Source organism: Oncorhynchus gorbuscha, linkage group LG06, assembly GCF_021184085.1.
Source record: "Oncorhynchus gorbuscha isolate QuinsamMale2020 ecotype Even-year linkage group LG06, OgorEven_v1.0, whole genome shotgun sequence".
NCBI lineage: Eukaryota > Metazoa > Chordata > Actinopteri > Salmoniformes > Salmonidae > Oncorhynchus > Oncorhynchus gorbuscha.
The window spans coordinates 98,841,340-98,972,449 of NC_060178.1; the positions used below are offsets into that span (position 1 = coordinate 98,841,340).

Below are 131,110 nucleotides of genomic sequence, written 5' to 3' on the forward strand. Positions count from 1 at the left end.
GTTCGTCTTTTTTATTTGTCAATGATTGTACGTACGTTGGCTAATAGGGCTGATGGTAAAGTCAAATTACCCAGTCACCACCGGATCCTAACAAGGCACCCCGACCTTCGTCCTCGATATGTCCGTTTCTTTCTCCTGCGAATGACGGGAATGACGGGGATGAGGGCCTTGTCGGATGTCTGGAGTAAATCGCTCTCGTCCAACTCGTTAAAGTAAAACTCGTCTTTCAATTTGAAGTGAGCAATCGATGTCCTGATTTCTAGCTCTTTTCGGTCATAAGAGAAGGTGGCAGAAACATTATGTTCAAAATAAGTTACAGATAATGTGGAAAAACACACACAATAGCCCAATTGGTTAGGAGACTGTAAAACAGCAGCCATTCTCTCTGGCGCCATGTCTAACAGTACATTCACAACCAATTTCACAACATTAAGTGTGTGCCCTCAGGCCCCTACTCTACTACCACATATCTAGAATGCAAAATATGTGTATGTGTGTGTGTAGTGCATATTTTATTGTATGTTTGTATGCACGTGTCTGTGCTTACGTTTGTGTAGCTTCACAGTCTCCGCTGTTCCATAAGATGTATTTTTATCTGTTTTCTAAATATAATTCTACTGCTTGCATGAGTTACTTGATGTGGAATAAAGTTCCATGTAGTCATGGTTCTATGTAGTACTGTGCGCCTCCCATAGTCTGTTCTGGACTTGGGGACTGTGAAGTGACCTCTGGTGTCTTATGGGGTATGCATGAGTGTCCAAGCTGTGTGCCAGTAGTTAAAACAGACAGCTCGGTGCATTCAACATGTCAATACCTCTCACAAATACAAGTAGTGATGAAGTCAATCTCTCCTCCACTTTGAGCCCGGAGAAATTGATATACATATTATTAATGTTAGCTCTCTGTGTACATCCAAGAGCCAGCCGTGGTGCCCTAAGTCCCTTTCTGTGTGGCACCTGACCACATGACTGAACAATAATCCAGGTGCGACAAAACTAGGGTCTGTAGGACCTGCCTTGTTGATAGTGCTGTTACAAATGCAGAGCAACGGTTTATTATGGACAGACTTCTCCCCATCCTAGCTACTGTTGTATGAATATGTTTTGACCATGACTTAATTTCCACATTATTCCTGTTTGGCCCTGTCCGGGGATATTGTCGGATGAGGCCACTGTGTCTCCCGACCCCTCCTGTCTCAGCCTCCAGTATTTATGCTGCAGTAGTTTATGTGTTGGGGGGCCATGGTCTCTCTCTCTCTCTCTCTCTCTCTCTCTCTCTCTCTCTCTCTCTCTCTCTCTCTCTCTCTCTCTCTCTCTCTCTCTCTCTCTCTCTCTCTCTCTCAGGACCTGAGCCTAGGGACTAACTGGCCTGATGACACCTTGACCGTGCTGCTGCTCCAGTTTCAACTGTTCTGCCTGTGGCTATGGAATCCTGTTCTGTCCCAGACCTGCTTTTTCTTCAACTCTCTAAAGACAGCAGGAGCGGTAGAGATACTCTGAATGATCGGTTATGAAAAGCCAACTGACATTTACATCACTTGCTCTGAGACCTTGAAGTAGTGGTTCCCCTTGCTCTGCAAGGGCTTTTGTGGAGCGATGGGTAACAATGCTTCGTGGGTGACTGTTGTTGATGTGTGCAGCAAATCTGATATTTAAAAAAACATCACGCAGATGTAACAGTATAATTTTAAACCGTCCCCTCGCCCATACCCGGGCGCGAACCAGGGACCTTCTGCACACATCAACAACATAACAGTTCTTTCGAAATATTAACAATACAAATCAAGGGAAACACAGGAAAGCAAATGGCTCCTGCTGAAAAGAGAAGACTGTTGTAGGCTAAAATATTTGGTCAACTTCCGAGAGAGGCTTTTGGCACAAGAGAATCAGCCATCACCAGCAAGTGAGCTGCGCATCATTGGGTGAGATTGTGAAACTGGAAAGCATTTTTAGGACTATATTTCCTACTCATTTTGTAGCCTACAATATTGTATGTCTCCACACAACTAGGTCTAGGCTATTGATGGATTCAAGACAAGGTCGTTCTATTGATCTCAGTTTGTCAGTGTCAAAGTAGCCTGCCATTCTGATCATCTGCTGTATTAAAAATATTATCCCAAAGTCTCCAGTCTTGTGAAATGACATAGAATGGTATGAAATTCGTTTATGAAAGGCCACATTCTGTAATTACTGAGTCCAAAACTACACAGTTGACTGCAGTTACTCAACTTTTACTGCAGTTTCAAAACGGCAATTTTTTTTGTAAGGGCCCCATGTGATCTACTTTTTGTGTGCATGTACTGGCATGTAACTGATAGATGCACACACACTACACGTTAATGTTTTTAAATGTATGTAAATTGTAAAGTATTTTGTCTGTAATGTATTTTTCGTTATGCATTGGACCCCAGTAAGACTAGCTGTAAGACTAACGTTAACTTTTCTACGTAGTTACTAGCCATACAGCTTGAGCTTGTTTCGAACGTTCCTTGTTCTCGATACACATAGAAAGAAAATTATCATTTTTTAAATGACAAAATTCTAGAACCGTTTTTCATGAAAGGCAGTACTTTATATTGCCCATGAGATGGGGTAATTGCAACACACACATACAGAAATCGCATTCGAAACAGGAACTTTTTTTGCGTCGAACCCGATTTAGTGTTGACAGGAGACGTTGAATATAGCGATTAAATCGAATCGCCATATTCAGCAAGGAGGATCTTCCAGGGAAGTTCTACTTTATCAGACAAGTGGAGCTTCAATGGAAATTCACTAATTTGCAACTAGGACTAGCCTAAAATATCCTTTCAAACAGTCACAAGGTTTATTGTACGAGCTGCTATCCGGCATGATATAAAGCTGGCAATGATAGAGTCAACCGGACATTCAAAACATTGTCTGGCATAAATGTATGCTGATGTTGAAAACATTCAACTTTGTGCGTATGTACAGTAACTAAGGTCGACTGTAGATCGTTTCTGGTTCACTTTTCAGCTACCTAAATAGCTTTCTGTCACTTTATTGTAGGCTGCTACAGCGAAAGCTGGTGATGAGTGTAAAACTTGTCTGGCATAAATCCCTTTTGCCTCAATCTGCACTCAATCTGCACATTTGACTTGACTTTGCTTCTCCTAGATGCCTACACGTTTTACTCAGTGAAACAGGAGAAGATCATGGATGAGCTGGATGAGGAGGCCAAGATAAGAGGGGCAAAGACAGGCGCCAACTGACATGGCAATCAGAAAACTTAGCTAAAATGGACTGTGTGGTGTGCCAGGTATCCTATCTACTTTACTGGAATGGAAGAAGGGACTAATGCAGAAGCTACACCTTATTCCACTGCTAGCCATTGTCAACTTTGAATTGGAACTACTGAACTGAGACAAAGAAACACAATCCTATTTAAATATAATTATGTTGATAAAGGACGGAGTTGTAAAAATTGTATTATGTAGTTTCTTTTACAAAACAAATGACATCTTCATGTAAGGTCAGTGTAATGTTTCCTAGGCTAAATGGCAGACATACAGTTGAAGTCAGAAGTTTACATGCACCTTAGCCAAATACATTTAAACTCAGTTTTAAACTATTCCTGACATTTAATCCTAGTTTTAAACAATTCCTGACATTTAATCCAAGTAATAATTCACTATTTTAGGTCTGTTAGGATCACCACTTTATTTTAAGAATGTGAAATGTCAGAATAAGAGTAGAGTGATTTATTTCAGATGTGATTTCTTTCAGCACATTCCCAGTGGGTCAGAAGTTTATATATACTCAATTAGTATTTGGGAGCATTGCCTTTAAATTGTTTAACTTGGGTCAAATGTTTCGGGTAGCCTTCCCCAAGTTTCCCAGAATAAGTTGGGTGAATTTTGTCTCATTCCTCCTGACAGAGCTGGTGTAACTGAGTCATGTTTGTATAGGCCTCTGCTCGCACACTTTCAGTTCTGCCCACAAATGTTCTATACGATTGAGGTCAGGACTTTGTGATGGCCACTCCAATACCTTGACTTTGTTGTCCTTAAGCCATTTTGCCACAACTTTGGAAGTATGCTTTGGGCCATTGTCCATTTGGAAGACCCATTTGCGACCAAGCTTTAACTTCCTGACTGACGTCTTGAGATGTTGCTTCAATATATCCACATAATGTTCCTGCCTCATGATGCCATCTATTTTGTGAAGTGCACCAGTCCCCCCTGCAGCAAACCACCCACACAACATGATGCTGCCATCCCCGTGCTTCACGGTTGGGCTAGTCTTCTTCGGCTTGCAAGCCTCCCCCTTTTTGCTCCAAACATAATGGTGGTCATTATGACCAAACAGTTCTATTTTTGTTTCATCAGACCAGAGGACATTTCTGCAAAAAAGTACGATCTTTGTCCCCATGTGTAGTTGCAAACTGTAGTCTGGATGTTTTATGGCGGTTTTGGAGTAGTGGCTTCTTCCTTGCTGAGTGGCCTTTCAGGTTATGTTGATCTTCACAAGGTCCTTTGCTGGGATTGATTTTCACTTCTTGCACCAAAGTACCTTCATCTCCACTCCTTCCTGAGTGGTATGACGGCTGCGTGGTCCCATGGTGTTTATACTTGCATACTATTGTTTGTACAGTTGAACATGTTACCTTCAGACGCTTGGAAATGCTCCCAAGGATGAACCAGACTTGTGGAGGGCTACATTTTTTTAAAATGAGGTCTTGGCTGATTCCCTTTGATTTTCCAATGATGCCAAGCAAAGAGGAACTGAGTTTGAAGGTAGGCCTTGAAATACATCCACATGTACACCTTCAATTGACTCAAATTATGTCAATTAGCCTATCAGAAGCTTCTAAAGCCATGACATAATTTTCTGGAATTTTCCAAGCTCTTTAAAGGCACAGTCAACTTAGTTTATGTAAACTTCTGACCCACTGGAATTGTGATATCGTGAATTATAAGTGAAATAATCTGTTTGTAAACAAACAGTTGTTGGAAAAAATACTTGTGTAATGCACAAAGTAGATGTCCTAACCCACTTGCCATAACTATAGTTTGTTAACAAGAAATATGTAGAGTGGTTGAAAAATTAGTTTTAATGACTCCAACCTAAGTGTATGTAAACTTCCAACTCCAACTGTACATCAATATTGCCACAATAGTACGGAAGCAGAGAGGAGCGCTATCATAATTGCAACTGTTTATTATGTCAAAATATGATTTACAGAGTATGCTGTAGCCACCAAACCTACAGAGTAAATATAAAATAAGACATTGCAAGGGGAAGGCACAGGTGTGAGCATGGCAGGACAGCAGCTTTGCATATCAAAGCGATACAATCATACACATATATTACAATATTAGCATTGAAATCACATTTTCTTTAAATATATACACTTGTGGAAATCTTAGGTGAGTATTATCCTGAGTGGTGCAGAGGTCTAAGGCAGTGCATCTGGGCTAGAGGTGTCACTACAGACCCTGGTTCGGTTCCAGACTGTATCACAACCGGCCGTGACTGGGAGTCCCATGGGGTGGCACACAATTGGCCCAGTGTCGTCCGGGTTAGGGTTTGGCCGGAGTAGGTCGTCATTGTATATAATCATTTGTTCTTAACTGACTTAAATGAACTAAAAATAGAATTCAGTGTGCATATTTAAGGCAATGGCTAAGGGCTCACAGTTCCATCCATTTGTTATGCAGTCATTCTCTCGCCTCCCTACCTGTGCATATAAATAAGCTACTTTATTTAACAAAAAGTGTGAAATTAGTGACTACTAAAGTAGAAGTTACTAAAGTGCAGAGGCTGCCTTGTTTATTACACATTGCAGAAATGTTTTATCATTGTTCAATGTCATGTACAAAACATTAGGAACACCTTTAGGACAGCCCATTTAGTCTACTGGTCGATTGTTTGTTCCATAGGCTGCTGTTCCATGTCTGATTTGCGCATGTCTCAGTGGACTAATTCATTGAGGAGGCCGTGGTCAAAGAAGGAGCGTGTGGCTAAGATGCAGAAGGCACATCTCTCATTGTTTCATAACTTCATTGTGTTAACTGTTTCCCCTTTGATTGTTAGTGTCTATGATCAATTCCCTGTTACATACAATACCGGTCAAAAGTTTTAGAACACCTACTCATTCAAGGGTTACTCTTTTTACTATTTTCTACATTGTAGAAGACATCAAAAATATGGAATCATGTAATAACCAAAAAAGTGTTAAACAAATCAAAATGTAACTTATATCTGAGTTTCTTCAAAAGCCACCCTTTTCCTTGATGACAACTTTGCACACTCTTAGCTTTCTCTCAACCAGCTTCATGAGGTAATCACTGAATCATCATGCGTTTAAATTAACAGGTGTGCCTTGTTAAGTTAATTTGTGGAATGTCTTTCCTTCTTAATGCGTTTGAGACAATCAGTTGCGTTGTGACAACGTAGGGGTGGTATACAGAAAATAGCCCTATTTGGTAAAATACCAAGTCCATATTATTGCTAGAACAGCTCAAATAAGCAAAGACAGTCCATTATTACTTTAAGACATGAAAGTCAGTCAATACAGAACATTTCAAGAACTTTTGAAAGTTTCCTCAAGTGTAGTCGCAAAAACCATCAAGCGCTATGATGAAACTGTCTCTCATGAGGACTGCCACAGGACAGGAAGACCCAGAGCTACCTCTGCTGCAGAGGATAAGTTCATTAGACTTACCAGCTTCAGAAATTGCAGTCCAAATAAATGCTTCACAGAGTTTGAGTAACAGACACAGCTCAACATTAACTGTTCAGAGGAGACTGTGTGAATCAGGCCTTCATGGTCGAATTGCTGCAAAGAAACCCCTACTAAAGGACACCAATAATAAGAAAAGACTTGCTTGGGCCAAGAAACACAAGCAATGGACATTAGACTGGTGGAAATTTGTCCTTTGGTCTGGGGTCCAAATTGGAGATTTTTGGTTCCAACCGCCGTGTCTTTGTGAGATGCAATGTGGGTGAACGGATGATCTCAGCATACAATGGGGCAAAAAAGTATTTAGTCAGCCACCATTGTGCAAGTTCTCCCACTTAAAAAGATGAGAGGCCTCTAATTTTCATCATAGGTACACTTCAACTATGAGACAAAATGAGCATTTTTTTTCCAGAAGATCACATTGTAGGATTTTTTATTTATTTATTTGCAAATGATGGTGGAAAATAAGTATTTGGTCAATAACAAACGTTTATCTCTACTTATACTTATATACCCTTTGTTGGCAATGACAGAGGTCAAACGTTTTCTGTAAGTCTTCACAAGGTTTTCACACACTGTTGCTGGTATTTTGGCCCATTCCTCGATGCAAATCTCTAGAGCAGTGATGTTTTGGGGCTGTTGCTGGGCAACACAGACTTTCTCCAAAGATTGTCTATGGGGTTGAGATCTGGTGACTGGCTAGGACCTTGAAATGCTTCTTACGAAGCCACTCCTTCGTTGCCCAGGCGGTGTGTTTGGGATCATTGTCATGCTGAAAGACCCAGCCACGTTTCATCTTCAATGCCCTTGCTGGTGGTAGGCTTTCTTACTTTGGTCCCAGCTCTCTGCAGTTCATTCACTAGGTACCCCTGTGTGGTTCTTGTATGTCTTCCATTTCCTAATAATTGCTCCCACAGTTGATTTCTTCAAACCAAGCTGCTTACCTATTGCAGATTCAGTCTTCCCAGCCTGGTGCAGGTCTACAATGTTGTTTCTGGTGTCCTTGACAGCTCTTTGGTCTTGGCCTTAGTGGAGTTTGGAGTGTGACTGTTTGAGGTTGTGGACAGGTGTCTTTTATACCGATAACAAGTTCAAACAGGTGCCATTAATACAGGTAACGAGTAACTTAAATAAGAAGTTACAGGTCTGTGAGAGCCAGAAATCTTGCTTGTTTGTAGGTGACTAAATACTTATTTTCCACCATAATTTGCAAATAAATGCATTAAAAATCCTACAATGTGATTTTCTGGATTTTTTTTCCTCATTTTGTCTGTCATAGTTGAAGTGTACCTATGATGAAAATTACAGGCCTCTCTCATCTTTTTAAGTGGGAGAACTTGCACAATTGGTGGCTGACTAAATACTTTTTTGCCCCACTGTATGTATTTCCCAACGTAAAGCATAGAGAAGGGGGTGGTGTTATGTTGTGGGGGTGCTTTGCTGGTGACACTGTCGGTGATTTATTTAGAATTCAAGGCACACTTAACTAGCATGGCTATCACATCATTCTGCAGCAATTATGCCATCCCATCTGGTTTGAGTTTAGTGGGACTATAATTTTGTTTTTCAACAGGACAATGAACCAAAACACACCTCCATGCTGTGTAAGGGCTATTTGAACAAGAAGGAGAGTGATGGAGTGCTGCATCAGATGACCTGGCCTCCACAATCCCCCGACCTCAACCAAATTGAGATGGTTTGAGATGAGTCGGACCGCAGAGTGAAGGAAAAGCAGCCAACAAGTACTCAGCATATGGGATCTCCTTCAAGACTGTTGGAAAAGCATTCCAGGTGAAGCTGGTTGAGAGAATGCCGAGAGTGTGCAAATCTGTCATCAAGGCAAAGGGTGGCTATTTTGATGTTTTACACTTTTTTGGTTAATACATTATTCCACACGTGTTATTTAATAGTTTTGCCGTCATCACTATTATTCTACAATGTAGAAAATAGTACAAAATAAATAAAAACCCTTGAATGAGTAGGTGTTCTAAAACTTTTGACCAGTAGTGTATATCACCAGTAATAGGCTACATTTACCATTAATCCCCATCATTTCTAATCTACAATGTTTGTTTGGTTAGGGTCATTTCTGTTAATGCTGTTATATTATTACACCAGTATTTTGCGGTTCTAATTGTTGGAGTGGACATGTTGTTTGCAGAGCTCACAACTTATGCTACACTTGTGAGGAACAAGTTTTGGTTCATTTCAATCCATTTATGAGTTTTGTCAATGTATTAATTGTCTTTTCTTTGGAGCGCTCCTGTCAATGTTGAGTAAGGACGTGCACCTAATTATGCATATAGGCCTAGAAGTATTTAGGCCTAGACTACCTGGCCTGCGTGCAAATGCAGGCCTATAAATGTGCCCATTTGGGGGATGTCTGATAGTATTTCTAATTGTCTAATGTAATGAGTTCTGGAGCTAACCAAGTCTGTTTTCAGAACCTCAATGTATTTGAAAAATATCTCCAGCGCTTTCCTTTTCGATATCCACTTGGCATGAAAGGGAAAAAATGTCATGCTCTGATCCAGTGGAAACGTCATAAAATAGATGATTACTTCTTATCCCTTGCACAAATAGCCTACAGCTATGTCTGGCTGGAACTCACTGGTGTGGGGAACTCTGAGGGCCCAGAATGTTTTATACCATGTTGCAAATTTGCTAGCTCAAGCTTCAGGCTGTACCCAGGTTACAGACTATTACCGGCAACTTCAGGAGCTTAACGGAAGAATCAGCCAAGGCCAGCAGCAGCTGGAGAAGGAGGATCAGAACAGTTTTTTTTCTTCTGGTTAGGATATATTGATCTCTGGTTCCCTCTTTATTAATTTGTGTATTTTCATTGTTTAATTAAACCAAGTACTTAAAGCATCAGATAAGCTCAGTATATATAGTTGATTTTATTCAAACACATAGGGTGTGTCTGTATGGAAAAATACATGTTTTAACATTTTGTCTAATTGGTCAAAAGAAAAAAAGGACTCGGTCGACCAAGATTGAGTTTTTTTGTCGGGGACAGTCCTAAACCTTCCTATTATTGAGTTACACCACCTTTTCCCTCAGAACAGTTTAGCTGGGGCATGGACTCTACAAGGTGTTGAAAGAATTCCACAGGGATGCTGGCCCATGTTGACTCCAATGTTTCCCACAGTTGTGTCAAGTTGGCTGGATGTCCTTTGGGTGGTGGATCATTCTTGATACACACAGGAAACTGTTGAGTGTGAAAATCCCAGCAGAGTTGCAGATCTTGACACACTCAAACTGGTGTGCCTAGAATCTACTACCATACCCTGTTCAAAGGCACTTTAATATTTTGTCTTGCCCATAGCCGCAGAATACATTTTTATATATAAGAAAGTAAAAAATATATTACATTTTTTGGAAATAAATTGTGAATTCACCTGGTCAGTCTAATGGAAAGAGCAGGTGTTCATAATGTTTTATACACTCCGTGTATGTGCAAAAAATGTAGGTTGCCAAAATGTCTTTGGTTCATTTGAAAATGTAATTTATAAATGCATTATTTCATATTTACAATCATGGTGAGACCCATTAGTCTACACCTATATCTGTATGTTGGATTATTTGTAGAAAATATAATATCAGTGAAAAAGTCAGGAGAGATTCGTAACAATCATCAACCATAAGTATTTTTTATTTTTGATCAATGTGGCTGATTTGGCAATACTTTCACTGAATTTGTTTTTTTTAAAGGAGTAGCTGGTTAGTTTGTCTTGGGTATTCCTCATGTATAGAGCTGTATTTTGCCTAGCTTCCTGGAAAGACTGACACCACAATGATCTCAGTGTTATAGTTCTACCACTAGGTTGTATTCAGCAATAGAAAACTACTGGTCTATAGTGTTGTATTGATAAATGCTCACTATCATGTATATAAGATACTGCCTAACGTTAGACAACAATGTTCACATCCTTCTACATGTCGACAACAGTTCTCCTTCATAATTCTTTTGAATTAATCCGAAATATTGCTTCACTATTGCACATTGGAAAATCAGCAAAGTACAACAACATATCTGTTTTTTCATAGTCCCTCTAGAGGGCAGTAGTGAGTTTACAGTCAGCATAAACATCAACAGATTGCAAACAGACAGTCAAATGTGCAAATTAAAATGTGAATAATCTGAAACAGTCCCAATAAAAACTGTCTGCGACAGTCAGATAAGCAGGAAAATATTGATCAACTGGATCCCAATATTTTCGAACAACCCTTAATAATTCTTTGTGGCTACAAGGCAGGATTATAGCAGATCACTAAGGCTCTACTGTATGTACAACTATCACACATGTTCAACATAGCATAGTATGAGGAATGATGGTACACTACCTGGGCTGGTACTGTTGTGAGCCTTTTACACTCATTTTATACTCACACTGTTCTGGTGGCATCCTACTGAACCATTGTAGTGGCAAGGCTTCTCTCTGGGGTGACTGACAACAGATGAGAGGTTCCGTTGTCCCTTCATAGCAGAGGGCTCAGTGACCTATGATGAACCCTGTGATCTCTGATGAACCTGTGACCTTTGATTAAACCTGTGACCATTAGCTCAGCAGAGGAGCCTCTTGGTTTCTGGGGGGCCTAGGTTACTCTCTCCTCCAGTGGGGGGCCAGATAAAGGGTTTAGACGTGATGTCACTTCCTTCCTCCAGCAAGATGGACATAATCACTGCACTCTTCAGATGAGGTAGTCCGGACTTATTCTACAGCAAGCATGGCTCAAGATTCTTACTGGTGAGAAAGGAGACAAGGAGATGCAATGATTAGATGTGTAGAGTATTCAGATATAGTGGAGAACCGTTCACCTCCTGTCTTCTAGATAAACTTAGATTTTGGACAGCAGGATGAATACAACACATACTCAATACAGTAGCCGTGTCTGAAACCTGGCTTACCTACTACTTACCAAAACTGCATAATGTGTACTAATCACACACTATTTAGAATGTACTATTTAATAAAAATATATTCAGTAAGCAACAAATGTCAACATACTAGACTCACCCATACCGAGTGTGTGTCATCTAATGCGCAATTGCATTGTTTCCCAACATTTGTTCATTTTGGTATAGTCCCCTTATCTGATTATCAGCTGTCGTCAAACACGTTGGTCTGAAAGATGATTCTATTCCAGAGTAGCAGGCAGCAAATTTGTTGTAGATGAAATTAGCAGAAATGAGTATGACATCCTGGCATTTAAAGCATACAATTTTTTCCCCACACACTATAAAATGTATTTTTGCATTCCCAATCATCCTACTATTTAGAACGCAAGTAGAAGTATTCGGACCCTGTAAGGACAATGTGTAAACCCACCATTCTACTGATGTCAGATGCAAAAGTCACCCCTTTAGAGGGCTTCTCCAGAGAGCTGCTACTGCTGCTGCCACCCAGAGAGTTCCTCCTAATGATACCTTGGAGGGGGAGCATGTCCAGGCGCTGCAGACTGTTTCTGCGGGAGGAGGAGAGGTAACTCCTTTCCTTAGAGAGGCGGCGCTGGCGAATTGACAGCATGGCGGCAGGACAGACTATCCCCGCAGGGGGAACCTTTCCCATCCTCTCATACAGCTCTTCAATCTCCCTCTTCTGGGTGGCCTGGAGACTCTGCACCTCTGCCAAGTGTCTGACAGGAGGGAGAGAGAGAATGAGAGAGCGGGATAAAGATAAACAGTTTAGGACTCTGAGGAGGATATGTTTAAGTGCTTTGGAATAGTTGAGAGTCAAGTTGAGTTCAAAGTAATCAAACTTCGATTAAAACCCAAAATGGGTGAATGACTGAAGAGATGCTGAAGGTGAAACACTCACTTCTCCCTCATCTCCAGTAGCTCCTCCCACATGTCCTCACTCTCTGAGTCGTCACTGCTCAGGTATGTGAAGTTACGGCTGTAGCTCAGCCACATGTGGTTTAGAGTGGAGGTGTAGGTGGGGCTCCCTGCCCCCCCATCCCACAGGCCACGCCCCTCTGATTCCACAGCTATAACGGACAGGCCGCTGTCTGCAGACATACCCATCAGACTGAGGCTGCACATTCTCTTCCTCCTCCTCCTCACTGTCTGCTGCTTTTCCTCCTTCTCCTCATTTTCCTTCTCCTCCTGCTCCTCATCTTCTTCTTCCTCATCTTCTTCCCCCTCTTCCTTCTTCTGCTCCTCCTCATCTTCTTCACCCTGTTCTTCCTCCTCCTCTTCCTGCTGCTGTTCCTTGGTCCCGGCCCACTCTACTTGGACCTCCCGGGCCTCCCCCATAGTGAGGTGTGGGGGGTGGGGAGTGAGGGAGGTGTTCAGGCTGGTCTCTGACTCCCACTGCTCCTGCTCCTCTGTGCTGCTCTTGGAGGTGGTGTTGCTGCCCACTGATATGGGCCTGGCGGGGTTAGAGCCCTGTCCACCTGGTTCAGGGATCTCCATGCTAGGGGAGACCTGAAAACGGCCCACTGTGACAACAGCAGGTGGAGGATCTGTGGGGAGAAGGGGGTTTATGATCAATATCAATACAGTGATAATAATTCATTTTCACAATCTGCTGTTTGTGTTTACATTCTATAATATAATAATATAATAATATATAATAATAATAATAATATATGCCATTTAGCAGACGCTTTTATCCAAAGCGACTTACAGTCATGTGTGCATACATTCTACGTATGGGTGGTCCCGGGGATCGAACCCACTACCCTGGCGTTACAAGCGCCATGCTCTACCAACTGAGCTACAGGACCACCATTCTGTTCTAGTAGTTGATATTATATTCTACTGATATTGACTCATGTACACTCAAATTAATTACAATGCTTTAGGCCGGGATTCAATCCGATTGCCCCTTTTCGGCTATGCACCGTTTAAAGGCAATGTTTCCGGAGAATTCATGGTAAACGCTGCATATGTCAGCTCAATCTGAAATTTCCTTTAAATATCAAGCGTGCAGTTACGTGGCTCTACTGTTGATCAGATATAACCCTGGTCTTAGTTTCATAACTTTCTGTCAGAAAACCAATCCAACTGCCATATCTACTGCCAACATCTGGCAGTGGTGTAAGAAGTGGGAAGGAATCAGAGTTAGCTGAGGTGTGGAACTAGGTGGCACTCTCCTGGCTTGGAAAAACCTTTTCTCTGCTGAATACGGCCTAGGGACTTCTCAAACAGAGCCTGTTCTGTCTGTCTGTTGAGCGGGGTGGGTCTTGTTGGGATGAGTCGCTCGGGGACCAGAGCAGGGCGAAGTGGCGGTGTAAACACAGACAGGTGGGGAGGAAATGGGAGGAGAGGCCTGTAACGAGTGCGGAAGCCTTATAATTGGTCAGCTCTGCTGGACAAATCTTCTAATAGGTCAATACTGGTAGGCAGGGCTATAATCACACCTACGTATTGGTCCCTTATTCAATGATCCCGAGGCACTTGTAGTGCTAATAGGTGATGTTGTTACTAAACACCGATGTGGGCAGGATAAAACAGAACAGGAAACAACGGGAAGGGCAAATTGGCCCAAACACGCTTATTTTTAGATTGCAGGGCAATTCTGAGAATGATTTACTCTGGTTCCTTGAAAGTTTTCCTGGAACTTTTATTAACACTCTGAGAATGGAAAATATAGGTAATCTAGAATTTTTTGAAAAATAACTTCCTTCAAACTTTCACTGAATGTTTCAATAAAACTTTTAATAATATTGCTAGCTTATTTTGGGTCAATGTTTTTGAACTCCAAGCACATATAGGACACATGGAATTGAATATTCTTAGGCATTAATCATGTGAACACATGTATTTTTTATTGTGACACAGCATCAGTAGCTAGGTTTCCATCCAATTCGCAACAGATTTTCATGCGAATATTCTAAAATCTAAATGAATAAAATATGTGCATTTTCCCACCGGAGATGTTTTCCATCAAATTGACTGCGTATAAAAGTATGTGCATGATAACGTAGTCCACATCATAACTTTTGCGGTTAAATTCCTATGTACCGAATACAAATTCCAGTTAAACGTGATTCCATTGCATTTTCAACTCTACTGATTGTTTCGACACAAAACAATGTTGCGTTATATAATATTGTCACGTGCGCTCTAGCCTACAGTTTGCAGATACATAGCCTACATGAGATTATTATGGCCAAAAGAGCGATAATATTTTAATTTGTCAAACGGCAGCCAAGCATCGATTATCATGTAACCAGAATAAGAGCCTAGATATTTATTGGAAAAAAGCATCAAGCTCATCACATTGCACTTTCACCACTTTGTGATGTTAATCACAATTTATTTATTCTGTAGCCTAATAAACATCATGGTTTTCCGAGTCATTGTGGGAGGACCACACACACACCATATCATCACGTAGTTTACTTCGATATGATGGTTAGTATCTAAATATTTGCACATAAAGGCGTTTCCACAGTCAACTCGCTCAAAATATATTTTACCGACACAAAAAAATCCCACCATATAGAACAAACTAATGATCTATCTGCATTTATAAATGTATGACTTTACTCAAATAAAAATTGGGATGATTCAAACATATAATCTTCTGTCCTCTATCAACCAGGATGGAGCTAGCCATGCCATGTTTTTTATGCAAACAAAGCTGTTGATTTTAGTCTATTCAAATAGACCCCATTTCAAAGGAAACAAGCACTCATTAAGATCAGGTGTGGCCAATTAGTGGGAGCAGCCAAAATACCTGTTGCTGCTGAGAACAGAATGTATATGTTTTTAAATAACATTCTTAGAATGTTCTCTAAACCTAGGTTATTATACTTTTGTGTTTTTCTATTTGTTTTTATTTCTATTTGTTTTTACATTTTTATTTGAAATGTAGTTTAGTTTGTTATTTTTCGTTTTTATTCCGTTTTAGTTTGATAGAAACATTTATATTTAATTTTTATGTTATTTAGTTTCAGTTTTAGTGTCAAGGACAAAGTAGCCTATGCCTGGGAGGCTAGCAGCCATGTATGTTCTACTTCTTCTGTTACCTAGTGATAGGCTGGTGTTAGCTAGTGATAGGCTAGTGTTAGCTTGTAATAGGCTAGTGTTAGCTAGTGTTAGCTTGTAATAGGCTAATGTTAGCTAGTGTTAGCTTGTAATATGCTAGTGTTAGCTAGTGTTAGGCTAGCTAGTAGTCTCTGAAATTACAGATCTAAAGGATTCTCTTGGACATTTAGAAAGAAAACAAATCAGGGAAGGGTGTTCTTCAGACAGAACTCTCCCAAGTTTGGGTAGGTAGACCAAGCATGAAAAATCATCATTGGTTACCGCCTTGGTTAACGCCTTCCAAAGTGTGTTGCATGAACTTTACAAAAAATATACGTAATCAAAGACTGCAAGTTTCTGCAGCTGCTCTTCACCAACTTCAGCCTACAGCCACCGCCTGCATTGTGGGTGGCTCTATTGTCAACCAAGCATTAAGATGTTTTTGTTTGCCTCACGCGAACATGACCAAATATGTGACTGAAACAGGAACCAAATTTGCGATTTTCATGTATACAGTGGACAAATGAATGTGAGGCTCTCAATAACCAATTGATTGTCCTATTTGTTTTACATTGTACTATCTATTTACAGTTTGAATGTGTGATAAATGTTTATTTCGACATTACAAAAAGAACCTTATAAACGACAGCAACACTGCCATGTTGCACTGAGCCGTGCCTTTGGAAAAGCACAACTTTTGGCTGTTGCAGATGCACCTCCCCCGACTTCACTCCTCAACTCGCGTCTGCAGTCTATGTGCTTTAGTTTTAACACTCAAGAGTCCATTCTTTATCTGAAGCAAGTAAGCAGACATCTCAGAGCATCAGGTAAATCCCTTGCAGTGATTTTAGTGAACATACTGTAGATGATGCAAACTATCCACTTGTGAAATGCACTAATTCAAAATAACCTCTGCGTTCTCCATCTCGCTAGCTAGATACTTTACAGTGCCTTCAGAAAGTATTCATATGTATATTCCCTTTGTCTTATTCCATTTTTATGTGTAACAGCCTGAATTTAAGTTAACCATCTACACACAATACAATTTTCAGATCTTGCCGGAGATTTACAGTGGGGCAAAAAAGTATTTAGTCAGCCACTAATTGTGCAAGTTCTCCCACTTAAAAAGATGAGAGAAGCCTGTAATTTTTATCATAGGTACACTTCAACTATGACAAACAACTATGACAGACAAAATGAGAAAATAAATCCAGAAAATCACATTGTAGGATTTGTAATTTATTTATTTGCAAATTATGGTGGAAAATAAGTATTTGGTCAATAACAAACGTTTATCTCAATACTTTGTTATATACCCTTTGTTGGCAATGACAGAGGTCAAACTTTTTCTGTAAGTCTTCACAAGGTTTTCACACAATGTTGCTGGTATTTTGGCCCATTCCTCCATGCAGATCACCTCTAGAGCAGTGATGTTTTGGGGCTGTTGCTGGGCAACACAGACTTTCAACTCCCTCCAAAGATTTTCTATGGGGTTGAGATCTGGAGACTGGCTAGGCCACTCCAAGACCTTGAAATGCTTCTTACGAAGCCACTCCTTCGTTGCCTGGGCGACGTGTTTGGGATCATTGTCATGCTGAAAGACCCAGCCACGTTTCATCTTCAATGCCCTTGCTGATGATAGGCTTTGTTACTTTGGTCCCAGCTCTCTGCAGGCCATTCACTAGGTCCCCCCGTGTGGTTCTGGGATTTTTGCTCACCGTTGTGTTAATTTTGACCCCACGGGGTGAGATCCTGCGCGGAGCCCCAGATCGAGGGAGATTATCAGTGGTCTTGTATGTCTTCCATTTAATAATAAGAATAATTGCTCCCACAGTTGATTTCTTCAAACCAAGCTGCTTACCTATTGCAGATTCAGTCTTCCCAACCTGGTGCAGGTTTACAATTTGTTTCTGGTGTCCTTAGACAGCTCTCTGGTCTTGGCCATAGTGGAGTTTGGAGTGTGACTGTTTGAGGTTGTGGACAGGTGTCTTTTATACTGATAACAAGTTCAAACAGGTGCCACTAATACAGGTAAAGAGTGGAGGACAGAGAAATCTTGCTTGTTTGTAGGTGACCAAATACTTATTTTCCACCATAATTTGCAAATAAATTCATTAAAAATCCTACAATGTGATTTTCTGGATATTTTTTTTTCTCATTTCGTGTGTCATAGTTGATACCTATGATGAAAATTACAGGCCTCTCTCATCTTCTTAAGTGGGAGAACTTGCACAATTGGTGGTTGACTAAATACTTTTTTGCCCCACTGTATGTAAAAACTTTAATTTGGCCACTCAGGAACATTCACTGTCTTCTTGGTAAGCAACTCCAGTGTAGATTTGGCCTTGTGTTTTAGGTTATTGTCCTGCTTAAGGGTGAATTAATCTCCCAGTGTCTGGTGGAAAGCAGACTGAACCAGATTTTCCTCTGGGATTTTGCCTGTGCTTAGCTACATTCCATTGAAAAAAACTCCCCAGTCCATTAACGATTACAAGCATACCCATAACATGGTGCAGCCACCATTATGCTTCAAAATATGGAGAGTGGTACTCAGTAATGTGTTGTATTGTACTTGCCCCAAACATAACACTTTGTGTTCAGGACTAAAAGTTAATCACTTTGCCACATCTTTTTCAGTATTCATTTAGTGCCTTGTTGTAAACAGGATGCATGTTATTTTTTTGTACAGGCTTCCTTCTTTTCACTCCATCATTTAGGTTAATATTGTGGAGTAACTACTATTTTGTTGAGGCATCCTCAGTTTTCCCCTATCACAGCTGTTAAACTCTGTAACTGTTTTAAAGTCACAATTGGCCTCATGGTGAAATCTCTGAGTGGTTTTCTTCCTCTCCGGCAACTAAATTAGGAAGGACACCTGTATCATTGTAGTGACTGGGTGTATTGATACAGCATCCAAAGTGTAATTAATAACCACACTATGCTCAAAGATATATTCAATGTCTGCTTTTTTTTTAACCCATCCACCAATAGGTGGTGCTCTTGGCGAGGCAATTGAAAACATCCCTGGTGTTTGTGGTTGAAATTCACTGCTCGACTGAGGGACATTTTTACTCTTAAAATTATTTAGGCTTGCCATAACAAAAATACTTATTGACTCAAGACATTTCAGTTTTCATATTTTATTCATCTGTAAAAATTTAGAAAATCATAATTCCACTTTGACATTATGGAGTATTGTGTGTAGGCCAGTGGCAAAAAATATAAATTCAATCAATTTAAAATGATGACTGTAACACAATAAAATGTGGAAAAGTCTGAAGGCGGGGATGTTGACACTAGGGCAACAAACAGACAGGGCCATGGTGTCACTGGATAAGGTAGTGATGTGCTTCCCTGTTTCCCGAAGAGATCATTAGAGATCATTTAAAATGGCTTCCACCATTTTAAAGTAGTCAACTGGGTGGGGATTCCGGAGTAATCAGCCAATGATCAGAGTATTGTCTTCTTCTTCAAATTGGATTGCCTATAGTTAGTAAATGGCTTTGAGCTATATTACCGACATCTAGTGACCACACTAAATGAATGACACACACGATTTGGTTTAAGACTCTAGCACTGGAAACCACATATCCTGAGGCTGCATTATTGTAGCTGGGGATTTTAACAAGGCTAATCTGAAAACAAGGCTCCCTAAATTTGATCAGCATATCAATTGCGCAACCCAGGCTGGCAAAACCCTGGACAATTGTTATTCTAAATTCCGCTGAAAGCGCGAACCACTGCTTTTAATCAGGACAAGGTGACCGGAAACATGACCGAATACAAACAATGTAGTTATTCCCTCTGCAAGGCAATCAAACAAGCTAAGCGTCAGTATAGTGACAAAGTAGAGTCGCAATTCAACAGCTCAAACACAAGAGGTATGTGGCAGGGTCTACAGTCTATCATGGACTACAAAAGAAAAACCAGTCCCGTCGCGGACCACAATGTCTTGTTCCCAGACAAACTAAACAACTTCTTTGCTCGCTTTGAGGACAATACAGTGCCACTGACATGGCCCGCTACCAAAACCTGCGGACTCTCCTTCACTGCAGCCTACGTGAGTAAAACATTTAAACGTGTCAACCCTCTCAGGGCTACAGGCCCAGACGGCATCCCCAGCCGCATCCTCAGAGCATGCGCAGACCAGCTGGCTGATGTGTTTACGGACATATTCAATCAATCCTTATCCCAGTCTGCTGTTCCTACATGCTTCAAGAGGGCCACCATTGTTCCTGTTCCCAAGAAAGCTAAGGTAACTGAGCTAAATGACTACCGCCCCGTAGCACTCACTTCCGTCATCATGAAGTGCTTTGAGAGACTAGTCCAGGACCAATTTGCTTACCGCCCCAATAGGTCCACAGACGACGCAATCGCAATCACATTTAACACCATAGTACCCTCCAAACCCGTCATTAAGTTCGAGACCCTTGGTCTCGCCCCCGCCCTGTGCAACTGGGTCCTGGACTTCCTGACTGACCTGCCCCCAGCTGGTGAGGGTAGGTAACAACATCTCCACCCCACTGATCCTCAACACTGGGGTCCCACAAGGGTGCGTTCTCAGCCCTCTCCTGTACTCCCTGTTCACCCATGACTGCGTGGCCATGCACACCTCCAACTCAATCATCAAGTTTGCAGACGACACTACAGTGGTATGCTTGATTACCAACAATGACGAGATGGCCTACAGGGAGGAGGTGAGGGCCCTCGGAGTGTGATGTCAGGAAAATAACCTCACACTCAACATCAACAAAACTAAGGAGATGATTGTGGACTTCAGGAAACAGCAGAGGGAGCAGCCCCTTATGCACATCGACAGTGGAGAGGGTGGAAAGTTCCTCAGCGTACACATCACGGAAAACTGAAATGGTCCACCCACACAGACAGCATGGTGAAGAACCTCAGGAGGCTGAAGAAATTTGGCTTGTCACCAAAAACACTCACAAACTTTTACAGATGCACAATCGTGAGCATCCTGTCGGACTGTATCATCACCTGGTACGGCAACTGCTCCGCCCACAACCATAAGGCTCTCCAGAGGGTAGTGAGGTCTGCACAACGCATCACCAGGGGCAAACTACCTGCCAACCAGGACATCTACACCACCCGATGGCACAGGAAGGACAAAAAGATAATCAAGGACAACAACCACCCGAGCCACTGCGTGATCACCCCGCTATCATCCAGAAGGTGAGGTCAGTACAGGTGCATCAAAGCGGGGACAGAGAGACTGAAAAACAGCTTCTATCTCAAGGCCATCAGACTGTTAACCAGCCATCACTAACATTGAGTGGCTGCTGCCAACATACTGACTCAACTCCAGCCACTTTAATAATGTAAAATTTGATGTAATAAATGGATCACTAGCAACTTTAAATAAGGCCACTTTATATAATGTTTACATACCCTACATTACTCATCTCTATACCATCTACTGCATCTTGCCTATGCCGTTCGGCCATCACTCATTCATATATTTGTATGTACATATTCTTATTCATTCCTTTACACTTGTGTGTGTATAAGGTAGTTGTTGTGAAATTATTAGGTTAGATTACTTGTTAGATATTACTGCATGGTCGGAACTAGAAGCACAAGCATTTTGCTAAATTCGCATTAACATCTGCATGTGACAAATAACATTTTATTTTATTTGTTTCTTCATGTTTTCTGAACTATTTGAGAACTTTCCAAATATCAAACCAGTTGGAGAATATTCCTACATTACCAACTGTTTTATTAAATGTAACCATGTTTGAACTTTTAGGAAATGTTCTGTTAAAGTAATGAAATACCAAGAAAATCATGTTTTTTTTGTCAAGTTCCTTAAATGTACTGAAAATGTTCCAAAGCCAAGCAACTATCCTGCACCATTTCCAGAAAGTTGTGGGAAGTGTGTATGCAAAATAACCATAGGACAACCACGCTCTCACCAAGCTCTAAGAATCATATGGTTCTCAGAACGTAGCTGGGTAGGCCTTATTTAGACAGAATAAAACATAAAACACACTTACATAATAGAGAAACGGCCTCGTTGAGTGTGTGTGTGTGTGTGTGTGTGTGTGTGTGTGTGTGTGTGTGTGTGTGTGTGTGTGTGTGTGTGTGTGTGTGTGTGTGTGTGTGTGTGTGTGTGTGTGTGTGTGTGTGTGTGTGTGTGTGTGTGTGTGTGTGTGTGTGTGTGTGTGTGTGTGTGTGTGTGTGTGTGTGTGGAATGTTCACTCTGCATTTGTTTAGTGTGCTAACAAGGTCTGCCAGCGTCCGACCCGACCCGTCTCCTACCATCAACAGGTCAACAGTAAGCTTAGGTAAGGGCCAGTACAGTAGAATACAGCTAGAGTAGAGGTAGCGAGGGGAAGTCGCTGTGAATTCTACCTGTGTAACTGGAAGATACTCTGGGCTTGGGAACACTGGCATTCATCTCAGGCACCATTGGTCTGGACATTGGTGTGGTTGAGCTGAACGATGTTAACTTGGGAAAAGAGGAAGGAAACATGTAATCAATATTATTAAGAAAATTATTAAGAGAAATAAATCTATCTTTTCTTAATCAAATCAAATGTTCTTTGTCACATGCGCCGAATACAACAGGTCAACCTTACAGTGAAATGCTTACTTATAAGCCCTTAACCGACAATGCAGTTTTAAGAAAAATACCTTAAAAAAAATAAAAGTAACAAATAACAATGTTGATTACTTTTTTCCAGTAGGCTTGCAAAATAATTTCAGCTATGTTTCAGTGACCAAAAATATTCAGCAAGAATGACATTACTTGTCACTGTCAAACAGTCATGTAAGGACTAGTTGGTAACTTACTGTGCTCTCCGGGCTGTCTGGGGCCGAGGGGGACAGGTCAGACCCCGATGCAGAGCTGGACACATCAGACTGGTCCTGAGGAACCATGTAGGATCCTTGGGAACTATTCTGTAAATGGCTTAGGCGTTTGGAAGACACTGTTTGCAGTGACATCCCCTGTGGGTTCCTTGGAGGGGTGTTGTAGCCCATCATAGAGGGAGATATGTGGTTATGCTGCCAGCTGAGGTGTCTGTTTTGAGAGTACACAGACCCAGACACATCCCCCTGCATCTCTGGTGGAGTGTCGGCGCCCTGGTAGACACTGTGCTGTTTTCCTTGACCAGGCATCCCACCCTGAGGGTGGGGGACCTCCACTGGAGCTGTCTGGTAGTGGGGGGAGTAGATGGATGGGTAGCCAGACTGGGGGTGGAAGCCTGCTATGGAGGGCATCCCTTGGTTGGCCAGGCTGTTGGCAGGGATGAAGGAGTGGGCCATGCTCATCGCCATGGAGATCACATTGGCCAGGGAGAAAAGGGGCTGTGTGTGGGAAGGCCACATGTCGGAGTGCTGGGGGTGAGCAGAGGGAGACAGAGGGTTCCCCTCCCCGCTGTACTCTAAGGGGCTCGGGGCATCAGAGTGGTGGCCCCCGGAGAAGGCTGGGGAGTAAAGGGAGGGGAACATGGGGTTGCTGGCAACCCGTGTGAGGGGAGAATGGGCTGGTTTCGGGGAGCCGGGGTTCACTGGATAAGGGAAAGGGAAGTGTGTGTGGCCCATGAAGGGGGGCATGTGGTAGTGCTGCTTGGGATGGGGGTGCTGCTGCTTAGGATGGGGATGGAGGTGTTCTGGGGAGAACATGGAGACTGGGTGGTGCTGCTGTGGGTGGAGGTGCTGCTGCTGGGGGTGCTCTGGGGAGAACATGGAGGCTGGGTGGTGCTGCTGGGGTTGGGGGTGCTGCTGCTGGGGCTGGGGGCACTCTTGGGAGAACATTGAGGCTGGGTGGTGCTGCTGGTAGTGAGGAGAACCTGGAAGATAGAAACAAAACAGAACAATTTATGTTAGTGATTATCAAATTCAACTAACTTTTATTTACTGAGAGGGAACTTTATGTGTGGTGACAGATTGGTAGACACAAAACAACATAACATCACCTAACTCAGAAATACCACTTGTGTAAAAAGAATGCCTTACAAAACCTCAATGTGTTCTTTACAGTGTCCTCATACAAACTCTTATACCAACGCCTAGAGAACACCTTAGGTTGTAAAAGAGTGGGATACTGAACGAACACAGAGACTAGTCAATTACATTATTCTTGCTCCATCTCACTCAGATTTTGGATTGTTCCTTCTGCCCTACTGCCAAGTGACATCAGACATTTGAAACATAAATCCCTCATGTGCGCGTTCCTAGGAAACTATGCAGTTTTTTGTTTTTTTACGTGTTATTTCTTACATTAGTACCCCAGGTCATCTTAGGTTTCATTACATACAGTCGAGAAGAACTACTGAATATAAGATCAGCGTCAACTCACCATCAGTACGACCAAGAATATGATTTTCGCGACGCGGATCCTGTGTTCTGCCTTTCAACCAGGAAAACGGAATGGATCCCATGCAGCGACCCAAAAGAGGGAAACGAGGCGGTCTTCTGGTCAGACTCCAGAGACGGGCACATCGTGCACCACTCCCTAGCATTCTTCTCGCCAATGTCCAGTCTCTTGACAACAAGGTTGATGAAATCCGAGCAAGGGTAGCATTCCAGAGGGACATCAGGGACTGTAACGTTCTTTGCTTCACGGAAACATGGCTCACTGGAGAGACGCTATCGGAGGCGGTGCAGCCAGCGGGTTTCTCCACACATCGCGCCGACAAAAACAAACATCTTTCTGGTAAGAAGAGGGGCGAGGGCGTATGACTTATGGCTAACGAGACATGGTGTGATGAAAGAAACATACAGGTGTTATGCAGGTGAATGAGGACCCAAAAGCGACTTGGCGAAAACAGAGTCTTTATTCCAGTAAAGGAAAATAGGCAATACTCCTAGACAAATCGGAGCAGAAAACAAAACATAAAAAACTAATTCCACTCGTAGTGACGAGGACAGACTGGAGACTCGACCATAACTGTAGGTTGCCTCGGGAAGGCACCGACCGTAGCAGACTCAGACACCTGCTCACACGCAGCATCTGAGGGAAACAAGACACAGCACGGCGAACAATATACAAGGATCCGACAGGACAGAAATGGAAAACAAGGGGAGAAATAGGGACTCTAATCAGAGGAAAAGATAGGGAACAGGTGTGGAACGACTAAATGATTGATTAGGGGAATAGGAACAGCTGGGAGCAGGAACGGAACGATAGAGAGAAGAGAGAGAGGGAGGGAGAGAGAAAAAAGGGAACGAACCTAAAAAGACCAGCAGGGGGAAACGAACAGAAGGGAAAGCATAATGACAAGACAATATAAGACAAAACATGACAGTACCCCCCCCACTCACCGAGCGCCTCCTGGCGCTCTCGAGGAGGAACACTGGCGGCAACGGAGGAAATCATAGATCACAAACGGTCCAGCACGTCCCGAGAAAGAACCCAACTCCTCTCCTCAGGACCGTAACGAAAAATGATAAAAAGGGAAACTAGGGTACTACTCTAAAAAAAAATGAGACACGGGTAGAGAACTGAAAGCTTTAGAGCAAACAGGACCAAACAGGCCAGGAGAGTAACAACTAGGGACAGACTGAGACACAGCAAGGGCAGGAACAAGAACAGGAGAGATGCGATGGCAGGGAACAGACTGAGACCCAGCAAGACCAGGAGCAGAAGCAGAAAAAAAATTACCAGACTTATTCTGCGCGCAGTCGGAACACGCCGCCACGAAACGGCGCGTGTCACGCTCCTGAGTAGGCCACCAAAACCGCTGGCGAATAGAAGCAAGCGTACCCCGAACGCCGGGATGGCCAGCTAACTTGGCAGAGTGAGCCCACTGAAGAACAGCCAGACGAGTAGAAACAGGAACGAAAAGAAGGTTACTAGGACAAGCGCGCGGCGACGCAGTGTGCGTGAGTGCTTGCTTAACCTGTCTCTCAATTCCCCAGACAGTCAACCCGACAACACGCCCAACAGGAAGGATCCCCTCGGGATCGGTAGAAGCCACAGAAGAACTAAAGAGACGGGATAAAGCATGAGGCTTGGTGTTCTTAGTACCCGGGCAATAAGAAATAACGAACTCGAAACGAGCGAAAAACAACGCCCAACGAGCATGACGCGCATTCAGTCGTTTGGCAGAACGGATGTACTCAAGGTTCTTTTGGTCAGTCCAAACGACAAAAGAACGGTCGCCCCCTCCAACCACTGTCGCCATTTGCCTAGGGCTAAACGGATGGCGAGCAGTTCGCGGTTAGCCACATCATAGTTACGTTCCGACGGTGACAGGCGATGAGAAAAATACGCACAAGGGTGGACCCCATCGTCAGTATCGGAGCGCTGGGACAGAATGGCTCCCACGCCCAGCCCCGACGCGTCAACCTCAACAATAAACTGTTTAGTGACGTCAGGTGCAACAAGGATAGGAGCGGATGCAAAACGCTTCTTGAGGAGATCAGAACAACAATCATACGACCGGTGAGGAGGAAGGGAGTTGGCTCTGGACCGACTGAAGACCGAGCGCAGATCATGATATTCCTCCGGCACTCCTGTCAAATCACCAGGTTCCTCCTGAGAAGAGGGGACAGAACAAACAGGAGGAATAGCAGACATTAAACACTTCACATGACAAGAAACGTTCCAGGAAAGGATAGAATTACTAGACCAATCAAAAGAAGGATTATGACACACTAGCCAGGGATGACCCAAAACAACAGGTGTAAAAGGTGAACAAAAAATCAAAAAAGAAATGGTCTCACTATGGTTACCAGATACAGTGAGGGTTAAAGGTAGGGTTTCACATAATATACTGGGGAGAGGACTACCATCCAAGGCGAACATGACCGTGGGCTCCCTAACTGTCTGAGAGGAATGTCATGTTCCCGAGCCCAGGCTTCGTCCATAAAACAGCCCTCCGCCCCAGAGTCTATTAATGCACTGCAGGAAGCTGCCGATCCGGTCCAGCGTAGATGGACCGGTAAGGTAGTACAGGTACTTGACGGAGAGGACCGTCTAGTAGCGCTTATCAGTCGCCCTCCGCTTACTGATGAGCTCTGGCCTTTAACTGGACATGAAATGACAAAATGACCAGCGGAACCGCAATAGAGACAGAGGCGGTTGGTGATTCTCCGTTCCCTCTCCTTAGTCGAAATGCGAATACCCCCAGCTGCATGGGCTCAACACCAGAGTCAGTGGGGAAAGATGGTAGTGTCGGAGAGAGGGGAGACACAGTTAACGCGAGCTCTCTTCTATGAGCTCGGTGACGAAGATCTACCCGTCGTTCAATGCGAATAGCGAGTTCAATCAAAGAATCCACGCTGGATGGAACCTCCCGAGAGAGAATCTCATCCTTAACCTTAGCGTGGAGTCCCTCCAGAAAACGAGCGAGCAACGCCTGCTCGTTCCAGTTACTGGAGGCAGCAAGAGTGCGAAACTCTATAGAGTAATCCGTTATGGATCGATTACCTTGACATAGGGAAGACAGGGACCAGGAAGCTTCTTTCCCAAAAACTGAACGATCAAAAACCCTTATCATCTCCTCTTTAATGTTCAGATAATCGTTAGTGCACTCAGCGCTTGCCTCCCAGATAGCTGTGCCCCACTGCCGAGCCCGACCAGTAAGGAGTGATATGACGTAGGCAATCCGAGCTCTCTCTCTTGAGTATGTGTTGGGTTGGAGAGAGAACACTATATCACACTGGGTGAGAAAGGAGCGGCACTCAGTGGGCTGCCCAGAATAACATGGTGGGTTATTAACCCTAGGTTCCGGTGGCTCGGAAGACCCGGAAGTAGCTGGTGGCACGAGACGAAGACTCTGATACTGTCCTGAGAGGTCGGAGACCTGAGCGGCCAGGGTCTCAACGGCATGCCGAGCAGCAGACAATTCCTGCTCGTGTCTGCCGAGCATCGCTCCCTGGAACTCGAGAGTAGAGTAGAGAGAATCCATAGTCGCTGGGTCCATTCTTGGTCGGATCCTTCTGTTATGCAGGTGAATGAGGACCCAAAAGCGACTTGGCGAAAACAGAGTCTTTATTCCAGTAAAGGAAAATAGGCAATACTCCTAGACAAATCGGAGCAGAAAACAAAACATAAAAAACTAATTCCACTCGTAGTGACGAGGACAGACTGGAGACTCGACCATAACTGTAGGTTGCCTCGGGAAGGCACCGACCGTAGCAGACTCAGACACCTGCTCACACGCAGCATCTGAGGGAAACAAGACACAGCACGGCGAACAATATACAAGGATCCGACAGGACAGAAACGGAAAACAAGGGGAGAAATAGGGACTCTAATCAGAGGAAAAGATAGGGAACAGGTGTGGAACAACTAAATGATTGATTAGGGGAATAGGAACAGCTGGGAGCAGGAACGGAACGATAGAGAGAAGAGAGAGCGGGAGGGAGAGAGAAAAAAGGGAACGAACCTAAAAAGACCAGCAGGGGGAAACGAACAGATGGGAAAGCATAATGACAAGACAATATAAGACAAAACATGAAAACAGGAACTCAAATCCTTCTGTTCACCTGATTTAGAATTCCTCACAATCAAATGTAGACCGCATTATCTTCCAAGAGAATTCTCTTCGATTATAATCACAGCTGTATATATTCCCCCCCAAGCAGACACATCGATGGCTCTGAACGAACTTTATTTGACTCTTTGCAAACTGGAATCCATTTATCCGGAGGCTGCATTCATTGTAGCTGGGGATTTTAATAAGAAGGCTAATCTGAAAACAAGACTCCCTAAATTTTATCAGCATATCGATTGCGCAACCAGGGGTGGAAAAACCTTGGATCATTGTTACCCTAACTTCCGCGACGCATATAAGGCCCTGCCCCGCCCTCCTTTCGGAAAAACTGACCACGACTCCATTTTGTTGATCCCTGCCTACAGACAGAAACTAAAACAAGAAGCTCCAGCACTGAGATCTGTCCAACGCTGGTCCGACCAAGCTGACTCCACACTCCAAGACTGCTTCCATCACGTGGACTGGGATATGTTTCGTATTGCGTCAGATAACAACATTGACGAATACGCTGATTCGGTGTGCGAGTTCATTAGAACGTGCGTTGAAGATGTCGTTCCCATAAATCAAATCAAAATCAAATTTATTTATATAGCCCTTCGTACATCAGCTGATATCTCAAAGTGCTGTACAGAAACCCAGCCTAAAACCCCAAACAGCAAACAATGCAGGTGTAAAAGCACGGTGGCTAGGAAAAACTCCCTAGAAAGGCCAAAACCTAGGAAGAAACCTAGAGAGGAACCGGGCTATGTGGGGTGGCCAGTCCTCTTCTGGCTGTGCCGGGTAGAGATTATAACAGAACATGACCAAGATGTTCAAATGTTCATAAATGACCAGCATGGTCAAATAATAATAAGGCAGAACAGTTGAAACTGGAGCAGCAGCACAGTCAGGTGGACTGGGGACAGCAAGGAGCCATCATGTCAGGTAGTCCTGGGGCACAGTCCTAGGGCTCAGGTCCTCCGAGAGAGAGAAAGAAAGAAAGAAAGAGAGAATTAGAGAGAGCATATGTGGGGTGGCCAGTCCTCTTCTGGCTGTGCCGGGTGGAGATTACAACAGAACGTGGCCAAGATGTTCAAATGTTCATAAATGACCAGCATGGTTGAATAATAGTAAGGCAGAACAGTTGAAACTGGAGCAGGAGCATGGCCAGGTGGACTGGGGACAGCAAGGAGTCCTCATGTCAGGTAGTCCTGGGACATGGTCCTAGGGCCCAGGCCAGTTGAAACTGGAGCAGCAGCATGGCCAGGTGGACTGGGGACAGCAAGGAGTCATCATGTCAGGTAGTCCTGGGGCATGGTCCTAGGGCTCAGGTCCTCCGAGAGAGAGAAAGAAAGAGAGAAGGAGAGAATTAGAGAACGCACACTTAGATTCACACAGGACACCGAATAGGACAGGAGAAGTACTCCATAGCAACGATTAAAAATTTCCCTAACCAGAAACCGTGAATTGATGGCGGCATTCGCGTGAAACTGAAAGCGCGAACCACTGCTTTTAATCAGGGCAAGGTGACTGGTAACATGACCGAATACAAACAGTGCAGCTATTCCCTCCGCAAGGCTATCAAACAAGATAAGCGTCAGTATAGAGACAAAGTAGAATCTCAATTCAACGGCTCAGACACAAGAGGTATGTGGCAGGGTCTACAGTCAATCACGGACTACAAGAAGAAAACCAGCCCACTCATGGACCAGGATGTCTTGCTCCCAGGCAGACTAAATAACTTTTTTGCCCGCTTTGAGGACAATACAGTGCCACTGACACGGCCTGCAACGAAAACATGCGGACTGTGCAACTGGGTACTGGACTTCCTGACGGGCCGCCCCCAGGTGGTGAGGGTAGGCAACAACATCTCCACCCCGCTGATCCTCAACACTGGGGCCCCGCAAGGATGCATTCTGAGTCCTCTCCTGTACTCCCTGTTCACCCACGACTGCGTGGCCACGTACGCCTCCAACTCAATCATCAAGTTTGTGGACGACACAACAGTGGTAGGCTTGATTACCAACAACGACGAGACGGCCTACAGGGAGGAGGTGAGGGCCCTCGGAGTGTGGTGTCAGGAAAATAACCTCACACTCAATGTCAACAAAACTAAGGAGATGATTGTGGACTTCAGGAAACAGCAGAGGGAACACCCCCCTATCCACATCGATGGAACAGTAGTGGAGAGGGTAGTAAGTTTTAAGTTCCTCGGCATACACATCACAGACAAACTGAATTGGTCCACTCACACAGACAGCATCGTGAAGAAGGCGCAGCAGCGCCTCTTCAACCTCAGGAGGCTGAAGAAATTTGGCTTGTCACCAAAAGCACTCACAAACTTCTACAGATGCACAATCGAGAGCATCCTGGCAGGCTGTATCACCGCCTGGTACGGCAACTGCTCCACCCACAACCGTAAGGCTCTCCAGAGGGTAGTGAGGTCTGCACAACGCATCACCGGGGGCAAACTACCTGCCCTCCAGGACACCTACACCACCCGATGTTACAGGAAGGCCATAAAGATCATCAAGGACAACAACCACCCGAGCCACTGCCTGTTCACCCCGCTATCATCCAGAAGGCGAGGTCAGTATAGGTGCATCAAAGCTGCGACCGAGAGACTGAAAAACAGCTTCTATCTCAAGGCCATCAGACTGTTAAACAGCCACCACTAACATTGAGTGGCTGCTGCCAACACAGTGACACTGACTCAACTCTAGCCACTTTAATAATGGGAATTGATGGGAAATGATGTAAAATATATCACTAGCCACTTTAAACAATGCTACCTAATATAATGTTTACATACCCTACATTATTCATCTCATATGCATACGTATATACTGTACTCTATACCATCTATTGCATCCTTACGTAATACATGTATCACTAGCCACTTTAACTATGCCACTTTGTTTACATACTCATCTCATATGTATATACTGTACTCGATACCATCTACTGTATCTTGCCTATGCTGCTCTGTACCATCACTCATTCATATATCTTTATGTACATATTCTTTATCCCCTTACACTGTGTATAAGACAGTAGTTTTGGAATTGTTAGTTAGATTACTTGTTGGTTATTACTGCATTGTCGGAACTAGAAGCACAAGCATTTCGCTACACTCGCATTAACATCTGCTAACCATGTGTATGTGACAAATAAAATTTGATTTGATTTGAAAAAAATAATCCAGGCACTGAGTAATCCAGCCACTAACACGGCAGTCACTGAGGTAATCCAGTCACTAACATGCCAGTCACTGAGGTAATCTAGCCACTAATGTAAATTCAGATAGAAATATAGTTTGGGCAACACAATTCAAGCAGGCATTGTGAAACTAGACTGTACTGTGGCTGTGTCCAGCAGAGTACAGAGAGACAACAGGGGAAGGAGGAAGGGGGGATATAATTCAGATGGCCTCCAAATCTTGTGCGGTGGAAGGGGACGTTGTGTGTTCTTTAATTGACTTTAAATGCTTCCATCTCCTCCAGTGGGGGGGTATTTCTTGGAAAGAGGGGGAGTGGGATTGTGTGTGTGTGTGTGTCTGTATGTGTATGTGTATGCGTACATTTGTGTGTGCATGTGTGCTAGAAAACAGAAAACAGGCTGGGAAAGCTTATGCTTCACAGTGACTGCATTCACCTCTCGAAAAGAGGCAACAAGCTTCCTTCAGATGAGGTAATTACCTAACAGGCCCTGGGACAAGGCTGGCACGGCACCACTGAGGCACAAAACTGGGCTTTGAGGGAAAGGGGAAAGTTAGTCGGGACCATTCAAATGTCCTGACAATACTAAGAACGGGGTCTGAGGAGGGAGGGGTTTTTACGATGGTGTCGGGCCCGGTTTGTGTTCCACTGCCAAGATGAGGATGCATCCCAAATGGCATGCTATTCCTTTAATAGTGCACTACTTTTGACCAGGCTTTGGTCATGCCCTATAGGTCATAGGGTGTCATTTAGTCTGCAACAGTCCTCTCTCTGTGGTGAACAGTAAACAATGCTAAGTCTCTTCACATGGGCCTGTGGGGAGGAGGAGGAGAGCTAGGCTGTTACAGTACAGTACCTGGGGCGTTGTGGAAAGACTGGGAGCGTAATAGAGGTCTCCATGCAGGTAAAGTCACGTCTGCTGGGCTGAAGAAGTCTCCTCCATCAGCGGGACGTAAGGGAGAACCATGCACGGCTACACTGGGGTCAGCCATGCTGAAGTCTTGGGAGAACAGACAGATACAGACAGTCAGTCTCAGTCATTGAGATGGACATGCACATTGACAAGAAAATGCATGTCTATTTACCATACAAACCCTAGTGAACATACAGTAGGTGTAGGGAGGTTGAATATGAATAGAGACCAAGCAGCACAAGATGATACTGAGAAGAACTGAGGTTTCGTTTTCTTACCTGGTAGAGAGGAGGCAGACTGTGTCCGCTCCACAATGTGACTGTGAAGATTAGGCTGGAAGAGAGGACACAGATATACACAGTGAGTTAGAGATAGTCTGGTAACTATTTTAATACTTTTTAGCCAGTAGTTCTGAAAGTAGCGCTCACGTGCCAAAAGTGGTCCCTGAAAATTTCGTACTACATCACACATGAGCAGATATGTGCACCACATAATTTCTCTCTCTCTCATTCTGCTGTGTGTGCATATTGCTAGGTGTCACTCAAGAGGGGAGAGGGGCTGAAGCTCATTTGGCTGGAAAAGAACAAAAATTACATTCAAACTAATTGAGGGGCATAGGCCCAAGTGGTGGAAAATGTAACGAAAATGGCAGAAGGACCACAACAGAGAGGGCACAGCTAATACAATCAGAAGAAAACAAATAAAATGGGACACTTTGAGGTTAAACAGTAATTCTGCTCAAATAGATTATGCAGTTAATGTCATCAGAACTACTAAAAGTGAACAGAATTGACACATGCAGCCCAAAGCGAGAGGTTTAAAAAATATTTAGTAGTCGCCAAAGTTCCAGAACATTTCTTTAATAAAGATAAACATAGGACATAAACCCAGTGGGTTTGTTGTGAGAAGTCAGTTGCATTAAGGCAGGGTTATTTTAATGATGAGGCCCATTTGAATAACGACCCAGTTAGACAATCATTAACAACTATGTCGTGTTCCCATTACTTTGCTTTGGTTTAAATCTTTTAACCACCATAATCTGAACTAATAACTCATTTTAAACCGTCCTAAACAGGAACCAAACTAACGGTTCCACTAACGGTCTGTATGTAGCCAAACATAGCTGCTGCTCATTTTGGTATATGTACTGATGGCGCAAAAGCCATGACAGTGAGACATAGTGAAGTGGCAAAGTGCGTGCAAGCAGTTGCTCGCCATTTGGGTACACTGCAGCATCCACCAAGAGGCTCTTGCTGCCAAGGGAATGCCTGACAGCTTGAAAGACGTTTTGGACACTACAGTGAAAATGGTTAACTTTTTAACTTCTTCAATATAGGGGGCACTCTTTTAATTTTTGGATAAAAAAACATTCCCGTTTTAAACAAGATATTTTGTCATGAGAAGATGCTCGACTATGCAAATAATTGACAGCTTTGGAAAGAAAACACTCTGACGTTTCCAAAACTGCAAAGATATTATCTGTGAGTGCCACAGAACTGATGCTACAGGCGAAACCAAGATGAAATTTCAAACAGGAAATGCCCCAGATTTTGAAGGCGCTGTGTTCCAATGTCTCCTTATATGGCTGGGAATGCGCCAGGAATGAGCCTACACTTTCTGTCGTTTCCCCAAGGTGTCTGCAGCATTGTGATGTATTTGTAGGCATATCATTGGAAGATTGACCATAAGAGACTACATTTACCATGTGCCCGCTTGGTGTCCTCCGTCGAAATTATTGCGTCATCTCCAGCTGCGTGTATTTTTCCATTTGCTTCAGAGGAGAAATCCAACTGCCACTAATGATTTATCATTGAATAGATATGTGAAAAAGACCTTGAAGATTGATTCTAAACAACGTTTGCCATGTTTCTGTCGATATTATGGAGTTAATTTGGAAAAAAGTTTGGCGTTGTAATGACTGAATTTTCTGGGGGTTTTCTTAGCCAAACGTGATGAACAAACCGGAGCGATTTCTCCTACACAAATAATATTTTTGGAAAAACTGAACATTTGCTATCTAACTGAGAGTCTCCTCATTGAAAACATCCAAAGTTCTTCAAAGGTAAATGATTTTATTTGAATGCTTTTCTTGTTTTTGTGAAAATGTTGCCTGCTGAATGCTAGGCTTAATGCTATGCTAGCTATCAATACTCTTACACAAATGCTTGTGTAGCTATGGTTGAAAAGCATATTTTGAAAATCTGAGATGACAGTGTTGTTAACAAAAGGCTAAGCTTGTGAGTGAATATATTTCTTTCATTTAATTTGGGATTTTCATGAATAGTTAACGTTACGTTATGGTAATGAGCTTGAGGCTATGATTACGCTCCCGGATACGGGATTGCTCGACGTAAGAAGTTAAAGCAATGCCCCTGAACTCTCGTGTATTTTCTGCACTATGCAATGATATGGGCAGCGACCATGTAACACTTTTACAACATACAGAGGTGCACTGGTTATCAAGGGGCAAGGTATTGACACGTTGTTTTGAATTGAGAGACAAGCTTACATTCAGGTCATAACTGCATGATTTGCAATGCCAAGTTGACAATTCTATATGGATTCACATGATAGAACATGATACCTCTGCCTGTTCTCGGCTTTGTCACCGGTCATACGACGTTCTTTACTCAAGATCTCTTTCATGCCCTGCCTCCAGTCCACTTACCATTATCTGAACAAGAGAGACTCATTGAAATTGCAACAAGCGGTTATGTGAAAATTACATTTAATCAGAAGCCACTTCCAGATTTCTGTATTGGGCTAGAGCAGTGTTCGATCGAACCCCAGGGGTTCGGTGAGTCAGTCTCAGGGGTTCGGCGGAGGTCTAATTGACTGACCATAATTTTTACTTGTCTGACCCCTTGCATGATGACGAGTTTCTCACACGACTGGCCTATCGGGGTGATGTTTTTTCTCGCCTGAATGATCTGAATCTAGTATTAAAGGGACTCTCTACAACTATATTCAATGTGTGGGACAAAATTGAGGCTATGATTAAGAAGTTGGAGCTCTTCTCTGTCTGCATTAACAAGGACAACACACAGGTCTTTCCATCATTGTATGATTTTTTGTGTGCAAATGAGCTCAATCTTACGGACAATGTCAAATGTGATATAGCGAAGCACCTGAGTGAATTTGGTGCACAATTACGCAGGTACTTTCCCAAAATCGATGACACAAACAACTGGATTCGTTATCCCTTTCATGCCCTGCCTCCAGTCCACTTACCGTTATCTGAACAAGAGAGACTCATTGAAATTGCAACAAGCGGTTCTGTGAAAATTACATTTAATCAGAAGCCACTTCCAGATTTCTGTATTGGCTCACACTGATTTGCAGTAAATATTCATTATTATGTTTTTGTTTTTGTGTGAAATTCATGTTTGATGATTTTGTTCTTTCAGTGATGTTGATAAACGGTTCATGTTGTGTACCAGTAAAATTTTTGTATATTTTATTTTTTTTATGGAACTGGTGGGGTTCAGTTCAAGGTAAGCTAGAGTATCTTGCCTTGGCAAATCGCGCTGTGAAGACACTGATGCCCTTTGCAACCACATACCTATGTGTGAGTGGATTCTCGGCCCTCACTAGCATGAAAACTAAATACAAGCACAGACTGTGTTCAAAATTATTTAAGACAGACTCTCTCCAATACAATCCAACATTGCAGAGTTATGTGCATCCTTTCAAGCACACCCTTCTCATTAAAATAGCCTCCAACATTCTACTCAGCAAACTGGATGTAGTCTATCACAGTGCCATCCGTTTTGTCACCAAAGCCCCATATACTACCCACCACTGCGACTTGTATTGTAAGGGTTTTCCTGTGGTGAAGTAGAAGTGGACCAAAATGCAGCGTGGTGGTTATTCATGTTCTTTAATAAAGGAACTAGACATGAAATAACTAACAAAACAATAAATGTACAAAAACCTAAACAGTCCTATCTGGTGCAAACACAGAGACAGGAACAATCACCCACAAACACACAGTGAAACCCAGGCTACCTTAGTATGATTCTCAATCAGAGACAACTAATGACACCTGCCTCTGATTGAGAACCATACTAGGCCGAAACATAGAAATACCCAAAACCTAGAAAAACAAACATAGACTACCCACCCAACTCACGCCCTGACCATACTAAATAAATACAAAACAAAGGAAATAAAGGTCAGAACGTGACATGTATGCTCTCGTTGGCTGGCCCTCGCTACATATTCGTCGCCAAACCCACTGGCTCCAGGTCATCTATAAGTCTTTGCTAGGTAAAGCCCCGCCTTATCTTAACTTTAAGCATCAGCTGTCAGAGCAGCTTACCGATCACTGTACCTGTACTGTACCTGTACACAGCCAATCTGTAAATAGCACACCCAACTACCTCATCCCCATATTGTAATTTATCTTCTTGCTCTTTTGCACCCTAGTATCTCTACTTGCACATCATCATCTGCACCTCTATCACTCCAGTGTTAATGCTAAATTGTAATTATTTCGCCTCCATGGCCTATTTCCTTACCTCCCTAATCTTCTACATTTGCACACACTGTACATAGGTTTTTCTATTGTGTTATTGACTGTACATTTGTTCATGTGTAACTCTGTGTTGTTGTTTTTGTCGCACTGCTTTGCTTTGTCTTGGCGAGGTCGCAGTTGCAAATGAGAACTTGATCTCAACTGGCCTACCTGGTTAAACAAAGGTGAAATCATTTTTTAAAAGACATTATTAACCTGTGGGGAGTTATTCACAATTTTCGATGAACAAATATGTTTTTATATGTAAGATGGTTAAATAAAGAACAAAATGATTGATTATTATTATATTATTATTTGTGCCCTGGTCCTGTAAGAGCTATTTGTCACAGTTTTTTCAATATTTAGGACTAACTTATTCCTTGCCACCAATTCTGAAACTAACTGCAGCTCTTTGTTAAGTGTTGCATACATTTCAGTCACTGTGGTAGCTGACGTGTCTAGTGTTGAGTCATCCGTATACATAGACACACTGGCTTTACTCATAACCAGTGGCATGTCATTAGTAAAAAATGATAGATATAAGGGGCCTAGAACAGTTGCCCTGGCAAATTCCTGATTCTACCTGGATTATGTTGTAGAGGCTTACATTAAAGAACACCCTCTCCTCTGTGTTCTGTTAGACAGGTAACTCATTATCCACAATATAGCAGGGGGTGTAAAGCCATAACACATACATTTTCCCAGCAGCAGAATGATTGATAATGTCAAAAGCCACACTGAAGTCTAACAAAACAGCAGCCCCCACAATCTTTTTATCATCAATTTCTCTCAGCCAATCATCAGTAATTTGTGTAAGTGCTGTGCTTCTGGAATGTCCTTCCCTATAAGCGTGCTGAAAGTCTGTTGTCAATTTGTTTACTTTAAAGCGTTGGTTGGCTAGTCGAGCCAGCAAAGGGGGCTTTACTATTCTTAGATAGGGGAATTACTTTTGCTTCCCTCCAGGCCTGAAGGCACACACTTGCTAGTGGGCTTAAATTGAAGATGTGACAATATCGTCCGCTATTATCCTCATTAATTTTCCATCCAATTTGTCAGACCCCGGTGGCTTGTCATCGTTGGTAGACCACAATCATTTTTTCACCTCTTCCACACTCTGCGTAATTCAAAATTAACGCTTGTCTTTCATAATTTGGTCAGATACACTTGGATATGTAGTGTTAGTGTTTGTTGCTGGCATGTCATGCCTAAATTTGCTAATCTTGCCAATGAAAAAAGTTATTCAAGTAGTTGGTAATATTAGTGGATTTTGTGATGAATGAGCCATCTGATTCAATAAATGATGGAGCTGAGTTTGCCTTTTTGCCGAACATTTCATTTAAGGGATTCCAAAGCTTTTTACTATCATTCTTTATGTCCTTTTTCTTTGTTTCATAGTGTAGTTTCTTCTTCTTTTTAATTCAGTTTAGTCAAATGATTTCTCAATTTGCAGTACGTTTGCCAATCGGTTGTGAAGCCAGACTTATATGCCATTCCTTTTGCCTCATCCCTCTCAAACATACATACTGTTTTTACAGTCGCTTTCTTAATGGGTGCCTGCTTATTATTAACTGGGATAAGCAATTTCATGAATGTGTCAAGTGCAGCGTCTGGTTGCTCCTCATTACACACCACGGACCAACAAATATGGTTTACATCAACAACATAGGAATCACTACAAAACGTATATACAACATTAGGCCTAAAGCTTGGAACTTTGGTTTTCCTAGATATGGCTACTACATTGTGATCACTACATCCAATGGATTGGGATACTGTTTAAAGCACATTTCTGCAGCATTAGTAAAGATGTGATCCATATATGTTGTTGATTTAATTCCTGTGCTGTTTGGAACTACCCGGCTGATAACCTGAACCAGGTTTGAAGCTTTCTCTTGAGTGGGCAGCTTGATGAAAGCCAGTCAATATTTAAATCACCCAGAAAATATACCTCTGTTGATATCACATACATTATCAAGAATTTCACACGTTATCCAGATACTGGCTGTTAGCACTTGGTCTATAGCTGCTTCCCACCATAATGGGCTTTAAATGAAGCAGATGAATCTGTAGCCATATTACTTCAACAGTTTTTAACATGAGATCCTCTCTAAGCTTTACAGGTATGTCGTTCTGAATATAAACGGCAACACCTCCACCATTGGCATTTCTGTCTTTTCTGTAGATGTTATAACCATGTATTGCTGCCACTGTAGGAGTTGAGAACAAGAAAGTTCCAGTTTGTGTTCTCCCTATAAGTTTGCGTAGAATTTAGATTTGTTTGCTAAGCATAGCCAAGTCATTCCTGTAATCCTCCGCTAGCAAACAATTTCTGCATTGGAACTCCGAATTGTCAATATTGTTGTGAACAAGAGCGCAATAAACACAGCTCTACAGAGCTGGAAACATTCATTAGCTACTTCAGACAAAGCAGGTTCCATTGCAACCTATCTAGCTAGCTGGCTAGTTGATTGCAGGTGTTGACATAGGTGACCGAGTTTGTGAGCTGAGTCGGTGAACCCCGACAGCAGCGTGCCTGTAGCTCCATCACGGTGTTAATAATTCCTCAATATGTAACGTTAGCCTTGATTTTTATCCGATTGAGAATCTACCTACAAATGTCATCTCTCACAACTGACAGGTTCAGTAACACCACAGCAAAAGCAGACGGTGACGTCTGACGCCTCCCCGGGGGGAAACAAATTGTCCAAATAGTCTAGAAACGTATAAGGTCATATGGGGTCTCAGTTAAAGATGCGGTAGGGTCAGCAGCCTGTTTTCAATCAGATCCTGGTCCGGAGCCAGGAAGGAGAGATTTCCAGGACTGCCTGAGGTAATTATGTACCCAGGGGGTAGTATGTGTAGGAAAAGGAGTTACTGGTCCTCCCGACCCACATGAAACAGCACATTGTTCTCCACTATGGACATCCTAGATCTGTTTATTGGAAGGCACAGCACAGCACAGCACACATGTTGTTCTCTGGAGATAAGAACATGTCCTGGCATTACAGAGTATCCTCTCCTGGCTGCCCCTGTCTACTTCTGAAATGTCTCCCTATTCCCTATATAGTGCACTACTTTAGACCAGAGCCCTAAACCCAAAGGTAGTGCACTATAAAGGGAATAGGGTGCCATGTGGGATGGAGACCCTTTCTCAGTGAACCACTCTGAACCTAAATAATGATCTAGTTACTCTATATTATTAGAGCTGGAATGTAATGTACACAAGACAGTGGAGAGGAAAGAGGGAAGCCTGTTGGTGCTTCCACTAATGACATCATAGGATTTATATGAAGGTTCAAGAGCTTTTTAGTACCACCATGATTTGATTACAGTGTTACTCATATTGCTTTCTCCATAACTCCTAAACCATGGAATCTTCTTAACTATTAACTAAAGCGTTTGAGCAGTTGTGTTGTCACAAGGTAGGGGGGTATACAGAAGATAAAAGACCAAGTCCATATTATGGCAAGAACAGCTCAAATAAGCAAAGAGAAACAACAGTCCATCATTACTTTAAGACATGAAGGTCAGTAAATCTGGAACATTTCAAGAACATTGAACGTTTCTTCAAGTGCAGTCGCAAAAACCATCAAGCGCTATGATGGAAATGGCTCTCATGAGAATGGAAGACCAAGAGTTACCTTTGCTGCAGAAGATAAGTTCATTAGAGTCACCAACCTTAGAAATTGCAGCCGAAAAAAATGCTTCACAGAATTCAAGTAACAGACACATCTCAACATCAACTGTTCAGAGACGGTGTGAATCAGGCCTTCATGGTCGAATTGCTGCAAAGAAACCACTACTAAAGGACACCAATAATAATAAGAAACTTGCTTGGGCCAAGAAACACGAGCAATGGACATTAGACTAGTGGAAATTCGTCCTTTGGTCTGGAGTCCAAATTGGAGATTTTTGGTTCCAACCGCCATGTCTTTGTGAGACGCGGTGTGGGTGAACGGATGATCTCCACTTGTGTATTTCCCACTGTAAAGCATGGAGGGGGAGGAGGAGGTGTTATGGTATGGGGGTGCTTTGCTGGTGACACTGGCTGTGATTTATTTAGAATTCAAGGCACACTTAACCAGCATGACTACCACAGCATTCTTCAGCGATACGCCATCCCATCTGGTTTGGGCTTAGTGGGACTATCAATTGTTTTTCAACAGGACAATGACCCAACACACCTCCAGGATGTGTAAAAGCTATTTTTACCAAGAAGGAGAGTGATGGAGTTCTGCATCGGATGACCTGACCTCCACAATCCCCAGACCTCAACCAAATTGAGATGGTTTGGGATGAGTCAGACCGCAGAGTGAAGGAAAAGCAGCCAACAAGTGCTCAGCATATGTGGGAACTCCTTCAAGACTGTTGGAAAAGCAGTCCAGGTCAAGCTAGTTGAGAGAATGCCAAGAGTGTGCAAAGCTGTCATCAAGGCAAAGGGTGGCTATTTGAAGAATCTCAAATATAAAATATATTTTGATCTGTTTAACACATTGTTGTCTTTGGTTTAGGTGATTTTTGTATTTATTTAACCTTTATTTAACTAGGCAATTCAGTTAAGAACAAATTCTTATTTACAATGACGGCCTACCAAAAGGCAAAAGGCCTCCTGCGGGGACAGGAGCGGGGAATATAAAATTCAAATTAAAGTACAAAACACACACTGGCTCTGATGATCGTCGGATGTGGCAGGGCTTGAAAACTATTACAGACTACAAAAGGAAACCCATATGCGAGCTGCCCAGTGACACGAGCCTACCAGCCAAGCTTTTATGCTCGATTCGAGGCAAGCAACACTGAGGCATGCACAAGAGCACCAGCTGTTCTGGACTACTGTGTGATAACGCTCCCGGTAGCCGATGTGAACAAAACCTTTCAACAGGTCAACATTCACAAAGCCGCTGGGACAGACGGACTACCAGGATGTGTACTCAAAGCATGCGTGGACCAACTGTCAAGTGTCTTCACTGACATTTCAACCTCTTCCTAACCGAGTCTGTAATACCTACATGTTTCAAGCAGACCACCATAGTCTATGGTCCAAAGGAAGTGAAGGTAACCCCCCTAAATGATTACCACCCCATAGCACTCACATCGGTAGCCAAGAAGTGCTTTGAAAGGCTGGTCATGGCTCACATCAACAGCATCCTCCCGGACACCCTAGACCCACTCCAATTCGCATACCAAATTAACACCTCCCTCTGCCACTGGATCTTGGACTTCCTGACGGGATGCCCCCAGGTGGTAAGATTAGACAACAACACGTCTGCCACGCTGATCCTTAACACTGGGGTCCCTTAGGGGTGTGTACTTAGTCGCTTCCTGTATTCCCTGTTCACCCACGACTGCATGGCCAAACACGACTCCAACACTATCATTACGTTTGCTGACGACACAACAGTGGTAGGCTTGATCACCGATGAGGGTGAGACGGCTTATAGGGAGGAGGTCAGAGAACTGTCAGTGGTGCCAGGACAACAACCTCTCCCTCAATGTGAGTGAGCAAAACGAAGGAGCTGATCGTGGACTACAGGAAAAGGCTGGTCGAGAGTTTCAAGAGAGCATCCTCACCAGTTGCATCACCGCCTGGTATGGCAACTTCTCGGCATCTGACCGTAAGGCGCTACAGAGGGTAGTGCAAAAGGCCCAGTACATCACTGGGGCCAAGCTTCCTGCCATTCAGGACATATATAATAGGCGTTGTCAGAGGAAAGCCCATAAAAATGTCAGAGACTCCAGTCACCCAGGTTATGGACTGTTTTCTGCTGCCATCCTGAGCTGGTACTGACCTGTGATGCATACAATGAGTTAACCCTGTTGTGGAATTGTGGGCATGGCGCTCCATGGCTGCCGTCCACGTGGACCATGTGCTCCTTCATCAGAGTCTCCGCCCTCTTGATGATGTCACCCATGCGGTGGATGAAACCCTCCTTCTCCGATGGCAGGATGAACTCATTGTGTACCTGGAAAATACACACGCCATGAATAAATCAATAACACATGTCTGCCTGTTTGCCTGCCTGCCTGCATGCCTGTCTGTGTATGTACACTACCGTTCAAAAGTTTTGGGTCACTTACAAATGTCCTTGTTTTTGAAAGAAAAGCTATTTTTTTGTCCATTAAAATAACATCAATTTGATCAGAAATACAGTGTAGACACTGCTAATGTTGTAAATGACTACTGTAGCTGGAAACGGCAGATTTCTTTATGGAATATCTACATAGGCGTACAGAGGACCATTAGTTTTATTGCTTCTTTAATCAGGACAACAGTCTTCAGCTGTGCTAACATAATTGCAAAATGGTTTTCTAATGATCAATTAGCTTTTTAAAATGATTAACTTGGATTAGCTTACACAAGGTAACATAGGAGTGATGGTTGCTGATAATGGTCCTCTGTACGCCTATGTAGATATTCCATTTTAGTAGTCATTTACAACATTAGCAGTGTCTACACTGTATTTCCGATCAATTTTATGTTATTTTAATGGACGAAAAAATTGCTTTTCTTTCAAAAACAAATACATTTCTAAGTGACCCCAAACTTTTGAACGGTATTATATGTCTGTCTGCCCTCATTGTCATAACCTCCACACACAGTACTAATTTGTAGGAGCAGTCTAGAGCAGAGGTTCCCAACCTTTCCGTTCCTGGGACCACCAAATCACGTCAAAAGCTCAAGGACCATAAACATAAAATATTTGGTCAATTTTAGCAGTGAATGTAACAAATAAAAGGCATTTTATTATTATTATATTAAAACATTTTGCATTGTGAACATTTATGTAAAATTGCAAACAATAACATTAATACTCCCAACTGTCATAATTTTTTCAACAAAAAAAAATATAACAAAATATACAATTAAAATAAATAATCACAATATAAAATTGGACCACCTGCAGTACCCCCGTGGACCACCAGTGGTCCGAGGACCACAGATTAAAAACCACTGGTCTAGAGCAGGATTAAGGAGGTTTGCATAATTCTGTGAATTGTGGTTTGATTGGATGGTTGGGTGTGGTGAATGGGCTGGCTCTCCTGTCAGCATGTCTTAATTCAGCTCTTGTAGTGCTGGTGTACTGCACTAAGAACCACAGGGGCTTTTATAAGACCTGACTAACTCTGTGCCAAGACTCGACTAAACAAAAGCGCACTGTGTTTCATTCAGAGTCAGAATAAACAGAATCAACACAAAGTTCTAGAATTTACCACCAACAGAAGTAGAAAATACCACTACCTCATCTTGGCTACGTGCTTTGTGTATACCTACGCCAGAACCCCCCAAGGTCGTAATCAAACCTAAATGAGACGTGTGTAAACTAGACATCTATATGACATAGAAACACAGAGAAAAGTGTTTAAACTGAAAGTGGGATGTAGACCCTGTGCTGCTGTGTGAGATAGGAGAAGATAGTAGAATCTGCTATTAAGATAAGCTGGTAGTGCTTAATTTCTCTGGAGATTATATTACCCTATAGTGTGTAGGTCTATTATTTGGAGATCAGTGAAGGGTCAATGGTCGAATGAGTAGACTAGGTTTGCGTCCCAAATGGTGTACCCTATTTCCTATTTAAGGCCCTGGTCAAAAGTAGTGAACTACATAGGGAATAGGGAACCCTAGAGGTGACCACTAACCATGACAGCTGCGATGTCCTCTGGGTTGTCTCCATCCAGGTCGAATTTGAAGGTAACCATCTTGTCATTGTGAGTCTGCAGCTGACACTCCACCACCCGATCGTCTTTGTCAGAGAGCTGCACAGAGACACCATCCATCAGGGTAACTTTGTTTATGTTCTGTAGACTAAAGAAACACTGGGGAAGCAGCAGAACGTGTGTATGTAGAACGTGTGTATGTAGAACGTGTGTATGCAGGACGTGTGTATGCAGGATGTAGTCATAGTTATAGTTTTGATGTCTTAATTATTATTCTACAATGTAGAAAATAGTAAAAATAAAGAAAAACCCTTGAATGAGTCGGTGTGTCCGAAATTTGGACTGGTACTGTATATATATATAAAAAGTGCTGCTGCTAAATAAATATAGGGGAAACTGCAAAGTAGGCATCCCAAATGGTACCACATTAGCATTATATTCACCCACTCTATAGGGAATGGGTGCTCTTGGGACATGCCCTAATTGTGGGCTTGACAATCAGTTGTATAGAATAGTCTTGATTGATTAATTAATTTGTTTTACCCCAGTGATGCGCAGTCTTGAACGGGCTCTCCTCCGGAACAGCTTGCCAGCCGTGCGCCTGGCAGCAGTCTTGCCACTCCTCTCTGATAGGCCCTCGTAGCCATCACTCAAACCCGAGGTCACGTCGGAGGCGTAGCTGTGAAGATGATTGGCGTGTTAGTACATTTTTCATTACCGCTGTAAAACCACAGGTGCATTTTATGTTGCAGTCATTTATGAGTTAATAACCATGCAATGAGGATGAAATAGAAATAACCACACGTCAAAATAGGAAACAGAGCTAGACCGTTAAACATGCCAAATATACACTCACCGGACAATTTTTTAGGTACACCCCCCGTTCACGAAAATTAATGAATCAATCAATCAAATGTATTTATAAAGCCCTTTTTACATCCGCTGATTTCACAAATCGCTCCTTCAAACAGTGAGTCATGTGATCGTGGCTTGCTATATAAAGCAGACAGACAGGCATCGAGCCATTTAGTTACTGTTGGATTGAACGTTAGAATGGGCAAAACGAGTGACTAAAGCGACTTTGAGTTTGCTATGATTGTCAGTGCCAGGCACGCCACATCCAGTAACTCAGAAACAGCCTCCATCCTGGGCTTTTCAAGCACTACTGTGTGTAGGGTTTACCGAGAATGGTGCTGTCACATCTACTCCCCCTCCTCCCCTCCGGCGTTCGACGTCACCGGTATACTAACCACCGGTCCATTTGATCCATCGTTACGCACACCTGGCATCCATCATTACGTGCACCTGCAGATCATTATGATACTCACTTGGACTCCATTACCGTCCTGATTATCTCCCCTTTATCTGTCACTCCCTTGGGTTCCTTCCGCAGTCGGTATTGTTCCTGTGTTCATGCATTGTCGCCACTGTTATGTTGTCTCGTTTCATGTTTGTTGTTTTCTTAAACGTTTTACCTGCACCTACTTCTCGACTCACAGCATCTCTGTTAAAGGTACGACAAAAAAAACATCCAGTCAGTGGCAGTCCTGTGGGTGAAAACAGCTCATTGATGAGAAAGGTGGAAGGAGAATGGCAAGAATTGTGGAAGCAGGCGGGTCACAAACAGGCGGGTCACAAACAGACAAATAACGGCACAGTACGATAGTATCGTGCAGAATGGCATCTTGGAATGCACAACACGTTGATTCTTGTCACAGAATGGATATTGCAGCAGACGACCACACCAGGTTCCACTCCAATAAGCTAAAAAGAAGAAGAAGTGGCTCCAGCAGGCACGCAATCACCAACACTAGACAGTTGAGGAGTGGAAAAACATTTCTTGGAAAATGACAGCCAGTTTCCTTGAGTGGCCTGCTCAGTCCCCAGACCTCAACCCAAAAGAGCATCTTTGGGATGAGATATTTACGGGCTGTTCGCAGCATGAATGTACTGCCGCCTAATCTGCAGCAACTGCTTGATGCCATCGCGTCAGCATGGACCAACATCCCTGTGGAACATTTCTGACACATTGTAGAATGTTCTGGAGGCAAATGGGGGACCGACCCAGTGCTAGATGGGTGTACCTAATAAACTGGCCGGTGAGTGTATATGCCAAATAAAGCCTAATGTGAGGATATAGTAAACGTTAGTGTGCTGTAATATTGGACACATCTCCGAAAGAAAATAATACAGTCATGAGAAAGGAACAACAAATCCATGTGTTCTATTCAGCAGTGGAGCATTTATGTAATGAAAACGTGTTACACAGCCTGGGAGAACATGCAGTAAAAAGCTTCATGGTTAGCTAATTGAGTTCCCTGGGTCTCTTAGAACTGTGGTCCCTGATTTATCCCTCCAGACATCCACTACTCCTCTGAGGCCAGCAAACATTTACAGACAGACGCTCTACTGGTTAGAAGATTCCACTGTGCTTTCTAACCATTCTCTAAAATTTGAATAACTTTTGGGTAACTTCAGTTCACAGCGGATAAAACTTGAACAAGGTATTGCCTAGACAGAATGGGCACCAGATGACAACACACATGTAAAGGACCTCACGATACTTGCTTAGCGAGTACCAGTTCCTCCTGATCTGGATCACACCAAGGATCGAACCCAGGACCTCTGCCTTGCTAGCACACGTGACCTCCTTCCGGAAGTGTCTTACCAGTCGCACGATGCAAAAAGCTTGCTAATCAGCAAGTGGGGACACTTCAAGCTGAGGAGTAAGTTTCACACATCCCCATGTGCTACACATGCAGGACCATACAAACACCCGCACACACGCACACACACACAGACCAGCCCCACCCCATTCAAGGCTCCTCTACAGAGAAGAAAGCTGTTCTCATCACATACCGCTTCATGAAAACACAGTTACCAGAAACATCTGATATGAAAGTAAAACAGAAACATCAGAGTCCATTGTGCTTCAATAAATAGACTACAGAGAGGCTGTTGATTCCCTCAGCTGGAGAGAGAGAGAGAGGCTGTTGATTCCCTCAGCTGGAGAGAGAGAGAGAGGCTGTTGATTCCCTCAGCTGGAGAGAGAGAGATTCCCTCAGCTGGAGAGAGAGAGAGAGGCTGTTGATTCCCTCAGCTGGAGAGAGAGAGAGGCTGTTGATTCTCTCAGCTGAGAGAGAGAGAGAGAGGCTGTTGATTCCCTCAGAGAGAGAGAGAGAGAGGCTGTTGATTCCCTCAGAGAGAGAGAGAGAGGGGCTGTTGATTCCCTCAGAGAGAGAGAGAGAGGCTGTTGATTCCCTCAGCTGGAGAGAGAGAGAGAGAGAGAGGCTGTTGATTCCCTCAGCTGGAGAGAGAGAGAGAGGCTGTTGATTCCCTCAGCTGGAGAGAGAGAGAGGCTGTTGATTCCTCAGCTGGAGAGAGAGAGAGAGCTGTTGATTCCCTCAGCTGGAGAGAGAGAGAGAGAGAGAGAGAGAGAGAGAGAGAGAGAGCTGGAGAGAGAGGCTGTTGATTCCCTCAGCTGGAGAGAGAGAGGCTGTTGATTCCCTCAGCTGGAGAGAGAGAGAGGCTGTTGATTCCCTCAGCTGGAGAGAGAGAGAGGCTGTTGATTCCCTCAGCTGGAGAGAGAGAGAGAGGCTGTTGATTCCCTCAGCTGGAGAGAGAGAGAGAGGCTGTTGATTCCCTCAGCTGGAGAGAGAGAGAGGCTGTTGATTCCCTCAGCTGGAGAGAGAGAGGCTGTTGATTCCCTCAGCTGGAGAGAGAGGCTGTTGATTCCCTCAGCTGGAGAGAGAGAGGCTGTTGATTCCCTCAGCTGGAGAGAGAGGCTGTTGTATCTATCAGCTAAAGAGAAGAGATGTTTCCATCAGCTGGAAAGAGGGAATCTTGTGTCCATCATTTGGATAGAGACAGGCTGTCGTTTCCATGAGCTGGAGATAGAGGGGTTGTCATGTCCCTCTGCTGGAGAGAGAGACGGCTGTCGTTTCCCTCAATGGGAGAGAGAGATGGGCTATCGTGTCCCTCAGCTGGAGAGAGAGGGGCGGTCATTTCCCTCAGCTGGAGAGAGGGGGCGTTCGTTTCCCTCAGCTGGGAGAGAGATGTGTTGTTGTTTCCCTCAGCTGGGAGAGAGGGGCTGGCTTTTCCCTCAGCTAGAGAGAGGGGCTGTCGTTTCACTCAGCTAGAGAGAGGGGGTATCGTTTCCCTCAGCTGGGAGAGAGAGGGGCTGTCGTTTCCCTCAGCTTGAGAGACGGGCTGTTGTTTCCCTCAGCTGGGAGAGAGAGGGGCTGTTGTTTCCATCAGCTGGGAGAGAGAGGGGCTGTCGTTTCCCTCAGCTAGAGAGAAGGGCTGTCGTTTCCCTCAGGTGGGAGAGAGAGGGGCTGTCGTTTCCCTCAGCTAGAGAGACGGGCTGTCGTTTCCCTAAGCTGGGAGAAAGAGGGGCTGTTGTTTCCCTCAGCTAGAGAGAAGGGCTGTCGTTTCCCTCAGCTGGGAGAGAGAGGGGCTGTCATTTCCCTCAGCTAGAGAGAGGGGCTGTTAAGAACCTCAGGTCAGTCTGCTGTTTGGACACAGATGTGTACGGAGGCGTATGAAGCATAGAGGTTAGATGGTCCAGTAGGAACTTGACAACTGGTGGTCTGTTTATCTCGGATTCCACTGCTGTTGGAAGCAGATCAGCATTGACTGACCCTGTGCCTCTCAATGTGTGTGTATGCGTGCATGTGCGTGCGCATTTGTGTGTTTGTGTGTGTGTGTTGGTATTTGTGTGTCTGGTGGTGATGGGAAAGGCAAGACATTAATTTCTCTTTCTAGCAAAAATGGACAATAAAGTATCTATTCTAGGGAAGAGGCTGAGGAATGTACCTGTCCACAGGTGAGTTGAAGTCGCTGGTAGAGTGTCCTCCAGAATGGCCATGCTCCATATTACCCAATACTGCAATAATCTACAAACAGGACAAGGGAGAGGGAACAGTCAGGAAGAGGGAACATACACATAGTGTATTATGGTCATTCAAAAATACAATTGTATTAATGTACAGTTCAGGTAGAGTTACTCATCATCATCATAGCTAGCTAGCTATTTGTCCCATGTACACACCGAGGGGAAGCGGAGGCCTGGGATGGAGTGGTGCTGAGGGTATCTGTTGGGGGCGGTAGTCCCAGTTCCAGTGTTTTGGGTCAGGGTGGGAGGGGTCAGGGTTGGCCAGTTGAGACTGACAGCTATATCCAGGGGATCCTGGAGGCCAGAGGAGCTGAGATAGTCGTCTGTCTCGCAGTCAGCTGTTACAACAAACACATCTGACATCAGCCATGAGCATGTGACTGACCAGGCATGAGACATCAGCCATGAGCATGTGACTGACCAGGCATGAGACATCAGCCATGAGCATGTGACTGACCAGGCATGAGACATCAGCCATGAGCATGTGACTGACCAGGCATGAGACATCAGCCATGAGCATGTGACTGACCAGGCATGAGACATCAGCCATGAGCATGTGACTAACCAGGCATGAGACATCAGCCATGAGCATGTGACTGACCAGGCATGAGACATCAGCCATGAGCATGTGACTGACCAGGCATGAGACATCAGCCATGAGCATGTGACTGACCAGGCATGGGACATCAGCCATGAGCATGTGACTAACCAGGCAGGGCCGCACTCACTGACTAACTGACACAGACGCACTCACACAAAGGATTGCATGCACTCACACACCCACACAGTCAGTCACACAGTCACTCGCATACACATGCATGGTCAGGACATAATGATGAATGTGGAAGATACTTAAACTAGATTAACGGGAACTATTATTATAGGAATCGACCACACAGAGGGTTCTGATTGTCTCTCTGCTGGTCACTAGAAAACATTTGAGGACAATCACACACACACGCACACGTGCACACACACGCGCACACGCACACGCACACACACACACACACACACACACACACACACACACACACACACACACACACACACACACACACACACACACACACACACACACACACACACACACACACACACACACACACACACAACTGGCGAGGTACACTGTAAGACCATCGGGGACTGAATAATTAAGTTATCCTCCTTTCTTTCAGGGTCTCCCATATGTAGATCTAGTCAGGGCCATTCAGCACTACAACAGTTATGAAACCAACAGTTATGAAAGCAATGAGCCCTGGTCAAAAGTAGTGCACTATATAGGGACTAGGGTGCCTTTCGGGACAGAGCCACAGCCTAAATTGGCTAAAGGTTAAGTTAAGTGTTCTCACAGTTGGCCGAGGAGCAGCTGGTGTGGTGGACCTGGAAGTGCTGGTGCTGGTCTGCCTCTGGTTCCTCAGGTTCATGGATGAAGCTGGCGTTGATGCCCGAGTCCAGAGAGCTGTTGACGGGGACACGGTGGGGGTCAGCGGGTTCGGGGAGGGGTGATCCTGGCTCTGGGCCGGGGTGGGGGCATGGACGCCTATGGGGCTCTGATGGAGCTTAGATGGAGACCTGTTGATTTTCAGGGAGGGAGGCTGCAGTGCAGGCTTGGGCTCCTCCTTTTCCTGCTTCTTCTTCTCTGCGAGGCGGCGCAGTTTGTCACGCTGGCGCTTGATGACGTTGATGCGGTCCCGAATGGCCTTGGCTACAAGCTTGAAGTCGGCCTCGCACACGAAGCCCAGCACTACCTGGGAGAAGGGATGTAGCAGAGTCAGGACTTAATACTGATACAAACAGGGAACACATCACGGTCCATGAACTACCACTGTCTGTGTAAATAATAATGCATAGAGGTCTGATGTACTTCCTGACCATGCTGTTCTGTACTGTACAGATGTAGGATCTTAATTTGAGACAGTTTGCTACAGCAGTAAAATAATCCCACAGCAACAGGAAATGTGAATGATTATGTGGTTATAATTAATGGACATATTTGTAGTGGTTGATACATTTTTAAGGGAAAATCAAGTTTGACATTTCAAAGTGGAAATTACAAACTTCAGAAAGCTTTTTAAGCCTCAAATACACTACAAGTTTGCATTGTCTGCTGCACAGGAAAACTCTCTATGACAACATTGATCAAATTAAGATAGTGCACCTGTACACCCCCGTGGACAGGACGCTAGTCTTGTCATTTGCTGTGTAGATAATCAATATGTATTGAGTGGATGCTGTTTATGTGTGAAGGGGCTGATCTAAGTCCCTATGATATTCTTCAAGAATTAATGTGAAAGATACAGCTGTAAATCATAAAGTGGACCTTTAAAGGATGGTGTTACATCAAAACCTGTCCCATTCTGAACACAGTGTTCCAGTCTCAGACTGGGCGGGAGGAAAAGGTCTACGTCTCAAATGAAACCCTTCTATAGCGCACTACTTTGACCAGGGCCCATAGGGAAAGCCCATAGGGCTCTGGTCAAAGGTACTGTAGGGCACTATATAAGGAATAGGGTGTAACTTGGGATGTACACAAAGTTGGTGGTTTGCCTCCCTCCCCTCTCTAACCCTTCTCTCAACATCTCGTCAGATTACGCTGTTAGATTCCCATAACCCAGACTAAATGTCCTGGATGATAATACATGGGAACTTGATGAAAAGGCAGCAGGCAGGAGGAAGAGGTATGGAATTGTGGCTGGTGGCCAGGCCGGGTCCTTCTCATTAAAAGTGACCTCTGCTAAGAGGGCTGGAGGACACAAAGTCCTACCTCCCAAATGGCAGACTAGTGTGTGGGCCCTGGTCAAAAGTAGTGCATTATAAAGGGAAAAGGGTACCATTTGGGACAACATTTGGGACTTAACCTAGGAAAGGCTGTTTCATATGGCCTCCTGTTCGTGAGCGTGAGACTATATATTATTAAAGCCCTGACCTCTGCTTTCTTCTTTTCGCTCTCCTCTCACATTTCTACCACTGATGATTAAACACTGAGCTGTCCCCTTGACAAACTGTCTGCAGGCAGGTCCACTTCACTTTATGGGCTAAGCATATGGCAGTGTGTGTCCACGATTGTAATCAAATCGTAGACTATGTGATCTTGGGGTATTAGTTTCTATGTGTTTCCTGGTCTGTTGCAAAAGGGATATCTAGATATCCTCAGATCCTCAAAAGGTTCTACAGCTGCACCATCGAGAGCATCCTGACTGGTTGCATCATTGCCTGGTATGGCAACTGCTCGGCCTTCGACCTCAAGGCACTACAGTAGTGCGTACGGCCCAGTACATCACTGGGGCCAAGCTTCCTTCCATCCAGGACACCTATATCAGGCAGTGTCAGAGGACAGTCCTAAAATTGGCAAAGCCTCCAGCCACCATAGTCATAGACTGTTCTCTCTGCCAACGCACGGTAAGCAGTACCGGAGCTCTAAGTCGAGGTCCAAAAGGCTTCTTAACAGCTTCTACCCTCAAGCCATAAGACTCCTGAACAGCTAATCAAAGGGCTTCCCATAGAGAGGACTGGCAAAAAGTGCTCTTCACTGACAAGTCATGGTTTTGTCTCACCAGGGGTGATGGCCGGATTCGCGTTTATCGTTGAAGGAATGAGCGTTACACCGAGGCCTGTACTCTGGAGCGGAATCGATTTGGAGGTGAAGGGTCCGTCATGGTCTGGGGCGGTGTGTCACAGCGTCATCAGACTGATCTTGTTGTCATTACAGGCAATCTCAACGCTGTGCATTACAGCGAAGACATCCTCCTCCCTCATGTGGTACCCTTCCTGCAGGCTCATCCTGACATGACCCTCCAGCATGACAATGCCACCAGCCATACTGCTCGTTCTGTGCGTGATTTCCTGCAAGACAGGAATGTCAGTGTTCTGCCATTGCCAGCCAAGAGCACGGATCTCAATCCCATTAAGCACGTCTGGGACCTGTTGGATCGGAGGGTGAGGGCCCTCCGCCATTCCCCCCAGAAATGTCCAGGAACTTGCAGGTGCCTTGGTGGAAGTGTGGGGTAACATCTCACAGCAAGAACTGACAAATCTGGTGCTGTCCGTGAGGAGATGCACTGCAGATACTGACTGTTACTTTTGATTTTGAACCACCCCCTCCCTTTGTTCAGGGACACATTATTCCATTTCTGTTAGTCACGTGTCTGTGGAACTTGTTCAGTTTATGTCTCAGTTGTTGAATCTTGTTATGTTCATACAAATATTTGTTGTTATGTTATGTTTGCTGAAAATAAACGCAGTTGACAGTGAGAGGACGTTTCTTTTTTTGCTGAGTTTATATATCTATATACTACCGCTCAAAAGTTTGGGGTCACTTAGAAATGTCCTTGTTTTCGAGCCAGTTTGTGCTGTTCTGTGAAGGGAGTAGTACATAGCTTGTACGAGATCTTCAGTTTCTTGGCAATTTCTCACATGGAATAGCCTTCATTTCTCAGAACAAGAATAGACTGACGAGTTTCAGAAGAAAGTGCTTTGTTTCTGGCCATTTTGAGCCTATAATCGAACCCACAAATGCTGATGCTCCAGATACTCAACTAGTCTAAAGAAGGCAAGTTTTATTGCTTCTTTAATCAGAACAACAGTTTTCAGCTGTGCTAACATAATTGCAAAAGGGTTTTCTAATGATCAATTAGCCTTTTAAAAGTATCAACTTGGATTATCTAACGCAACGTGCCACCGGAACACAGGAGTGATGGTTGCTGATAATGGACCACTGTACGCCTATGTAGATATTCTATAAAAATAATCAGCTTTTTCCAGCTACAATAGTCATTTACAACATTAACAATGTCTACACTGTATTTCTGATATATTTTATTTTAATGGACAAAAAACTTGCTTTTCTTTCAAAAACAAGGACATTTCTAAGTGACCACAAACTTTTGAGTGGTAGTATATATATATATATATACTACCACTCAAAAGTTTGAGTGGTAGTGTTCCGGTGGCACGTTGCGTTAGATAATCCAAGTTGATACTTTTGAGTGGTAGTATATATATATATATATATATATATATATATATATATATATATATATATATATATATATATATATATATATATATATATATATATATATATATATATATACTACCACTCAAAAGTTTGTGGTCACTTAGAAATGTCCTTGTTTTTGAAAGAAAAGCACGTTTATATATATATATATTATATATATATCTTATATATATATATACACTTACGTATGCAGAGACACTGTATGTATAACTTATTTTGTTTGTCTCTAAAAATAAGAATGGCTGTGATTTCACCTGGTGCAACAGTGACACTCTAACAATGTGTAAGCTGAGTCTACCTGCATTATAGCTATAGTATTACACCTAGCTGTCTCCACTGGTCTTCAGCTTGACAGCCACAACAGGAAACCCTTCTTACCATTAATGCTACAACTAGAGGACATAAAGATTAAAGAGGACATGATGCTAGGCAAGTGCAAAGGTCAAGACAAGTGTTGTGGAAAGATACCCAGCCTCAGGGGTAGGCCATATGGCTCTCTCACACAGCCTATTACAGTAACAGTTGTTACCACATGAGTAGTACCAAAGGGAGTGGATACAGTAAACCAATCTAAACTTATACAAATGTCAACTTGACCATTTCATGGCTTTCTTACTGTTTCCAGCTCTGCTGAGAGCTCTGCTCTGAGTAAGATTTTACATACAGTATGGCAAATAAACCTGTAACTTGAAATGTGAGCTGCTCACCATCTCCTGCGCCACCTCCTCTGGCACATCCTTGTAGAGTTCAAACAGGAACTCAATGGCGTTGTTGTCCTTGTACTTCCCATGGAGTTTCTTGGTGTCGTCCATGCGGAGCCACAGCTTCAGGCCTGACTTCACCGTGTTGTCCTCCTCAGCCAACTCAACATGGACGCCGTTGTTCTCCTGGAAGAATGTGTGCTCCAGCAGGTCCTGGATGGTGTACCTGAGGTAAAGGAATAATATGCAGTTGAAGTCGGAAGTTTACATACACTTAGGTTGGAGTCATTTAAACTCATTTTTCAACCACTCCACAAATGTCTTGTTCACAAACTATAGTTTTGGCAAGTTGGTTAGGTCATTTTTCAAACTATTTCCAAACGCCTGAAGGTACCATGTTCATCTTTACAAACAATAGTACACAAGTATAAACACCATGGGACCACACAGCCGTCATACCACTCAGGAAGGAGACAAGTTCTGTCTCCTAGAGATGAACGTACTTTGGTGCTAAATGTGTAAAGCAATCCCAGAACAACAGCAAAGGACCTTGTGAAGATCCTGGAGGAAACATGTACAAAAGTATCTATATCCACAGTAAAATTAGTAATATATTGACATAACCTGAAAGGCTGCTCAGCAAGGAAGAAGTCACAGCTCCAAAACCACCATAAAAAAGCCAGACTATGGTTTGAAACTGCACATGGGGACAAAAATCATACTTTTTGGAGAAATATCCTCTGGTCTGATGAAACAAAAATAGAACTGTTTGGCCATAATGACCATCGTTATGTTTGGAGGAAAACGAGAGGCTTGCAAGCCGAAGAACACCATCCCAATCGTGAAGCATGGGGGTGACAGCATCATGTTGTGGGGGTGCTTTGCTGCAGGAGGGACTGGTGCACTCCACAAAATAAATGGCATCATGAGGAAGGGAATGATGTGGATATATTGAAGCAACATCTCAAGACATCAGTCAGGAAGTTAAAAGCTTGGTCGCAAATGGATCTTCCAAATGGACATTCCAAAGTTGTGGCAAAATGGCTTTAGGACAACAAAGTCAAGGTATTGGAGTGGCCATCACAAAACCTTGATCACCTCAGGCGTGTTTCAACACCTGCATTGCTTGCTGTTTGGGGTTTTAGGCTCGGTTTCTGTACAGCACTTTGAGATATCAGCTGATGTCCGAAGGGCTATATAAATACATTTGATTTGATTTGATCTCAATCCTATACAAAATGTGTGGGCAGAACTGAAGAAGTGTTTGTGAGCAAGGAGGCCAACAAACCAGTAACACCAGCTCTGTCAGGATGAATGAGCCAAAATTCACCCAACTTAGAGGTGGGAAGCTTGTGGAAGGCTATCCAAAACATTTGACCCAAGTTAAACAATTTAAAGGCAATGCTATCAAATACTAATTGAGTGTATGTAAACTTCTGACCCACTAGGAATGTGATGAAAGAAATTAAAGCTGAAATAAATAATTCTCTCTACTACTAATTCTGTCATTTCACACATTCTTAAAATAAAGTGGTGATCCTAACTGACCTAAGACAGGGAATTTTTACTGGGATTAAATGTCAGGAATTGTGAAAAACTGAGTTGAATGTATTTGGCTAAGGTGTATGTAATATTCCAACATCAACTGTAGCTATGCAATTCAATCAACTCCTTTTAATTGGACACCTTAATTAAACGCCAAAGGATTTGATATATCATTTACTTAGCATAATGTCTGGAATGTTCATTTCACCCTATGTGTAATATCTCATATGTTTTATGGAATGTAAGAATATTATGAGAAGCCCAATACCTTTCATCTTTGTCCATCCGGATACATCCTTCGATGATCTCTTTGAGCTCTGGGACCTTGACTTTGTAGAAACTGTCTGGCTTCATCCCCTGTAAGGAGAAGTATTCTGGTTAGCATGGCTTATTTACATGCTTGGTTCAAAATAGAAGGCAATGGTAACCTAAGGGAACATAGTAGTGCCACGGGGGAATGTACGAATACAAAAGAAAGTACTGTCCGCAACTCTGGTACCATGGCCTGACGAAGATCGGATGGAAACGTTTTCTTATTTGATGTGTCTGATTAAATCACCATGGAAACATAATTGTGGACAATACCTTTTTCTTTGATACATTTTTCTGAAGTTGGGTGTGCATATCTTTCTCTTTTTCTGCAGATACAGTCACAGTATGTGCTTCCTCAGATGTTGCCTGAGAAACCTTTTTGGCTCAGACTTTCCTCCCTCATGATGAGTGTACCTACAGTACTGAACCCACAACAGTCCCTTTCCAGTAGCTGAACCCACAACAGTCCCTTTCCAGTAGCTGAACCCACAACAGTCCCTTTCCAGTAGCTGAACCCACAACAGTCCTTTCCAGGAGCTGGATAACCCCCTGAGGCCGTGACGTCTGCCCCCATGTAGCCTGCCTGCCAGTCTGCCTGCATGGCACTGTGCTCTGCCTTCAGGTAAACACAGAGGGAGGGAGGGGACACTTGGAAACAGAAAAGACCAAAGAGACTGTCTATCTGTTCATGTTAGTGTCGTTGTTTAAAAGGGCAGACCAAAGAGACTGTCTATCTGTTCATGTTAGTGTCGTTGTTTAAAAGGGCAGACCAAAGAGACTGTCTATCTGTTCATGTTAGTGTTGTTTATAAGGGCAGACCAAAGAGACTGTCTATCTGTTCATGTTAGTGTCGTTGTTTAAAAGGGCAGACCAAAGAGACTGTCTATCTGTTCATGTTAGTGTCGTTGTTTAAAAGGGCAGACCAAAGAGACTGTCTATCTGTTTATGTTAGTGTTGTTTAAAAGGGCAGACCAAAGAGACTGTCTATCTGTTCATGTTAGTGTTGTTTATAAGGGCAGACCAAAGAGACTGTCTATCTGTTCATGTTAGTGTTGTTTATAAGGGCAGACCAAAGAGACTGTCTATCTGTTCATGTTAGTGTCGTTGTTTAAAAGGGCAGACCAAAGAGACTGTCTATCTGTTCATGTTAGTGTCGTTGTTTAAAAGGGCAGACCAAAGAGACTGTCTATCTGTTTATGTTAGTGTTGTTTAAAAGGGCAGACCAAAGAGACTGTCTATCTGTTCATGTTAGTGTTGTTTATAAGGGCAGACCAAAGAGACTGTCTATCTGTTCATGTTAGTGTTGTTTATAAGGGCAGACCAAAGAGACTGTCTATCTGTTCATGTTAGTGTCGTTGTTTAAAAGGGCAGACAAAGAGACTGTCTATCTGTTCATGTTAGTGTTGTTTATAAGGGCAGACCAAAGAGACTGTCTATCTGTTCATGTTAGTGTCGTTGTTTAAAAGGGCAGACCAAAGAGACTGTCTATCTGTTCATGTTAGTGTCGTTGTTTAAAAGGGCAGACCAAAGAGACTGTCTATCTGTTTATGTTAGTGTTGTTTAAAAGGGCAGACCAAAGAGACTGTCTATCTGTTCATGTTAGTGTTGTTTATAAGGGCAGACCAAAGAGACTGTCTATCTGTTCATGTTAGTGTTGTTTATAAGGGCAGACCAAAGAGACTGTCTATCTGTTCATGTTTAGTGACCAAAGAGACTGTTGTTTAAAGGGCAGACCAAAGAGACTGTCTATCTGTTCATGTTAGTGTGTTGTTTAAAAGGGCAGACCAAAGAGACTGTCTATCTGTTCATGTTAGTGTTGTTTAAAAGGGCAGACCAAAGAGACTGTCTATCTGTTCATGTTAGTGTTGTAAGGGCAGACCAAAGAGACTGTCTATCTGTTCATGTTAGTGTCGTTCAAAGAGACTGTCTATCTGTTCATGTTAGTGTTGTTTAAAAGGGCAGACCAAAGAGACTGTCTATCTGTTCATGTTAGTGTTGTTTCTGTTCTGTTCATGTTAGTGTTGTTTAAAAGGGCAGACCAAAGAGACTGTCTATCTGTTCATGTTAGTGTTGTTTAAAAGGGCAGACCAAAGAGACTGTCTATCTGTTCATGTTAGTGTTGTTTAAAAGGGCAGACCAAAGAGACTGTCTATCTGTTCCTGTTAGTGTTGTTTAAAAGGGCAGACCAAAGAGACTGTCTATCTGTTCATGTTAGTGTTGTTTAAAAGGGCAGACCAAAGAGACTGTCTATCTGTTCCTGTTAGTGTCGTTGTTTAAAAGGACAGACCAAAGAGACTGTCTATCTGTTCGTGTTCGTGTTCGTGTTCGTGTTCGTGTTCGTGTTAGTGTTGTTGTTTAAAGGACAGCATGGCTACAGAAAGAATGCAGACCTCTCTCATCACCCACGCCGGTGCAACTCGGTGAGCAGTGCATTATGGGTTTGCAACTGTTTCAATAATAGAACAGAACAAATCCCCACATGTTTTAAACAGCTAACGTGAACATCAGAGCTGTCCTAAACTTACCCCATGTTTATTCAGACAATATAATAAAAAAGTTTGGTAAATCAAGGTTGTTTGGTTGGTTGGTTGGTTGGTTAACTGGTTTACATTGTTGTAATTGTGCAACAATGTTGACTTGTCATGTTTGGCTTCTGAGTTTAATATTTGCCAAGGGCCAGACACCGGCCTATGTTTGCCTTGATAACCTATTTATTCTGAGACAGAGAATCGAACTGTGAGACTATGGATGGCAAGAATGGAGTGTATATCTAAGGGTGTGATATTCTCATTTCACACCTTGAAGTAGGAACAACATGTCAATGGGGTTTCTGTGTAAATGCATCAGCTACTGTAACACAGTTATTACATTGGAACAGCGTGACAGTGTGTTACATAACGCCAATGCTCTGAATTTCACTATAATCTGGAGATCATTGTGATTGTAAAGGACTCTTTTTCCACATCCCTTCAACTCTTCCAAATACTTGATAACAAGTAAGGAACACAAAGGACAGTGTTCCCAAGAAAGCTAAGGTAACTGAGCTAAACGACTACCGCCCCGTAGCACTCACTTCCGTCATCATGAAGTGCTTTGAGAGACTAGTCAAGGACCATATCACCTCCACCCTACCTGACACCCTAGACCCACTCCAATTTGCTTACCGCCCAAATAGGTCCACAGACGATGCAATCTCAACCACACTGCACACTGCCCTAACCCACCTGGACAAGAGGAATACCTATGTGAGAATGCTGTTCATCGACTACAGCTCGGCATTCAACACCATAGTACCCTCCAAGCTCGTCATCAAGCTCGAGACCCTGGGTCTCGACCCCGCCCTGTGCAACTGGGTACTGGACTTCCTGACGGGCCGCCCCCAGGTGGTGAGGGTAGGCAACAACATCTCCTCCCCGCTGATCCTCAACACGGGGCCCCACAAGGGTGCGTTCTGAGCCCTCTCCTGTACTCCCTGTTCACCCACGACTGCGTGGCCACGCACGCATCCAACTCAATCATCAAGTTTGCGGACGACACAACAGTGGTAGGCTTGATTACCAACAACGACGAGACGGCCTACAGGGAGGAGGTGAGGGCCCTCGGAGTGTGGTGTCAGGAAAATAACCTCACACTCAACGTCAACAAAACTAAGGAGATGATTGTGGACTTCAGGAAACAGCAGAGGGAACACCCCCCTATCCACATCGATGGAACAGTAGTGGAGAGGGTAGCTAGTTTTAAGTTCCTCGGCATACACATCACAGACAAACTGAATTGGTCCACTCACACTGACAGTGTCGTGAAGAAGGCGCAGCAGCGCCTATTCAACCTCAGGAGGCTGAAGAAATTCGGCTTGTCACCAAAAGCACTCACAAACTTCTACAGATGCACAATCGAGAGCATCCTGGCGGGCTGTATCACCGCCTGGTACGGCAACTGCTCCGCCCTCAACCGTAAGGCTCTCCAGAGGGTAGTGAGGACTGCACAACGCATCACCGGGGGCAAACTACCTGCCCTCCAGGACACCTACACCACCCGTTGTTACAGGAAGGCCATAAAGATCATCAAGGACATCAACCACCCGAACCACTGCCTGTTCACCCCGCTATCATCCAGAAGGCGAGGTCAGTACAGGTGCATCAAAGCTGGGACCGAGAGACTGAAAAACAGCTTCTATCTCAAGGCCATCAGACTGTTAAACAGCCACCACTAACATTGAGTGGCTGCTGCCAACACACTGTCATTGACACTGACTCAACTCCAGCCACTTTAATAATGGGAATTGATGGGAAATGATGTAAATATATCACTAGCCACTTTAAACAATGCTACCTTATATAATGTTACTTACCCTACATTATTCATCTCATATGCATATGTATATACTGTACTCTACATCATCGACTGCATCCTTATGTAACACATGTATCACTAGCCACTTTAACTATGCCACTTTGTTTACTTTGTCTACACACTCATCTCATATGTATATACTGTACTCGATACCATCTACTGTATGCTGCTCTGTACCATCACTCATTCATATATCCTTATGTACATGTTCCTTATCCCCTTACACTGTGTATAAGACAGTAGTTTTGGAATTGTTAGTTAGATTACTTGTTGGTTATCACTGCATTGTCGGAACTAGAAGCACAAGCATTTCGCTACACTCGCATTAACATCTGCTAACCATGTGTATGTGACAAATAAAATTTGATTTGATTTGATTTGATTTCTTCAATTGGCCTCCACTATCATTACAATAACCCTATGGCTTATCTATTTAACAACGGAACAAGCAAGCAAACCAATTGAGTATTCTCTTTCGATCCGACTCTGTTATAATGCACGCTATACTTGCACAGTGGACATCATATCTCTGCCTGTGAATTGAACAGTTTATTATGTTAAAACGTGACATAATATTAAAAACGTGTTCAGACTAGCAGTGGTAATCTGACAGGTAATTGCCCCAGACTCCCCCGAGTAGGTCCTTTTAGTTGTTTATGGAACATTGACTTTATGGATGGTGAGTGGCGACCGATCAGCGACGCCTACAGTAACCTGCACTTAGAAAGAAAGAGAGAGAGACGATGTTTGTGCAGAAGGCATACGTCATTTTCAAAACACATCATTCTACCATCACCTGACCAAACCCACTGTGGCGTCACCACCCTGTATGCTCAAGCCCAAAGCCCAAGAACACAGCTCTCAATGTGGAGAGTCCTTCATTACTGACTCCCTCTCTGTTTCACGCCTGCTCCCGCTCTTCCCCTCTGGCACTCGAGGGCACCAGGCTCCCCAGCATTGCGCACTCCTGCCATCATCATTATGCAAACCTGCCGTCCCCCCCCGTCACACGAATCAGTGATTATTGGACTCACCTGGACTCAATCACATCTGTCATTACCTTCCCTATATCTGTCTGGTTCCCTGCTCTGTTTCCTGCTTCTGCATTGATTGTCATATGTCCTTGTTTACCCATGTGCTGAAGCTGTTCCTGTCCTGTTACCTGTCTGTTCCTCATTAAATGTTCAACTCCCCGTGCCTGCTCCTTATCCCAGGCGTCGGTCCTTACACTCTGAGCGGTAACACACCTCTGGCAGGGAGAAGTTTGCAATTTCAGCGAGTTACTTACTTCGAATCAAAAAATGTAGAACAGGAACAGATATAGACCTTGGTTCACTCCAGACCTGACTGCCCTTGACCAACACAAAAACATCCTGTGGAGTACTGCATTAGCATCTAATAGCCCCCGCGATATGCAACTTTTCAGGGAAGTTAGGAACCAATATACACAGGCAGTTAGGAAAGCAAAGGCTAGCTTTTTCAAACAGAAATGTGCATCCTGAAGAACAAACTCCAAAAAGTTCTGGGACACTGTAAAGTCCATGGAGAATAAGAGCACCTCCTCCCAGCTCTCCACTGCACTGAGGCTAGGAAACACTGTCACCACCGATAAATCCACTATAATTGAAAATTTCAATAAGCATTTTTCTACGGCTTTTCACCTGGCTACCCCTACCCCGGTCAACAGCCCCATAGCAACTTGCCCAATCCTCCCCATTTCTCCTTCACCCAAATCCAGATAGCAGATGTTGTGAAAGAGCTGTAAAATATGGACCCCTACAAATCAGCCGGGCTAGATGATCTGGACCCTCTCTTTCTTTCAAAAATTATCAGACAAAATTGTTGCAACCCCTATTACTAGCCTGTTCAACCCTTCTTTCGTACCGTCTGAGATCCCCAAAGATTGGAAAGCTGCTGCGGTCAGCAGCCCTTTTCAAAGGGGGAGACACTCTAGATCCAAACTGCTACAGACCTATATCTATCCTACCCTGCCTTTCTAAGGTCTTCGGAAGCCAAGTTAACAAACAGATCACCGACCATTTTGAATCCCACAGTACCTTCTCCGCTATGCAATCTGTTTTCCGAGCTGGTCATGGGTGCACCTTAGCCACGCTCAAGGTCCTAAACGATATCGTAACCGCCATCGATAAGGGACAATACTGTGCAAATGTATTAATTGACCTGGCCTGACCGGGCCGACTCTTTTCTCTGTATACATCGATGTCGCTCTTGCTGCTGGTGATTCTCTGATCAACCTCTATGCAGACAACACCATTCTGTATGCTTCTGGCCCTTCTTTGGAATCTTTGTTAACTAACCTCCAGACGAGCTTAAATGCCATACAACTCTCCTTCCGTGGCCTCCAACTGCTCTTAAATGTAAGTAAAACTAAATGCATGCTCTTCAACCGATCACTGCCCGCATCTGCCTGCCCGTCCAGCATCACTACTCTGGACGGTTCTGACCTAGAATATGTGGACAACTACAGTCTGGTTAGACTGTAAACTCTCCTTCCAGGCTCACATTAAGCATCTCCAATCCTAAAGGAAATCTAGAATCGGCTTCCTACTTCGCAACAAAGCATCCTTCACTCATGCTGCCAAACATACCCTCGTAAAACTGACTATCGTACCGATCCTTGACTTCTGTCACGTTCTGACCATAGTTCTTTTGTGTTTTCCTTGTTTTAGTGTTGGTCAGGATGTGAGCTGGGTGGGCATTCTATGTTTTGTGTGTCTAGGTGGTTTTTCTGTGTTCAGCCTAGTATGGTTCTCAATCAGAGGCAGGTATTCGTTAGTTGTCTCTGATTGAGAATCATACTTAGGTAGCCTGGGTTTCACTGTGTTTTTGTGGGTGATTGTTTGCTGTCTTTGTGTCTATGCACCAGATAGGACTGTTTTTCGGTTTTCACATTTGTTGTTTTGTAATTTGAAGTGTTCAGTTTGGGTTTATTATTAAATAAGATGAACACTCTCCACGCTGCGCTTTGGTCCTCTCCTTCCCAGGAAGAAAGCCATTACAGAATCCCCCACCACAAAAGGACCAAGCGGCGTGGTAAGCAGCAGCAGCAGGAGAGGCAGCAGCAGCAACAGCAGGAGAGACAGCAGCAGCAGCAGCAGCAGCAGTGGGAGAGTCAGCACTATTTGGAAAAATGGACTTGGGAGGAGATCCTAGATGGGAAAGGACCCTGGGCAGAGCCAGGGGAATATTGCCACCCCAAAGCAGAGCTGGAGACAGCGAAAGCAGAGAGGAGGCATTATGAGGAGCTAGCATGGCAGAGCGGCTGGAAGCCCGAGAGGCAGCCCCCAAAATTTATTGGGGGGAGCACAGGGAGAGTGTGGAAGAGTCAGGAGTTAGACGTTATCCAACTCCCCCTGTTTACCGTAAGGAGCCATGGATGGAATCAGAGCAGTCGGCGAAGTTGAGGTGAGCGTCTGGGAATGTTGAGGAGGTATTGGACAGAGTATAGAGAGAGCTGTTGGTTTGGCGTAGTATGCACGGCATTCGTCCCGAGGAGCGTGTTAGCTGTCCGATGCCACCTGTGTCAGTTCCTCGTACTCAGCCTGAAACTTGTGTTGGAGTTCCGGAGGATTTGATGCCGGCTATACACACCAGGTCTTCAGTACACCTTCACAACCCGGTGTGTCCTGTTCCTTGCACTCACCCTGAGGTGCGTGTCCCCAGCCCGGTACCACCAGTACTGGCACCCCGCACCAGGCTGTCTCTCCGTTCTTTGGCTACAGGTGCTCCCGCCTGTCCAGCGCTGCTAGAGCCTTCATACTCTCCGGTGCTGCCGGAGTCTCCCCTCAGTCCAGAGGCACCAGAGCCCCTCTGTCCAGCGCTGCCAGAGCCTTCCTCCTCTCCCGCCTGTCCGGCGCTGCCAGAGCTTCCGCCCCTCAGTCCAGAGGCGCCAGAGCCCTTCAGTCAAGAGGCGTCAGAGCCTCTCTGTCCAGTGCTGCCAGAGCCTTCCTCCTCTCCAGCGCTGCCGGAGTCTCCTGCCTGTCCGGCGCTGCCAGAGCTTCCGTCCCTCAGTCCAGAGGCGCCAGAGCCCCTCAGTCCAGAGGCACCAGAGCTCCTCTGTCCAGCGCTGCCAGAGCCTTCCTCCTCTCCAGCGCTGCCGGAGTCTCCAGTCTGCCCAACGCCGCCTGAGCTGGCCGTCTGCCCAGCGCCGCCTGAGCTGCCGTCTGCCCGGCGCCACCTGAGCTGCCCGTCTGCCCAGCGCCGCCTGAGCTGCCCGTCTGTCCAGAGCTGCTAGAGTCTCCCGTCTGTCCAGAGCTGCTAGAGTCTCCCGCCTGTCCAGAGCTGCTAGAGTCTTCAGTCTGTCAGGAGCCGCCAGAGCCGCCAGTCTGCAAGGAGCAGCCAGAGCCGCCAGTCTGCAAGGAGCCGCCAGAGCCGCCAGTCAGCCAGGATCTGCCAGAGCCGCCAGTCAGCCAGGATCTGCCAGAGCCGTCAGTCAGCCAGGATCTGCCAGAACCGCCAGTCAGCCAGGATCTCCCAGAGCCATCATTCAGCCAGGATCTGCCAGAGCCGCCATTCAGCCAGGATCTGAGCTACCTCTCAGTCCTGAGCTACCTCTCAGTCCTGAGCTACCTCTCAGTCATGAGCTACCTCAGTCCCGAGCTGCCCCTCAGTCCGGAGCTGCCCCTCTGTACAGTGGGGCTCTTTGTTGGGGTTCCTAGGCCAAGGTCGGCAGCGAGGGTCGCCACTCAAAGGACGCTAAGGAAGTGGAGAAAGACAATGATGGAGTGGGGTCCACGTCCAGCGCCAGAGCCGCCACCGCGGACAGATGCCCAGACCCTCCCCTATAGGTTTAGGTTGTGCGGTCGGAGTCCGCACCTTGGGGGGGTTAGGGTTAGGGGGGAGGTGTACTGTCACATTTTGACCATAGTTCTTTTGTGTTTTCCTTGTTTTAGTGTTGTTCAGGACGTGAGCTGGGTGGGCATTCTATGTTTTGTGTGTCTAGGTGGTTTTTCTGTGTTGTCTGTTATTGAGAATCATACTTACGTAGCCTGGGTTTCACTGTGTTTTTGTGGGTGATTATTTTCTGTCTTTGTGTCTATGCATCAGATAGGACTGTTTTTCGGTTTTCACATTTGTTGTTTTGTCATTTGAAGTGTTCAGTTTGGGTTTATTATTAAATAAGATGAATACTCACCACGCTGCGCTTTGGTCCTCGCCTGTCCAGGAAGAAAGCCGCTACAACTTTGGCGATGTCATTTACAAATTAGTCTCCAACACTCTACTCAGCAAATTGGATGCAGTCTATCACAGTGCCATCCGTTTTGTCAACAAAGCCCCATATACTACCCACCACTGCAACATGTATGCTCTCATTGGCTGGCCCTCGCTTCATATTTGTCGTCAAACCAACTGGCTCCAGGTCATCTATAAGTCTTTGCTAGGTAAAGCCCTGCTTTATCTCAGCTCACTGAGATAAGGCTGAACTCTGAACTCTTTCCCGATGACCTACATACAGTGCCTTAAGAAAGTATTGATTTTCCACATTTTGTTGTGTTACAAAGTGGGATTAAAATTAATTTCATTGTCTTTTTCTAACGATCTACACAAAATAGTCTGTAATGTCAAAGTGGAAGACAAATTCTAACATTTATTCAAAATTTATGAAAAACAAAACAATAATATATCTTGAGTCAATACATGTTAGAAACACCTTTGGCAGTGATTACAGATGTGACTCTTGTGACTCTTGTTGGGTAAGTCTCTTGTACAACATTCGCCCATTATTCTTTTTTTATTATTATTCAAGTTCTGTCAAGTTGGCTGTTGATCTTTACAAGAAAGCCACTTTCAAGTCTTGCTATAGATTTTCAAGTAGATTTAAGTCAAAACTGTAAGTAGACCTCTCAGGGACATTCAATGATGTCTTGGTAAGCAACTCCTGTGGAGATTTGTCCTTGTGTTTTAGGTTATTGTCCTTCTGAAAGGTTAATTTGTCTCCCAGTACTTAATTCTATAGCTAGAGGACTCCTGATATCTCCAGCAGTGATAAATATCACTTTTGTCTTCTGTTGTTGTCTAATACTGTCTTGCTGCTAACTAGTGCTAGCTGTCTTCCCAGTAGCCTACTTGGTGTGTGAACTGCTGACTGCTATTAACTTGCAGATGATTGTTGACACATCAACCAAGATTAAGGGGCAAGGCAATTTGTGACTGTTGTTGTTTTAGTAAACAGTGGCTGTATTAGAGGGGGAGTGGTTTCTCCTCTCATAGGCAATCAGCAATAAGTACCAGGAGATGTGCTCTTCAACTTTGCAAGGCAATTAGCAATTAGTACTTTAGTCTCCCCTGTTTTCTCAGCGGTGGCAATTGCGTTACAAAACTAAGACCGTCGCCCAAACAGAGACAGTTCTACCGAGTTGTTCTGTCGAGTTGTTCGAGGAAGGGAAGAGAGTAAGCTCCACACCACTCATTCACTTGAGTATTTTACATAGTTATTTTCAGATCTCAGTTTGCTCTTTTGTAGCATTGTCAACTATGTGTTTGTTTTCTATACCTGTTCGCTTCTCTCTCTGTAGGCTTTACAGACACTTGGCGGGGGGTGGGGAGCGTATACCCTGCGCGCACAACCCATGTGGAATTCCTGCTCCGTGGCAGCGTTTGGAACTGCCGATCTGCATTCAAGGACGCCAAATTAATCACTGCCCATGCTGCCCTTCAGTCCCTTGACTTTTTGCCCTGACAGAGACATGGATCACCCCAGAGAACACTGCTGCTCTCTCCATCAGAATACGTTTTCTCATAGTCCAAGAACATTGGTCGTCGCGGTGATGGCACAGGGCTACTCATTCTACCTAAGTGAATTTCATTCTGTCACTTGTCCACTCAAGCTTAACATTGTTGTCATATATTGCCCACTAGGTTCTCTTAGAGTTTCTCAATGAGCTTGAACCTTGATAAGCTCATTTCCTGATAATGGCTCACAGCTATACGTACTTGACGACTTCACCCTCCCGATGCTTTTGCCTTCAATTCATTTCTTTCCAACTCTCTCTTTCCCCTCCTTGCCTCTCTTGACCTTACCCTTTCCCAGCCCCCTCCCACTCACAAGGCAGGCAGTACATTTGACCTCATCTTTACTAGAGGCTGTTTGCCTACTAATCTCACTGCAACCCCCTCCAGGTCTCTGATCACTACTTTGTTTTCTGTCTCCCTTTCCTCCAACCCTAACCACTCAGATAGGCATGCACCATCACAATCTTGTCTCTCTCTCTCTCCCACTACTCTTTCCCTTCTGCTAAATCCTTCTCCCTCCTGTCTCCTGATTCTGCCTCTTCAACACTACTCTCCTCTCTTTTCACATCCTACGACTCCCACTGTCCCCTTTCTTCCCGGCCAGCTCGGCCCTCCCCTCCTGCTCCTTGGCTGAGTGACTCATTGCGAGCTTACAGAACAAGGCTGCTGGCAGCAGAGTGAAAATGGAGTAAAACTAAACTTCCGAAGGACCTATCATCTTTCCACTCCCACCTCTCTAAATCATGCGACTAGTGAGGTCTGGCCGCCCGACAACCTTCCTGCTTGACCCCATTCCCTCCTCCCTTCTCCAAACCATATCTGGAGACCTTCTCCCATTCCTCACTTCCCTCATCAACACATCCCTGACCACTGGCTGCGCCCCCCCCCCTGACTTAAAAATGGCCCGAATCACTCCCCTCCTCAAGAAACCAACTCTCTACTCCTCTGACATCAAACTAAAGACCAGTATCCCCTCTTTATTTTCTTTACAAAACACTTGAGCGTGCTGTCTCTGACAAACTCTATCACTATCTCTCACAGAACTTTCTTCTTGACCCTAAGAGGATATGTGCTGTTCATGTATTCTCACTACTGGTGTCCCCCAGGGCTCAGTTCTTGGCCCTCTCCTCTACTGTAAATCCACAAAGTCACTCAGCTCCGTCATATCCTTACATGGTCTCTCCTATCATTGCTTTGCAGATGACACTCAACTACTCCCAGTTGACAACTCCAGTGTCCCCCTCCCAAAGTGCAAAGAACCTTTACGTGACCCTGGACAACACCCTGTCATTCTCTGCAAACATTAAAGCAGTGACTCGCTCCTGCAGGTTTATGCTCTACAACATCCGTAGAGTACGACCCTACCTCACACATGAAGCTGTGTTGGTCCTAATCCATCTTCCTTCTGGACTACTTCAACTCACTGTTGGCTGGCTGGCCTCCCCGCTTTTGGCATCAAACCCCTAAAACTTATCCAGAATGCTGCAGCCCACCTGGTGTTCAGACTTCCCAAGTTCTCCCATGTCACCCCACTCCTCCGCACACAATCCACTGGCTTCCAGTCAAAGCTCGCATCCACTACAAGACCCTGGTACTTGCCTACAAAGCAGCAAGAGAAACAACCCCTCCCTACCTAAAGGCTATGCTCAAACCCTCCACCCCAACCCAAGCTACCACTCAGCACAGTCCAAGATTTTCTCTGTCCTGGCACCCCAATGGTGGAAGCAGCTTCCCCCAGAAGCTAGGACAGCAGAGTCCATGTCCATCTTTCTCTGAAAACATCTGAAACCCTACCTCTTCAGAGTATATTCAATAATCCCACAGCATGTCCCCCCCCAGAAACAAGGAAAACGAATGCCTGTGGTGAAATAATACTTCCACCCCTTTCTAGTTCTGACTTTGATGATAGCTACTTTATTGAGAAAAATTGTACTTACTGTGATATGTGGTTGTCCAACCTAGCTATCTTAAAATGAATGCACTAATGGTAGGTCGCTCTGGAAAGAGCATCTGCTAAATTACTCAAATGTTGGAAAGAAGACTGAACCTGTTTTTTTCATTGGGATTTTTCCTGTGCTTAGCTGTATTCCATTTCTTATCATAAACTCCCTAGTCCTTGCCGATGACAAACATACCCATAACATGGTGCAGTTAACGCCATGCTTGAAAATATGAAGAGTGGTACTCAGTGATGTGTTGGATTTGCCCCAAACAAAACACTTTGTATTCAGGACAAAGAGTTCATTTTTTTGCAGTGCCTTAAACAGATGCATGTTTTGGAATATTTTTATTCTGTACAGTAGTTACTCCATAAACTGCCATTAAGGCTAGTAAAAAGAAGGAAGTTGCTGATCCATCCTCAGTTTTTTCAAATCACAACTATTGAGCTCTAACTGCTTTAAAGCTTAATAAATAGCTTCACCATGCTCACATCTACCAATCAGTGCCCTTCTTTACGAGGCATTGAAAAACATCCCTGGTCTTTGTGGTTTAATCTGTGCTTGAAATTCACTACTCGATTGACAGACCTTATAATTATCTGTATGTGTGGGGTACAGAGATGGGGTAGTCATCTCTGAAAAAATCCTGTTAAACACTATTATTGAACACATTATTGAACACAGAATGCAACTTGTTATGTGATTTGTTAAGCACATGTTTACTCCTGAATGTATTTAGGCATCCCTTAACAAAGGGGTTGAATACTTGACTCAAGACATTACAGCTTTTCATGTCCTATTTATTTTAAATATTTTATTATTATGTATAGATCAGTGACACAACATCTCAATTTAATCCATTTTAAATTCAGGCTGTAACAGAACAAAATGTAGAAAAAGTAAAGGGGTGTGACTGCTTTCTAAAGACACCATTAGCTGTATCTCTCTTGTAGAAGGGAGCTGTCTTTAAGTACTATTGTATGTTTCATCTGCTATTCCATTACTGATAATATGTTGGAATCAGAGTCCGTTAGAAATGTCTTGATTATGAGCTGCTCTGAAAAGGTAATCTCTCTCTCTCACCATGGTAACCAGCAACATGTAATCTGTCTACCTGGTAACCAGCACCATGTCATCTGTCTCCCTAGTAACCAGCACCATGTCATCTGTCTTGCTGGTAACCAGCACCATGTCATCTGTCTCCCTGGTAACCAGCACCATGTCATCTGTCTCCCTGGTAACCAGAACCATGTCATCTGTCTCCCTGGTATCCAGCACCATGTCATCTGTCTCCCTGGTAACAAGCACCATGTCATCTGTCTCCCTGGTAACAAGCACCATGACATCTGTCTCCCTGGTAACAAGCACCATGTCATCTGTCTCCCTGGTAACCAGCACCATGTCATCTGTCTCCCTGGTAACCAGAACCATGTCATCTGTCTCCCTGGTATCCAGCACCATGTCATATGTCTCCCTGGTAACTAGCACCATGTCATCTGTCTCCCTGGTAACCAGCACCATGTCATCTGTCTCCCTGGTAACCAGAACCATGTCATCTGTCTCCCTGGTAACTTGCACCATGTCATCTGTCTCCCTGGTAACAAGCACCATGTCATCTGTCTCCCTGGTAACTAGCACCATGACATCTGTCTCCCTGGTAACTAGCACCATGTCATCATGGTCTGTAGGAAATGTAATCTTCTAATAAAGCTCATGTTGAGTGTGAGCATCCAGTCAGATCTTTGGAAAGGTAGAAGTGTAGAACGAGCTCAGAATCACAATATCAGATATTATGAGTCAAAATTTCAGATGAGAATAGAGATGGTGGTAAGGCTACAACATGATAATGCACACAACTTTAAATTAATAAAGCATTTTAAAAAGTGTGCTTTCATAAATTGGTGTATGAGGAGAAGTATGATGCAGCTGTGGCCTTAGGGGTATGTATCCTGGAGATGACCACCTCAGTTCCATCTGGAGAGTGGAGTCTAATATCAAGACTTCTTCCAGGGTTAGTGCAATCCAGAATCCTTGGGATGTCCTTACCTTAACGTTAACCCAACCCTTACCTAACCTTTACCTTAACTTTTAAATATCAACTTCAATGGGGTGACATCAAAGTTGGGACATCCCAAGGAAACCCGTGTAGACTTTTCCCTTTCTCCAGACATCTAGGGCATTCCTATAGTTATTTTCTCTCTTCCATGGTGCAAGAGGAAGAGAGTGAACAGGTGTGCACAATTAGGTTATTGACTAACCCTACATGGAGAGAGGAGAGTCCCAGTCTATGTAGGACCATGGTCCTGTGTTGCAGGATTGTAGAGCATGACATTTGTAAAACCAGGGTTTTGAGTTTGAGTCCCCCTGGGGCCACCCATACCAAAATGTACACTCTTAGGAAAAAAAGGATTGGTTCTACCTGGAACCAAAAAGGGTTCTCCTATGGGGACACCTGAAGAACCCTTTTGGAATCCTTTTTCGGAGAGTAAAAGGGTCTGCCTAATGGAATATATATTTCCACTCACACTGGTGACTTTGCGATAGATCTGGGCTGCATTCTGACACTCGGAGTAGGGGTACTCTGAGGTGGCCATCTCCAGGATACACATCCCAAAGGCATAGACATCCACAGCTTCATCATACTTCTCCTCGTACATCTCTGGAGCCATGAACTCTGGGGTACCTGGAGGAGAGGAGAGAGACAAGTCAACACCAGTCACAAGAAGACACACACATGCACACACACACACAGCTGTACACACACACACACACATCTTCTCTAGGAAAGATACATTTGATTGCACAGGACATGCTTCATAGGGTTGTAATCTGTGACACAGTGATCTAATAATGATTATATAGTTACACACACACACAAACACAAAAACACACACACATGAAATTCTCTATGAAAGATACATTTGATTGAACAGGACATGCTTCATAGGATTGTAATCAGTGGCACAGTGATCTAATAATGATTATATACTTAGAGCACTCAAAGGCCCAAAACTAGAAAAACCCAAAACATGAAATGAATCCAGAAAAATAGATGACTGCAGTTAGTTAATAAACTCTTATACACTCACCAATGACACTTTTAGCAAAGGAGGCACTTTTGAGTGTGGCCAGGCCCAGGTCTCCTATCTTGACGGAGCCGGTGGGGCCGGTGATGAAGATGTTGTCACACTTGAGGTCCCTGTGGATAATGGGAGGGGTGCGGGTGTGGAGGAAGTGGAGCCCCTTCAGGATCTGCCGACTCCAACGCTGCAGCAGCTTCAGCTTCATCTCCTTGAACCTCTTCAGGTACCTGCAGTAAACACATGTTATCAGGATGCATTACCAAAAGAGTACAGGCCAGACCAGTACATTCCAAACCAGAGGACCAGAGGACTGTCAGAAGTTCAGACAAGGATGGATAAAAATAGTTTTCTATCAAGATTCTATAATCACGATAAAATATAGAAAATAATGTAGAAAATATTGAAATGGTATGAATTTGTTAGGAGGAATTTGTAGAGGACATAAAACAAATGGGACAAAACAGGCACAACAGTCTTCTCTACTACAACGATGATTGAGGCCAGGTTGGGGCAGGAAAGACAAACTCACGTTTTGAGGGTGCCTGATGTCATGAGCTCGGTGACCAGCAGGATGCACTTGAGGCCCTTGGAGTTGTCCTTCCAGGAGTCGTAGAAGCGGACGATGTTAGGGTGCTGCAGACCCTTTAGCATCTCCACCTCCTCGCTGAACCTCTGCCGCTCTAACTTGGTCAGCTTACGCGTCTGCACGGAGCACAACATAGATATATTCTAGACTTATTACATATGACACAGTCAGAACCATCCTAGAATTCCATTTCTATGGGCAGAGCATATTGCCAGGGAACATCCCCCCCACCCCTCAGGCCTGATTTTATGACTATTGTTTATTATCACACAATACAGAATGAATAAGCTTATCAAGATGTGTGAAAAATATGAAAATGTGTGTCCCCTACAGGGAGAGAACAGACAGAACCATTGACGGAGATATTTTACTGTACTAATTCGTTTTTTTTGTGTGAATAACCACAGGTTGGTTGTCCATCTTGAGAACCACATTCCAGTGTTACCTAAACATATTTTTCTTAAAACTTGAACAGTGACTTCTAGACATTTGGAGAGGAGGTTTCCGATAGCTGTGAGAAATTTAACCAAATACAGTATAATCACAGTGGGTAGGTGGGTCATAGTATAACCACAGTGGGTAGGTGGGTCACAGAATAATCACAGTGGGTAGGTGGGTCACAGTATAATCACAGTGGGTAGGTGGGTCACAGAATAATCACAGTGGGTAGGTGGGTCACAGAATAATCACAGTGGGTAGGTGGGTCACAGAATAATCACAGTGGGTAGGTGGGTCACAGAATAATTACAGTGGGTAGGTGGGTCACAGTATAATCACAGTGGGTAGGTGGGTCTGTTATGCAGGTGAATGAGGACCCAAAAGCGACTTGGCGAAAACAGAGTCTTTAATCCAGAAAAGGAAATATGCAATACTCCTAGACAAATCGGAGTGGTAAATAAAGCATAACAAACAATTCCACTCGTAATGACGAGAACAAACTGGAGACTCGATCATAAACTGTAGGTTGCCTCGGGAAGGCACTTGACCGTAGCAGACTCAGACACCTGCTCACCACGCAGCATCTGAGGGAAACACGACACGACAGGGCGATACAAAGACACAGCACGGTGAACAATATACCAGGATCCGACAGCACAGAAACGGAAAACAAGGGGAGAAATAGGGACTCTAATCAGAGGGCAAGATACGGAACAGGTGTGAAAAGATTAGATGATTGAGTAGGGGAATAGGAACAGCTGGGAGCAGGGACGGAACGATAGAGAGAAGAGAGAGAGGGAGGGAGAGAGAAAAAAGGGAACGAACCTAAAAAGACCAGCAGGGGGAAACGAACAGAAGGGAAAGCATAATGACAAGACAATATAAGACAAAACATGACAGTACCCCCCACTCACCGAGCGCCTCCTGGCGCTCTCGAGGAGGAACACTGGCGGCAACGGAGGAAATCATAGATCACAAACGGTCCAGCACGTCCCGAGAAAGAACCCAACTCCTCTCCTCAGGACCGTAACGGAAAACGATAAAAAGGGAAACTAGGGTACTACTCTAAAAAAAAAAAATGAGACACGGGTAGAGAACTGAAAGCTTTAGAGCAAACAGGACCAAACAGGCCAGGAGAGTAACAACTAGGGACAGACTGAGACACAGCAAGGGCAGGAACAAGACCAGGAGAGATGCGGTGGCAGGGAACAGACTGAGACCCAGCAAGACCAGGAGCAGAAGCAGAAAAAAATTACCAGACTTATTCTGCGCGCAGTCCGAACACGCAGCCACGAAACGGCGCGTGTCACGCTCCTGAGTAGGCCACCAAAAGCGCTGGCGAATAGAAGCAAGAGTACCTCGAACGCCGGGATGGCCAGCTAACTTGGCAGAGTGAGCCCACTGAAGAACAGCCAGACGAGTAGAAACAGGAACGAAAAGAAGGTTACTAGGACAAGCGCGCGGCGACGCAGTGTGCGTGAGTGCTTGCTTAACCTGTCTTTCAATTCCCCAGACTGTCAACCCGACAACACGCCCAACAGGAAGGATCCCTCGGGATCGGTAGAAGCCACAGAAGAACTAAAGAGACGGGATAAAGCATGAGGCTTGGTGTTCTTAGTACCCGGGCAATAAGAAATAACGAACTCGAAACGAGCGAAAAACAACGCCCAACGAGCATGACGCGCATTCAGTCGTTTGGCAGAACGGATGTACTCAAGGTTCCTTTGGTCAGTCCAAACGACAAAGGAACGGTCGCCCCCTCCAACCACTGTCGCCATTTGCCTAGGGCTAAACGGATGGCGAGCAGTTCGCGGTTAGCCACATCATAGTTACGTTCCGACGGTGACAGGCGATGAGAAAAATACGCACAAGGGTGGACCCCATCGTCAGTATCGGAGCGCTGGGACAGAATGGCTCCCACGCCCACCCCCGACGCGTCAATCTCAACAATAAACTGTTTAGTGACGTCAGGTGCAACAAGGATAGGAGCGGATGCAAAACGCTTCTTGAAGAGATCAGAACAACAATCATACGACCGGTGAGGAGGAAGGGAGTTGGTTCTGGACCGACTGAAGACCGTGCGCAGACCATGATATTCCTCCAGCACTCCTGTCAAATCACCAGGCTCCTCCTGAGAAGAGGGGACAGAACAAACAGGAGAAATAGCAGACATTAAACACTTCACATGACAAGAAACGTTCCAGGAAAGGATAGAATTACTAGACCAATCAAAAGAAGGATTATGACACACTAGCCAGGGATGACCCAAAACAACAGGTGTAAAAGGTGAACAAAAAATCAAAAAAGAAATGGTCTCACTATGGTTACCAGATACAGTGAGGGTTAAAGGTAGTGTTTCACATAATATACTGGGGAGAGGACTACCATCCAAGGCGAACATGACCGTGGGCTCCCCTAACTGTCTGAGAGGAATGTCATGTTCCCGAGCCCAGGCTTCGTCCATAAAACAGCCCTCCGCCCCAGAGTCTATTAATGCACTGCAGGAAGCTGCCGATCCGGTCCAGCGTAGATGGACCGGTAAGGTAGTACAGGTACTTGACGGAGAGGACCGTCTAGTAGCGCTTATCAGTCGCCCTCCGCTTACTGATGAGCTCTGGCCTTTAACTGGACATGAAATGACAAAATGACCAGCGGAACCGCAATAGAGACAGAGGCGGTTGGTGATTCTCCGTTCCCTCTCCTTAGTCGAAATGCGAATACCCCCCAGCTGCATGGGCTCAACACCAGAGTCAGTGGGGAAAGATGGTAGTGTCGGAGAGAGGGGAGACACAGTTAACGCGAGCTCTCTTCTATGAGCTCGGTGACGAAGGTCTACCCGTCGTTCAATGCAAATAGCGAGTTCAATCAAAGAATCCACGCTGGATGGAACCTCCCGAGAGAGAATCTCATCCTTAACCTTAGCGTGGAGTCCCTCCAGAAAACGAGCGAGCAACGCCTGCTCGTTCCAGTTACTGGAGGCAGCAAGAGTGCGAAACTCTATAGAGTAATCCGTTATGGATCGATTACCTTGACATAGGGAAGACAGGGACCAGGAAGCTTCTTTCCCAAAAACTGAACGATCAAAAACCCTTATCATCTCCTCTTTAAAGTTCAGATAATCGTTAGTGCACTCAGCGCTTGCCTCCCAGATAGCTGTGCCCCACTGCCGAGCCCGACCAGTAAGGAGTGATATGACGTAGGCAATCCGAGCTCTCTCTCTTGAGTATGTGTTGGGTTGGAGAGAGAACACTATATCACACTGGGTGAGAAAGGAGCGGCACTCAGTGGGCTGCCCAGAATAACATGGTGGGTTATTAACCCTAGGTTCCGGAGGCTCGGAAGACCCGGAAGTAGCTGGTGGCACGAGACGAAGACTCTGATACTGTCCTGAGAGGTCGGAGACCTGAGCGGCCAGGGTCTCAACGGCATGCCGAGCAGCTGACAATTCCTGCTCGTGTCTGCCGAGCATCGCTCCCTGGAACTCGAGAGTAGAGTAGAGAGAATCCATAGTCGCTGGGTCCATTCTTGGTCGGATCCTTCTGTTATGCAGGTGAATGAGGACCCAAAAGCGACTTGGCGAAAACAGAGTCTTTATTCCAGTAAAGGAAATATGCAATACTCCTAGACAAATCGGAGCGGTAAATAAAGCATAACAAACAATTCCACTCGTAATGACGAGAACAGACTGGAGACTCGATCATAAACTGTAGGTTGCCTCGGGAAGGCACTTGACCGTAGCAGACTCAGACACCTGCTCACCACGCAGCATCTGAGGGAAACACGACACGACAGGGCGATACAAAGACACAGCACGGTGAACAATATACCAGGATCCGACAGCACAGAAACGGAAAACAAGGGGAGAAATAGGGACTCTAATCAGAGGGCAAGATACGGAACAGGTGTGAAAAGATTAGATGATTGAGTAGGGGAATAGGAACAGCTGGGAGCAGGGACGGAACGATAGAGAGAAGAGAGAGAGGGAGGGAGAGAGAAAAAAGGGAACGAACCTAAAAAGACCAGCAGGGGGAAACGAACAGAAGGGAAAGCATAATGACAAGACAATATAAGACAAAACATGACAGGGTCACAGTATAATCACAGTGGGTAGGTGGGTCACAGAATAATCACATTGGGTAGGTGGGTCACAGTATAATCACAGTGGGTAGGTGGGTCACAGTATAATCATAGTGGGTAGGTGGGTCACAGAATAATCACAGTGGGTAGGTGGGTCACAGTATAATCACAGTGGGTAGGTGGGTCACATAATAATCACAGTGGGTAGGTGGGTCACAGTATAATCACAGTGGGTAGGTGGGTCACAGTATAATCACAGTGGGTAGGTGGGTCACAGTATAATCACAGTGGGTAGGTGGGTCACAGTATAATCACAGTGGGTAGGTGGGTGAACAAATCAATTTTTGTGCAGAGGAAGGTATGAATGGCTTGATTCAGTCTCTGGTCTCTGAGTAAAGCTGCCAGGAGGCTGCAGTGGGTGCCTAGCTGGCGGACAACTCTGGAGAGACCTCTAGACTTCTATAACCATGAATCCTGCATTCAGGCGGTTCTGGGAAAAACTTGGAGGGTATGTTTATGTTTACAATTACCTGACCACTATACCTTCCTCCCCTTTAGAGAAGGGGGCTGACGCTCACGTTACCAGGCCCTGCACTCTATTCCCTTTATAGTGCACTAGTTTTGGTAATTCCCTGGTCAAATGTAGTGCACTAGGGAATAGGGTACCATTTGGGACTTCAAGCCCTATCAAGCATGGGAGGGCCTGTCTCAGGATCTTGACTATCTCAGAAAGCAAGGTACATGAGGGGAGCCCCAACGTCCATCAACTGCCAAACACTAATTAAATAAGAATAAAATAACTTTTGACCAAGGAGTTTGTATGTATACTGTATGTGGAGAATTAGTGTAACAGAGACAGGAGTATGATGTAACTACAGGCAATACATTCTAGGACTCGTATGTTAATATTACAGTATTGATGGGAGACTGAGCTTCAGTGTCATTGAAGGTAAACTCTGAGTAAACATCTAACAATCTAAAAAAGATCCCTCTCTGATCTGATTGGGTGCTTCCACTGCCTCTGTTTTCTGACTGACGACCTGACTCACGGTCTGATTGACCTGACTGACAACCTGACTGACCTGTTTAACTTGAAGGTCCTCTACAGTACAGCTCAATGTGGTGTGTACGTGCATTTAGCCTCATGGTCAACCAGCCTGCCCTGGAAACCTTGACAGCTCCCTAAACCACTGTAACACATGACAAGCACAACACATTCAAATACAGAATAAGGAGATTTTGGCAACTTCAGAAGCGTTCCTGGAATAGCCAATGTCTTATTCAGGCATTCCTGAACTAAAGCAAGAGTAAGCATAACATTTTCTGCTAGCCTCCAAAGAGGCTCTGTAAAGTGTGTCTGATTAGGGACTGATTATTATTATGTTGACTCTTCCAAAACCTGTTTCCTGTAACAGAATTCGTCCTCCTCTAACGAGGAGTATGAGAGATCAGACCAAAAAGCAGCGTGGTAAGTGTCCATAATATATTTTAATGAAATACAACTAGATACGGAAAACAAAAGGAACAAGAGAAATAAATGAAAACCGACACAGTCCAGTGTGGACAAAACACTGACACGGAAAAATAATCACCCACAAAACACAGGTGGGAAAGGCTACCTAAGTATGATTCTCAATCAGAGACAACGAACGACTACCTGCCTCTGATTGAGAACCATACTAGGCCAAACACATAGAAAATAATAACCTAGACAAAAGAACATAGACAACCCACCCCAACTCACGCCCTGACCAACCGAACACAAAGACATAAAAAAAAGAAACTAAGGTCAGAACGTGACATTTCCAATAAAGACCTATTGTTCAATTTTAGATTGCATCAGCTTTCCAGATGACATAAATATCACTAAATGGTTGAATTTAACACTGATACAACACAAGTGACAGACTTAACTTGGTCTGAACATAAAGAGAAACCAACAATAAGTGCTCACACATGAAAGCTGCCAGAGGGTATTGTATTACATCCGCTACGACAGGCTCAGTGTCCACCCTCCCTCCCAAAAGTCTGGAAGGGGTGAGAGAGCAAAGCCTATGGGTTCATACCTCGCAGCACACACACACTTACACACACAAACTGATTAATGGACTGCTGAATATTTTTTAGTGATCTTGTTTTGTTTGCTATTTTGCATATTATGTCTATCTCTGATAATCTACCCAGGAAAGGGCTGACAATATCTCATTTTAATATTCTGTATGTTGCCTTAGAAATGAGTTTCATGAAATCAATAACATCAGATAACATGAATATATAATATATAGCTATTTCTGAGACTTACTAAGATAATTAATTTGATGATACAGCAGTAGCAATAGAAGGATATAACATCTATAGGAGAAACAGGAATGGTTATGGGGGGGGGCTATTCAGAGCCATATCCCTGTACTGCTTAAAGAAGATATAATGTTATTCAGGTGTTGTGGTTGCAGGTTCTCCTGGCACATCTAAAGGCTTTTCCTTTTGGATCTTGCTATAGGCCAACAAGTGCTAACAGTCAGAATCTAAAAAATATCTGTGAAATGCTTGATAGTGTATGTGATGTAAACACAGAGGTCTACTTTCGTGGGGACCTGAATATTGACTGGTTTTCATCAAGCTGTCCACTCGAGAGGAAGCTTCTCACTGTAATCTGGTTCAGGTTATTAATATCTATCAGGGTGTTTACAAACACTACAGGAACAAGATCATCCACATGTATTGATCACATTTTTACTAATTGTAACATTTACGCTGGGAGTCAGGAAGCAAGTTCAGGGAGTGACTTTTAATAATAAATAACACAAGGACAAAACAGGAAACACAAGTAGCGTACAGACATGAAACAACGGAACAGAAACAATAACGCCTAGAGAAAGAACCAAAGGGAGTGATATATATAGGGAAGGTAATCAGGAAGGTGAAGGTGTCCAGGTGAGGCTGATGAGGCGCTGATGCGAGGAACGATGGTGACAGGTGTGCGTAATAATGAGCAGCCTGATGACCTCGAGTGCCGGAGGGGGAGTACCCCTTCCCTGGCGAGCGGCTCCACCCGCAGGACGCCGGCCAGAAGGACGATCCCGGGGACCAGGAGCAGGCCGATCACTTCTGCTGAGGAGTGGGAACCTGATGAACCGGTTGAAGCGCGAGAGCCTGACGAGCCGGCTGAAGAGCAGGGGCCTGGCGAGCCGGCTGAGGTACGGAGAGCCTGATGAACCATCTGAGGCATTGGGAGCCTGATGAACCGGCTGAGGCATGGGAGCCTGACGAGCTAGCTGAGGTGTCCTCAGTAGACACGGCAACAGACACTTTACAGGGCAACCGGGTGTTGTAAAACTGACGACCTGGCTGAGACATTGTGTTACATCTGCTCCTGCCACGCCCTCTACTTCTCATCCTGTGTCTCCCTAACCTGCCGCCACTCCTCCAGTGCTCACTCCCTCTTCCTCTCTGTGTGCGTGTGTGTGATTGTGTGGGGGGAGACAGGTGTGCTGGAGGTAGAGCAGATCCCCACCAGCTGCAACCTGTTCCATAATCAAGACCTCAACAAATACTCAGCCCTGTCACTTCCACGCTGCCAGGTCCCTGCTCAGTCAGTCTGCGGTTTTTAGTCGTTCGGTCCTGCTTAGATCCTGTTTTCGTGTTATTCCTGTTTTCCCTTGCTTGACGCTGTTTTCCTCTCCACTACAGTTCTGCCTGCTTTGACTTTGGCCCCAGTCCCACGTCTCGTCAGTGGACCCCCCACTCCACTGCGTCCTTAGAATCCTCTCCGGACCTTCTTACCCAGTCCCAACTCCCCTCGCTCCAGCCTCAGCCTCCGCACCTGGCTTCCTGGCTTCCTGCATTCCGCCCAAGCTTCACTTGGCCTGCATCCCATCTTCCCCCTGTTTTTCAATTAATACCTTGGTTACCTCATCCCAGTCTCCTCGTCTGAGTCTGCTCTTATGTTCATCTGTTCCACTCCGCATGACACGTGGAAACCTGACGAGCTTTGTCCTCAGGCCTGGAGTGAACCCAAAGTCATTCCGCTACCCAAGAGAGGTAAAGCAGCCTTTACTGGTTCTAACAGCAGACCTATCAGCTTGCTGCCAGCTCTTAGCAAACTGTTGGAAAAAATATGTTCGACCAAATACGATGCTATTTCTCAGTAAACAAATTGACAACAAACTTTCAGCATGCTTATAGAAAACAGCACTCAAGATGTACTGCACTGACAGAAATGACTGATGATTGGTTAAAATAAATTGGTAATAAGAAGATTGTGGGAGCTGTACTGTTAGATTTCAATGCAGCCTTCGATATTATTGATCATAACCTGTTGTTGAGAAAACCTATGTTTTATGGCTTTTCAACTGCCATATTGTGGATTGAGAGCTATCTATCTAATAGAACTCAAATGGTTTACCTTAATGGAAGCCTCTCTAATGTCAAACATGTAGGGTGTGGTGTACCGCAGGGCAGCTCTTTAGTCCCTCTTGTCTTTTCTATTTTAACCAATGACCTGCCACTGGCATTAAACAAAGCCTGTGTGTCCATGTATGCTGATGATTCAACCATATATGTGTTAGCAACCACAGCTAATGAAGTCACTGAAACGCTTAACATGGAGTTGCAGTCTGTTTTGGAATATGTGGTCAGTAATAAACTGGTCCTGAATATCTCTGAAACTAAGAGCATTGTATTTGGTACAAATCATTCCCTAAGGTCTAGACCTCAGCTGAATCTGGTAATGAATGGTGTGGCTGTTGAACAAGTTGAGGAGACTAAATTAATTGGTGTTACCTTAGATTGCAAACGTTCATGATCAAAACATATAGATTCAATGGTTGTAAAGATGGGGAGAGGTCTGTCCATAATAAAGAGATGCTCTGCTCTCACTCCAAAAAGCAAGTCCTGCAGGCTCTAGTTTTCTCTTATCTTGATTATTGTCCCGTCATATGGTCAAGTGCAGCAAAGTAAGCTCAAGTTCTTCCACACCGATCTTGACAAACCATTTCTGTATGGACCTTGCATTGTGCACGGGGGCATTGTCATGCTGAAACAGGAAAGTGCCTTCCCCAAACTGTTGGCACAAAGTTGGAAGCACAGAGTTGTCTAGAATGTCATTGTATGCTGTAGCGTTAAGATTACCCTTCACTGGAACTATTCCTCCGCAACCAAACTTTACAGTTGATACTATGCATTGGGGCAGGCAGCGTTTTCCTGGCATCCGCCAAACCCAGATGGTGAAGTGTGATTCTTCACTCCAGAGAAAGCGTTTCACTGCTCCGGTGATCTTATGATTGTGTGCGGCTGCTCGGCCATAGAAACCTATTTCATGAAGCTCGACGAACAGTTATTGTGCTGACGTTGCTTCCAGAGGCAGTTTGGAACTCGGTAGTGAGTGTTGCAACCCCAGGACAGAAGATTTTAACACGCTACACACTTCAGTTCTTGGTGGTCCCACTCTGTGAGTTTGTTTGGCCTACCACTTCGCAGCTGAGCCGTTGTTGCTTCTAGACATTTCAACTTTACAAGAACAGCACTGGATCTGCATGGAAAGGCTGCAGGAACTATTATGACCCTGTGCCAACTCCCTCCACAGTTACATAAGTAGTGTTGATGGTTGGACCATTGGTATTAAGAACCTCCTGGTTATTAGCAGCACCCCTATATGACAACTGGGAAATGGATGGACAGCCAACCCAGCACTAAAGGAGGCGTAGACTTTACTTTGCAGGTCAGGAACATAACACTGTCCTCATATAACATCCAAAATGCAAGCAGTGATATGTGTGTAAGTGCAGTATATGGAAGACTAGGTTGGGATCGAGAGAGAGAGAGACGGAGAGAGAGAGAGATGTAAAAATAGAGAGAGAGAACATCAGCGCCACAGGTAACTTCCACAAAGCTGTGAACGATCTGAGAGACAAGGCAAGAAGGGCCTTCTATGCCATCAAAAGGAACATAAAATTCAACATACCAATTAGGATCTGGCAAAAAAATACTTGAATCAGTCATAGAGCCCATTGCCCTTTATGGTTGTGAGGTCTGGTGTCCGCTCACCAACCGAGATTTCACAAAATGGGGCAAACACCAAATTGAGACTCTGCATGCAGAATTCTGGAACAATATCCTCTGTGTACAATGTAGAACACCAAATAATGCATGCCTATACCCACTAATTATCAAAATCCAGAAAAGAGCCGTTAAATTCTACAACCACCTAAAAGGAAGCGATTCCCAAACCTTCCACAACAAAGCCATCACCTACAGAGAGATGAACCTGGAGAAGAGTCCGCTAAGCAAGCTGGTCCTGGGGCTCTGTTCACAAACACAAACACACCCCACAGAGCCCCAGGACAGCAACACAATTAGACCCAAGCAAATCATGAGAAAACAAAAAGATAATTACTTGACACATTGGAAAGAATTAACAAAAAAACAGAGCAAACTAGAATGCACCAATTTGTAAGTCGCTCTGGATAAGAGCGTCTGCTAAATGACTTAAATGTTAAATGTAATGCTATTTGAACCTAAACAGAGAGTACACAGTGGCAGAATATCTGACCACTGTGACTGACCCAGACTTAAGGAAAGCCTTGACTATGTACACACTCAGTAAGCATAGCCTTGCTATTGAGAATGGCACCGTAGGCAGACCTGGCTCTCAAGAGAAGACAGGCTATGTGCACACTGCTCACAAAATGAGGTGGAAACTGAGCTGCACTTCCTAACCTCCTGCCAGCTGTATGACCATATTAGAGACACATATTTCCCTCAGATTACATAGACCCACAAAGAGTGTGAAAACAAATCAAATGTTGATAAAACGCCAATATCTATTGGGTGAAATAGCACAATGTGCCATCACAGCAGCAATATTTGTGACATGCTGCCACAAGAAAAGGTCAACCAGTGAAGAACAAACACCATTGTAAATACAACATGTATTTGCACATCATTATGACACTGTATATAGACATAATATAACACCTGAAATGTCTCTATTCCTTTGGAACTTTTGTGAGTGTAATGTTTACTGTTCACTTGTGTTGTTTATTTCACTTTTGTTTATGATCTATTTCACTTGCTTTGACAATGTTTCCCATGCCAATAACGCTCTTTGAATTGAATTGAGAGGGGTGGGGGAGACATCATGGCATGTTTGGTCTAGAATGAATGCAGTAGCAGTGCTGTGGCTAACTTAAGCAGTTAAAGTGGTTATCTTGTTTCTCTCCTTCTGTATGTGTCTAACCCATCACGACAAGGAGGTCCCACATGCTCTCCAGAGGCTCCTTCAGATAGAGATCTGTGGCACACACATACACTGAGAAACAGACAGACAGTGCAGTGTGAGGAACTGAGGTACCAGTGTATACTTTCCAATGAAAACCTGAGCTGTTCTATGAATGTAGCGGGGGAGAGGGGAGATTCAGCCCGCCCTCTCTCTCACCCCTCTCTCTCACCGGGGCTAGCAGTCTGAAAACCTGGCTCCCGCTTTAGTGGCGCCTAAAGCAATTAACTACACAAGCAAAAGACTACGCTGGACACAGATTCAAGATTTCTGTCTTCCTGTGCATCCTATTTCACACAAGCCTACTATCTAGCAAAACCTCCAACCACGCCAAACTTCCAGGTCAATGGCAGCCTAAATAGTTCTGCAAATCTGCGTCCCAAATGGCATCCTATTCCCGATAGAGTGCACCAATTTTGACCAGTGCCCAGTGCATCCCAAATGGCACCCCATTCCCTATATATAGTGTCAAAGGTAGTGCACTAAATAGGGAAACGGGTGCCATTTGGGGCGCAGATTTGCAGAACTATTTAGGCTGCCGTTGACCTGGAAGTTTGGCCTGGTTGGAGGTTTTGCTAGATAGTAGGTGTGTGAAAGGAAGAACTGTATTTGTGCCTGACTGACTGGCCTTGGAACTGAAATAATTGTGTCATAAAACATTGCATCATCTTTTAAAGTCATTCATTTCTCAAAACAATGTCAGCAACTCTTCATTTGTGGGGCAAGAGTTGATAAGATGTTTGTCTCATGTAACGCATGCTTCCAAAATATAGTAAGCACGATTTATTGTACAGGAGTTAGTCATGTCCATCCTGGAACAAGTCAGGATTCTCAGAGATGTGAAAATCATGTACAGGTATCAAGTGTGCGAAGGAACTCTAAAGTCTCTGTCTCTATATCCTCCTGGATTAGTTTAGAGTAGGGCTGATGTGTCTATATCCTCCTGGATTAGTTTAGACTGGGGCTGATGTCTCTACATCCTCCTGGATTAGTTTATAGAAGGGCTGATGTCTCTATATCCTCCTGGATTAGTTTATAGTAGGGCTGATGTCTCTACATCCTCCTGGATTAGTTTAGAGTAGGGCTGATGTCTCTACATCCTCCTGGATTAGTTTATAGTAGGGCTGATGTCTCCACATCCTCCTGGATTAGTTTATAGTAGGGCTGATGTCTCTATATCCTCCTGGATTAGTTTATAGTAGGGCTGATGTCTCTACATCCTCCTGGATTAGTTTATAGTAGGGCTGATGTCTCTACATCCTCCTGGATTAGTTTATAGTAGGGCTGATGTCTCTATATCCTCCTGGGTTAGTTTATAGTAGGGCTGATGTGTCTATATCCTCCTGGATTAGTTTATAGTGGGGCTGATGTGTCTATATCCTCCTGGATTAGTTTAGAGTGGGGCTGATGTCTCTATATCCTCCTGGATTAGTTTATAGTAGGACTGATGTCTCTATATCCTCCTGGGTTAGTTTATAGTAGGGTTGATGTGTCTATATCCTCCTGGATTAGTTTAGAGTGGGGCTGATGTCTCTATATCATCCTGGATTAGTTTATAGTAGGGCTGATGTCTCTATATCCTCCTGGGTTAGTTTATAGTAGGGCTGATGTGTCTATATCCTCCTGGATTAGTTTAGAGTGGGACTGATGTGTCTATATCCTCCTGGATTAGTTTAGAGTGGGGCTGATGTCTCTATATCCTCCTGGATTAGTTTATAGTAGGACTGATGTCTCTATATCCTCCTGGGTTAGTTTATAGTAGGGTTGATGTGTCTATATCCTCCTGGATTAGTTTAGAGTGGGGCTGATGTCTCTATATCCTCCTGGGTTAGTTTATAGTAGGGCTGATGTGTCTATATCCTCCTGGGTTAGTTTAGAGTGGGGCTGATGTCTCTATATCCTCCTGGATTAGTTTAGACTGGGGCTGATGTCTCTATATCCTCCTGGATTAGTTTATAGTAGGGATGATGTCTCTATATCCTCCTGGGTTAGTTTTTTATTTTATTATTATTTTATTTTATTTTTACAGGGACAGTGCACATTAATCAACGTTTCAGTAAAAGTGCCGGTTTTAGCCAGCCGGCTAATTTTTAACCGCAGTCCCTGGGCAGGTTATTAAAAACAATTACAATATAGACAATAGCACCATAGAACAAGCAAGACATAGCAACATAGGACAAGCAAGACATAGCATACAGACAGAGCAACATAGAACAAAAAGCAGCAACAAAATTCATAAAAGAAACAAAGTGTTTCCACACCTCACAAGCTACAGACAACAGACAACATGGAAAGCGGCAACACACAGCTAGGGACCATGTTCACAAATCTGATTGACCTTTAGCCAGGTCTTCAAGCATTTTGTGAAAGTGTGATATGTGGTGCAGTTATGTGTGTCTGATGGCAGTGTATTCCAGACATGGGAAGCTCTCACAGAGAATGCAGATTTACTAAAGGTGCTTTTCCTTAGGGGAACTATACAGTCACCTCTCATGGCAGACCTTGTGGATCTGCTGCCATATGTCTGGTTTTTCTGTTTAACAAAAATATTGAGTGGAGGGGGAGCCAGGCCATTAAGGATCTTGAATACAAGACATGCGTCAGTGTATTGCACAAGATTTTCCCAACTCAAGAGCTCATGCTTTCTAAGGATGTGACAATGATGATGGCTATTGGGCTTCCTATCAAGCACTTTGAGAGCCTGTTTGTAGACAGACTGAATAGGTTTTAATGTTGTACAGCAAGCTTGGGCCCAACTAGTCAAGCAGTATGTTAAGTGGGGGAGTATCATAGAATTGAAGTACAGTTTTGCTACCTCTGTAGTCAAACAATTTCGTATAAATCGGAAATTAGCTAGGTTAAATTTGGTTATTTGAATTACCTTTTTCACATGCTTTTTAAAAGAGAGGTTGGAATCAAGTATGATGCCAAGGTACTTAAAATCGGATACCACCTGGAGCTTCTCCCCTGACACATAGACATCTCGCTCAGTAGCATCTGTTGCCCTCTTTGTGAAGAACATGCAAACAGTTTTTTTCACATTGAGATGCAAACACGAGTCACTGAGCCACTTTGTAACCTGGACCATTACAGTAGTGAGTTCTTGTGCAGCTTGTTGTTTGCTCTTTGCATGCACATATATCACTGTATCATCTGCATACATTTGAACTTCAGACCCAGTACAGACAGAAGGCAGATCATTAATGTACAGGCTGAACAGGAGGGGCCCCAGTATTGACCCTTGGGGCATGCCCACATCATAGCTACGAGTGGGCGACAGCTCATTGCTCACTCTGACACACTGAGTTCTGCCTTCAAGGTATGATTTCATCCATCTCAAGGCATCAGGGGAAAAGTTGAACTTGGACAATTTTGTGATGAGAATCTCATGGTTAACAGTATCAAAAACCTTCCTTAGGTCCAGAAACACAGCCCCAACAGCACCCCCTTTGTCCATCTTGGACTTCACATTTTCCAGAAGAAAGCAGTTGGCCGTTTCTGTGGAGTGTTTCGCTCTGAAGCCAAACTGCATGGAGTGTAATGTGAAGGGGCTGTTGTTGAGGTGGGCAATCAGTTGTTCTGCTACACACTTTTCAACAACCTTTGACACCACAGGTAGTATACTAATGGGCCTGTAGTTACTCACGTCAGCAGTTTATAGTAGGGCTGATGTCTCTATATCCTCCTGGATTAGTTTATAGTAGGGCTGATGTCTCTATATCCTCCTGGATTAGTTTATAGTAGGGCTGATGTCTCTACATCCTCCTGTATTAGTTTATAGTAGGGCTGATGTCTCTATATCCTCCTGGATTAGTTTATAGTAGGGCTGATGTCTCTATATCCTCCTGGATTAGTTTATAGTAGGGCTGATGTCTCTACATCCTCCTGGATTCGTTTATAGTAGGGCTGATGTCTCTACATCCTCCTGGATTAGTTTATAGTAGGGCTGATGTCTCTACATCCTCCTGGATTAGTTTAGAGTGGGGCTGATGTGTCTATATCCTCCTGGATTCGTTTATAGTAGGGCTGATGTCTCCACATCCTCCTGGATTAGTTTATAGTAGGGCTGATGTCTCTATATCCTCATGGATTAGTTTATAGTAGGGCTGATGTCTCTATATCCTCCTGGATTAGTTTATAGTAGGGCTGATGTCTCTACATCCTCCTGGATTAGTTTATAGTAGGGCTGATGTCTCTACATCCTCCTGGATTAGTTTAGAGTGGGGCTGATGTGTCTATATCCTCCTGGATTCGTTTATAGTAGGGCTGATGTCTCCACATCCTCCTGGATTAGTTTATAGTAGGGCTGATGTCTCTACATCCTCCTGGATTAGTTTAGAGTGGGGCTGATGTGTCTATATCCTCCTGGATTCGTTTATAGTAGGGCTGATGTCTCCACATCCTCCTGGATTAGTTTATAGTAGGGCTGATGTCTCTATATCCTCCTGGATTAGTTTAGAGTAGGGCTGATGTCTCTACATCCTCCTGGATTAGTTTAGAGTGGGGCTGATGTGTCTATATCCTCCTGGATTAGTTTATAGTAGGGCTGATGTCTCTACATCCTCCTGGATTAGTTTATAGTAGGGCTGATGTCTCTACATCCTCCTGGATTAGTTTATAGTAGGGCTGATGTCTCTACATGCTCCTGGATTAGTTTAGAGTGGGGCTGATGTGTCTATATCCTCCTGGATTCGTTTATAGTAGGGCTGATGTCTCCACATCCTCCTGGATTAGTTTATAGTAGGGCTGATGTCTCTATATCCTCCTGGATTAGTTTAGAGTAGGGCTGATGTCTCTACATCCTCCTGGATTAGTTAAGAGTGGGGCTGATGTCTCTATATCCTCCTGGGTTAGTTTAGAATGGGGCTGATGTTGCCCTGATGACCACTCTGACCTGTGAGGTAACTGGGTCTGCGTTACAAATCAAATAAAACATCTAATCAAATCAAATTTGATTGGTCACACACAAATTTAGCAGATGTTATTGTGGGTGTGCGAATTGCTCGCGTTCCTAGTTGCTATAGTAGCTAACAATTCACAACAATACACAAATCTAAAAGTAAAATAATGGAATTAAGAAATATATAAATATTAGGACAAGCAATGTTAGAGTGGCATTGACTAAATACAGTAGAATATAATACAGTATATACATATGAGATGAGTAAAGTAGTATGTAACCATTATCTTCTTGTGCCTGCCCGGTAGTTTCTAAGTGCCGTGTTTCCCACTCGCCTAGCGTAGTACTACTGAACAGCTCCCTGACTCACCTATTGCTGTTCTTTGGACCCTTTGATCACTCGGCTACACAGCTGATGCCCCCTGGACTGTTTCAATAACACAGTACCTCATTATGTTTACCTGTCAGCCCCAGCCTCCAACTCAGGTCCTGTATGTACCTACCTGACCCGCTCTGCTCAATTCAACGCCATTTACCTGTTGTTGTCTTAGCTCTCCTGATCAACACCGGCGACTGCTTTATGTCTCTTTCTGTCAATATGCCTTGTCTACTGCTGTCTCAGCTAGTCCTTATTGTTTTATTTCACTGTAGAGCCCTCAGTCCTGCTCACCTTGCATTAGGTAGCTCGTTTCTCCCACCCCCCACACATGTGGAGACCTCACCTGGCTTAACGGGACCCACCAGAGGCGAACCCTCTCTCATCGTCACTCAAGGCCTAGGTTTATCTCAACTGTACTCACATGCCCTTGTCTGTACATTACGCCATTAATCTATTCTACCACGCCCAGAATTCGGCTCCTTTTATTCTCTGTTCCCAACGTACTAGACAACCAGTTCTTATAGCCTTTAGCCGTACCCATATCCTACTTCTCCTCTGTTCCTCTGGTGATGTAGAAGTTAACCCAGGCCCTGTAGACGCCAGTACCACACCTATTCCCCTGGAGCTATCATTTGTTGACTTCTGTAACCATAAAAGCGGGAGGCATCAGCTGTGTAGCTGAGTGATCACTGAGGAGGCCGGGAGGTGGGCCTGACTCATAGCTAGCTTTGGGGCTGGGCCACTCGGTGGCAGCTAGCTAGCTGTGATGATCTTTGCTTTATCTTGGCCAGGTCACAGTTGTAAATGAGAACTTGTTCTCAACTAGCCTACCTGGTTAAATAAAAGTGAAATAAAATAAACAATAACGACCACAGCTTTGTCTCCAGCCATATCCTTCCCTCCACAGTACGCCACACAAACTTATGAAATCTGAAATGAGCACATACTTGGCAAACACAGGAGGAAAATGTTTGCCAAACATTTTTTTACCATTCTTCAAAACACTGTGTGCAAGCTAATGTTCGTAACCTATTTCCACTGGCTTGAGAGACCAAATTTCATGAGGCTACTGTGTCAGAATTCAATAAACAAGTTATGTGTTACGTGAGGTTTCTTAAACCTCTGGAGCTACTGCAGGTAAGAAACACAGGTTTAGCTGTTTTTTCAACCCAAGTGTGTTGGTACATAAATAATAATATTCTGTGTTTTGTGTACTGGAGCAGAAAACTTAACAGGCTGTGATGTTCCTTCACGGTTACATCTTACACCAGTCGTTAAGGGCCGGAGAAGAACACAGAGTTCTTTTAAGGAGTCCCCTGCATGGTATTGGCCAGGTAACAGTGGGCCTGTCCCAAATGGCACCCTATTCCCTATATAGGGCACTACTATTGACCACAGCCCCATAGGCTCTAAAAGTACTGCACCATGTAGGGTGCCATTTGTGGTGCAGCCTCAGTCTCCTGCATGACACTGCCCAGGTGACTGTGTTTGCCAACAACACTGAGCCATTACTTCCCTAAGTAGTGAGTCCATGTTGTTTTGTCTGGTATAATGAATCCATGCTCTGTTCATATATAATGTGAGCGAGGTACAGTGCATTTGGAAAGTGTTCAAACCACTTGACTTTTTCCACATTTTGTTACATAACAGCCTTATTCTAAAATTGATTAAATATGTTTTTCCCCTCATCAATCTACTACACACAATACCCCATAATGACAAAGCAAAAATTGTTTTTGGTTTTTACATTTTTTGCAAATGTATTAAAAAGGTAACACTGAAATATCACATTTACGTATTCAGTATTCAGTATTAAGTATTCAGATCCTTTACTCAGTACTTTTTTGAAGCACCTTTGGCAGTGATTACAGCCTTGAGTCTTCTTGGGTATACACACTTGGCACACCAGTATTTGTGGAGTTTCTCTCATTCTTCTCTGCAGATCCTCTCAAGCTCTGTCAAGTTGGATGGGGAGTGTCAATGCACAGCTATTTCCACAAAATGTGGAAAAAAACAAGAGGTCAGAATACTTCCCAAATGCACTGTATATCCCAGTGATTACAGAGGGCTGAATAACAGACGCATGAATCCATGCTTTGTTCATATATAAAGTGAGCTAGGTATATCCCAGTGATTACAGAGGGCTGAATAATAGACGCATGAATCCATGCTTTGTTCATATATAAAGTGAGCTAGGTATATCCCAGTGATTACAGAGGGCTGAATAATAGACGCATGAATCCATGCTTTGTTCATATATAAAGTGAGCTAGGTATATCCCAGTGATTACAGAGGGCTGAATAATAGACGCATGAATCCATGCTTTGTTCATATATAAAGTGAGCTAGGTATATTCCAGTGATTACAGAGGGCTGAATAATAGACGCATGAATCCATGCTTTGTTCATATATAAAGTGAGCTAGGTATATCCCAGTGATTACAGAGGGCTGAATAATAGACGCATGAATCCATGCTTTGTTCATATATAAAGTGAGCTAGGTATATCCCAGTGATTACAGAGGGCTGAATAATAGACACATGATACAGCATAGCCCACAAATCAGGCCACTCAGTTGCTTTTCCACGAAACAGTGTGTTGTCTAATGCCCATTAGTAGTTCCCATTTGATTAGCAAGAGGCAATGACATTTCTGTTATAGCAAAACATGAAAGCACACTGTGCGTACACATAGGTGCCCTACTAAGCATGAATGCAATCAGGTTTACATCAAGTAGTACCCTGTAATCAAATCAGAGGAAGCTTTAGGAGGGAGCTATAGGAGGACAGGCTCATTGTAATGGCTGGAATGGAACAGAACAAAGTGGTTTCCATATGTTAGATCTGTTTGGTACCATTCCATTTATTCCATTCCAGCCATTACAATGAGCCTTGTATAGCTCCACCCGCCAGCCTCCTCTGAATCAAATATTAGATCAAGCTTTTTCCTGGAATGATCTACAAGGCACTTTCTAAGAACAAGGATGTACAGTGCCTTCAGAAAGTATTCAGACCTCTTGATCTTTTCAAAATGTTCTTACGTTACAGCCTTATTCTAACATGAGTTAAATCGTTTTTCCCCTCATTAATCTACACACAATACCCCATAATGAAAAGCAAAAACAGGTTTTTCAATTTTTTTTTAATCAAATGTATTCAAAACGGAAATATTGAATTTACTTTCAGTTGATGTCAGAAGTTTACATACACCTTAGCCAAATACATTTAAACTCGGTTTTTCACAATTCCTAACATTTAATCCAAGTAAAAATTCCCTGTCTTAGTTTCAGTTAGGATCACCACTTCTTTTTAAGAATGTGAAATGTCCGAATAATAGTTGAGAGAGTGATTTATTTAAGCTTTTATTTATTTCATCACATACCCAGTGGGTCAGAAGTTTACATAGACTCAATTTGTATTAGGTAGCATTGCCTTTAAATTACTTAACTTGGGTCAGACGTTTTGGGTAGCCTTCCACAAGCTTCCCACAATAAGTTGGGTGGATTTTGGCCCATTCCTCCTGACAGAGCTGGTGTAACTGATTCAGGTTTGTAGGCCTCCTTGCTCGCACATGCTTTATCAGTTCTGCCCACAAATGTTCTTTAGGATTGAGGTCAGGGCTTTGTGATGACCACTCCAATACCTTTGCTGTTGTTCTGGGATTGATTTGCACTTTTCGCATCAAAGTACTTTCATCTGTATGAGACAGAACGCGTCACCTTCCTGAGCGGTATGAAGGCTGCGTGGTCCCATGGTGTTTCTACTTGCGTACTATTGTTTGTACAGGTGAACATGGTACCTTCAGGCGTTTGGAAATTGCTCCCAAGGATGAACTAGACTTGTGGAGGTCTACACATTTGTTTCTGAGGTCTTGGCTGATTTCTTTAGATTTTCCCATGTCAAGCAAAGATGCACTGAGTTTGAACGTAGGACTTGAAATACATCCACAGGTACACCTCCAATTGACTCAAATTATGTCAATTAGCCTATCAAAAGCTTCTAAAGCCATGACATAATTTTCTGGAATTTTCCAAGCTGTTTAAAGGCACAGTCAACTTTGTGTATGTAAACTTCTGACCCACTGGAATTGTGATAGTGAATTATAAGTGAAATAATCTGTCCAACCTAAGTGTATGTAAACTTCTGACTTCAACTGTAAGTATTAGGACCCTTTACTCAGTACTTTGTTGAAACAACTTTGGCAGCGATTACAGCCTTGAGTCTTCTTGGATATGTCTTGCTTGGCACACTTGTAATCGGGGAGTTTATCACGTTATTCACTGCAGATTCTCTCAAGCTCTGTCAGGTTGGATGGGAAGAGTTGCTGCACATCTATTTTAAGGTCTCTCCAGAGATGTTCGATCGGGTTCAAGTCAGGGCTCTGGCTGGGCCACTCAAGGACATTCAGAGACTTGTCCCAAAGCGACTCCTGCATTGTCTTCCCTGTGTGCTTATGGTCATTGTCCTGTTGGAAGTGAACCTTCACCCCAGTCTAAGGTCCTGAGAGCTCAGTCCCTGTCACTGATAAACATCCCCATAGCATCCTCTTCCACCACCATGCTTCAGGTGCCAGGTTTCCTCCAGACATGACGCTTGGCATTCAAGACAGAGTTCAATCTTGGTTTCATCAGAGCAGAGAGTCTTGTTTCTCATGGTCTGAGAGTCTTTAGGTGCCTTTTGGCAAACTCCAAGCGGGCTGTCATGTGCCTTTTGCTAAGAAGTGGCTTCCATCTGGCCAATCTACCATAAAGGCCTGATTGTGGAGTGCTGTAGAGATGGTTGTCCATCTGAAAGGTTCTCCCTTCTCCACAGAAAAACTCTAGAACTCTGTCAGAGTAGCCATGAGGTTCTTTGGCAACTCCCTAACCAAGGCCCTTCTCCCCTGATTGCTCAGTTTGGCCGGGCGGACAGCTCTAGGAAGAGTCTCGGTTGTTCCAAGCCTCTTTCATTTAAGAATGATGGTGGCCACTGTGTTATTGGGGACCTTCAATGATGCAGCATTTTTTAAATGTAAATATGGTTTTCCTGTTTTACATTTCTTATAAATGTGCAAAAAACTCTAAAAACCTGTTTTCACTTTGTCATTATGGGGTATCGTGTGTAGATTGCTAAGGATTTTTTATTTATTTAATCCATTTTAGAATAAGGCTGTAACGTAACAAAATGTGGGAAAAGTAAAGGGGTCTGAGTACTTTCCGAAGGCACTGTATGTATGTACAATATTTGTGAGGGACTGAAAAATAGTCAGATTAAGAACAATGGTGTCTGGCATTCTTTAGTGCAGGCAATTCACCTTACCACATGTGGAAATGTCCATATTCCACTGTCAATGAGATGTATTTTTCATTTGTAGAAGTAGAATTTAAACTTCAGAAGCCTCAAATACACTACAAGTTTAAAATGTTCTTAATTGAAGGAAAGTTCTCCTGCAAGAAGGTGATCAAACAAAGGTCCTACATCTGTGTGTGCATCCCAAAATACACCCTATTCCCTACATAGTGCACTACTTTTGACCGAGTCCCTTAAAAGTAGTGCACTATGTAGGGAATAGGGTGCCATTTGGAATAAAAACCTATGTGTTCTGTTTACAGAGAGAGGACAACACTGTATTGTGCGGTGCCAACCTTGACTACCAGATATACAATAGTTAACGACGTGATAGTATGCAAGAGGCGAGGAGAGCTCCTTATAGTGCCCTTCAGAGCCAAATGGATTCAACTCTATCCAATGATGTGTCCAACCAATGAGAAAGTGGAAATAACTACCAGCATTGTGTCAGTATCCTAATCTCATACTCAGCTGAAGTAAAATCTGACCCTTACAAGGCAAAGAAGAAAATAAAACTTTGGAACTTAAGCAGGAAATATATATTTAACTTCTGAAGAGAACCAACATCTACAGGTTAAACTCAAATAAAGCATACTACTTAATGGCAAATAAACCTGGTAAATATCTCTCAGTTCGCACAGCTCAATGAATGCTAAACCAGTTATAATTTCTAAAGATAAAGATACAAAAGTGGTCATTAGGAACAACAATGAGATTAATTACAATTATAAAAGCTTCTATGAAAATGTATATGGATCAGAATTAAACAACAGTGGCACTGATCCCACAGCCTTCTTAGACTCAACACTCTGAAGCAATTATCAGAAGACAAAAAAAGATTAACTAAAAACAGATATTACCTAAGACTAAATATTAGATACTGTTAAAACATTCACATGGAGAAAAGCACCTGGAATGGATGGCTTTCCCATAGAATTCTATTCAACATCTTGGGACAAAGTAGTCCCCCTATTCACTCAATTCAGTACTTCCTAATTCCATGTATAAAATATTTATATTTCAGTTATATTAAAACCAGGAAAATCTGTAGAGTCCCCTGTTGATTATCGCCCCTTAAGTTTAATACAATGTGATAAAATAATAACAAAGCTTATAAGCAAGAGAATGGCAAAAGTCTTACCAGACCTGATACATATCAATCAAACAGGGTTTATAAAAAATAGACACAAACAATTACAAGAACATGTTTCAGTTTAATGCAATATGCAAAAAAGAATACATACTATATATAGAGATCAATAATGGCTGTTGACGACAAAAAGGATTTTGACCGTCTTGAATAGCCTTTTCTATACAAGACTTTGGAAGCATTTAACTTTCCAGGTGAAATAATACATTTAATAAGAATAATGTGTTAGCTGTGCCACTGGAGATCCTGGTTTGAGTACAGGCTCTCTTACAGAAGGCCACGACCGGAATACACAGAGGAGGTGCACAATTGGTACAGTTTCGTCCAGGTTAGGGGAGGGTTTATCAGGCAGTGATGTTCTTGTCGCATCGCGCTCTAGCGACTCCTGTGGCGGGCAGGACAGAGCCTCATCGTTGTCGGTGATCAGGCCTACCACTGTTGTGTCATCAGCAAACTTAATGATGGTGTTGAAGTCTTGTTTGGCCATGCAGTTGTGGGTGACCATGGAATACAGGAGGGGACTAAGTACACATACATCTTCCTAAATGTGAGGGTGGTTTTAACTTTCCAGACTTGAAACACAGATATCTCAAGTTTTGAGGGAGCGTGCAATTGGCATGCTGACTGCAGGAATGTCTACCAGAGCTGTTGCCAGAGAATTGAATGTTAATTTCTCTACCATAAGCCACGTCCAGTGTAGTTTTTAAGAATTTGGCAGTAAGTCCAACCTGCCTAACAACCGCAGACCACGTGTAACCATGCCAGCCCAGGAACTCCACATCTGGCTTCTTCACCAGCTGGATTGTCTGAGACCAACCACCCCCGGACAGCTGATGAAACTGAGGAGTATTTCTGTCTGTAATAAAGCCCTTTGTAGGGAAAAATTCCTTCTGATTGGCTGGGCCTGGCTACCCAGTGAGTAAACATGGCTTCCAAGTGGTTGGGCCTATGCCCTCCCAGGCCCACCAATGGCTGTGCCCCTGCTAAGTCACGTGACATCCATAGATTAAGGGCCTAATTAATTAATTTCTTTATATGATCTGTAACTCAGTAAAATGGTTGAAATTGTGGCATGTTGCGTTCATATTTTTGTACAGTACAGTATACATTTATTTCCATGACAGAATTGAAAAGTAATATTGGACTCACCAATGTAGATAGTTTCAAATACAAGCAACATAAAAGTTACATATCAAATCAAATCAAATCAAATTTTATTTGTCACATACACATGGTTAGCAGATGTTAATGCGAGTGTAGCGAAATGCTTGTGCTTCTAGTTCCGACAATGCAGTGATAACCAACAAGTAATCTAACTAACAATTCCAAAACTACTGTCTTATACACAGTGTAAGGGGATAAGGAATATGTACATAAGGATATATGAATGAGTGATGGTACAGAGCAGCATACAGTAGATGGTATCGAGTACAGTATATACATATGAGATGAGTGTGTAGACAAAGTAAACAAAGTGGCATAGTTAAAGTGGCTAGTGATACATGTATTACATAAGGATGCAGTCGATGATGTAGAGTACAGTATATACATATGCATATGAGATGAATAATGTAGGGTAAGTAACATTATATAAGGTAGCATTGTTTAAAGTGGCTAGTGATATATTTACATCATTTCCCATCAATTCCCATTATTAAAGTGGCTGGAGTTGGGTCAGTGTCAATGACAGTGTGTTGGCAGCAGCCACTCAATGTTAGTGGTGGCTGTTTAACAGTCTGATGGCCTTGAGATAGAAGCTGTTTTTCAGTCTCTCGGTCCCAGCTTTGATGCACCTGTACTGGCCTCGCCTTCTGGATGATAGCGGGGTGAACAGGCAGTGGTTTGGGTGGTTGATGTCCTTGATGATCTTTATGGCCTTCCTGTAACATCGGGTGGTGTAGGTGTCCTGGAGGGCAGGTAGTTTGCCCCCGGTGATGCGTTGTGCAGTCCTCACTACCCTCTGGAGAGCCTTACGGTTGAGGGCGGAGCAGTTGCCGTACCAGGCAGTGATACAGCCCGCCAGGATGCTCTCGATTGTGCATCTGTAGAAGTTTGTGAGTGCTTTTGGTGACAAGCCAAATTTCTTCAGCCTCCTGAGGTTGAAGAGGCGCTGCTGCGCCTTCTTCACGACGCTGTCAGTGTGAGTGGACCAATTCAGTTTGTCTGTGATGTGTATGCCGAGGAACTTAAAACTTGCTACCCTCTCCACTACTGTTCCATCGATGTGGAGAGGGAGGTGTTCCCTCTGCTGTTTCCTGAAGTCCACAATCATCTCCTTAGTTTTGTTGACGTTGAGTGTGAGGTTATTTTCCTGACACCACACTCCGAGGGCCCTCACCTCCTCCCTGTAGGCCGTCTCGTCATTGTTGGTAATCAAGCCTACCACTGTTGTGTCGTCCGCAAACTTGATGATTGAGTTGGAGGCGTGCGTGGCCACGCAGTCGTGGGTGAACAGGGAGTACAGGAGAGGGCTCAGAACGCACCCTTGTGGGGCCCCCGTGTTGAGGATCAGCGGGGAGGAGATGTTGTTGCCTACCCTCACCACCTGGGGGCGGCCCGTCAGGAAGTCCAGTACCCAGTTGCACAGGGCGGGGTCGAGACCCAGGGTCTCGAGCTTGATGACGAGCTTGGAGGGTACTATGGTGTTGAATGCCGAGCTGTAGTCGATGAACAACATTCTCACATAGGTATTCCTCTTGTCCAGGTGGGTTAGGGCAGTGTGCAGTGTGGTTGAGATTGCATCGTCTGTGGACCTATTTGGGCGGTAAGCAAATTGGAGTGGGTCTAGGGTGTCAGGTAGGGTGGAGGTGATATGGTCCTTGACTAGTCTCTCAAAGCACTTCATGATGACGGAAGTGAGTGCTACGGGGCAGTAGTCGTTTAGCTCAGTTACCTTAGCTTTCTTGGGAACAGGAACAATGGTGGCCCTCTTGAAGCATGTGGGAACAGCAGACTGGTATAGGGATTGATTGAATATGTCCGTAAACACACCGGCCAGCTGGTCTGCGCATGCTCTGAGGGCGCGGCTGGGGATGCCGTCTGGGCCTGCAGCCTTGCGAGGGTTAACACGTTTAAATGTCTTACTCACCTCGGCTGCAGTGAAGGAGAGACCGCATGTTTTCGTTGCAGGCCGTGTCAGTGGCACTGTATTGTCCTCAAAGCGGGCAAAAAAGTTATTTAGTCTGCCTGGGAGCAAGACATCCTGGTCCGTGACTGGGCTGGGTTTCTTCTTGTAGTCCGTGATTGACTGTAGACCCTGCCACATGCCTCTTGTGTCTGAGCCATTGAATTGAGATTCCACTTTGTCTCTGTACTGACGCTTAGCTTGTTTAATAGCCTTGTGGAGGGAGTAGCTGCATTGTTTATATTCGGACATGTTACCAGACACCTTGCCCTGATTAAAAGCAGTGGTTCGCGCTTTCAGTTTCACGCGAATGCTGCCATCAATCCACGGTTTCTGGTTTGGGAATGTTTTTATCGTTGCTATGGGAATATTTTAATCTGACGCAATACGAAACATGTCCCAGTCCACGTGATGGAAGCAGTCTTGGAGTGTAGAGTCAGCTTGGTCTGACCAGCGTTGGACAGACCTCAGCGTGGGAGCCTCTTGTTTTAGCTTCTGCCTGTAGGCAGGGATCAGCAAAATGGAGTCGTGGTCAGCTTTCCCGAAAGGGGGGTGGGGCAGGGCCTTATATGCGTCGCGGAAGTTAGAGTAACAATGTTCCAAGGTTTTACCACCCCTGGTTGCGCAATCGATATGCTGATAAAATTTAGGGAGTCTTGTTTTCAGATTAGCTTTGTTATAAATCCCCAGCTACAATGAATGCAGCCTCCGGATAAATGGTTTCCAGTTTGCAAAGAGTTAAATAAAGTTCGTTCAGAGCCATCGATGTGTCTGCTTGGGGGGATATATACGGCTGTGATTATAATCGAAGAGAATTCTCTTGGAAGATAATGCGGTCTACATTTGATTGTGAGGAATTCTAAATCAGGTGAACAGAAGGATTTGAGTTCCTGTATGTTTCCTTCATCACACCATGTCCCGTTAGTCATGAGGCATACGCCCCCGCCACTCTTCTTACCAGAGAGATGTTTGTTTCTGTCGGCGCGATGCGTGGAGAAACCCGTTGGCTGCACCGCATCGGATAGCGTCTTCCCAGTAAGCCATGTTTCCGTGAAGCAGAGAACGTTGCAGTCTCTGATGTCCCTCTGGAATGCCACCCTTGCTCGGATTTCATCAACATTGTTGTCAAGAGACTGGACATTGGCAAGAAGAATGCTGGGAAGTGGTGCGCGATGTGCCCTTTTTCGGAGTCTGACCAGAACACCGCCTCGTTTCCCTCTTTTTCGGAGTCGTTTCCTTGGGTCGCTGCATGCGATCCATTCCGTTGTCCTGTTTGTAAGGCAGAACACAGGATCCGCGTCGCGGAAAACATATTCTTGGTCGTACTGATGGTGAGTTGACGCTGATCTTATATTCAGTAGTTCTTCTCGACTGTATGTAATGAAACCTAAGATGACCTGGGGTACTAATGTAAGAAATAACACGTAAAAAAACTAAAAACTGCATAGTTTCCTAGGAACGCGAAGCGAGGCGGCCATCTCAGTCGGCGCCGGAAGTCACATGAAATTTCTATTTGAAATATTTTTGGCATCAGAGCAACTTTGAGGGAATCTTATTTGAGTCAGAAAAGGATTAGAAATCAATTAATCTGACCATCATTAACACAATGGATAACTCAAATTATTTATTACTGAAATATTGAAATAGCATTGGTGACTGAGAAAAACAAATTGGTACAATTTAAGGCCATGTGGCAAACAATAATGCAAGCAATAAGGATGTGAGTGTGAACATGTGGGTCTTGGCAGAGGAGATGTAGTTAGTGTTTTTATGTTTGTAATTTGGTGTAAAAAAAAGTGAGAAGGAAATGACAAAATTCAGATTTAAAAAAATAAAGTATGGGCATGATATATTTGACTTTTGTTTAGATGTCCAGTTGGCTGCCACACTAAAAAAGTCTGGGTTGTTTGGAAGACTCAGCTGCTGGGTTGCAGGCATTTGTTTCCTGTAAAACGAGCACGGTTGGGTTGTTGATGCTGGGTTATTGAGATATGACCAAGCGAATCAGATCAGAAGACTGGAGACGTGGCTTAGTAGAGGCGTGGCTTAGTAGAGGCGTGGCTTAGTAGAGGCGTGGCTTAGTAGAGGCGTGGCTTTCATATAGTTACTTTTGTCCACTCGTGTGAGTTAATGTGATTTTGTTTAATCCGTTCTGTTGTATTGTTATCACGTGTTAAGGCTGAACACTGACACTTTTGTAGCTTTTATTAGTGTATGAGTGTGTGAGTTCCTCAAGAGTCTATTCATATCCCAATGTTTGGATAGTCACCACTTTGTTATAATATGAAGAAAATAATGTTATTAATTTGATATAAAAATATTTAATGTGCAAAAAAATACAAGGACAATTAACATTTGTGGTGTACAAACTTAACATGATGAACAGAAATGACTCTCAAGGGTGGCCACTAAAGCCACGCCCCTAAAAAACACGCCTCCTAAAAATAAGATGAGGATTGCATTAAAAAGGCCCAGCTGCTGGGCCAACCCAGCATGAAAGTGATTAAAAACCCAACGGATTGTTAAATTAACCCATGTTTGGTAATCCAAACAACTCAATTTATTGGGTCAAAATAACCCAGCTGTGTTTTGTCCAATAGCACCGTGTTACCAAATAACCTCACTTGGGTTGTTTTTAACCCATCTTTTTTTAGAGTGAAGTTTGAGTAGGGGGGGGGGGGCTTAGTAACCCTAAAGGGGTGTCTTGCTCTATCAAAGTACATACTATAAGCTGTTGACTGAGAAAACACTTTTCCATGTTTGTTGTTCTGTTTGACCATGTGGTGTGAGCTGCTGATCCCAAATAGGTTATAGCCATTAGTGTGTCCAACACTCGTTACGCCATTAACCCATTAATCACTGTAGTCGCAACATTGACAGAAGACAGAGGATTAACTGTGTGGTGGGGTGGTGGTTATTTAACGAGGCAGGTCAGTAAAGAACAAATTATTATTTACAATGACGACCTACCCTGACCAAACCCCGACGACGCTGGGCCAATTGTGCGTCGCCCTATGGGACTCTCAAACACGGTCGGATGTGATACAGCCTGGATTCGAACCAGGTACTGTAGTGATGCCTCTTGCACTGACATGCAGTGCCTTAGACCGCTGCGCCAATCTAGGCCTCCACACTCCTCCTGAGTGACCACATGTTTTCTCCCAAAACAGACCATGGTACACTGTCAATACCATGCAGATGGGGTGTAATATTGTTTTTTCCTAGAGTTTAAACCAGTTTCTCTACTGATGTGGATCTACAGCACCATGCTAACATGCTAACATGTTACAGCACCAAGCTACCATTGCACAGCACCAATGCTACAGCACCATGCTACAACACAGTTCTACAGCACCATTTGACCATGCTACAGCAACATGGTACCATGTTACAGCACCATGTTAAAACACCATGCTACCATGCTACAGTACCATGCTATAGCACCATGCTACAGCACCATACTACCATGTCACCATGCTACAACACCATGCTACCATATACAGCACCATTATATAGCACCATGCTACCATGCTACAGAACCATGCTACCATGCAACAGCACCATGCTACCATGCTACAGCAACAAGCTACCATTCTACAGCACCATGCTACAGCACAGTACTACAGCACCTTTCGACAGTGCTACAGCAACATGCTACAGCCCCATGCTACCATGTTACAGCACCATGTTAAAACACCATTCTACCATGCTACATTACCATTCTACAGCACCATGCTACAGCACATACTACCATGTTACAGCACAATGCTACCATGATACAGCACCATGCTACCATGATACAGCACCATGCTACCATTCTACAGCACCATTCTACAGCACCATGCTACCATCCTACCATGCTACAGCACCATTCTACTATTCTACAGCAACATGCTACAGCACCATTCTACAGCACCATGCTACAGAATCATCCTACAGCACCATGCTACAAAACCATGCTACACAGCCATTCTACAGCACCAGACTACAGCACCATGCTACAGCACAATGCCACCATTCTACAGCACCATCCATGCTAGAGCACCATAGCACCATGCTACATCACCATTCTACAGGACCATTCTACCGCACCATGCCACCATGGTACAGTGCCATTCTACAGCACCATGCTACAGCACCATAGCACCATTCTACAGGACCAATCTACAGCACCATACTACAGCACCATGCCACCATACTACAGCACCATTCCACCATGCTGCAGTGCCATGCTACAGCATCATTCTACAGCACAATTCTACAGTACCATGCTACAGCAACATGCTACAGCAACATGCTACAGCAACATTCTACAGCACCATTGCAGATGGAAAGAAAACGAAAGACAGATCAAAATAATGAGCACCGTAAGTGGTGGAAGCAGGAAGAAGGGACAGCCAATCAAAAAACAGGATTATGCTTACTGTTTATGCCTACTATTATACCTAATCTCTCAGAGATTGGGTAATAGGCAAGGAACAAACCATCCCATCAGATTCATTTTAAACAAAGATAGCTAATCATCCAATGAAATGTGGGTCACCAAACCATTTTTATTCACATACTTTTATAGGATGGAAAAATTAATGATATGGATTCTGGCCCATTGTTGAGTCCAAAAAGAAAATGAGTCCCACTGAAGTATTAATACACAGAGAGTGTCTCCAGTAATGATAATGGCATGTGTCATGTGCATAAAAGTAGTAAGAACACTAGCTTAATCATTTCTACTGGCACAGGGAGATATGATTTTGGCCTGTCATGTTCCACTGAGTGTTCTATGAGCGGTCTATCTGGTCTCCCATTGGTCAGAGCCAGGTTCTAGCTCCAGGAGAGAGGCTAGGCAGCAACACGGGGTAGAACATTTTGCTAACACTCAACACAGTCATCAACACGTTCTCTCCATTCGCTGAAGCGGAACAATGGCATATTATGATGACTGAGGGAAAGTTTTTGTAATCATTTTAGATTTGTTTTTATTTTCAATGGAATAGAAATTAATTAGGATAGGGATGTAAAATGAACTGAAGAGGAAGGGCATCGACCATAGAAATTGATCAGAATAGGGATGTAAAATGAGCTGGAGAGAAGGGGCATCGACCATAGAAATGGATCAGAATAGGGATGTAAAATGAGCTGGAGAGGAGGGGTATCGACCATAAAAATGGATTAGAATAGGGATGTAAATGAGCTGGGGAGGAGGGGCATCGACCATAGAAATGGATTAGAATAGGGATGTAAATGAGCTGGAGAAGCATCCACACTGGCCCCCTCCACATCATCATGCCGTGTTGGCATCCACACTGGCCCATCTTCACATCACAATAACGTGTTGGCATCTACACTGGCCCCCTACACATCATCATGCTGTGTTGGCATCTACACTGGCCCCCTCCACATCATCATGACGTGTTGGCATCTACACTGGCCCCCTCCACATCATCATGACGTGTTGGCATCTACACTGGCCCATCTTCACATCACAATAACGTGTTGGCATCTACACTGGCCCCCTACACATCATCATGCTGTGTTGGCATCTACACTGGCCCCCTCCACATCATCATGACGTGTTGGCATCTACACTGGCCCCCTCCACATCATCATGATGTGTTGGCATCAACACTGGCCCCCTCCACATCATCATGACGTGTTGGCATCTACACTGGCCCCCTCCACATCATCATGACGTGTTGGCATCTACACTGGCCCCCTCCACATCATCATGACGTGTTGGCATCTACACTGGCCCCCTCCACATCATCATGACGTGTTGGCATCTACACTGGCCCCCTCCACATCATCATGACGTGTTGGCATCTACACTGGCCCCCTCCACATCATCATGACGTGTTGGCATCAACACTGGCCCCCTCCACATCATCATGACATGTTGGCATCTACACTGGCCCCCTCCACAACATCATGACGTGTTGGCATCTACACTGGCCCCCTCCACATCATCATGACGTGTTGGCATCTACACTGGCCCCCTCCACATCATCATGACGTGTTGGCATCTACACTGGCCCATCTTCACATCACAATAACGTGTTGGCATCTACACTGGCCCCCTACACATCATCATGCTGTGTTGGCATCTACACTGGCCCCCTCCACATCATCATGACGTGTTGGCATCTACACTGGCCCCCTCCACATCATCATGATGTGTTGGCATCAACACTGGCCCCCTCCACATCATCATGACGTGTTGGCATCTACACTGGCCCCCTCCACATCATCATGACGTGTTGGCATCTACACTGGCCCCCTCCACATCATCATGACGTGTTGGCATCTACACTGGCCCCCTCCACATCATCATTATGTGTTGGCATCTACACTGGCCCCCTCCACATCATCATGACGTGTTGGCATCTACACGAGCCCCCTTCACATCATCATGACGTGTTGGCATCTACACTGGCCCCCTCCACATCATCATGACGTGTTGGCATCTACACTGGCCCCCTCCACATCATCATGACATGTTGGCATCTACACTGGCCCCCTCCACATCATCATGACGTGTTGGCATCTACACGAGCTGCCTTCACATCATCATGACGTGTTGGCATCTACACTGGCTCCCTCCACATCAACATGATGTGTTGGCATCTACACTGGCCCCCTCCACATCATCATGACGTGTTGGCATCTACACTGGCCCCCTCCACATCATCATGACGTGTTGGCATCTACATGAGCTGCCTTCACATCATCATGACGTGTTGGCATCTACACTGGCTCCCTCCACATCAACATGATGTGTTGGCATCTACACTGGCCCCCTCCACATAAACATGATGTGTTGGCATCTACACTGGCCCCCTCCACATCAACATGACGTGTTGGCATCTACACTGCACCATTGTGGGCCCCCTCCACTATCCTCAGTAAATCAATAGAATATGGGGCTGGTGCAGATAAGATGGACCCAGTCATATTGTGGGCTCTGAGAGGATAGACAGGGTTGATGTTTCCAGCAGCTAAATTAATAGGAGACCCTCCGAAACCCTGCCTCTGTTTTGACACTGAACATCAACCCCTCTGTCAGAGATAACGGATACAAACACACACACACACACACACACACACACACACACACACACACACACACACACACACACACACACACACACACACACACACACACACACACACACACACACACACACACACACACACACACACACACACACACACACACACACACACACTGGTCCATGGTTTACTTTAGCATTATATAAAACAATGGTAGAAATGAATGATTTGTCTTTTGAACATTGATGCAACTCATAATGAAAAGTGTATACAGTCGGGCAAAAAAAGTATTTAGTCAGCCACCAATTGTGCAAGTTCTCCCACTTAAAAAGATGAGAGAGGCCTGTAATTTTCATCATAGGTACACTTTTTTAAGAGGCTCCTCTGTCCTCCACTCATTACCTGTATTAATGGCACCTGTTTGAACTTGTTATCAGTATAAAAGACACCTGTCCACAACCTCAAACAGTCACACTCCAAACTCCACTATGGCCAAGACCAAAGAGCTGTCAAAGGACACCAGAAACAAAATTGTAGACCTGCTCCAGGCTGGGAAAGACTGAATCTGCAATAGGTAAGCAGCTTGGTTTGAAGAAATCAACTGTGGGAGCAATTATTAGGAAATGGAAGACATACAAGGCCACTGATAATCTCCCTTGATCTGGGGCTTCACGCAAGATGTCCAGGCCCGTCTGAAGTTTGCTAGAGAGCATTTAGATGATCCAGACGAAGATTGGGAGAATGTCATATGGTCAGATGATTGTTTTTCTGCAAAGGGACCAGGACGACTGATTCGCGTAAAGGAAAGAATGAATGGGGCCATGTATCGTGAGATTTTTCAGCAAGGGCATTGAAGATGAAACGTGGCTGGGTCTTTCAGCATGACAATGATCCCGAACACACCGCCCCGGGCAACGAAGGAGTGGCTTCGTAAGAAGCATTTCAAGGTCCTGGAGTGGCCTAGCCAGTCTCCAGATCTCAACCCCATAGAAAATCTTTGGAGGGAGTTGAAAGTCCGTGTTGCCCAGCAACAGCCCCAAAACATCACTACTCTAGAAGAGATCTGCATGGAGGAATGGGCCAAAATACCAGCAATAGTGTGTGAAAACCTTGTGAAGACTTACAGAAAACTTTTGACCTCTGTCATTGCCAACAAAGGGTATATAACAAAGTATTGAGATAAACTTTTGTTATTGACCAAATACTTATTTTCCACCATATTTAGCTAATTCATTCATTTAAAAATCCTACAATGTGAATTTCTGGATTCTTTTTCTCATTTTGTCTGTCATAGTTGAAGTGTACCTATGATGAAAATTGCAGGCCTCTCTCATCTTTTTAAGTGGGAGAACTTGCACAATTGGTGGAAGACTAAATACTTTTTGCCTCAATGTATATAAAATACAAAATGTATAATACCACCATACAACAATATTACAACACTACATATATACAATACAACATGTATAATACCACCATACAACAATATTACACCACTACATATCTACAATACAACATGTATAATACCACCATACAACAATATTTCAATGTACGTGTGTGTAGAGTGCGTACCTTTGTGTGTCTCTTGACAGTCCCGGCTGTTCCATAAGTTGTATTTTTACCTGGGTTTTTTTCATCTGATAATACTGCTTGAATCAGTTACCTGATGTGGAATAGAGTTCCATGTAGTCATAGCTATTTGTAGTACTGTGAGCCTCCCATAGTCAGTTCTAGACTTGGGGACAGTGAAGACACCTCTGGTGGTATGTCTTGTGGGGTATGCATCGGTGTCTGAACAGTAGTCCAGGAGCGAGGTCCTTCTTTGTGGTACCTGACCACACGACTGAACAGTAGTCCAGGAGCGAGGTCCTTCTTTGTGGTACCTGACCACATGACTGAACAGTAGTCCAGGAGCGAGGTCCTTCTTTGTGGTACCTGACCACATGACTGAACAGTAGTCCAGGTGTGAGGTCCTTCTTTGTGGTACCTGACCACATGACTGAACAGTAGTCCAGGTGTGAGGTCCTTCTTTGTGGTACCTGACCACATGTCTGAACAGTAGTCCAGGAGCGAGGTCCTTCTTTGTGGCACCTGACCACACGACTGAACAGTAGTCCAGGAGCGAGGTCCTTCTTTGTGGTACCTGACCACACGACTGAACAGTAGTCCAGGAGCGAGGTCCTTCTTTGTGGTACCTGACCACACGACTGAACAGTAGTCCAGGAGCGAGGTCCTTCTTTGTGGCACCTGACCACACGACTGAACAGTAGTCCAGGAGCGAGGTCCTTCTTTGTGGTACCTGACCACACGACTGAACAGTAGTCCAGGAGCGAGGTCCTTCTTTGTGGTACCTGACCACACGACTGAACAGTAGTCCAGGTGCAGTAGTTTACAGTAAAATGCTTACTTATACAATCCCTTAACAAACAGTGCAGTTCAAGAGTAAAGAAAATATCTACCAAATAAACTAAAGTAAAAAATTATCAAAAGTAACACAATAACGTAACAATAACGAGGCTACATACAGGGGGTACCGGTACCGAGTCAGTGTGCAGGGGTACAGGTTAGAGGTCATTTGTACATGTAGGTAGGGGTGAAGTGACTATGCATAGATAATAAACAGTGAGTAGCAGCAGTGTACAAAACAAATGGAGGGGGGGTCAATGTAATAGTCCGGTGGCCATTTGATGAATTGTTCAGGAGTCTTATGGCTTGGGGGTAGAAGCTGTTAAGGATCCTTTTGGTCCTAGACTTGGCGCTCCGGTACCGCTTGTCGTGTGGTAGCAGAGAAAACAGTCCACGACCTGGGTGACTGGAGTCTCAGACAATTTTATGGGATTTCTTCTGACAACGCCTATTATATATGTCCTGAATGGCAGGAAACTTGGCTCCAGTGATGTACTGGAACGTACACACTAACCTCTGTAGCGCCTTACCGTCAGATGCCGAGCAGTTTCCATACCAGGCGGTGATGCAACCGGTCAGGATGCTCTCGATGGTGCAGCTGTAGAACTTTTTGAGGATCTGGGGACCCATGCCAAATCTTTTCAGTCTCCTGAGGGGGAAAAGGTTTTGTTGTGCCCTCTTCGCGAGGGTCTTGGTGTGTTTGGACCATGACAGATCGTTGGTGATGTGGACACCAAGGAACTTGAAACTCTCGACCCGCTCCACTACAGCCCCGTCGATGTTAATGGGGGCCTGTTCGGCCCGCCTTTTCCTGTAGTCCACAATCACCTCCTTTGTCTTGTTCACATTGAGAGGGAGGTTGTTGTCCAGGCACTACACTGACAGTTCTCTGACCTCCTTCCTATCTCATTGTTGTAGGTGATCAGGCCTACCACTGTTGTGTCATAAGCAAACTGGATGATGGTGTTGGAGTCGTGTTTGGCCACGCAGTGGTGGGTGTACAGGGAGTACTGGAGGGGACTAAATACACACCACTGAGTGGCCCCAGTGTTGAGGATCAGGGGCCCCAGTGTTGAAGTCTAGGATCCAGTTGCAGAGGGATCTGTTTAGTCCCAGGGTCCGTAGCTTAGTGATGAGCTTCGTTGTCACTATGGTGTTGAACGCTGAGCTGTAGTCAATGAACAGCATTCTCACATAGGTGTTCCTTTTGTCCAGGTGGGAAAGGTCAGTGTGGAGTGAGATTGAGATTGCGTCATCTGTGGATCTGTAGGGGCGGTATGCGAATTGGAGTAGGTCTAGGGTAACCGGGAGGATGCTGTGGATGTGAGCCATGACCAGCCTTTCAAAGCACTTCATGGATACCGATGTGAGTGCTATGGGGCAGTAATCATTTAGGCGGGTTACCTTCTCTTCCTTGGGCACAGGGACTATGGTGGTCTGCTTGAAACATGTAGGTATTACAGACTCAGTCAGGGAGAGGTTGAAAATGTCAGTGAAGACACTTGCCAGTTGGTCTGTGCATGCTTTCAGTACAGGTCCTGGTAATCCATCTGGACCCGCGGCTTTGTGAATGTTGACCTGTTTAAAGGTCTTGCTCACATCGGCTACCGAGAGCGTTATCACACAGTCATCCAGAACAGAACAGAATAATGTAGTGCTAACTACACTAACAACAGCCACCTTAAAGCTCATTAGATGTGATTAGGGGCCTTAACCCAGCTAAAGCCTTGTTGTCCTATAGAGAGAGAGAGAGGAGAAACCAAACCACCATGAACAACTGAACATGGCAGCTAGCCAGAGTAATCCAGGTAACCAATTGGCCTCGAAACCAAACTAAACTATATTCTGAGAGATGTAGGTGAAGAAAGGGGAATAAGAATCAGGTAAAATTCCCTTGTCCACATTCCAAATGCCACCTTTTTCCCTATAGTGGACTAAATAGGGAATAGGGTGCCATTTGGGATTACACACCTTGTCTCTCAGCTCCTTGAAGGAGATCCAACTGTGTCCTGGCTGCTGCTGTCCAGGCCTGGGCCTCTGTTGCTCCTCAGTGGGAGATTATTTTTATTGGATGTGTTTCAAACAGAACCAACACTTGGGATTTCAATACAAACAATGTTTTCAAAGATTTGATTTACCACAATACACGGGAGTGGTCCCAAGATGAAGCGGCAGCCCTTCTCTATCTATCAATGTAAAATAAAGGAACATTCATCACAACTTCTCCCTATAAGAAGTCTTCCCTGACCCAACTCCGCTCAACATATGGCACGGTAAGGGTTAGAGGAGGTGCCACACTTGGATTGGTAAAAAAAAGTTAGATAAAAAAGATATAGTATATATACAGTGGGGCAAAAAAGTATTTAGTCAGCCACCAATTGTGCAAGTTCTCCCACTTAAAAAGATGAGAGAGGCCTGTAATTTTCATCATAGGTACACTTCAACTATGACAGACAAAATTAGAAAGAAAATCCAGAAAATCACATTGTAGAATTTTTTATGAATTTATTTGCAAATTATGGTAAAAGTAAATGGACCATCCTGGGCCACTTAAATGTGCATTCAGTCAGAACTTCTGTATCTGCTCTCGTCTCCCTCCCAGTCTCTCGTGCCAGACGACTTACTTCTGGAAGCGAGACTAGATCTGCTCTATCAGGTGGTGCTAAAGCTAATTGTAATTAACTTGTAAATAACAGTCATGGAAGCCTGGGACCTGATAAACCGGACATCTACATCCAACAAGAGTTGAAGGAAAGAGAGACACTAGCTAGAACCTTTTCATCGGGGATCTGGTAGGACAAAAAAAGCATAACTGTGGCTGGCCAATTTGATTGCTTCCCCCCATGTTCATCAGGTTAATATAATAATAATAATATAATAATAATATAAATAATAATATAATAATATAATAATAATAAATAATAATAATATAATATATGCCATTTAGCAGACGCTTTTATCCAAAGCGACTTACAGTCATGCGTGCATACATTCTACATATGGGTGGTCCCGGGGATCGAACCCACTACCCTGGCGTTACAAGCGCCATGCTCTACCAACTGAGCTACAGAAGGACCACAGGTTCTACAGTAGGTGACAGGATGACATGTTGTGTGGACTAAAACAGCATGCTCCCCATGACAATTTCAAGATGATCTAAACTAATATCTGACTAATTCGGAAATATGAAGTTATTTCAGAATGAAAGTTAACTGGCTAGTGAGTCGTACTTTGTGACATTGTGTTAGCTATCCCTAGTTAGATAATGTGTTTTCAAAGGTAGATAACTGGTTCATTTGACCAATGAATCATCCAAATATTTCTCAAAATTGCTAAAGCTAGCCATTCAATGAGCGTGTGGGGAGGGGTTCAGACAGACCATAAAAGAACCCTCAATACAAATGATTCATACATAACAGTGAGTGAATAATCTAATAGCACAGTCAGTCAGTCAATAGGATTCTCTTGTGGGATTGAGAATTTGTAGTTGAGTGAGGAAAGAATTCAAATCATCTGCGACTTTGGCAGTTCCTAGTTTACATGTGAGCAAGGCTGAGAGAGAGAGAGGCAGGGAGCTGGTGTTACTGGTTGGTACTGAGAACACAGCTTAGAGGGGATCACGGCAGGCAGGCTGGCCGGCCAGGCAGTCTGGCTCAGTTGGAGCAGCAGACCGTTGACAGGTTAACCTCCTGGCATGCAAGAGCCACAGGAGCCAGCTCAATGTCACAGAGAATATGGATTACCAACCAATGTCACAGATTGCTCTGAAACTTTCACCACAGGGAAACCCATGAGGTTGTTGGGGTTTTGTACTGAGAGTGTAGGCCTATGAAGTATGAATTAGGCCTATTCTAAGGTGAAGGTGAAAAGTATTGGCCTAGGACTCTGAGGTGTCTATGTCCCACCTGGTCCACTGTCACTACATAACTTACTACTGGCACTAGGACAGGAGCAGTTGGTAGTGTCAAAGCAGTGTCACCAAGCATCAGGCTAATTATCCCGATAGACTACATCACATGCACAAAAATAAAGAAGGATAACTTTTATGGTGCCAATAGATTTAAATTAACTATGTTTATCATATTAGCAATTCAGCACGAAAAAAAGGTCTGATGACATCATGATCACCATTGTTTCATGATAATAATGTAAAATGTCTATCACTCACCTGCAACTCGCACCATGCCACTTCCACAGTAGTCTCTGTGTCCAGTCCTTTATAAACGGTCTTAAACGATCCCCTCCCAATCTCAATGTTGAATTTCAGGTATCTTCCATCAGGTGAGGTGGCCACAGCTTTGGTCTCAATGTCCTCCCTCTCCTCCTGTTCCCATTTGCTTTCATACGGACTGCGTGACAACACGTTGTGTGGTTTATTTTGAACAAGCTCGTTGTCTGAGTCCGAGCTGGCATCTTGTCTGTTGGGGCTCTGGATCGAGCTCCAGTTGTTCACCAGAGGGGTGACCGTGTCCTTGACTTGGGTACAGGGGGACTTGCTGCCGGTGATGCTCGCGCCCGGGATGGAGACCGGAGACGTCGGCGGAGTCTCCGTTTTCTCGTCCTCCTCAACTCTGGCCTCCATCAAAGTTAAAATATTCTCCGCGGACCCGGAAAGAGCCTTTGAAAGCGTCCCACCATAAAGTTGTGGGTCGATGTCCATGTTAATTTTGTGAAGTCCATAAGAGTTTCTCCTGGCACCCAAGTTGTTCCTCAGTGGCATCGACGGGACCCGGCCAGATAAGCAGGCATCTTTCAGTTCGACCGAAAGGCTTGGGAAGCCACGTCCAGCTACCTCAAACTCAGTGTGTGACATTGTAATGGTTCGTATTCTGATTTCCGAGACTTAAAAAAAAGAAATAAGAAAATTAAACCCGGCCGTTACCTTAATAAAAACAGCATGCTATTTACATATATCTTTCAGAAATTGATGCTACTTTCCATTGTAGCCTAGTTATACATTCTACACATTAGTTTAGTTGTGGAACATAGGGTAAATTGTGTGGCACGTAGCCTTGTACAAGACAATTAACTTAGGTCAATATAGACTGACAAAAACAAATATTCAATATTCAATTTTTCAATTGAATTGAAATAGCTTACCTGAAAAGGTGTTTAAATTCGGAAAAAAATCACATAATGCATGTCAGATAGTCCGAGTCGACCGGACCGTTCATTGCTCTTGTATGTGTGAGTCGTAAACTCAGCTGTAACCTCTAGTGAAGAAATGAAAGCCTCTGTCTATATCGACGGAGACCCGCGGGTGCTACCGCCCCCATAAACAGTCTCCCGTAGTTTACCTGGGCAATGTGACGCAGCATGCAGCGCTTGATTCACAAACAAGAGCCTCTTCTCAAATGACTGACTTCATGCGGTATATGTCCATTCGTGTGTATATTCCTTATTTTCTTTGGAATCGTTGATAACATGATTTTCCTGCTCTGAGTTAGGTTATGTGGATAAAAAGCATTTAAATTACAATACTGTTATCTCTGTCTGTGTGCATGTAAGGTGTTAAACAACAACCCCAAACACAGAGCTCCTATGAATCAGTTATGTAATTCATGAATCAGTTATGTAATTATATTACCAAATACCATAGAACCAAGTAAATGGCTCACCTCATGGTGAGGTGAATCAGAGCAACATGGGATTAACCTCATTGCCTAGTGGAGGTCAGTAATGTCACAGGGACATGTCTCCCTTTCTTCTATCCCAAATTGCACACTATTCCATATAAAGGGCTCTCTCTTGCTGCTACTTTTACACTGAACAAAAATATAAACACAACATGCAACAATTTAAGATTTTACTGAGTTACAGTTCATATAAGGAAATTAGTCAATTGAAATAAATTAATTAGGCCCTAATCTATGGATTTCATAACTGGGAATACAGATATGCATCTGTTGGTCACAGATACCTTTAAAAAAAGGTAGGGGAGTGAATCAGAAAACCAGTCAGTATCTGGTGTGACCACCAATTGCCTCATGCAGCACGACACATCTCCTTCCCATAGAGTTGATCAGGCTGTTGATTGTGGCCTGTAGAATGTTGTCCCACTGGAGACTTCTATCTCCTTCACTAACTTTAAGTGTCAGCTGTCAGAGCAGCTAACCGATCGCTGCAGCTGTACACAACCCATCTGTAAGCAGCGCATTCAACCAACCAACCACCTACCTCATCCCCATATTTGTTTTTCTGCTCTTTTGCACCCCAGTATTTCTACTTGCACATCCTCATCTGCACATATCACTCCAGTGTAACTTGCTAAATTGTAATTAATTCACTACTATGGCCTATTTATTGCATTACCTCCTCACTTCATTTGCACACACTGTATACAGATTTTTCTGTGTTATTGACTGTACGATTGTTTATCCCATGTGTAACTGTGTTGTTTTTGTCACACTGCTTAGCTTTATCTTGGCCAGGTTGCAGTTGTAAATGAGAACTTGTTCTCAACTAGCCTACCTGGTTAAATAAAGGTGATATATAAAACTCCTCTCCGATGGCTGTGCGATGTTGCTAGATATTGGCGGGGACTGGAACACGCTGTTGTACTTGTCGATCCAGAGCATCCCAAACTTGCTCAACGGGTGACAGGTCTGGCGAGTATGCAGGCCATGGAAGAACTGGGACATTTTCACGTTCCAGGAATTGTGTACAGATCCTTGCGACATGGGGCCGTCCATGCATTATCATGCTGAAACATGAGGTGATGGTGGCGGATGAATGGCACAACAATGGGCCTCAGGATCTCGTCACGGTATCTCTGTGCATTCAAATTGCCATTGGCAAAATGCAATTGTGTTCATTGTCCATAGCTTATGCCTGCCCAAACCATAACCCCACCACCACCATGGGGCACTCTGTTGACAACGTTGACAACAGCAAACTGCTCGCCCACACACCGGTACAATTGAAACCGGGATTCATCCCTGAAGACACACTTCTCCAGCGTGCCAACGGTGGAGACCCTGGTGAGGACAACAAGCACACAGATGAGCTTTACAGAGACAGGTTTTGACCATTTGTGCAGAAATTCTTTGGTGCAACCCCAGTTTCATCAGCTGTCCAGGTGGATGGTATCAGACGATCCCGCAGGTGAAGATGCCGGATGTGGAGGTCCTGGGCTGGCGGGGTTACACTTGGTCTTCGGTTTTGAGGCGTACTGCCAAATTCTATAAAATGGCATTGGTAGAGAAATTAATATTAAATTATTCGGCAACAGCTCTGGTGAACATTCTAGCAGTCAGCAGGCCAATTGCACGCTCCCTCAAAATTTGAGAGACATCTGTGGCATTATGTTGTGGAACAAAACTGCACATTTTAGAGTTGCCTTTTATTGTACCCAGCACAAGGTCCAGCTGTGTAATGATCATGCTTTTTAATCAGCTTCTTGATATGTCACACCTCTCAGGTGGATGGATTATCTTGGCGAAGGAGAAATGCTCACTAACAGGGATGTAAACAAATTTGTGCACAGAATCTGAGAGAAATAAGCTTTTTGTGCATATGGACAATTTCTGGGATCATTCATTTCAGCTCATGAAACATCGGACCAACACTTCACATGTTGCGTTTATATTTTTGTTTGGTGTATTTACTGTAGCTCTGTACAGGAAGCATGGATTGTCTGGATTCTTCACATACCCTCACAGGCTTCCAGTCCACCACATAGGCATAGACAGGGTGTACTGGGCAAGTTCCAAGATGTGGTGTTCTGTTAATAAGGTTGTTTTGGATCAAACTGATAGCTCATATGACCAATTATGTCTTCATAAAATATGCTTCAATTCTCTTCTAATAAGGAATGCTTGACTATGAGGGCACAACATGGTTCTGGCAATTAATTCTTCCCTCGTGCAGTTGTCCTTCTTGGTATCATCATAAACAGTGAAAGAAAGGCAGAGTGAGAGCCATGGGGTGTCCCAAACAGCAGTCCCCTGTAGTGCACTACGTTTGACCAGAATCCCACTATATAGAGAATACGGAGCCCATATAGATGCAGATGAAACACTGAGCCATGATGATAGTAGATTGGGAGACAGAGAGCTTCTCTCCCATAGGTTGAAACAAGACACATCACCAAGGCCACAGTCAGCCACACCTGTCACACTACAGTGAGCTATCAGCAAACAGGCACAAGAGTCAGCTCAGCTGGACCAAGGACCAAGCCTATGGAGACATTCCACATTGTCAGCTAATTTGCAAGGTCCTCCTCCAAGCCCAGCTGGTGACGTAATAAGTATTCAGACAAGGGGTCTTTTTCAACATTTTGTTACTTTACAGCCTTATTCTAAAATGGATTCAAATCTACACATAGTATCCTACAATGACGAAGCAAAAATACATTTTTTTTAAATTTTGCAAAAATATTAAAAATAAACTACAACATCACATTTACATAAGTATTCAGACTCTTTACTCAGTACTTTGTTGAAACACCTTTGACAGCAATTACAGCCTCGAGTCTTCTTTAGGATGACGCTACAAGCTTGGCACACTTGTATTTGTGGAGTTTCTCCCATTCTTCTCTGCAGATCCTCTCAAGCTCTGTCAGGTTGGATGGGGAGCGTCGCTACACAGCTATTTTCAGGTCTCTCCAGAGAGGTTCGATCAGGTTCAATTCCAGGCTCTGTCTGGCTGGGCCACTCAAGGACATTCAGAAACTTGTCCTGAAGCCACTCCTGCATTGTCTTGGCTGTGTGTTTAGGGTCATTGTCCTGTTAGCATGTGAACCTTTGGCCTAGTCTGTCCTGAGAGCTCTGGAGAAGTTTTTCATCAAGGATCTCTCCGTTCATCTTTCCCTTGATCCTGACTAGTCTCTCAGTCCCTGCCACTGAAAAAAATCCCCACAGCATGTTGCTGCCACCACCATGCTTCACCATAGGGATGGTGCCAGGTTTCCTCCAGATGTGACGCTTGACATTCAGGACAAAGAGATCAATCTTGGTTTCATCAGACCAGATAATCTTGTTTCTCATATTCTGAGAGACTTTAGGTGCCTTTTGGCAAACTACAGGTGGCCTTTCGTGTGCCTTTTACTGAGGAGTGGCTTCCATCTGACCACTCTACCACAAAGGCCTGATTGGTGGAGTGCTGCAGAGATGGTTGTCATTCTGGAAGGTTCTCCCATCTCAACAGAGGAACTCTGGAGCTCTGTCAGAGTGACCATCGGGTTCTTGGTCACCTCCCTGACCAAGGACCTTTTCCACCGATTGCTCAGTTTGACCAGGCAGCCAGCTCTAGGAAGAGTCTTGGTGATTCCAAACTTCTTCCATTTAAGAATGATGGAGGCCAATGTGTTCTAGGGGACTGTCAATGCTGCAAAAAACAATTGGCACGCTTCCCCTGATCTGTGCCTCGACACAATCTTGTCTCGGAGCTCTACGGTCAATTCCTTCTTCGACCTCATGGCTTGGTTTTTGCTCTGACCTGCACTATCAAGTGTGGGACCTTACATAGACAGGTGTGTGCCTTTCCAAATCATGTCCAATTAATTAAATTTACCACAGGTGGACTTCAATCAAGTTGTAGAAACATCTCAAGGATGATCAGTGGAAACAGGATGCATCTGAGTTCAATTTCTAGTCTTATTGAAAAGAGTCTGAATACTTATGTAAATAAGTTGTTTTTTATTTGTAATACATTGGAAAACAATTATAGAAATCTGTTTTCGCTTTGTCATTATGGGGTATTGTGTGTAGGTTGATGAGGGAAAAAAATGTATTAAATCAATTTTAGAGTAAGGCTGTAACGTAACAAAATGTGAAAAAAAGTAAAGGGATCTGAATACTTTACGAATGAACTGTACATAAACACAGTAACATCCCAGTCAGTCTGTCTAGTGATCCCTAGGAAGTTACTACCAACATTGTTGTGTAAGGCAGGCTATATATTTCTTGGTTATGTAGAGTCTCTGGGCTCTACCAACTGTAGCTCAGTTGGTAGAGCATGGCGCTTGTAACGCCAGGGTAGTGGGTTCGATTCCCGGGACCACCCATACGTAGAATGTATGCACACATGACTGTAAGTCGCTTTGGATAAAAGCGTCTGCTAAATGGCATATATTACTGCAGATGACTGCCAACTAACTGATCTACAAATCACTGCATAACCACTCATTATAATTAGTAGATGAGTCAGTCAGTCAGAATTGTCCCACAAAACATCACTGACTTGATGCTCTCAAACAACCTTTCAACCAATGTTCTTCCATATATAAGCCTGGTGCCCATTCATAAAGTCGTATTAAAACTGTAATTATCTTTTGACAGTAGGGGGCACTATAATACAACAAATAGACATTCATATATATAAAATTGATTCTGCCCCTGAACAGGCAGTTAACCCACTGTTCCTAGGCCGTCATTGAAAATAAGAATTAGTTCTTAACTGACTTGCCTAGTAAAATAAAAAATATATTTTAAAAAATTGGCGCTCAAATCCTTAACGTACAACATTGTCCTCAATCATAACTGCAAGTAGGACTCTATCTATTCAATTTATTTCTTACAGTATTCCACTAGTAAAAATACATTAAAAAAAGAGGTTCAATAGAACACAGAGACAGTGTCATAGGTTCTGTACTAAGGGTTTACAGCAGTCAGTCTATGCATGAGACATCCAGCACCATTATAACAGCTGAACTAAACCAAGAATCTGCTTCCTCTTCCTGGGGTTTTCAAACTTCCCAAATGTATCTAGGGTGTCTTGACTGGAATTTCTGGTAAAGAGGAACAGCAATAAAACAGGAGGGCAGAAGTCCCCAGCTCTGCCGCACCACATCGCTGCAAGTAAATGTGTTATTAACCAGGAAGGTGAGAATAAAAATGAGTTCTAAATACAAAACAGTAAGGGGAAGATAGATTGTGGGGAAAGTTTCTCTCCAATAATAGCTAAACATGTATAGGACTGGCTCCCCTGAATTATGAGACACATGTCTGTCAGAACACCTGCCCACATCAAAAGTCCCAGGTAACTACCACAGTAGTCAAAATAAAGTCATCTCCTAAACTGCTCTTGCAAATGGATAATAGCATCTGTTAAATTACTAAAATGTCAATTTACTATCTAGATTGGTTCTCTTCCAATAAGAAAATGCTTTCAATTTATGAGGAACCAAAAATGGACTATTATTCTCATCAAGCAGGTGGATTGGGTGCAGAGGTGCAAATAATAGCCTTTTAAACAGCAGTATCCCTATTAACATGGTCCCAGATCTGTTTGCACTGTCTTGCCACATCCTGTGTCACACCAATGACCACATGAGTTAGCAGGACAACACAAACAGATTTGGGAACAGGCTAGCAGAACCCTCACAGTCTATCAGGATTAAAGGTTCCCAATCTGAGTTGAGACCTTGATCAATCCCACAATGCAATGCTACTTCAGAAGAACTTGACCCCCTTCCCGTCATCCATGGTGATGACCTCTGCCTTGCCGTCCGTCTGCAGGGCCTGCAGCGAGCGAATCAGCATCCACTCCTCCAGCCCATGGAATTCTGGGGGAAATGTGTTTCAGCTATTTACTTATGCTATACAGCTCAGATGGTATAAAACAGTACAAATGTTTTGTGGTAGGGATAAATAGCAGGAAATACAGTACATTCGGAAAGTATTCACACCCCTTGACTTTTTCCACATTGTTACGTTACAGCCTTATTCTAAAATGGATTCAATTGCTTTTTTTCATCAATCTACACACAATACCCCATAATGACAAAGCAAAAACTGTTGATCACATGACAAAGTAAAACACAAAATATCACATTTACATAAGTATTCAGACCAGTTCACCGGACGTGCTACCTTGTCCTAGACCTGCTGTTTTCGATTCTCTCCCTAGCGCACCTGCTGTCTCTAACTCTATAGTCAGGATCTGAATGCTCGGCTATTAAAAGCCATTTATTATTATTATTATTAGACCCTGCTGGTCATCTATGAACGTTTGAACATCTTGGACATGTACTGTTATAATTTCCATCCGGCACAGCCAGAAGAGGAGTGGCCCCCCTCAGAGCCTGGTTCCTCTCTAGGCTTCTTCCTAGGGAGTCTTTCCTAGCCACCGTACTTCTACATCTGCACTGCTTGATGTTTGGGGTTTTAGGCTGGGTTTCTGTATAGCAATTTGTGACATCGGATGATGTAAAAACAGCTTAATAAATACATTTGATTACTCAGTACTTTGTTGAAGTGCCTTTGGCAGAGATTACAGCCTCAGGTCTTCTTGGGTATGACGCTAAAACATTGGCACACCTATATTTGGGGAGTTTCTCCCATTCGTCTTTGCAGATCCTCTCAAGCTCTGTCAGGTCGGATGGGTAGCATCGCTGCACAGCTATTTTCAGGTCTCTCCAGAGATGTTTGATCGGGTTCAAGTCCAGGCTCTGGCTGGGCCTCTCAAGGACGTTCAAATCAAACTTTATTTGTCACATGCGCCGAATACAACAAGTGAGGACCTTACAGTGAAACGCTTACTTGCACACCATACCCAACAGTGCAGTTACCAAATAAACTAAAGTAAAAAATAATAAAAAGTAACACAATAACGAGGCCATATACAGGGGGCACCGGTACCGAGTCGGTGTGCAGGGGTACAGGTTAGAGGTAATTTGTACATGTAGGTAGGGGTGAAGTGAATATGCATAGATAATAAACAGCGAGTAGTAGCAGTGTACAAAACAAATGGAGGGGGGGTCAATGTAATAGACCGGTGGCCATTTGATGAATTGTTCAGGAGTCTTATGGCTTGGGGGTAGAAGCTGTTCAGGAGCATTTTGGTCCTAGACTTGGCGCTCCGGTACCGCTTGTCGTGTGGTAGCAGAGAAAACAGTCCACGACCTGGGTGACTGGAGTCTCAGACAATTTTATGGGCTTTCTTCTGACAATGCCTATTATATATGTCCTGAATGGCAGGAAGTTTGGCCCCAGTGACGTACTGGGCCGTACGCACTACCCTCTGTAGCGCCTTACTGTCAGATGCCGAGCAGTTGCCATACCAGGCGGTGATGCAAGCATTCAGGATGCTCTCGATGGTGCAGCTGTAGAACTTTTCTTTTCTTTTCAGTCTCCTGAGGGGGAAAAGGTTTTTGTTGTGCCCTCTTTGCGATGGTCTTGGTGTGTTTGGACCATGACAAATCGTTGGTGATGTGGACATCAAGGAACTTGAAACTATTGACCCACTCCACTACAGCCTCGTCGATGTTAATGGGGGACAGTTTGGCCCTCAATTTCCTGTAGTCCACGATCAGCTCCTTTGTCTTGCTCAAATTGAGGGAGAGGTTGTTGTCTCTGACCGCCTCCCTATAGGCTGTCTTATCGTTGCCGGTGATCAGGCCTACCAATGTTGTGTCATCACCAAACTTGATGGTGTTGGAGTCGTGTTTGCCCACGCAGTCGTGGGTGAACAGGGCGTACAGGAGGGGACTAAGTACACACCCCTGAGGGGCCACAGTGTTGAGGATCAGTGTGGCAGACGTGTTGTTGCCTACCCTTACCACCTGGGGCAGCCCGTCAGGAAGTCCAGGATCCAGTTGCAGAGGGAGGTGTTTAGTCCCCGGGTCCTTAGCTTAGTGATGAGCTTCGTGGGCACTGTGGTGTTGAACGCTAAGCTGCAGTCAATGAACATCATTCTCACATAGGTGTTCCTTTTGTCCAAGTGGGAAAGGGCAGTGTGGAGTGCGATTGAGATTGCGTCATCTGTGGATCTGTTAGGGCGGTGTGCTAATTGGAGTGGGTCTCGAGTACCCGGGAGGATGCTGTTGATGTGAGCCATGACCAGCCTTTCAAAGCACTTCATGGCTCCCGACGTGAATGCTATGGGGCGGTAATCATTTAGGCGGGTTACCTTCGCTTCCTTGGGCACAGGGACCATGGTGGTCCGCTTCCTTGGGCACAGGGACCATGGTGGTCTGCCTGAAACATGTAGGTATTACAGACTCGGTCAGGGACAGGTCGAAAATGTCAGTGAACACACTTGCCAGTTGGTCCGCGCATGCTTCGAGTAGGCATCCTGGTAATCCATCTGGCCCCACGACTTTGTGAATGTTGACCTGTCCTGTTCAAAGGTTTTGCTCACATCGGCTACTGAGAGCGTTATCACACAGTCATTCAGAATAGCTGGTGCGCTCGTGCATGCTTCAGTGTTGCCTGCCTTGAAGCAAGCATAAAAGGTATTTAGCTCGTCTGCTAGTCTCGCGTGATTGGGCAGCTCGCAGCTTTCAATCCTTGCCACATCCGACGAGTGTCAGAGGCAGTGTAGTAGGATTCAATCTTATTCCTGTTTTGACACTTTGCTTGTTTGATGGTTCGTATGAGGGCATAGCCGGATTTCTTAGCATCCGGATTAGTGTCCCGCTCCTTGAAATCGGCAGCTCTAGCGTTTAGTTCGATGCGCATGTTGCCTGTTATCCATGGCTTCTGGTTGGGATATGTACGTACGGTCACTGTGGGGACGACGTCGTCGATGCACTTTTTGATGAAGCCAATGACTGAGGTGGTACACTCCTCAACGACATTGGATGAAACCCGGAACATATACCAGTCTGTGCTAGCAAAACAGTCCTGTAGCGTAGCATCCGTGTCATCTGACCACTTCCGTATTGGGCGAGACTTGTCCCGAAGCCACTCCTGAGTTGTCTTGGCTGTGTGCTTAGGGTTGTTGTCCTGTTGGAAGGTGAACATTCAGTCTGAGGTCCTGAGCACTCTGCAGCAGGTTTTCATCAAGGATCTAACCGTTCATCATTCCCTCGATCCTGACTTGTCTCCCAGTCCCTGCCGCTGAAAAACATGCCCACAGCATGATGCTGCCTCCACCATGCTTCACCGTAGGGATGGTGCCAGGTTTCCTCCAGACGTGACACTTTGGCAATCAGGCCAAAGAGTTCAATCTTGGTTTCAACAGACCAGAGAATATAGTTTCTCATGGTCAGAGTCCTTTAGGTGCCTTTTGTCAAACTCCAAGCGTGCTATGTGCATTTTACTGAGTGGCGGCTTCTGTCTGGCCACTCAACCATAAAGGCCTGATTGGTGGAGTGCTGCAGAGATGGTTGTCCTTCTGGAAAGGGTCTGAATACCTATGTAAAAAGGTATTTAAGTTTTTATTTTTAATAGAATTGCAAAATTGTCAAAAAACCTGTTTTCGCTTTGTCATTATGGGGTATTGTGTGTAGATTGAAGAGGCAAAAAACTTTCATTATTAAGCAGTAACGGTGGAAAAAAATGTGGAAAAAGTCAAGGTGTCGAATACTTTCCGAATGCACTGTACGTCAAAAATGCACATTTCTGTTGTTGTACCTTCGCTTTCTGTGTCGTCACCGTTGGCGAGCTCGTAGAGTGTAAACACCGTATTGACCATACCGTTTTTAGAGACCTGAAATGATAGGGAGAGGAAACACAAACTTCATAAAGAAGTATCAATAACAGCATACTGAGGTCACCGGGATTTAGACTATTACTAGTAAATCTAGTAGAGCTCGACCGATTAATCGGAATGGCCAATTAATTAGGGCCGATTTCAAGTTTTCATAACAATCGGAAATCGGTATTTTTGGACCATGATTTGACCGATTATTATTTTATTTTTTAAAACACGTTTATTTAACTACGCAAATCAGTTAAGAACACATTCTTAATTTCAATGACAGTCTAGGAACAGTGGGTTAACTGCCTTGTTGGCAGAACGACAGATTTTTACCTTGTCAGCTCGGGGATTCAATCTTGCAACCTTACGGTTAACTAGTCCAACACTCTAACCCCCTGCTTTACATTGCACTCCACGAGGAGACTGCCTGTCACGCGAATGCAGTAAGAAGCATAGGTAAGTTGCTAGTTAGCATTAAACTTATCTTATAAAAAACTATCAATAAATCATAATCACTAGTTAACTACACATGGTTGATGATATTACTAGTTTATCTAGCGTGTCCTGCGTTGCATATAATCGATGCGGTGTGCATTCAACGTGTACCTAACCATAAACAATGTCTTTCTTAAAATCAATACACAAGTATATATTTTTAAACCTGCATATTTAGTTAATATTGCCTGCTAACATGAATTTATTTTAACTAGGGAAAAGGTGTCACTTCTCTTGCAACAGAGTCAGAGTATATGCAGCCGTTTGGGCCGCCTGGCTCGTTGCGAACTGTGTGAAGACCATTTCTCCCTAACAAAGGGTGCCAACTTCGCCAAACGGAGGATGATTTAACAAAAGCGCACAATCGTTGCACAACTGTACCTAACCATAAACATCAATGCCTTTCTTAAAATCAATACACAGAAGTATATATTTTTCAACCTGCATATTTAGCTAAAAATAAATCCAGGTTAGCAGGCAATATTAACCAGGTGAAATTGTGTCACTTGCGTTCATTGCACGCAGAGTCAGGGTATATGCAACAGTTTGGGCCGCCTGGCTCGTTGCGAACTAATTTGCCAGAATTTTACGTAATTATGACGTAACATCAAAGGTTGTGCAATGTAACAGGTATATTTAGACTTATGGACGCCACCCGTTAGATAAAATACGGAACAGTTCCGTATTTCACTGAAATAATAAACTTTTAGTTTTTGAGATGATAGTTTCCGGATTCTACCATATTAATGACCTACTATTTCTGCATGTTATTATGTTATAATTAAGTCTATGATTTGATAGAGCAGTCTGACTGAGCGATGGTAGGTACCAGCAGGCTCGTAAGCATTCATTCAATCAGCACTATCGTCCGTTTTGCCAGCAGCTCTTTGTTGTGCTTCAAGCATTGCACTGTTTATGACTTCAAGCCTATCAACTCCCAAGATTGGGCTGGTGTTACCGATGTGAAATGGCTAGTTAGCGGGGTGCGCGCTAATAGCATTTCAAACGCCACTCGCTCTGAGCCGTTGTTCCCCTTGCTCTGCAAGGGCCGCGGCTTTTGTGGAACGATGGGTAATGCTGCTTCAAGGGTGGCTGTTGTCGATGTGTTCCTGGTTCGAGCGAGGAGAAGCTATACTGTTACACTGGCAATACTAAAGTGCCTATAAGAACATCCAATAGTCAAAGGTATATGAAATACAAATCGAATAGAGAGAAATAGTCCTATAATTCCTATAATAACTACAACCTAAAACTTCTTACATGGGAATATTGTAGACTCATGTCAAAAGGAACCTCCAGCTTTCATATGTTCTGAGCAAGGAACTTAAACGTTAGCTTTTTTACATGGCACATATTGCACTTTTACTTTCTTCTCAAACACTGTTTTTGCATTATTTAAACCAAATTTAACATGTTTCATTATTTATTTGAGGCTAAATTGATTTTATTGATGTATTATATTAAGTTAAAATAAGTGTTCATTCAGTATTGTTGTAATTATTAATATTACAAATAAATATTCTTTTTTTCCAGCCAATTAATCTGTATCGGCTTTTTTTGGTCCTCCAATAATCGGTATCGGCGTTGAAAAATCATAGGCGGTCGACCTCTAAAATCTACTAGACCACTGCACATCTTCTATAATGATAATACATTACAGTATTCTTCCAACAATGTAAATGGCGATCTAGGCTACGTCCAGAGAAGCACCCTAATCCCTATATAGTGTATTCCTTTAGACCAGGACCCATAGCAGACCTACTCACCCACTGGTAAATTAGTTTGCCCCATTCCTCTGGCCTCCTCCACATGACTAGACACTGTGTCTTGTTCTTGTCTAACCATTCCAGGTTCCCTGCAAGCAATATCCAGGTAAATTATTGTTAGTGTCATAATAAGAATCCAAATACATCTTTCAATGAAAGCAGCCCTGTTACCTTTTTTCCTCAATTCCTCAAAAACAATTAGTATGGCCTCCGTTGATAGTTTTCCTGCAAGATCAGTTAAGGTTTCTAGCAGATATGAGGGGAAATTTTCAGGGGGTATAATTTCAAAGAACATCCTTATAAAGTTTCTTAGTTATTACCTTTCCATAGCTTCAAAGTCACTATCCAACAACAAATAACAGGACAGTAGATCCAGAGATGGCCTCTTGTGTTTTTTTCGGGTTGGTTAGATCTATGACATATGTCAGTAAGTGAAACTTAGAACACTGTGAATAAAAGGATACTATCAATATTCTTGTGGTTGAACACAGGGCACTCTTGGACTTCCATGATGTCCAAAGTGTAGAGCTTGTGATGGCGGCAGTAGGAGAGAGCAAGGGAGCACCATGCTGCAAGCTGTTTCTGTCTGGTGTCAACATTGGGTTGTAACCTGTCAACAATCAAAAGTAACCATTGCATCAACTTATATCGGCATGTAGCTAAGTTAAGAGACAGAAGTACCTAGATAACCACTCACTAACGGCTAAGTAAGTTTGATTAAGTTGGAGGTGAATAATAATCATAAACATCATACATTATTTGTTGCAAATTAGAAAATTGAATGCAATGCAATTGACCATCCTAGTCAACAAGCTTTACGAGCCAGCTAGCTAATATATCTTAGGTAGCTAACGTTAACTCTAATTATAAACGAAGTAGTTATAACATCAAAAAGCATAGCTATCTAGCTAGCTATATATCGTGCAAAGCACTACAATCATTCATTGCATCGAAACCTTGAATCGAACCTAAAATATGTTTGCCTTGGATGGCTAAAGCTAACTTCCCTAGCTAGCTTCAGCTAGCATTATTGTAAAGCAGGTAAACAATTTTAGTCGAAAATACAATACTTCTTTATACCTGGAATCGCAGTTTAGTTGTGAAAAGTGTTAACTTACGTAAAAAACGGAGGGAAATTATACTGCCAAGGCCACTCAAAACTCATTGCAAAAAAATGTACGCACAGCTGACACCCGGAAGTAAGTGAAACCTATAAATCTTCTTCTTCAATGCGACAACGGCGGATGGCATCCAATAAATGTTCCATTGCCGCCACCTACTAGATTGGAGACCAACTTCGTTATACTTTGCTTGAAAAATCTATAAATAAATAAACAAATACACAACCATCGAACACTACACTTACCAAAATAAAAATAACTCATATTAATAAAATATAACACCACCCTACTCCACTATTCATATATTTGGTCCTACCTCAGGCCAACAAACTGAAAGGATGGGACACCAACACTTAACACACTCAGTAAGTCTTCTGATGTCAAGTCTCGCAAAGCCAAATACCTTAACTGCAGCTTCCACCACAACCTCAATTTTCTGCGACATACGTTCCATCCCTACAGTACAGTTGATAACCATTACTATAAATGCGAATAAACCCAATCTCACTGAAACATATCACTTGTTGGCCTATCCCTCTGTACTGGTACAGATCAACTTACACCACTCCTCTCAGGATCCCTCCCCCTTGTCCCATCTTCCTCTACTCTCTTCACTGCCTCAGCATATGACAACTTCTGCACTACTCCAAATCAAATGTATTTATGTAGCCCTTCTAACATTAGCTGATATATAAAAGTGCTGTACAGAAACCCAGCCTAAAACCCCAAACAGCAAGCAATGCAGGTGTAGAAGCACGGTGACTAGGAAAAACTCCCTAGAAAGGCCAAAACCTAGGAAGAAACCAGGCTATGAGGGGTGGCCAGTGTCCTCTTCTGGCTGTGCCGGGTGGAGATAACAGAACATGACCAAGATGTTCAAATGTTCATAAATGACCAGCATGGTTAAATAATAATAATAACAGTAGTTGTCGAGGGTGCAACAAGTCAGCACCTCAGGAGTAAATGTCAGTTGGCTTTTCATAGCCGATCATTGAGAGTATCTCTACCACTCCTGCTGTCTCTAGAGAGTTGAAAACAGCAGGTCTGGGACAGGTAGCACGTCCGGTGAACAGGTCAGGGTTCCATAGCCACAGGCAGAACAGTTGAAACTGGAGCAGCAGCACGGCCAGGTGGACTGGGGACAGCAAGGAGTCATGGTCCTAGGGCTCAGGTCCCCCGAGAGAGAGAGAGAAAGAAAGAAAGAGGGAAAGAGAGAATTAGAGAGAGCATACTTAAATTCACACAGGACACCAGATAAGACAGGAGAAATACTCCAGATATAACAGACTGACCCTAGCCCCCCGACACAAACTACTGCAGCATGGGCACCCCTACAATTAACACATACCTCTACTTTCCCCGATGCTACACATTCCTTTGTCTCATGCCCTTCTGCACACTTCTCACACTTCTCCCATAAGCTTGACACCTGTAACAACATAATGTATTTGGCACAAAAGTTCATACAGGATATATTATACATCCCAACATCACTTTGTTGAGCAAAGACTTAACATCAAAACAGCAGCACCCACCCGTAGCACGTGCTCCAGCAGGCAAATTTCACTGGTCATCCCCAAAGCCAACTCCTCCTTTGGCTGCTTTTCCTTCCAGTTCTCTGCTGCCAATGACTGGAACGAATTGCAAAAATCACTGAAGCTGGAGACTCATATCTCCCTCACTAACGTTAAGCACCAGCTGTCAGAGCAGCTTACAGATCATTGCACCTGCACATAGCCCATCTGTAAATACCCTACCCAACTACCTCATCCCCATATTGTTATTTGTTTTGCACCCAAGTATCTCTACTTGCACATTCATCTTCTGCACATCTATCACTCCGGTGTTTATTATTATTTCGCCACTATGGCCTGTTTATTGCCTTACCTCCCTAATCTTACTTCATTTGCACACACTGTGTAGACTTGTTCTATTGTGTTATTGACTGTACGTTTGTTTATTCCATGTGTAACTCTGTGTTGTTTGTGTTGCACTGCTTTGCTTTATCTTGGCCAAGTCGCAGTTGTAAATGAAAACTTGTTCTCAACTGGCCTACCTGGTTAAATAAAGGTGAAATACATATGTTTTTTAAATAAAAAACTCAAAAGAACAATGACACTTCTGTTTCACCCCTCATGCCACCCTGTCTGTGTCGCACCAAACAACAAACATCACAAACACTGGGAATCTTCCCCTTCAGTTGGTCAACTTTTACATTTACTGCTACCCCAGAAATCACTCCTTTCAATGGTGCCTTTTTCTTGAGAGAAAAACAATTCACATTTCTTGCCCCCATTCATTTAACGCGGAGCGCCTTCTCCCTCTGACCATCAGAAACACAACCAATTATCACAAGACCACTTCTGGTTACCTTCACCGATTCCACAGCAACCAACTCTGTTTTCACCCACCCTGAAACCACAAATGGATCTGCCAAAAGGCAAGGGTCCACATTTTCCAAAAACTTCACTCCTACTGTCACAGACTCATCTTTATCCTGACCCTTGGTGCAAGCATCAGGCTCCGAGAACTTCACCACACCTACAACCTCCAATACTTCACCCTCATTCACTTGTTTTTCTCCTCCTGTCTTCAGCTCATTCTGCTTACACTTTCTACCA

General features: G+C 44.0%; 2 protein-coding genes across 2 annotated transcripts; both read right to left on the reverse strand.

The window, feature by feature from the left end:
- Window positions 1-10,101: 10,101 nt before the first annotated feature.
- Window positions 10,102-115,115, reverse strand: LOC124038780 (serine/threonine-protein kinase WNK4-like). Its single transcript, XM_046354846.1, has 21 exons — window positions 114,842-115,115; window positions 113,910-114,583; window positions 73,562-73,734; window positions 73,039-73,259; window positions 72,475-72,632; window positions 56,860-56,948; window positions 55,053-55,272; window positions 50,678-51,076; window positions 50,057-50,063; window positions 49,485-49,666; window positions 49,250-49,329; window positions 44,978-45,113; window positions 44,417-44,533; window positions 42,568-42,741; window positions 32,541-32,595; window positions 32,206-32,349; window positions 22,499-23,499; window positions 22,058-22,154; window positions 12,528-13,173; window positions 12,039-12,345; window positions 10,102-11,453 (listed from the first exon to the last, which is right to left on the reverse strand). Exons 2-21 carry the CDS (start codon window positions 114,552-114,554, stop codon window positions 11,451-11,453), a joined length of 4,854 nt encoding a protein of 1,617 aa, XP_046210802.1. The 5' UTR covers window positions 114,555-114,583; window positions 114,842-115,115; the 3' UTR covers window positions 10,102-11,450.
- A 4,967-nt stretch (window positions 115,116-120,082) lies between these two features.
- Window positions 120,083-128,637, reverse strand: LOC124038604 (vacuolar protein-sorting-associated protein 25-like). The gene is made up of 6 exons (XM_046354656.1): window positions 128,487-128,637; window positions 127,833-127,978; window positions 127,540-127,593; window positions 127,369-127,457; window positions 125,041-125,116; window positions 120,083-121,247 (listed from the first exon to the last, which is right to left on the reverse strand). The coding sequence occupies exons 1-6, from the start codon at window positions 128,531-128,533 to the stop codon at window positions 121,135-121,137; spliced, it is 525 nt and encodes a 174-aa protein (XP_046210612.1). The 5' UTR covers window positions 128,534-128,637; the 3' UTR covers window positions 120,083-121,134.
- Window positions 128,638-131,110: the final 2,473 nt, after the last annotated feature.

Bases quoted from the DNA above. Each gene is read 5' to 3' on its own strand.
- LOC124038780 (XM_046354846.1), bottom strand. From the start codon at position 114,554: ATGTCACACACTGAGTTTGAGGTAGCTGGACGTGGCTTCCCAAGCCTT. The intron at 56,949-72,474 runs GTGAGTGGAAAT...TTCTCCTTACAG, and splicing joins TCTATCGCAAAGTCACCAGT to GGGATGAAGCCAGACAGTTT. The intron at 42,742-44,416 runs GTTAGTGGTCAC...TGTATTTTCCAG, and splicing joins AGGACATCGCAGCTGTCATG to GTACACAATGAGTTCATCCT.
- LOC124038604 (XM_046354656.1), bottom strand. From the start codon at position 128,533: ATGAGTTTTGAGTGGCCTTGGCAGTATAATTTCCCTCCGTTTTTTAC. The intron at 127,594-127,832 runs GTATCCTTTTAT...CTGATCTTGCAG, and splicing joins CAACCACAAGAATATTGATA to GAAAACTATCAACGGAGGCC. The intron at 121,248-125,040 runs GTACAACAACAG...CATTTCCCCCAG, and splicing joins TGACGACACAGAAAGCGAAG to AATTCCATGGGCTGGAGGAG.